At 37.2% G+C, this 117,981-nt stretch overlaps 8 protein-coding genes and 1 pseudogene across 15 annotated transcripts; 7 read left to right on the forward strand and 2 right to left on the reverse strand.

The window, feature by feature from the left end:
- Positions 1 to 5,547: 5,547 nt before the first annotated feature.
- Positions 5,548 to 7,759, forward strand: LOC127794632 (putative wall-associated receptor kinase-like 11; annotated as a pseudogene).
- Positions 7,760 to 10,262: 2,503 nt separating this feature from the next.
- LOC127794501 (vacuolar protein sorting-associated protein 2 homolog 2) lies at positions 10,263 to 26,863 on the forward strand. The gene is made up of 11 exons (XM_052325654.1): positions 10,263 to 10,405; positions 10,961 to 11,005; positions 12,284 to 12,318; positions 12,395 to 12,445; positions 24,379 to 24,483; positions 24,613 to 24,684; positions 25,015 to 25,086; positions 25,457 to 25,537; positions 25,617 to 25,652; positions 25,756 to 25,814; positions 26,585 to 26,863. The coding sequence occupies exons 1-11, from the start codon at positions 10,372 to 10,374 to the stop codon at positions 26,643 to 26,645; spliced, it is 651 nt and encodes a 216-aa protein (XP_052181614.1). The 5' UTR covers positions 10,263 to 10,371; the 3' UTR covers positions 26,646 to 26,863.
- A 1,601-nt stretch (positions 26,864 to 28,464) lies between these two features.
- Positions 28,465 to 61,737, forward strand: LOC127794502 (protein LSD1-like). The gene is made up of 7 exons (XM_052325655.1): positions 28,465 to 28,776; positions 46,431 to 46,544; positions 47,848 to 47,958; positions 49,350 to 49,456; positions 61,027 to 61,086; positions 61,186 to 61,257; positions 61,381 to 61,737. Exons 2-7 carry the CDS (start codon positions 46,433 to 46,435, stop codon positions 61,420 to 61,422), a joined length of 504 nt encoding a protein of 167 aa, XP_052181615.1. The 5' UTR covers positions 28,465 to 28,776; positions 46,431 to 46,432; the 3' UTR covers positions 61,423 to 61,737.
- Positions 61,738 to 63,084: 1,347 nt separating this feature from the next.
- LOC127795373 (CASP-like protein 1B1) lies at positions 63,085 to 64,709 on the forward strand. Its single transcript, XM_052327016.1, has 3 exons — positions 63,085 to 63,367; positions 63,489 to 63,612; positions 64,201 to 64,709. The coding sequence occupies exons 1-3, from the start codon at positions 63,144 to 63,146 to the stop codon at positions 64,447 to 64,449; spliced, it is 597 nt and encodes a 198-aa protein (XP_052182976.1). The 5' UTR covers positions 63,085 to 63,143; the 3' UTR covers positions 64,450 to 64,709.
- Positions 64,710 to 64,850: 141 nt separating this feature from the next.
- Positions 64,851 to 73,382, forward strand: LOC127795372 (probable ribose-5-phosphate isomerase 4, chloroplastic). 5 transcript variants are annotated; one of them, XM_052327015.1, is made up of 11 exons: positions 65,064 to 65,191; positions 67,106 to 67,343; positions 67,506 to 67,564; positions 68,960 to 69,087; positions 69,644 to 69,713; positions 70,220 to 70,324; positions 70,609 to 70,704; positions 70,789 to 70,845; positions 71,934 to 72,051; positions 72,145 to 72,211; positions 73,183 to 73,382. In XM_052327015.1, exons 4-11 carry the CDS (start codon positions 68,984 to 68,986, stop codon positions 73,259 to 73,261), a joined length of 696 nt encoding a protein of 231 aa, XP_052182975.1. In that variant the 5' UTR covers positions 65,064 to 65,191; positions 67,106 to 67,343; positions 67,506 to 67,564; positions 68,960 to 68,983; the 3' UTR covers positions 73,262 to 73,382. The 5 variants fall into 5 exon arrangements, with proteins under 5 accessions (XP_052182970.1, XP_052182972.1, XP_052182975.1 ...); XM_052327011.1 differs by having other exon boundaries at positions 67,106 to 67,564; XM_052327010.1 differs by lacking the exons at positions 67,106 to 67,343; positions 67,506 to 67,564 and having other exon boundaries at positions 64,851 to 65,191.
- Positions 73,383 to 80,831: 7,449 nt separating this feature from the next.
- Positions 80,832 to 82,890, forward strand: LOC127793738 (beta-amyrin 28-monooxygenase-like). The gene is made up of 3 exons (XM_052324436.1): positions 80,832 to 81,886; positions 82,091 to 82,278; positions 82,368 to 82,890. Exons 1-3 carry the CDS (start codon positions 80,929 to 80,931, stop codon positions 82,662 to 82,664), a joined length of 1,443 nt encoding a protein of 480 aa, XP_052180396.1. The 5' UTR covers positions 80,832 to 80,928; the 3' UTR covers positions 82,665 to 82,890.
- Positions 82,891 to 92,906: 10,016 nt separating this feature from the next.
- LOC127793783 (beta-amyrin 28-monooxygenase-like) lies at positions 92,907 to 94,859 on the reverse strand. The gene is made up of 3 exons (XM_052324509.1): positions 93,844 to 94,859; positions 93,457 to 93,644; positions 92,907 to 93,367 (listed from the first exon to the last, which is right to left on the reverse strand). The coding sequence occupies exons 1-3, from the start codon at positions 94,799 to 94,801 to the stop codon at positions 93,071 to 93,073; spliced, it is 1,443 nt and encodes a 480-aa protein (XP_052180469.1). The 5' UTR covers positions 94,802 to 94,859; the 3' UTR covers positions 92,907 to 93,070.
- A 2,440-nt stretch (positions 94,860 to 97,299) lies between these two features.
- On the forward strand, positions 97,300 to 101,673 carry LOC127794143 (coatomer subunit epsilon-1-like). Its single transcript, XM_052325061.1, has 7 exons — positions 97,300 to 97,592; positions 97,684 to 97,773; positions 98,498 to 98,649; positions 99,536 to 99,671; positions 99,754 to 99,909; positions 100,286 to 100,365; positions 101,220 to 101,673. Exons 1-7 carry the CDS (start codon positions 97,428 to 97,430, stop codon positions 101,311 to 101,313), a joined length of 873 nt encoding a protein of 290 aa, XP_052181021.1. The 5' UTR covers positions 97,300 to 97,427; the 3' UTR covers positions 101,314 to 101,673.
- A 626-nt stretch (positions 101,674 to 102,299) lies between these two features.
- Positions 102,300 to 110,430, reverse strand: LOC127795625 (UDP-arabinose 4-epimerase 1). Of its 4 annotated transcripts, none has more exons than XM_052327417.1 (12): positions 110,288 to 110,430; positions 109,945 to 110,042; positions 108,616 to 108,787; positions 107,659 to 107,783; positions 106,272 to 106,385; positions 106,074 to 106,181; positions 105,875 to 105,966; positions 104,573 to 104,714; positions 104,330 to 104,424; positions 103,707 to 103,836; positions 102,936 to 103,080; positions 102,300 to 102,837 (listed from the first exon to the last, which is right to left on the reverse strand). In XM_052327417.1, the coding sequence occupies exons 3-12, from the start codon at positions 108,659 to 108,661 to the stop codon at positions 102,596 to 102,598; spliced, it is 1,239 nt and encodes a 412-aa protein (XP_052183377.1). In that variant the 5' UTR covers positions 108,662 to 108,787; positions 109,945 to 110,042; positions 110,288 to 110,430; the 3' UTR covers positions 102,300 to 102,595. The 4 variants fall into 4 exon arrangements, with proteins under 4 accessions (XP_052183377.1, XP_052183378.1, XP_052183376.1 ...); XM_052327418.1 differs by lacking the exons at positions 109,945 to 110,042; positions 110,288 to 110,430 and adding exons at positions 109,505 to 109,679; positions 109,782 to 109,867; XM_052327416.1 differs by having other exon boundaries at positions 109,945 to 110,425.
- Between the last annotated feature and the right edge of the window lie 7,551 nt (positions 110,431 to 117,981).

Genomic DNA, 117,981 nt, shown 5'->3' on the forward strand with positions numbered 1-117,981 from the left:
TCCCGGCCGTACAAGTCAAACGAAATAACAAGCCATGGTGTGTTAGCTGGGGTCACTCTATGACCCGCCTGAACATATAACTTGGTGCTACAGGCTGCGCTTTCACTAGCTGGGGTCCTCCTATCTTGGCTTAAAGCCATGGTCTGCGACCTACCTGAGTGTTCGCTCCCAATTTATTGAAAACTTATTAAAGCCTCAACATGCCGGCCGAGGCCATGGCATAAGCTCATACCCTAGCAAACTTTGCGTATTGGACCCTATCAGCTGAGGTCCGTCTTAACTTGGCTAAAAATAAAGCATTCGCGACCTATCAGGCACACGCCCTATAACGAGCTTCTCAGCCACCGCATGTTAGACAGGATCACAAGGCCGTCCGACTTTACATATATCTCGGGAAGGCTCTCGTTATTTCGTCAAAACATGCCGAACGGGGTTTCCTGGAAATTGCCTAGGTATGAGTGTTCGCGCTGATTATTACAACTATCATCAACGAGCTGGTTAAAGAGCGTTAGTTTACGAGCTGATAAAACTCCGGATCTACCTGGACCTATTTTCGAACAGTTTATTATCAAGTTACATACTCAAAAGTTCCTTATCAGTGGACCTTTCAAAAATACGGGGGCTTTGTTGAAGAAATTTCAAGTTATACCGTGAAAAAGTTACTTTCAAGTCGTGATTCAAGAATCGTCATCAGAGATAACTTGAATTCGCGAAGAAATCTGAGGCAACGTGCACAAAATGCCAATTTTTTATTATGAGATGAAGGTCACATTACAAAAAAAAAAAATAAAAAAAAAATAAAAAAAAAAAAAAATACATGTGGGAATCCTAGCTAAGAGGGGCGTTTGGTTCTGCAGAATCAACCTCGACAGGGCGAGCTTCAGTAGGTATGGTCGGCTGGAGATCGACCTCGACAATCCCGGCTGGGAAAACCTCGGCAACCTCCACAGGAGGCTCCTTGGCAGTCTCACCAGGCTGAGCCGCGGCGACCCCGGATAGCTCGGCCCCGACCTGAGGAGCTTGCGCTGCGACCAAAAACGAGTCAAGGGTATTGGCATCATCAGCATCTTCCGCGGCCTCGGCAGCATACCGAGCCACCTCCTCGACAGCCTGCGCACCGAAAAAGGAAAAATCCATCTCAGGATGGTTCACCCAAAGGGTGTACAGAAATGCCGAGCAGGTGTCGGATCTGGTCTCCCTACGAGCCGCGTCCATCCGCTCTCCGACCTCCGCCCTTATATCGTCAATGGTCCTCTTGGCAAGCTCCTCGCATCGGACGGCACGATCATCCGCCCGTGTCCGCTCCTCCTTCGCCTCCCTAAGCTCGGCCTCGGTTGATCTGAGTCGCTCCTCAGCCCTCCGCAACTCCGCCTTCGCTCCATTTAGCTCGCCGGTGAGCCCGGAGTTGGCTTGCTCCCACATGTTCTTCGATCTGCGAAGCTCCTCGTCGAGATCTTTATTCTTCTGGATCTCCATCCTCAGACGCGTCAAGCAACCCTCCACCTCCTTTTGAGTGGCAAGAAGCTCGACCTGGAGATCTTTCTTCTCGTCCGAGAGCTTCGTTATTTCGGCCTTTTGGGCGTTCTTCTCGTCCTCAAGCTTCGCGATTTCGGCCTGACGGGACATGCTCACCGACTGAAGCTGCTCCTCAAAATCTTTGTACTGAGCTCGGAGCTTCACGGCAGCAAGAGAAGTCTGCAAAAGAAGAAATGTTAGCTCATTAAAAAAAACCAAAGGGGTAGGTTAAGAAACCAAGGTACGAAGAATTCCTACTTACCACCAGGCTGTGACGGGCGACAAAATCACAAAGGGGGATTCCCTTTAACTTCGGGTCGTCAAGGGGCTTAGAGTTCGGACCCAGGAAATCGGGCACGGAATCCAGGAGGGGACCAACAAAGACCCCTCCTGGCAGGGCCTCCACGGCCAGCTCCTTCTCACGGACCCTGACCCGTTTGGCCCTGATATCCTCCCCCTGTTGCAGCTGGTCCGATCTCCGTTTCGAGCTGGCAGCAGGAGCGTCTCGAACCTCCACCGCAACCTCCTTCCCACGGGCTCCGCTCGAACCATGGTCTCGGGAGGCAGGTGGCCGATGCCCCAACTGCAGATGAGCTTGCTTTGATTGTTGGGGCTGACGGGACAGTGTTCTTTGCCGCTGCTCCTGCTGCCCCCCCCCGCGACTGCTGGGTTTGCTGCTGCTGGGGGCGTGACTGCGGCTGCGGCTGCTCCGACCTGCCATCCCGCGAGCTATAGCTCGGGGTTATGGAAGACGTAGTGCTCGACCTCGCCCTATGACGCTTCGGTTGGAGGAGCTCGAGATCAACCATATTATCGTCTTGGTCGGCTTCCCCTCTTGAACTGTTCGTCTCAGCGAGCTGTAAGCCGGAAGAGAGAACCTCCGCACCCAAGTCCCTGAAATGATCTCCCTCGACAGTCTCGGTGCCAAGAGGAGGGGCGAGCTCGTATTCGCGAAGTAGCTCATCCGAAAGTTCAAGAATCTCCGAGCTCGACTCCACAGCCACAAGTTTGCCAAGGATATCAGTCTCCTCGGCCGATAAAATCGGTTTCTTCCCCCCAAAATCTGCATCAAAACATGAGCAAGTTAAAACAAACACTCTCGGAACAAAGGAAAGATTCGTGAGAGCTCATCTTCTCTTACCAGGGGTCAGTGCGAAGCTACAATTCCTAAGTAGAGAAAGGGAAGGGCAAGACACGAAGAACCAACTGGACTTGTAATCGCCCACGTTGGACTTCCCCTTTGCTTTACCCTGAGGAAGGGCGGCCTTGTACGGAGAAGGACGGGCCGCCAGGTAATACAGCCCGTCCTTGGCATTTTTGAAAGAAAATAAAAATCTTATCAGTTTTGGGGAAGGGAGAGGAAGTTTGTTTATAAGGAATAAAACGGCCAAAGAAGTAAGTTGGGCATACGAATTCGGTGTTAGTTGGAAGGGGGCGAGCTTGACGTCGTTCAAGAGGGCGATAAGGTACGGGGCTATTGGGAACCTAAAGCCAGACTCGAGGTGTTGGGGGCTAATAGCTATGAAATTGGCTGGCGGGTAAGCTGCATGGGAGCTCGATGCAGGGATGTATACTCGGCAGGTCCTGGGGAGACGAAACTCCTGAGCACAAGTCATCACCTCGTGAAGCTTGGCCTTGGACGAGAATCTCTTGAAGACCGCAAGATCAGCAGCGATCTGATCTTGAACCTTCAGCTCGGTTTCCCGAGAGGTCGGGACGGCGACCTCCCTGCACCCCGAGCTCGCACCCCCAAGATTTTGGCCCTCCATAATGAGACAATCTTCGGAGCTCGAAGTGTCGTTTTCTCCTACGATATAATTGCAGCGCTTTTGACCTGAATTTCCACGGTGTTGGTCGGACATCTACAAAGGAAAAGAGAGAACAGTCAGGTCGCAAGTCGCGAACCAGACCTCAAGAAACTAGAAGAAAAACCCTAAAACGTCCCCTAGGTCTTCCAGGCCGAGCGCTTCGCAAAAGGGGTACCGCCTAGGGCGGAGGGGCTGCAGCCGCAAGCCCGGTGTTCCATGAAAAGCCAATCCTAAGGTCATTGGACCCAAAGGCCCAGCAAACGACAAACCGAATCGTGCCGTTTCTCCAAAAATGAGAACGACATCGATCGACGAAGCCAGAGAAACCACCGACGGCTAACTAACGGTGGACGGCCTCACTAGAAGAAGAAGAAAGTCACGACAAACTTACCTAAAAGCTGCGCTTGACGACTGAATGGGGACTCGTACCAAGCACCGGACGAGAACGGCAGAGGTCTGAAAGCACGGCGATAACGGAGGCCTCGAGAGAGAAAAAACAAGAAAGCAGGGAGGCAAAGGTTTGAGGGAGTTTCAAAATAGCGTGAAAGAAGAAGCGGGTGGACACTCCCCACTATTTATACTGACGGCCTGATCCATCCCAACCGTCGGATCGAATAACGACTTATCACATGCTCGGCATCCAGCGGCCGCACGACAGCTTGTGGGTCCCACGAGTTTAATCATGCGCAGAAATGGGGAGGGGGCGCGCATTAAATGCGCTGCCGACAAAGCGTGCTGCGTGGAACGACGAGACTTAAGGTGATTGGACAGAAGTTGGAGGGATGGAAGAACAGCTGGCACGCGTCAGTTCCCAGCACGAAGATCGTACCACGAACTGGGGGGCTTATGTTATATGTATTTCCCGCATCACCCCGCATGGGCCAGACTCGGTCCGATAGACCGGCCCAATCACCCAAGGCCAAGAAGGCCCGGACGACCTCGTCAAGGAAGGTCCAGCCTCCATCAAAGACCCGGAACTCGTAAAGCGAGCGTATGGCGAGCTCCCGGTAATCCCCCAACGAGCTCGGAGCAATCGACTAACGAGCTCCTGAAATATCCTCCAGATCGCTGGGCCATCCAGGTCGCTCGCCTAAAACCTCCAGCTCGCATGAGCGGCAAAGCTGCTGAGAAGTCAGAGGTAGGGTCCGATCACTTTATCTGTAACAGCCCATGCCCCTCGTAATGAGGATCCCACTCCCGGTCTTGCGAAGGCGGTAAGAACTATTTGTCCCCCATTATACAAACACTGTATTTTTATATATTATCTAGATTGTAAAAGTCCCTCAAGAAAAATGGAAATAAAGAGGGCTATGAGGAGCAAAGAGAGAGGACAGAAAAGAATAATCAGATACCGCCACTCTGGGAGAATAATGAGATGGCGGCCGTGGACTAGGCATCGTTCTGGCCGAACTACGTAAAAGATTCTGGTGTACACGCTTGGAACTTTGGGGGGAGGGGGGGGTTTTCTTCCTTCCTTCTCGGTATTTTTTTTTGGATTGACTCACCGCGGCCCAAAACGAATCACGGTCGGCCGAAATCAAACGTCGACAATTTCAATATATTATTAATTTAAATATTAATCAACTTTTATATTTTAAGTAAAACGGGTTATAAGGTAGGGTAACTCAAACAGCCTCTAAATTGCAGAGACCTTTGCTAAAGTTACCTTCTTCTGAATGTTCTTCCGAGATAATTTTCACCCTTTATGAATATTCTGATTCTCAATGTGTAAGTTTCCTCTGGTTGATTTCTCTACCCTTTATCTCAGCAATCACTGAATTTTACTTTTCATTTATTTTAGCAGTTTCTGGTTGGGTCAATGTCAAGACAACAATGGTGTTTCGAACAGGAAAACTGAAATTTCTTCCATATGGATGCAGTTGGTGTAGAAAAGTTCCATCTTTATTGCAGATTCTGGTCAACTACTTTAACCTATTTGATGTGTAAACTATTGTAAAATGACAAGTGTGGTGGCTGCAGGATATTTGTCCTGGATGAAGGGTCTACTTCTCCAGAGAAACCGCCAGAATAGGCTGGCCCAACATTTACAAAAACATCAGAGTCAAGAAGGTTCAAAGAGATATTATGCTTGCTTTGCCTCTGATTGGGATAGGATGCTCAACCTGCATAGTTACTTAATGCTATCAATTATTGAGGATTAAAAAATTTTCCTATAATTGTGAACTATTTTGTTAAACTTTTGTTTTATAAAAAAAGTATTACGATGGTGGGGTGCACGGAGAATGCAGGATATTACATCAACCGATGGAAGGATAATGGCCTCATTGTCCAGACATCTGTGGGAGCATTTCCATCCCATAGTCATTTGGAATCGGAGCCAATTATAGCTTTGTGAAGGTTTTTCAGTATTCTGCAATAATTCTCACTGCCCACCAAAACTATATCTTGAAAGTATCAACCTGGAGGACGGTTCCGAAAGAATATATGGGCTAGGCAGTTCTAAGCACACACACAAAAAAAAAAAGGCGGCATCAACCTGAAGGTGCTGAATATTTCAGTAGAAGGTCCTGCCCAAGTAAAAAATCCAATCATCACTTCTCATTATCCTCGCAGGGGCAAATATCTGCATGCAGACTTGAGTTGAAGCCCATTTACATTATCAGACACCCGCAATAGGTCCAGAGTCATTGGCCGCAATTTTGCCTATTTGACCTGGCAAACAGGCATCCTCAGCTGCTGCTTGTCAATCTGCATGAATGGTTATTCTTCCAGGGAAACTGGCTGCAATGGCATCAACTGCTGCCAGTCAAGCATCCCTTTCTTCCTCGACTTCTTTGATGCATCTCTGATTGGCATCAATCCAAATGGCGATCCTACAGGCTGCAAGTATACTTTCGTGGTTGTCCTTGTGTTTTCAAAACCACTATGAAATCCCGTGTTATTGTCCTTGTGTTTTCTCTCTGGATGAATGCCGGATATCGAATAGTGGGCAGAGTGTAGCCTGAATAGATGTAGTCACGTGTGTAAAAATACAAATGGAAGCTATGAGTGCTTTCCCCCAGATTAATTTGTCCTTCTTGGGAGTTTTAATTGCTATAAACTGTGCAATGATGGTCGAAAGAAGGTGATAATTTTGGGTAAGCTCTTCTTCTAACTAAAAACGCACAAGAAGTTCAGACAGTATCCATCCTCAACTTCAATTTCTATATCCTTCTTAACCCACTTTGATATTTTGCTTATATTTATTTACTTGAGGTCGGGACTGGAAGAAGGGGAACCATATAAGGCTTCTCCCATATTTATTCTCCCTCTCGCATCGGTTCTGCATCAAAAACCCATGCGAAAACTTTTTCTTTTATTGGCGCCCGATAGGTAGACTAAACGATTGAGTCAAAAGCCTACCAGATTCCGACTCGAGCGAGAGCCCAAATGGGGAGGGCGAGAACATCTTGATCGTCGAAAGCTCCACTGTTAAGGGGGAGGGTGAGAGAGACTTTTCAAAATTCGATCAAATCAATTGAGAATATCATCAGATCTTAGGTGAGCCAGATACATTGAATTCTACAATCAGGTTTTTGATGACCTGCTAGTCGGTTGGTGCTTAATTTTATTCCATAAAGGTTTCAAATTTTGATGTATTGGATAGGATTAAGGAATACAGGCTCTGGATAAGAAAAAAATTTGTGACAATTTGGTAAAAAAAAAAAGAAGTACGCAGCCTTACACATACTTTGTAAATATGCTATTTTTGCAGCTCAAACCTGTAATCTTTCAGTCACACCCTCCCAACTTTTCAAGCATTCTTTGAAACTTAAATATTTTCTGATCAAGAACTCAATGTTTGGGTTTATGAAGTGCTTCCTTTGCTTTATTCAAATTTGGTAGGAACTTGCACTGGTCTTGGAGTACTAATTTTACTTATTGGTCATCTGGTTGTTGTGGAAAGTAATGAAGGAAAGAAAAGAAACTAAGCTCAAGGAGAGGTTCTTCAAACGAAATGGTGGCTTATTATTGCAACAATAGGTATCATCTGATAAAGGTAATTTTGAGGCAACCAAGTTATTCGCATCAAAGGAGTTGGAGCAGACCACTGACAACTACAACGTGAATTGAATCCTTAGCCAAGGCGACTAAGGAACCTTTTACAAAAGAATGTTTCAGATGGTAAAATAGTTGCAATCAAGAAATCCAAAAAGGTGGATGAATGCCAACTTGAGTAGTTCATCAATGAGGATGTCATTTTATCACAAATAAACCATCAGAATGCGGTTAAGCTGTTGGGGTATTGTTTGGGGACACAAGTTCCAATGCTAGTGTATGAGTTCATTTCTAATGGAACTCTCTTTCATTATACCCACGACCAAAATGTGAAGTTCCTGCTTGCCTAGGATTTATGCTGGCGGATTGCTGCAGAAGTTGCCAGGACTCTAGCCTATCTGCTATGGGTGACAAAAAAAGTATTCGTAAATCGGTGAATCAGATCGAATTGGATCGAATCGTGCCTTTTGAATTAATTCTATAGTTAAGTTTTAGTTCTAAAAAATTAAGAACCGATATATTTAGTTTGATTACTATTTTTTTTTTTTCAAATTGTGGTTCTAACCGAACTGAAACCAATATTATACTTATATATATATTATAATTTTTTGAATATATATATATATACATATACTCATAAATAGTATCACTTTCTAAAAATCTAACGAGATTCATGAACTCTTTTATTTCTAGACTTTTATGCTCTATTGCTATATTAAATTATCGATATAATCTCATTTGATGAAATAGTATATGAATTATTTTGTTCTACTTTTACTTCAAGACTTGAAGTATTAATGAAATTATGGGTTTATTTTAATTAATAAATTTGTTTGTAATTTTATATTTTACGAAAATGTTTAAAAACTAAATGTTAATTGGATAGAACCGAAACCGATCTGGTGATGTTTAAAAGCTAAATGTTAATTGGATAGAACAGAAATCGGTTTGGTGTGACGGATTTGTCGTGATTTGATTTTATATATATAATGGTTCGGTTACAATTCTTATTTTTTCGGAATCATTAAAAATGATTCAATTACTGAATTTTTATAAAATCGGACCAATCCGAACCGCTAACACCCTACTGTCCGCATTGCACCGCTGGCGCACCCATTAATGCAAGGCAATTTGGTTACATAAACCCTCAGAACTTCAGATCAAGGCAGTTCACAGAAAAGAGTGATATCTATAGTTTTATGGTAGTACTTATTAACTGGTACTATTAACTGGGCAAAACCCCATTATGTCTGCTAAATCAGCTGAAGAAAGGCTGTCTGGCAGCATGCGTCATATTATATTAGCAATGGAGGAGAACCACCTGAACGACATTCTTAATGCTTGAGTGGTGAAAGAGGGTGGGAAAGACAGATCTTGGCTGCTGCTAAGATTGCAAAGACATACTTGGCGATGAATGGAAGGAAAAGACCAACAATGAGGGAGGTTGTGATGGAGTTAAAGGTATTAGTGTTAGATATAAATGCTTCAATGTATATATATTAAATTTACATATCATATAAAATACTGATATTAATAAAGAAGAAGAATACCTCTTAACTCCATAATAGCGATAAAAATCTTGTTTGCAATAACAAGCACAAATATACTTCCCTGGACCAAATCTTCCTCTTCTTTTCTGCTATTATGCCTTAATCTTTTCTTAATGAGAAAAAAATGGTGTAATAGAATCATCAGAGAGAAGAAAGGACCTAACTATATATAGAGAGAGCTAATAGGGTTTTACCTATCACAAAACCTTATTGGGCCTATACTTATTCCACAAATCATATATATATATATATATATAAATAAGCCTAAACCCATTAAGGTGCAGCAAGTTCAATGTCCAATTATGATCACATATAATTTTTTTGGGCCTTCAGATATTATTAAACTATAGTCCAATTGATTTTTTTTCTTAAAAACAAGATCTAATTAATATTACACACATAATGAAAAAATTCTAATAATTAAAATCTCAAGGAGAGTATTAACTCATGTTATTAAGTCTTATTGTGGAGAGGATGAATGTTCTTTAGACATGGGTGGATTTATTAGTGAGCGGCCTGAGTTGAAAGGTTTTAGCTCAGGCAGCGCACAACAAAATTTAAATTTATAAAATATATTTTTTGATTTTTTAGTAATAATCCAGCACATCCCCAATTTTTTCCAGCCTAGCCCAGCTCACCTGCTTGCATCCGCCCCGGGTTCTATGGATGAATTTATTGAATTTTAGGAGCTGGTGCTTCACTTTCAATAAAAACATTTTTTAGTGAAAGTATGATTTAATCATTTGATGCCAAACCCTTGTCATTTGAATGAGAAGCGATAAGGTAAGAATATGGATTATTAAAACTAAAAATCACTAAATGCATTTAAAATAGTTTGCATATAAGGTAAAAACTTGCATGGTAAGGAGAGTGAAAAAAATGATATCAAATTTTATGTAAATAAGTTTTAGTGGAAATTGCAAAAATTAATTATGTCTCAAACAGATAATTTTTAAAGAAAATAATTATGAATTCTTCTCTATTTTTTATTAAATCGTGATCTTTTATCAACACATATAAATTAACATATTACTTAATTAATTTAATTTTATAAAAGTCTTTAAAAATAATTTAAATGATATTCACCTTTCATTGTACGCGTAAAGTTATGAGTTTAAATTTTTTTTATATTTTCATAATGTCAATATTTTTTTTTTTTATGTAATTTAATATAATAATTTATCCTATTGCAAATGATGCCAAGTTAAGATTAGAAATAACTTTGAAAAGAAATATTAAATAAATTTACTCTATAGAAAATGAAAAAGAATTAAACCCTAGTAAGTCAGCCCAAAAAAATGGAAAAGAGCGAGAAGTATGGGCATTATGGTAATTAAGCTTGCTACAACGGCTACTTCGGCCCTTACTTCGGATACTTGGAACAGCCGACATCAGCACGCTCCACTAGGCCAATCTTCCAGAGAGAGAGAGCTCAAACGGTCAGTGGGCGGTGGGAAGATCTTGGGAAAGGAAAGCTAGGGAGCCGATCGAAGGCAGCTATGAACATCTTCAGGAAGAAAACCTCGCCTAAAGGTGCAAAATGCAAATTAGCCTCTGTGTTTTGCTTCTATATTCTAGTGTTTTTGGTCTTCCATCGATCTCTCCTGCAACAAAATTAAAGCGTTACAAGGCATATTTGGGTTTTTCTGTTTTTAGGGTTTTTGATCTTCTACTGGTATCGGCATATTTGGGTTTTTAATTGCACTTAACTTTCTTTCTCTATTGTATGCATATCTAGCCATGTCTTCCCCCTGATTTTTCATGCTTTCCAAAGATTTTCGTCTACCCAGCCTTTTCGTTACCTGTAGGTTCACCGTTCAATTCTCCCTTCCTATTTTTTTTTTAGTTCGACGAGGATAATTTTTGATATTTTGTTATTTTCTTCTTAGTTCCCAAAATTGCTTCGCATTCTCACCCTTTTCAGTTGTACTTTGTTTGTTTATTCGATTATTTCTTTTTTTTGGGTTAGTTGTTTCCAGATGAAGTTTTGGTCCGTTTTTCTGATCTATTTGTTTTTTGGTCGTAAATTATAATTCAATATTGTAAAATTAATTGTAAACTAAAACAACATTGTATTCTCTTTTACAGATGCACTCCGCACAAGCAAAAGAGAAATGTCAGTTGCCACTAGAGGTATAGTTGGTCTCTTCCCCTCCCTCCCCCCAAAAAAACAAAAGAGAGGATATTTTCTTCCTTTGATTCGCTATATGTTTGTTGTTGAAATTTCTAAACCATTGTAAGGTATTAGATAAATCTCTGATTCTAGTTGTACTAGACTAGTCAAAGTATCAGGTTTGTCTTGTTTAATTGGCACACTGATTCATGCTTCAATGTTTTAGGCAATGATTAGGAGATCTTAAACTCTAGATTTTTATGTGTATAATTATTTTGCAAAGGTGATTTTTTTTCCTTTCAAAATTTGAAGCTATGTTAAAAAAAAATGGTCAAAATAAAACCCAACAAAACTAATTTCCATACTAAAAATGTTAAATCACTCACTTCTGTTGTTCAAAGAAGCATCAAGGTAGGAATACAAGGCAAAAAAAAAAAATGCTAATGCTGTATTAAATTTAAAGCTGAAGCCACTCTTGGCAGAAGCTGCATTCACGGTTTCTGCCTAAAGGTGGAAACAGTGATCTTGGTTACGCCAAAGGCAGCTTTAAAGTGGTTTCTGGTTTAAAGTTGAAACTGCCTTGGCAGTTTTTGCTTTATTTTTCAAAATCACTTTATCCGTTGTTCTTCCCCTTGTTTTTCTGACCACCTCGATTGAACAAGATGAGTGGTTGATATGACCTAGAGTTTTTAGTGTGGGAATTAGTTTGTTTGAGTTTTATTTTGTTAATTTTTTTTAAAGATAGTTTCAATTTTTCAAAAAACTCTTAGAAAGTTCAACCTTAGTTCCTGGTACACTGTGGTTCACCAAAGTTGAGCTTCTTCTCAGTGCTAATGACCAATAGGGCACAGCAGGACAATTCAAAGGGATCACTTTTGCAGTGTTTATTATTGTTTGGCTGTTTTTGTCCTCAAGCAGTGATCTATTACCACTTGGTAGTTCTCAACATTTGTCATTTAAGTAAATTGCGAAAATCTGCAAGAGTTAGCCACCTATAAGGAGGAAAAACTTTATGCATTTTGAAGTTCTGATTTCATTGTAACTAATTACTTGAAAGTGCCAATAGTTGAGTAGGCTAACCATAAACATCAAATTTAAATCTTTTTCAGCAAGATGAGGATGTCACAAGTTGATTATGTTTTGGATCAATGTTCTAAATAATGTCAGCATGGGTAGAGACCTCCAAAAGTGATTATTATACAAGTTATAATAGTTCTATGTAGATTCCATTGATAACATTTGATATTATACATCCAACTATGATTATCATTTATATCATCTTGGTGTGCTTAGTGCAGGCATTGAACGTGAGATTGCTTCTTTACAAATGGAGGTATGTTGCTATATGCAAGGGTTTATTCCGTTGAGTTTCTCAATGTTCTACTTGTAATAGGAATCTGGTATTTCAGGAGAAGAAGTTGGTTGCAGAGATCAAGAAAACAGCTAAAACTGGAAATGAGGCAAGTATAAGTTCAAGTTCATTCCTTTTTTGTAAATGGAGTTAGGGAACACACAAATATAAGCTATAGCCCAGTGATTGCATAAATTGGTGACACTAACATAGTAGGTTGAAGTATTATAGATTAGGAAAATTTGTGTTGTTTTTACTTTCGTGTTGGCTAAAGGTCTAGTAGCAATACTTTTGGTCTAGTGTTTGATGCATGCACCCTTGATGCGTTAGTCCATGGAGAAAATACTCATGAGCTAGTGTTTTGAGGTTGAAACCTGAGATAATATTTATTGCCCTAAACCAAATTCTTAATGAATTATTCTTTGGGGAGATGAATTGAGATTGCTAGGTTGATAGATTATCATAGTTCAACCTCCTTCCAAAATCCTTGTAATACTTGGGTTGTGGTAGGTAATTGTTGAGATATAGGAGAGGAAGATTGTAATGGTGCAACAACAAGGGTTCCTTTGTGGAGGTTAGGGTGCTATTAGCTATACCTTGTGGGTTGATAAAGATATGAATATTAGATGTTGGGGACGAATGGAGCCTCTTGGTGAGCACACCCTTGACTCTAAGTCTAGAACCTACTAGATGTTGTCAATGGCAAGTGTTGTTCTAAGTAGCTAAAATTGCCTTATTGGCCACAAAGGACTCTTTTGGACTTACCATAGTTGTGTGATGAAAACACTTTGGAGGTCTTAGCTATCCCAAATGATGTTAGAGCTTGCTAGCAAAAGAACTATCTTTCTAGATGGTTGGAAGGCTTTGGGATGGAAGTACCTATCAAAAGTTGTAATAGTTTTTTCATATTCATACGGTAGGGCTAATCACCCTATATATACTCACAGAGATTCATCCCTATCAATCTTGCTTGATTGATTCTCCAACACTCTCTCAAGCTGGAGAGTATATGTTGACCATTTTTAGCTTGTATGCAATCTCCTAAAATCTTGCTGGTGGAAGACCTTTGGTTAGGATGTTTGCTATTAGTTTTATGTTGGCATATAAATAGTTACTAAGTCATTGTCCAATTTTTCATTAATAAAATGTCTATCAACCTCTATATGCTTGGTACGATCATACTGGATTAGATTGTGAGCAATGCTGATAGCAAACTTGTTATCACAATACAGTTTCATCATCCATTTCTGTTTGATCTTGAGGTCATTTAAAATAATTTTCAGCCATAGAAGTTTACACATACTCCATGAACATAGCTCTAAACTTTTCCTCGACACTTGATCTAGCAACCACACTTTGCTTTTTAGTTCTCTATGTGACCAATCCGACAATCATAGGAGATTGATTGGGATGAATCTTGCTTGCTTGATTCTCCAACACTCCTTCTTAAGCTGGAGAGTATATGTTGACCATTCCTAACTTGCATGCAATCTCTTGAAATCTTGTTGGTGGAAGACCTTTGGTTAAGATATTTGCTATTGGTTTTATGTTGGCATATAAGGAGTATTTATTAAGCCATTGCCCTATTTTTCATTGATGAAATATCTATCAACCTCTATATATTTGGTACGATCATACTAGATTGGATTGTGAGCAATGCTAATAACAAACTTGTTATCACAGTACAGTTTCATCATCCCTTCCGATTTGATCTTGAGGTCATTTAAATAATTTTCAGCCATAGAAGTTCAAATACTCCATGAGCCATAGCTCTAAACTTTGCCTAAACACTTGATCTAGTAACCACACTTTGCTTTTTACTTCTCCATGTGACCAAGTTTCCTCCTAGGAATGTATAGTAGCCTGATGTGGTTTGTATGTCCATAAGTGAACCTGCACAGTCAGCATCAGAATAAGCTTTGAGTCATACCACCATTGTTCCGAAGCATGATTCCTTTTCCTGAAGTTGCCTTTAAGTAATGTAGGATTATTTACAGCCTGTAGGTATTCTTTCCTTGAGTCATGCATAAATTGGTTAACTATTCCCACAGAGTAAGCAATATCGGGTTTGGTATAAGACATCTATTTGCCTTTGTTAACTGTTATCCTAGTCTTCCGCCTCACTTATTCAAACACTCAACCCTCAAGAATAATAGGAAACTCTCTCCACACACAAGATAAAACAGAATATGAAAACAACAGAGAATAGATGAACACACACACACACACAAGAAGACACAAAATTTTTCTTGGTTTAGTTCCCTTGAAAGGAACCCTACATCCAAATTGCCTTAGACCTCTTCTCCACTATCTTGAATCACAAGAACAATTACATGCACTGTAGAACACTCTCACAACCCTATTCCCAAGCAATACAAAGTTAAACCCAAGATTACAAAGCACTCACTAGCTTTTCTGTCACACAGCACATACTCACACACAAGATAGAATGAAAACAAAATGAATAGAAGAGACCTCATGACCCCCTATTTATAGAACACGAGGTGGACCAAACAAGACATAATCGGCCGACCTTGGCCGTTACAACTAACCAACTAACAAAAATACTAACTAATGAAATATCGAATACATCCCTGACATAAATGCCCTCCCCAGACTCTCTAGCTAATCTAATACGAATGATTTAACATTAACTGTGTTGCCTCCATCTTTTGACCCTATTTTGTAATTCGGGTCAATGGGGGAACTTCTTGTCTTTCTGTTAAGTTTTCCTGTTTCCTTTAGCAGGTCCAAAATATACTTCATTTGGGATAAAAATATATTATTTTTGGAGTAGGTTACTTCAATCCAAGAAATTATCTTAGCTTACCAAGACCTTTAATTTCAAATTCTTATGCCAGATGTTATGTTCTCTCAGAGCAAGTCTTTTAATATCAACATAAACCAACAAGGCAATGATCTTACCTTCTCCATTATGTTTTATGAACTGGGTTCGATCTCCCTAATTCTGTTTATATCTTAGTTTCCTCATTGCCTTTGTAAATCTTTCGAACCACGCCTTTGGAGACTGTTTTAGCCTATACATGGCCTTTTTCAAATGACACACCTTATTATCCCCAAATAGTTCTTCAAACCCAGGCGAAGGCTCCATATAAACTTCCTCTTTCAAGTCACTATAGAGGAAGGCATTCTTAACATCAAACTACAACAGTGGCCAATAAAAACAAGTAGCAAGAGAAATGAGTATTCTAGTTATATTTATCTTGGCTACAAGAGAGAATGTTTGTTGATAATCGATTCCATAGGTTTGTGTATATCCTTTTGGTACTAATCTTGCTTTGTATCTTTTGAGTGTCCCATCATATTTGTATTTCATTGTAACACCCATTTACATCCCACTGGTATAACCTCCCAAGTTATGTTCTTTTCTAGTGCTTTCATTTCCTTTTTCATAGCAAGCATCCAGTTCTTATCCTTCAATGCATCATGAATTGACTTTGGGATTTCTATAATGTCCAATGAGGTAAGAAAGGCTTGATATTGTGAGGACAATCTATGGTTAGATACAAATTGGGATATGGGGTAGATAGGATGTTTTGTGCATTCTTGGGTGCCTTTTCTTAATGCAATGGGTAAGTCAAGATCATGGGGCTTAGGTTCTTCCACAAAGATTGGAGTAGGAATAAGTGGTATTACCTTCATTCAAGCAAGTATCTTGAACTTGTGTTGTTGGTCTAGGATCAACTTCCTTCCTTCTTGAGTAGACGAGAGTTTCTCTTGGATTCAAGGCTAGCCGTTGCAATTTAGCTGTGTGCTCATCATAATCAATATCTAATTGAATTGGGGTAGCTGGAGATAAGGTGGAAGGTTGAGATGGAAGGGATCTAGGTGAAGAGGTTGAAGAAAGCTGGCTGGGTTGTTGAGAGGATGATAAAAGAGGGAAGGTGTGTCAAGAGGGAGAGATCCTCATATTCACAATAGTGCTCCCCTTGAAGATGAGGTTCAGGAGAGAAGAAAAAAAGGGGTATCTTCGTGAAAGGTAACATCCATTGTTACCATAGAGACAAAGAATTTACGAGTGGATGGATGATAGCACTTATACCCTTTCTAAGTGTTAGAATAGCTAAGGAAGTTACACTTAAGCTCCCGACAGCTATGTTGATGAAGATGTACATAGGTTGTGCACCCGAAAACCTTTGGCGACAAAGTGGAGGAAATGGGGACCGACGGGTAGTGTTGCATTAGGAGTTAAATAGGACTCCTGTTGTCAAGGGATCGAGAGGGTACATGGTTAATCAAATGAGTTGCAGTGAGCACGACTTCTCCCCCATAATTGTTTAGGTACACAAGATTGAAATAACAAGGAACACATGACATAAGAGATGACGATTGTTCTTTTCAAGCACGTCGTTTTGTCGGGGGGCATCTACAAAAGAGGACTCGTGAATAATGCCTTTTTTTAGAAAGAATTGATTTAGACATTGGTTGAAGCAATCCTTGGCATTATCCGATCAAACCATTTTATACACACCTCGAATTAGGTTTTGATCATTTGGTAGAAAATGGGAAGAATAGTGGAAACTTCATATTTGTCTTTCATGAGGTAAATCCAAGTGACTCTAGTGCAATAATCGATGAAGGAAACAAATCATCTAGCCCCAGGGCAGTTGCGAACTCATGAAGGACCCCCCACACATCACTATGAGTTAATGAAAAAGGGAAAAGAGACCTTTTATTAAACCAAAGGAAAATAAGTTCTGTGATGTTTAGCAAGTTCGCAGACTTCACAATGAAGATTGTCAAGAGATGTATTGTGAAATAAGGCGGAAAACATAGTTTTTAAGAGGCTAAATGATGGTTGACCAAATCGACAATGCTATAGCAAGATCTGGGAAGTAGCATGAGAGGAGGTATATTGTGATGAGAGAGCCAACTGTTGCCCTGATCCATTAGAAGTGCTCGCTGCCTCAAGATAGTAGAGTCTGTCCTTAACCTTAGCAAGTCCAATCCTCCTCCCTGAAGTCTAGTCCTAGAAAATAGTGTGTCAAAAATAAGTAACACTGCAGTTCAAAGATTTAGTAATCTGGCTCTTGGGAACACGAAGAACATTAGTTAATGGGATATTTGGGATGAGATTGACATTGCCTTGACCAATAATAGGAATATGAGAGCCATTTACAACAACAATCCCCTTATTTCTCGGAAAATGTGTATAGGTTTCAAAAAAGGTGGGACACAATGTCATGGTCGGTTGCTCCCGAGTCAAGAATATGATGAGGAACACCAACTATCAGAGTATCAATGCAAGGGTTTAACCGATTTTTCAAAATTTTTTCGAAAAACAATGAAATGGCAATGGAAACATAAACCAAAAACGCCTTTGCAAGACTCATTTCGAGTCCATATGCTATTAAAAAACTAAACCATGCCATAGGGGGTTTAGTAGGTATACCTTTCAACTCTTGAAGGCCGATGTAGAGGCTGAAATACTCCCGGTGGCAGCAACTCTTTGCTCCAAACAGCTCCCGAACAATTTTTCGGTTAGACCAAACCAACTCCCGAAAGCACGGAAGGCCTAGTTAGTCCACCCTCCAGTGAGATGGTGAATCCCAATACTCTCTCTTTGTGCTAGACAGAGAGAGTAAAGGAGATTAGGGTTGGAATTCGAAATGGGTTCAAAATGCAAAACAGTCTCACTGTTTTGCTTGAGTTGCTACTATAGTAATGGGGGGATTATAAGGAGCTATGGAAGAAGGGCAATCATAGAGTGTTTAAGCTCTGATATGGGGAGGAGAAAACGAGCCAGAGGTTGTGAGGGTTCAATGGCCTAGTGGCTCTCTTTTCTTTTGGCTTATATGTCAAATACAAAAACCCTAGAAGCCTAAAACCCACCCAATCGAACAAAATTGACTAGGAGAGAGAAAGGGAACCAAGGGACGACAAGAAGGATGCATGCCTTCGAGCCTCTCGTCCTCCCATGCCATGTGTCCCATTTTCGTTGCAAAAGACGACAAACCGATCATGCATTCGTGACCTCTGCAACAGGACCAGTCGACCGCTCGAAAGGAGCTGTCGACTGTTTCTCTTGAAACTGGTCGACAACTTCCCAAGGCTGTCGATCGTTTTTGCCCCTTATTTAAAACTTCCAGAAAATTGCATCTAGGCCCGATGTTAACTCTTAATAGCACTGTCATTATCTCATAATGACACTAAGGCCCCCGTTAACTCTTAATGACATGCACATCAACTCTTGACGATTGCTCCTTATTAATTAATCATTTAACCCAATCCGTTAACTCGTTAACGGTAATGTTATTAACTCTTAATGACGATTTCAGCCTTAATCACTTAGTCAACCATCATACTCGGATCCGCTTGTGACCTTTTAGGTTCACTATTAAGTAGCAATCAGGACACATCAACTCTTTGACGTTGACCAAACATTTTGGTCTACAACGAGGATCTCTCCATCTCCTCAATGTACTCCGAAAGACCCTGAGTGACAACTAGCATTATGTTAGGGCAATCCTACTAGTAATGAAGTCTTACTTTAGAATAGAACCTATTTGGGATTTCGATTCTCGTGTACTATAATCCCTTAATCAGTTATCATCCCGATCGAGTGAGATTCATGGACTCATCAAACTCACTAACTCGATGACTATGTCAAAATCAGTGTGGTGAGATTGAGACGACACATCGGAACTCTTTTCGACATTGGGACACTTTTCAATCAAGTGTACCCTGGCCAGGGGTTTTTACAATCAAGACCACCACTGATCGCATAAAATGTTCACCTTACGCTAGAGGTTGATGGATCCCACCGGCAATCGCCTGCCTCCATATGTCACTGCATAGAGACCACACAGTGCATCTCTCACCCAGTAACCAGATAGTTCTTAGCAACGGTAAATCCCTAGCACTGACACACAAAATAATTATGTTGTCTTCAGTTAAAGGACCAATAACACAATCGAAGCCTGTGATAGACTATAGATCCTCTGAGCCATGTGATCTATCAAGTGCGTCACATTCAGTAAATGTTCTATTGACACTTACCCACTTGTATACTATATCCATCTCATGGATTATGGCATACGACTCACCATCCTTTATCATTAGCATCTCATACTAATCAAAGGCAGTATCCCATGTGTCAGTCCGTACTTGACTAATCATAGTCCTCATCTGAGAAGTCTAAGAATTGGGAATAACCATTAAGATATCCTTATTACAAAGGTCAATTGTCATACATTCTTAACACTTAAGAATAAGACCTTCAACATAAAATCTAAGAACTCATTCATATGTAATGATTGGAGAGCTATGAATGAAGATATAACCTTAAATATGAAAACATATTTTATTACATATTGTAAGAATTACATCATTAGTCCTATAAATAGAAGTGTCAGATGTCATCTAAATCTAGTATTAGGGCACCAACACTAACAGAATACATATGAAGTAAGATGTGGATTTTTATTAGCATTAAAGAACAACCAGGGAGACAATTGCCCGAAGTGGCTAGAGAGCATGCAAAATTAAAGCCGGAAAGGGATTGGATAAAACCTCTCAACTTCTCAATTTCTTCCTATTGGTGGACTTATCTTTTGATTGATCTATCTTTCTAGTAGTGTTCGCTAACTATTGTGCTTGTCCCTTGAATCCACCATTTTGACTTGGTACTTGGGCTTCTTACAAAAAGTGCACCAAAGATTATCTTTATTGGATGGCTTAATGCGATTAGTTTGTCCTTCCATGGTTGTCTTTCCACCATTAGTCTTTCTTGATACCATGGTGGATCCTTCGATTTGTTGAGACCCCAACATGACCAAGCGTCTGCTTTCTTTGACCCGAACAATAGAAAAGACTTCACTCAATGGTAAATTCCTTCAAGGTTTGGGCATTCTCGCGTCTTTCATCTTCAAATTTTGATAGTGATCAAGTTCAGTGTATTGTAAAATTCAGTCACAGAGAAACTTGCTTGTTTTGTAGATGTGATTTTGGTTTTGATCTCAAACATCAAAGCAACATCTTGCATTTTCGGTTATGTTTTTCGAATAGTTTCCCATACCTCCTTGGCAGTGGATAGAAACATGCAATTGCGGCTGATTTCAGGCAGCATAGAGTTCCACAACCGCGACATGATTGCCGAGTCCTGCTTTTCCCATGTTACAAATCTCAGGTCATCTTGTTGTGGTCCCATCCCATCAAGATGACTAAGTTTTCTTTCCCTTTTAAGAACATCTCACCACTTGAGACCACTACAGATAGTTTCTTCCATCTAACCGGTAGGATGGGTTAAGATTCTAGAGGTCACTCGCTGCAGTATTGCGATTGGCTCTAAATAGCATACCAGTGGATCAACAGAGGTGGAGCTAGGGTTTCTGGTTGCAGAAATTGAAGACATCTTGCAGAAATTGAAGATGATGGGTTGTCAGCAAACATCAATACCAAACAGATCTGGAAATCGATTGACAGCAGGTCACAACAACTCATCGGAGATGTGAACAGCGGAGATGTGAAGCCGGAGATGATGTGATGCTTTGACGTCGGAGATGATAGGGCAAGCAGAGCGAGGAAGATAAAGTAGCAACGATGGACGAAGGATGCCAGAAACAGCAGTAGCACCTTCTCGATCTAGGTCACTGACGACAGATGCCAGAGATGCTGCGGCCTATGGTAGAACTGTAGCAGCAGCGATCAAGGCCGACAGGGAAAAAGCCTTAGGGATGATGAAGGTAGAATAGTAGGTAAGCAATGGCAGCAATGAAGGCCAAAAAAACAGATATGGAGGTTGAAGAAGACAACGGCAATGAAGGCTGGAGAAGCGAAATGCCCTAGAAAACGAAGCGCTTTGGTACCATGTGAAAAGCTGTAATAGTTTTTTCATATTTAGACAGTAGGGCCAATCACCCTATATATACATGCAGAGATTTACAAAGTAGGAAAGATTACAAGAAGGAAACTATGAGGAAAGGAAACATAATCAAATCTGTATTAAAAAAAAAAAAAGTCAAACAATAAACATGGAAAGATTCCACAGCCAATCCCTTGATTTGGATGAATCTTGCTTGATTGATTCTCCAATAGTACCCAATGGCAGTTCAAGGTTAGGTCAGCTGCAAATTGGAAGTGCAATCAAGAGGCAAAGTTTAAAAATGAATGGAGTTTACTTGTTTGTCATGCTTTCAAGTTTCAACAGAGGAGGCCGATAGGATTTTAAGCTCAATTTGGTATTACATCAATCACAAGCTCCATTTATATCTGCATTTGGAAATTGCAGGCACGGGCTTTGTGTGCTTGAAGAGATCTAGTTTTAGGGTATTGCGGCTGCCAATTCATCTTTGGAACATTCCATTCATCATCAACTTCTTTTCTTAACCTAGGTATGATCGGTCTTTGGAACATTGCATTGTTCAAAGAAATAGAGGGTGGCTGTGGTGTTTTTGTGGAACTTGATGAAGAAAACCATTTTCAATGGGTAAGGTTGAATGCAAAGGGTAATGGAAGATGCATTATTGGTGCTGTTGATAAGGTCTTCAATCTATCTATTTGAGTTAGGATTTGAGTGATTGTGAGCTTTAGACCGTGACCTTTAGACCTCTTTCCATAGTGCCCCCATCAAACACAAGCAAGGTAAAGATGAAGGAAAAGAGACCATTGTGGGAATTGTTGAAGGTCAAACGTGAAATTGGAGATCTGTCTTAAATCTTTGGCAAGTTGGTGTTGATGGGCAAGCATTTGGGGGAATTCAGTAGGAATGATAAATGTATTTGAAGAGTTGATAGGATTTGAAATGGCACATGACTGGATTTAGAAACTAATGTTATTTTGTTTATATTTTGGTAATCATCTAGGTATGGCTTAGAGTATTAGTAAATGTCTTAGTTTTGCCCTTTATTGCTTATTTATTAGCCTTAAACTGTTTCAACTCTACTTGAAAGTTGAGATGAAGGAAAAGAGACCATTGTGGGAATTGTTGAAGGTCAAACGTGGCATTGGAGATCTGTCTTAAATCTTTGGCAAGTTGGTGTTGATGGGCAAGCATTTGGGGGAATTTGGTAGGAAGATAAATGTATTTGAAGAGTTGACAGGATTTGAAATGGCACATGACTGGATTTAGAAACTAATGTAATTTTGTTTATATTTTGGTAATCATCTAGGTATGGCTTAGAGTATTAGTAAATGTCTTAGTTTTCCCCTTTATTGCTTATTTATCAGCCTTAAACTGTTTCAACTCTACTTGAAAGTTGAGATTCTACATTGTAACCTTGTACATCAATTGAGGTGGAATCTTTCTTCATTATATTTATAAGGTTAAAATGCACTTAGACCCCCTCTCCTTTAGAAATGGCTTTGGAGGTCCCTGTGGTCTTGTTTTTTTGCTGAGACACCCCATCTGATACTAACTCCATTTCTTAAGCCATAATTAATTTAAAATAATATAGTTAACCCTAATTAAATTGCATTAAACTTATATTTAACGAAAAATAAAAAAAAATAATTAGAAAACATAACTTAATCAAAATTAAAAAGAAAAATTCCAAAAAAAAAAAAAAAAAGAAGTAATCACCACGGTTGGCGGCGGTTCCAACTGTTGGAAGCTCATTGTTGGCAAGTCTCAGTGACTGGAATTCCATTGATGGTGATGGGTTCTAGTCAATGGAACTAGAGGGAGGAAGGGAGGGAGGAGAGGAGGGGGAGGAGAAGAAGTCAGTGGGTTCTAGCAACTGGAACCTATCGATGACGAGTTCTAGTTCTTGGAACCGGAGAGATAGACAGGAGAAGAAGCAGAAGGAGGAGTTTAGGGTTTAGGGTTTAGGAGGAGGAGGAAGAGGTGGAGTCCAAAGACCAAGGAGTTTGAAGGGAGCCATTACAATCTTGCCATCAATGAAATTGTGCCCCATTGTCCAAAGACCAAGAAGTTCAGTCTTGGAGCCACTAGAATTGTGCCTTGTCAGTTTCACCAACAAAATCATTCCCCATTGATAGAAGATCTGGCATGATTTGGAGAAGAAGACGATTTCACTAGTGGAATGATTTCAGATTTGGCACGATTTGGAATCATGCCCCATTGGAACCATGGGAAGCAGAGACAATGCAGAAAACCTACATGCTGTCGGATATCTGTTTGATAGACTGCTTCTTCTTCTTCTTCTTCTACTTCTTCTCATTTCTTTCTTTCTTTCCTCTTGTTCTAGCAACTGGAACCCCCCATTGTCATCGATGGTTCTAATCATTGGATTACCCACCAACCATGAGCTTCTAGTGGCTGGAACCATCTTTTGTCCGTGGTGATTTTTTTTTGGAATTTTTGTTTTTAATTTTTATTGAGTTTTGTTTTCTGAATTATTATTTTTTATTTTTTGGTTGAATATAAGTTTAATGCAATTTAATTAGGGTTGATTAGGTTATTTTAACTTAATTATGGCTCAAGTTAATGGAGCAAAAAAATAAAACTACAGGGATCTCCATAGCCGTTTCTAAAGCACAGGGAATCTCTGTGCAAATGACTCAAGCCATAGGGTCTAAGTGCAATTTACCCTATTTAAAAATGAATATTGTTGTTTTTCATGATTCTTTATTTTATGGGATAGTTTGTTTTGTTTATTAACATACAGTTAATAGGTTTCTCCTTGAGGATTGTCTATATCTACTGGACACAGCTGTTAACTTTCTTTCCTAAATATCTATCTAGATTATTTTTGTGGCTCATCCCATATAACAAGTACATGTTGAGTACAAAATGTGAAATTTTATCTAGTAGTTTAGATGGTTGGGTAACAATAATTTGATATTTTTTTTTTTATTGTGGCATATTTTTATAAGTTAATGCCCTAATAAGAGATTTTTATTATGTAACTCCTCATTCATTAGTTATAGGATGACAGTTTCAGTTGTAATATTTATGGCGACCTAGGGTATTATTTAGATAGGCATGTTCTGTCATGAGTTCAAAGATACTTTTATCATCCTGTAATGATTTTTCAAATTCTGTTTCTGACATATGGGGTAGATATTAAAAACTACAATTTCATCTTCATTTTGAATTAAAAATTTCTTTATTTTACTAAGGCTGCCACAAGAATCTTAGCTCGTCAGCTTGTCCGACTGCGCCAACAAATAACAAATTTGCAGGGGAGTCGTGCCCAAATAAGAGGTGTAGCAACTCATACACAGGTCTGGTTATTTTGCACTCAAAACTGATTTTCCTACATCCTGATGTCTCTTTCTGTTTATCATATCTCTTTTCCTCTCAATAGGAGGGGCATTAAAGACAATAAACTTTATAACTTGGTACTTCTGCAGGCCTTGTATGCCAGCACTTCTATTTCTACAGGAATGAAAGGTGCAACTAAAGCAATGGCTGCTATGAACAAGGTATGTAGTTGAAGAGTGTGAGAAATGATCAAAATATCCTTAATATGTTTTTGATGAAAATAAATTTTCTAAAGATTAGCCTTTCATGCTGCAAGAAATAATTTAGAAAATGATTGCTGGTGATTAAGTTAGCCGCTCTATTTATTTGGCTTCCTGCAGGATGTTTCAAGACTGAACTCTCTAATTCTATACCCGAATTACATCAAGTGTTTGAATTACATTTTTAGTTTAGGTAACTTAACTCAAAAGATCACCCTGTTGGGTGTGGGCTTTCTAATTTGCTTTGGTTGACTCAAGTGGTTTTCCATTTTTTTCTTTTTACCATCTCAGCAAATGGCCCCTGTAAAACAAGCTAAAGTGATAAAGGACTTCCAGAAGCAGTCAGCACAGATGGACATGACGGTATAATTTCTATTAACTAACCATGCTTCATTTTTTCTTTTTTTCTACACATTCTCTGATCTGTCGTAGTTTCAAGATTAGATTCATATCATCTACGGCTTCTGGTATTCTTCGAGTCAGTTTCTCTGCTAATTAGGTTAAATAGGCTCAGAACAGCTAAATAGGCTCAGAACAGCAACTTTTTATCTTGTTGAATGAAAACAGCATCCTTTATGGGGGCCTTGTTAACAGGATTACAAAGGAGGATTGGTCAACTTCTTTCGAGATCGCTAAAACCAATTTATCTTTCTAGATTGTGTTGGTTAATTCTGTTGTGTGAGTGTGCTCATATGTCCAATGGATATCTTAAATATGGATGTTCTGTATATAGATTGAGATGATGTCAGAATCCATAGATGAAACTTTGGACAGAGATGAGGCTGAAGAGGAAACAGAGGAGCTAACCAACCAGGTGCAGTATTAGCAAGTTGTCAGTTTGTGGAACTCCAATTTCTTTGCTTATGATATGGGTTTTGCACGTTCATTTGTAGGTGCTTGATGAGATTGGTGTGGATATTGCGTCACAGGTTGGTTTCTGCATGTTGATTTACATACACTAGGGTTATCTTATTTTTGGCAGTGATAGAAAATCTCTTCAAATCTCTGATTGTACTCATCCTTGTGTAACAGTTATCATCAGCCCCAAAGGGCCGGATTGCATCAAAGAAGATTGAGAATGTTGTTCCTAGGTATGTGCACCTTCAATTTGAACAGAAAACATATTCTGAATATGCATGTATATAGAATTGCCAATCTCTAAAAGAATGGTGCTTTATAAATTACCTCTTTGTTGTAGCTTATGCAGTCCATTAAATCACTCAAGTTTCCTACCCATTTAGCCTTGTTCACAATTGTCATACTGGTTCCTGAAAACTCTGTACTTTCTGTAACTAAAAATGTTAATCCACCATGGACTAAAAAATTCAGCTCATGGATAAGCACTTTCAATTAATGAGATTAGCAATTCCGAGTAGGCAATTTCAAAAACTGCTCTATAGAAAGAGAAAAGACATTGCCTTTTCATTCTGGCTTGTGTATTAGCTACCATGCCCTGCAATTAATGCAACCTTGCTTGGATCTTTAGCATGTCTCTCAGCACTGCAGATATATACATACATGTCCATGTGGTGCAAGTGATATTATCAGCATGTTGATAGCAATTAATCACTGGTGTTTATATTTCATTTTTCTAGCAACCAGTTCATGTTGATTAAGCCTTCCTGTTGTTGGGATTTGCATGAAAATTGTAAATAGTGCTACTTTTTATGCCGTGATCTTGTCATGGCCAAGTGAATCCCAAATAACCATGGTTAAGTGAAAGCAATTAATGGATCAATCAATCATTTTCTTTACCAAGATTATCAAGGGTCTGAAGTGATTCCTGTTACCACTGGTTTGTAAATTTTGTCAACTATATATTATAAGTTCTTTGTTTGGTTATTTTTGGATGACTATGCAGCTCGGAGAGTGCAGATGTTGAAGATCTTGAAAAGAGGCTGGCCTCTCTTCGACGAATCTGATCGGCCATATCACAAAATCCCTCCCTCCCATCCCCCCTTGTTCGTTCTTGTATAAATTTCACTTATATAAGTGCAAACCTTTCTGTGTGCATGAAGTCTGGAATTCGAAACTCTATATATTATCAAGAAATGTATCTTATACTTACAATTCACAGTTGCAATCTACTCCAGTGCTTTAGATAAAATAATTTCCCTTATGGGACTGCTTAATATTTTCTTTTTTTACTATAATTAGTGACGGATTGTTACTACAATAGTAAAATTACCACTGGTATTACTTTCTGTTTTTTTTTTTTGGCCAAATTACTGTAAACTGTACAGTCTAGGCATTACTGATTAAGGGTTTGTTTCGTTATGTCGTGTTTGTGTTTTTGTTTTTATTTTTTTGTGTAGTGGTGTTAGTGTTTAGTAATTAAGTGTGGTATTATATTTGTTAATTTTAAATGCCGTATTGTTGCGTTATAAATATGCAAATAACTTAAAATTAAATTTGCATTTTAAACAAATTCGTGGAGGGAAAAAGTGGTCATTTTCTAGGGACTCTACTAAAAGTAGAGTTGTGTTAATAAAGAAACAAGTTTTTTTGCAAGTTTATTTTTGTTTAAAATCAACTTAACCTATTCTTTTCTTAAAAGTGGTATTTGTGTCTTAAAAATTAAAGTTCTGTTTAAAAAAAATATTGTTTTTCTGAGACACTTAACAGGCTCTAGGAATCCTAATAACTACACGTGATTCAACAAAATAATTATAGGAAAAAAATTATATATTAAATCAATTCTAATAGTATTTTAATTCATCAAGCATGCTCTTCTAACCTTTTTTTTTTTTTTTACGTGTTCTTTATTTTCTTTCTAAAGACATATATTTACTATATGAATTAGTATTTTAAAAAATTATATTTACAAAAATGTTATGTTGTCTACGTCAGATAACATACATAGACTTATAAGGGGTAGGTGCATGGGTCTCACCCTCTATTGAAATCACACTTCTCTCAATTTATCCACATCAGACTAATTTTATGTTATTTGACGTGAGTAATAAAAAAACTCCTCATTATGATTAAGATGATTGTTCTAGTAGTATAAAAGTTAAAAATATCTTAATTTTTTAATATATTTTTACTAAAATGCTCTTCAACTAAATTACAATTTTCAAATTCTATTAATTTCCTTAACTTTCAACCTAATTTTCATTAGATATTCTAAAATGTATAATAATGCTATATATAATCCTTCATTATTCCAATTCAATTAATTTCACCAACTCTTATAATACTACTTTGAACTTGCATTGAATTCTCAACACTTACAATTTTGTATATGTACTTTCCTTTATTTTGCTCATAAAATTTTAATTCTCTTAGCATTTCATAATACCATGTTTTTTTTAAAGATGCATGGATCAACAATGTCTTCAATAGGAAAAGTTGGTTTAAGGCCTTAGTACTAAACTGATTCTTTTAATGTCAATACTTGAATTAGGCAAAATGAGATTAATATATTGATGATTTTTTAAAAATGATAAAAATATATAATTTTAAGTGAGATTTAGCTAATCTCATTATGAAAATTATTTATAATTCTTATTGTAAGAGGACTTAAAATTATTTTATCCTTTCTAAAGTCTGAAAGTTTGCCAAACAAAGGTGTATCAATTATTTGGAGATTAGGTAATGTAATCTTGCAATTTGCTAAGCAGACGGGGTGATAAAGAAAAACAAGAGGAGTAAAAGTGGTGAATATGAGGAGTGCAGGGGCCCAATCCGTAATTAAGGTAAAGTAACGAATGACTTGTATGCCTATCCATTTCCCCGTTCCAAGCTGTCAGAATGTCAACAATCTTACATCAAGGGGAAAACTCACCGATTTATATAATTCTTATTGTGGTTGAATCTTCTCTCCTCTCCGCGTTTTCAATCTCTTCCCGAACAAGACGATGCATTTCCATACATAAATCTGAAACCCATATATGCAGATCAATCTCCGCGCGCACATATAATCCAGATCGACCATCGTTCCCAATTCTCCGAATTCAGGGTCTAGGGCTTTTTACAAGTCTTCATCGGATTGGTCGCGGTCCTTTTCAGGCTCGGACGTTCATTAGAATTTTTGAGGAGTCACAATCACTGGTAACTGATTTCTCTTCTTAAGCAATTGGTTCGATTTGATTTAGATTTGCATTATGGGAAATGGGTTTTATTTGTTGATTGTCGTTCGGTACTGGGCTTTTGACGTTTCGTGCTCTATGCAAATACGTTAACCAATTAGTTTTTCCGCCGGGGGGGGGGGGGGGGGGTGTTGTTTTGTATGTACAAGGAAATTTGCTGTTGAATTCTTCAATTTTGGTCTGTTACTTTTTACAATTTTCATTGGCAAACCAAGGACCACCTGTTGGCTTCATGTGGCGTACAAAAGATATTCGGATACTATATTTGTCATTGGAGGGAGTAATATACTAAAAATTGCAACCAGACATGACGGCATATATAGGATACTTTATTCAGACAGGGCATAGTGCCTACTTCAGACTACGCTGTGTTCTTCTATTTTAGTTTGCTGTATCTCAGTGGCTTGAATGTAATAAATAATGCTTAAGACTTTGGCAGTCAGATTAATATTGAGTTAGTACGTCAATTCCTTCAACATTGATTTCTTAAAAATATTGTGCTTGATAAAACAGGTAAATGTTTAGGTTTCAACCCTTTATTGTGTGTGTGTATGTGTGTTTTTTTTTCCATTCTTCTTTAAATGGTTTAAGGCTCTATTTCATAGTTCATGCTTACTCTCTCCCCAAAAGAAAATGAAAGAGTTGTATTTTAAAAAACCTTTGACTGGACGAAAATGAAGGCATTATTGAGGTGAGTAGTTGCCCTTTTGGTCTTGGCTCTGTTGGATTGTGCCAAATCTTGTCATTGAGATTGGGGATGGATTGGTGTGGTTGTTGCCTACCGAGTGAATAGGTTACACCAACTTATAAGCCAAGATAAATGTCCGATCATGATTGGGTTAATTTGCAACCTTAGTTGAAGGTGCCTCTAGAGCCAAGGAAGAATAATTATTATGGAACATCGCACATTAGATTGATGTAAGGCATTTGTGCTTGGCTTGGTTTGGTAATTGTGAGGTTTTCTCAAACCATATGCCAATGATGATGCATTGTGTTATTTGCATGGGTTCTCATTGACCAATGATGGTAATGTATGACATTATATGGTGGGTTTTCACATATAAACCAATTGATTAGGATTATAGGAGTTTGTGGTGTGCTTAGCATTGAAGAGATTGATTGAATATGTTCTTTTTGTTAGCACATCTAACCTAATGTGTGATCATGCTTGTCTTTTAAGGGTTTTACACATTATAGTTTCCCTTTCATTATCATATTCCTGTTGTTTTGGAAGTGGTTTCTTAATGCACTTTACTACTATTTCTTCTCGAGAGGCCAAGCCACTTTTTTATTTGTTGCTTTCTTCTTGTTTTTCTAAAAGAAGTGGTTAAGCATGTTGATTTGTCCTTTTGGCACTGTATTTTTTCCATCATGTCATTGATAATTGTCAACAATGAGAGATTGATTTTGTCCTCATTCTCGCGCAAGATTAGATCACTTGATTGGTTTTCTTTCTAAATGTATTGTGTATCTTCTAGAAGATAGGTTGTTGTAATTTCCTTCTATATTTTGTTGTATCCTAAATTGTATAGGTTTCCAAATTTGAATTTGGAAACTTTCCTATTTTGTTTTTAGGAACTTCCTAGTTTGATAGGCAACCTTGTACATAAATTAAGCTATCCCTTCCAAGGGAAATAAGATTGAATATCCTTTCACATTATTCTTGACATGGTATAACAACCTTAGGACTCCAGTCGCTGTCCTTTGTGACTATTGTTGTGACCTTCATCAATCTTCTTCATAGGACAGTATGTCCAATACCCATAATCCTTTGTCGAATTTGGATGATTCTAGCAAAAACAACGGAGGTTTCATTTGCTGTAAACAATGGTGTAGGCTCAGGAGGAGAACTACAGAATATTCAAGCGTCTTATCGATTGAATGGTAATGTTGATGTTTTGCATTGAGAAAACAATCCAGAAGGTTAAGAAGAATAGGAGATGTCTCGAGTGTTTGAAGTGGTTGGTTTTATTCTAAGTTAGAAGAGTCTAGCTTAGGTGTTTTATTATAAGAGGCATTTCAGTCTTTGTGTAGGCTAAATAAAAACCTTGTAATTACTGCCCATAATGTCTATAAATAGGAGACATAGGGAAGGGCAGTCATAGATGATCATTCATTCTCTATGATCGAGTGCAGTGTGTGTGAGAGGAAAGGCTTGTGTCCAAGAAAGTCTTTGTAATCTCCAAGAAGATTGTACTCGGGTGGAATAGAGATGGAAGAGTGAGATATTGATCATTCCAAAAGTCTTTGAATACGAGTGAGACTACTATAAAGAAGAGAGGAAATACTTTGTGTAAAGAAGAGTGTTTGTAATCTCTTGAGTGCAATGAATTCGTGAGTCAAGAGAGGAAGAAGAGAGGGACTTCTTGTAACTATTCTACACTCGGTTTCTAGTGGAATTGCTCTCGTTCTTGGTGTCTGGATGTAGGGCCATTTTCGTGGCTTGAACTAAGATAATTCTTGCGCCTCGTGATTGTGGTTTGATTGCTTCATTTCTGCTTTCATTCCTTTAATTTTGTCTTTCATTACAGTTGCATATTTTCTATTGTTTGAGATTGATTTCGGGTGAGGAGTGTGAGTGAATTGGCAACAAGAATCATTGACTAAGAGCTCCTAAACTTAACAGGTAAGAACTACTTGAAGTGATCCCAGCTAATTCGCATGTTTCTAAAGGGAAAGGGGAAGCTAAGCCATCTTCTAGGAACCGACCCTAAGGAAGGTGATCCCACGTTTGCAGCATGGGATGAGGAGGACTCCTTAGTGATGTCTTGGCTATGGAACTCCATGGTCCTGGAGATTAGCGATACCATCATGTTCCTAACAACAGCTAAGGATATTTGGGAGGCAGTGAAGCTTACCTACTCCAAGGTTCACGCTATTGCACAAATCTACGAAATAAGGACTAAATTTGCAGCTACCTACCAAGCAAGGTACACGATCCATTATAGAGTATGCAAACTAGTTGTAGACTCTATGGCAAGAATTAGACCATTATCAGTGCCTTAGGATGAAGTGCAACAAGGATGCAGCATTACATAAGAGATTTGTAGAGAAGTGTCATGACCCAAGAACATAGTAGTAATTAGATAATAGAGGAATTTCTTTAGTTGTATCGTAACAACCTCCAACTGTATTCATTTGAATAATTGGCAGCCCTATTGGCGCCAAACCTAGCTACCGAATCAGCATATAAGGCTGATCTAATATAATTCAAAGAACAACCAATTATTGAATGAAATCTGATTTTTCAGACTCTCTTAGTTTCCCTCTCTTTCTCTCGGTCATCCCTATTCTCCCTTTCTTTGTCCTCCCTATTCTTTCTCTCTCTATTTTTGTTCTTCTCTTAATCCCTCCCATTTGTTCTGATCTCTCTCCCCAATTCCTTCCTATTATCTCTCAAACCCTAGGTTGAACCCTAGGAACGTGACAAATGGGTATCAAAGCAGTCGTTCCTTGGCTGTGAGTTTGGAAATTCAATAGTGTTCGATCCGATTTTGAAGTAATCAAGTTAGGTTCAAAGTAGAGCAAATTGATCATTGGAAGCAAATTCAAGCGACTCTTAGCAGAAGCGATTGAGTTGAGGATTTCGACGATTCTGGTAGATATGAGCAAGCAAGCATATTCTTGCTCGAGTCTTGGAGGCGAAGTCGGTAGTGAAATTCAATAAGTGTGGGTCAGAAGTTGTGAATTCCAGCAATCGCAGCAATGAAACAAGCTAGGCAACTTCGATGATACAGTGATTACGATCACCTTTCGTTTGAATTTGAAGGTGAAATGGAACAAGTGAATCGTAGAGGCTAGATTAGGTTGTTGAAGGCGAGGTCTAGAATCGCCTTCAGAAGCATTGCAGTGTGAATCGCTTTCAGATTAGGTTATCGAATTTGAAGGTGAAACGGAGTGACTGTTGAAGGCGGAACAACAGGGTGATTCACTACTATTTTTTGAGTTGTTGTAGTCGATCAAGAAGGCGAGGCAGATTCAAGAAGAGGTTTTTGAAAAATGAATTTATAGTGGCGTCTTTCCATTGCTCTTTGACAAGTGTAGGTAATTTTGTTCAAAATTGAAGAAGATTAGGTCAGACATTTCTGATGGTGCTTTCGGTGACTCCAGAGCAGCTCCTTAGCCTTCGGGTTCTTCTGCTTGCACAAGTCCGGCCTTCCTAGGGCGGAAATCAAAGAACGATCCGACAAATTTGGAAGCCATTTCATAAACAGCGGTAGCGATTGCTTATCAATTCCGGCAGATAATAGCAATTGTTTGAACCTCAGGAAAAATTCAGAGCAAGTTTCCTGCTGAAGACTCTTCCAAGCAATCAATCCACCATGGCTGACGGCACCCAAATGAAGCAAATGGAATTGCAGTTGTAGCAAGCGATAACATCAATGGTGGAAATTTAGAATCGTGTGGAGACGGTGGAGGACAAGATTGGATCAATGGTGGATCAAAAGTTGGAGGTGGTTGCGGAGAAGCTTCGAGGGGATATGCACGATTTGATCAAGGAGGAGATGCAGGTGTAGGGCAATTTGCTGTGTGATCAACTACAGCAATTCATGCTTATGTTCTCTGGTCAACATCAGGTAAGAATTTCACCTGATTTCCTCTTAAGGATCGGTTGGAACCAATTCTACCGGGAATTGGAACTAGCAATTGGAATGCTGAATTGATGGAGTTCGAAGAAGATCTGGCTACGATGGGAGAAAATGTGTTGGAAAGGAGGTAGGAGATTCCAACTCTCCCACACCATTCCGATTTTTCGATGCCCAAACTTGAATTGTCTGTATTTGAGGGACAAAAGCCTCGATGGTTGTTAGGGCTTTGTGAAAAATTGTTTGGGATCCACTAGGTGACAGATAATCAAAGGGTGGCCTTGGCATTGACCCACCTCAATGATGTTGGGGACATGTGGTTCTAGGGGTGGTCTAAAGTGAGTGACACATCTAATTGGGATGATTTCACTAAGGGGCTGTGTGAGAGGTTTGGTGAAAGGGGTATATGATGGACATAGTGGAAGAGTTTAATCGGTTGAAGCAGGAGGGTACAGTACAAGAGTACCAATTGAAATTTGAAGAGTTGAAGTCCCTAATGCTGAGTTGGAATTCATTTATGATAGAAGAATACTTTGTCTCTAGCTTTGTGGGGGGATTGAATGATGAAATACAGTCTACAGTGAAGATGTTGAAGCCTAAGACAATGCAGGAAGCAGCTAGGGGAGCTTCATTGCAAGAGCTATTTGTGGAGGTCCTTATGACAAAACACCAGCTCCTAACTAAAATTCATCCTGCAAATAGTTCGTGGAAGGAAATCCCAGTCATAGGGTTTATACTAACCCTAACTCAGCCAAGTCTCTTTTGATGGAACAAAAGAGGCAAGTAGGACTGTGCTACCGCTGTGGAGGACAGTTTAGCCCAAGTCACAAGTGTAGGAAATAGTTACTATATATGGAAGGACTGGAGGATGGAAAAGAAGAAGAAAAGTAGGTCAGGATTGGGTGAAGAAGTGGGGACCAACTACAACAAGTTCTTGGGGACAAGAACTCTCTTTGAGGGGGGAAAATTGTCATGACCCAAGGACATAGTAGGAATTTCTTTAGTTGTATTGTAACAACCTCCAGCTATATTCATTTGAATAATTGGCAGCTGTATTGGCGCCAAACCTAGCTACCGGATCAACATATAAGGCTGATCTAATTTGATTCAAAGAACAACCAATTATTGAATGAAATATGATTTTTCAAACTCTCTCAGTTTCCCTTTCTTTCTCTCAGTCCTCCCTATTCTCCCTCTCTTTGTTTCTGTTCTTCTCTAATTCCCTCCCATTTCTTCTGATCTCTCTCCCTAATTCCTTCCTATAATCTCCCAAACCCTAAGTTGAACCCTAGGAACGTGACAAAAAGGAGAGGACATATGATTTTCTAGTAGGCCTCAATATGAAGTTCGATGCAGTGAGAGTTCAAATCTTCAGCAAGGAGGATTTACCTTCTCTAAATGAAGTAATCTCTATAGTTCATGTATAAGAAGGATGAAGGGGAGTAATGTTGGATAGCTCTCCAGTAGAAAGCTCTGCCCTGGTATCCTTGACAACCCCTAATCAGAATAAAGGGTCTAGGGAGGAGAAGAAAATTGCGGACATGGACTCTTTATGGTGTACCTATTGCAAAAAGCCCCAGCACACCATAGAAAAGTGTTGGAAACTCTATGGGAAGCCATCCAAAGGAAGACAACTGAGGGGCCAAGGACAAGTTTGTGTGGCGAGCAACCATCAACAAACTAAGCAGAGGAATCCAGAATAGGGAGATGCTCTGGAGCTTAACAGGGCTGAGATTGAAAAATTGAGGAGCCTGTTTGAGTCTCTTGACAAGAAGGTTGAGAAAGGTACCTCCTCTCTTGCACTCACGGGTATCTCTTCCCCTTCTCTTACTCTACATGCTTTAGAAACAGTTCATCCTAATTCCTAGATCCTAGACTCTGCAGCTATGGATCACATGACCCATTCCTCACATTTTTTCATCTCCTATAACCCTTGTTTAAGTTCTAGAAAAATCACAATGGCAGAACCACTGTTGCTAGCCAAGGGGATGTTCTTCTTAATGAACATCTCACCCTAAAAAATGTCCTTCATGTCCCTAAATTATTCACTAAGCTCATATCTATCCAAAAAATCACCTTGGATGCTAATTGTAGTGTTGTTTTTCACTCAACTTTCTATGAGTTTCAGGAACAGGACACGAATAAGATGATTGGCCTTTCTAGAGCTAGGGCTGGACTTTACTATCTTGAGGAACCGGATGAGTAGGCTAAGGAGAAAGCTTCCCCTATGTCATACCTTGCTCAGTCCAACAAGGATCAATTATGGCTGCATTGTTATTGTCTTGGTCACCCCTCTTTTTTAACTCTTAGAATGATGTTTCCAGTTTTATTTAAGGGTCTAGATGTTCGAGACTTCCATTGTGCTGTATGTGAATTTGCAAAGCATAAGAGAGTGTCCTTTCCTCCTCCTAATAAAAGAACTAATCTTCCTTTTCTCTCTAATCCATAGTGATATTTGGCGCCCTTCAACTGTCCCCAATATTTCTAGGGCACATTGGTTCATTACTTTTGTTGATGATTGCACCCGAGTAGTGTGGTTGTATTTGTTAAAGAATAAATCTGAGGTGGGGCAACATTTTTCCTACCTACAACATGATTAAGAATTAGTTTGGGGTTGAAATTAAAAGGCTTAGATTTGATAATGCCAAAGATTATTTTAATCAATCTTTATCTGTTTTCTTTCAATAGAAAGGCATCATTCATGAATCTGCTGCCCTTATACTCCTCAACAAAATGGAGTGGCCGAGAGGAAGAATGGTCACCTTCTAGCTATTATTAGAGCGCTTCTATTTCACCATAATGTTTCTAAACATTATTGGGGAGAAGCAACCTTAACAACTGTTAGCTCCTATGAGTCTGACTGATCTATCTCAGGAATTCTGCAAGGAATTCGAGAGAATTCTAATGAGAAATCTGATCGCGAGGGAGATAAGGAGAGAGAAAGAGAGAGGGAGAGAGCGGGAGAATTGAGAGGAGACTTTAAGATTCAAGTCATTCATGCCTTGAGAGTGAGATCAGTGTGAATTTTATACTGATCTCCTCCTTCCAGTGGGCGGACAAGTGGGACATTTAAAAAATGAATAACTCCCGCCCAAAACTCCATACAACCGCTAACTATCATGTGTTACGGCTATCTCTAATTCATGCCTTTTATTTAATAGGCACATGACAGTTTTTCCACCCCATGAAACATTTCTTGTCCTCAACAAATACAAAGCAGGCTAGCTACTCTCGGAAATTGTGTAAGTAGGTCAGGTAGATACTCCCATGTGTTGTGGTCGTTATGGAGATGTGACCACCTCACCAACACCTGAGTTATGGGGGCTCCATGCCTGTAGATAACCCTTTTATCTAGAACAGCCGTGGGTTCTGCTTGGGGCATACTGCTGTCGGTACCTTGGGGCAGACTTGCACTCGCCTGCTAACCTCCAACACCCTTCTTCAACAAGGATACATGAAACATCGGGTGGATACAGGAGCTCTCCGGTAGCTAAAGCCGATATGCCACCTTACCCAATTTCGCCTCAATAGGGAAGGGACCATAGTACTTAGGACTCAACTTAGTCACTGGTGTTGAAGATAGCGCACGGATGTGTGTTGGCCTTAGCCTCAGATATATCTCTTCCCCTACTGCAAATTCCCTCTCGCTTCTTCCTTTATCAGCCTGTTGTTTCATTCTATCTTAGGCCATTGCTAAATCCTTCTTTAATTGTCCCAAAACTTCCTGCCTTTGTTGGAGATGCTCCTCTACAACTGCCACATTAGTAACCTCTTGGATAACAGGAAGTAAGGGGGGTTTATATCCAAATAAGGCTTCAAATGGAGACATTCTGATAGAGGTGTGGTGGCTGAAATTATATCACCATTGGGCTAATGACAACAACTTGTGCTAACTCGTGGGATGGTGGAAGCATAAGCACCTCAAGTAGTTCTCTAAGCACTGATTGACTCTCTTTGTTTGTCCATCAGTTTGGGGGTGGTAGGCCGACGACATGCTCAGCTTAGATCCTAGGGACTTCAATAAGGATTGCCACATTAGACTGGTGAAAACCTTGTCTTGGTCAGAGATGATGGTTCTCGGAACTCCATGTATCTTGACGACTTGGTCCAAGAATACTCTAGCAACTTCTTGGGTAGTGTATGGGTGAGATAGGCTTAAGAAGTGAGCAAACTTGGTGAATCTATCCACCACCACTAATATGCAATCCTTCCCTTCATATCTAGATAAACCTTCCACGAAATCCATTGACAAAATCTCCCATGCCTGTCTTAGAACAGCTAAAGGTTGCGGCAATCCCGGTATCACTACATTCTCATGCTTACATCTCTTACAAGTATCGCATGCCATAACAAACTTAACCACTACCTCCTTCAATTTAGGCCAGAAGAAGAGTTTCTTTACCTTGTGGTATGTATTTTGAATTCCCGAGTGTCCCCCCAGTGGAGACTCATGTAAGGTTTGGAGTATCTTGTGCTTAATATCCTGTTTGTCCCCAATTACTATTCTCCCTTTGTATCGTATGACCCCATTCTTGAGTGTATACCTGGGTTTGTTGGAGGAGTTCAAAATCAACTGTTCTTGTAACCCTTTTATCTGCTCATCGTTAGTGTAACTGGTGGCCACCTCTTGGTACCAATCCGGAACCGGAGCAGTTATGGCTACTGCTTCTCCCTCTTCTTGACATCTAGACAATGCATCGGCTATAACATTATCCTTTCCCTGCTTATATTGTATAGTATAGTCAAGGCTGTATAGTATAGTCAAGGCCCATTAATTTTGCCGTACCTTTCTTTTTGTAATTGAGTGTGTAACTTCTGCTGCAACAAAAACTTTAAGCTTTGTCTACTACCATCAGTATGACTATAAACTCTTTCTCATAGATGCTTAATCCTCGGTGCCTGGGAGCTAAGGCTTGGCTGAGGAAGGCTAGAGGTCTTCCCTCCTGCATCAACACTGCTCCAACCCCAGTTTCACACGCGTTTGTTTCTAGCACGAAGGTCTTGTGAAAATTAGGTAGGCCCAATACCGGTGCTTCACTCATAGCCCTCTTGTTCAAATGCTGCCTCAGCCTGTTCTCCCTGCTTGAACCCTTCTTTCTTCAATAATTGAGTTAAGGGCTTACTGATGATTCCATAATTCTTTACAAATCTTCTGTAGTACCTCGTTAGACTTAGAAACCCCCTTAAACCTTTTAGGGACTTAAGTCTTGGCCAGGACTGCATGGCTAATACTTTCTTTGAGTCTATATTGACCCCTTGGCCTGATATAATGTACCCGATGTACTCCACTTGTCTTTGAGCAAAAGAACATTTCGACCTCTTAATATGCAATTGATTGACTCTAAGGATCTCGAAGGTGGTCTTAAGGTGTGTCAAGTGTTGATCGAAGGTTCGGCTATACACCAGTATATCATCAAAGAATACCAAGATGAAATTCCTTAGGTAAGGTTCAAAAATGAGGTTCATCAACGATTGGAAATTAGCTGGGGCATTGGTAAGGCCAAAGGGCATTATCAAGAACTCATAGTGGCCTTGATGGGTTCGGAAGACAATTTTCGGTATGTCTTTTGGGCTCATTCGAATCTGATGATAGCCAGCTCTTAGGTCAAGCTTAGAAAAAATAGTGGCCTCATTTAATTCATCTAAAAGGTCTTCGATGAGGGGAATTGGGTATTTGTCTTTGATAGTCATGGTGTTTAGCTGGCGATAATCTATGCAAAAATGCCACGATCCATTCTTCTTCTTTACCAGTAATACCGGGGATGCATAAGGGCTATGGCTAGATTGGATTAGGGATTGTTGTAACATTTCTTTGACCATCTATTTTATTTGTGTTTTTTGGGCAGGGGGGGTATCGGTAGGGTCTTGCATTAAAGGGTTCCGAATTGGGTTTCAAATTAATGGAATGGTCATGGGTTCGGGAAGGAGGTAGGGTTGTTGGTTCCTTAAAGAGATCCTCATATTCAAACAAAAGCATATGGAGTAGGTCGAGTTGATTTACCTCCCACTCTGGTTGAGAAGGGTTGCTAACTGCCACGAGTAGTTCACCATCTTCCCTTGTATCCTTCTCTTCTTCTTCCATCGTCTGTATAGAAAAAAGTTGGGCCACCTGAGTTAGCTTATGCTTGAGCCTCTTTTGTAGACGTTTTCCCATGATCATCCTGCATGCTCCTGCTTCCTTGCTACCCACCAGTGTCATTCCTTTCCCTTCTCTCTCAAAAGTCACCTCCATTCTGTTAAAATTGAAGCAGATGGGACTCACCTGCTTCATCCAATCTACCCCCAACACCACATCACATCCCCCCAATTTAAATAAGCTCAAGTCTGCCTCAAACTTTTCACCCTGCATCTCCCAACAGAAATTGGTGCAAGCTGACTTGCTCATTACTTTACTCCCATTGGCCACTGTTACTGAAAGTGTCTGTGTGCTAATCAGGGAACACTTCAACCGTTTGGCTATACTTTTATCCAAAAAACTGTGGGTACTCCCACTGTCAATGAGGATCATGAGCTTACTCTCTCCGACCTTCCCTTCCACCTTGATGATTTTGTTATTAGCCAGCCCTCTCAAGGCATGTAGAGAGATCTCTCCATTGTCTTCGTCTACTTCCTCCAGCACATTTCCCATTTCTTCCTCTCCTACATCCCTCTCTTCTCCTTTCAGTAGGAGCAATTGCTTCTTGCACTGTTACCTGGGAAAGTATCTATCCCCGCACTTAAAACAAAGATTAGACTGTTTCCTCTGTTCGATCAACCTCTCACTTTGTGTCTTCGGGCCCAATGTTGGTAAATTCCTCACCCCTTGTACACCCTTCCAATTTTCTCTACCCTAAATTTTTCCAACGAGAGTCAACACATTATGTGTCCCTCCCCTGTTCATGATCCGTTGTTTCTTCATAAGTGCTTCCACCGTTAGCTCATGCAACCGGGCATTGTCAATGGCATGCTTAAGGGTTTGTGGTAGCAACACTTTCACCATGGACCTTAGCTCCTCATTTAACCCACTAATAAAACTTGAGATGAAGTAAGCCCCCGTCAAATAGGGATTATGGTTGAGCATCAACGCCTTAAGCTCCTCAAACCTCCTCTGGTACTCAGCCATCGATCCATTCTGTCTGATTTTGTTAAACTCCTCCACCACATCCGTCATTCCTCTCTCACCAAACCTTTCGCAAAATTTTGCTCCAAACTCTGCCCATGTGCATTCTCCTCTCGTTTTGGCCCATCCCTGGTACCAATCATCCCCAACATCATTAAGGTAAGTCGCTGCCATACTTACCTTCTGATGCTCCAGTATCCCAAACCATTCAAAGGCCCTTTCACATTGTCTTATCCACCACCGAGGTGTATTCCCATCGAACATAGGGATATCCAATTTTGGCATGGGTATCCCTGGGTGGCCAAGACCTCCATTCACTCCTTGTCTTCATCCATCCACATTTTCCCCTGTTTCTCCTAATTCTTCCCCGACCTTAGAGGTTCCCGGCCTCCTCTGACTCATCTTGTGGCCAGGAAGGATCGGGTCTACTCTCTCCCTAGGAGGAAAATCTAGAGAAAGATTTACCGGTTGCTGTCGCGTGAACATATCCATGAAGCCTTGTAATTGTTCCCGGATCTGCGCTCCCACTTCTTCTCAGATTTGATTGACTGCCTTATCCAATTTGCGATCAATGGAGATGATCGCTTCATGATTTCAGTTGGATCCCAATTCTAGTTGATCAACTCTCTTCTGTAGATCCGATACCGTGGAACCAAATTGGTGTAGTTGCGTCTCCATGTTCTTCATCCGTGTGTCGTTTGCTATCACCAATTCTTCTTGCAGCTCCGCCTGATCTTATGGGTCTGACCGATCTATCTTAGGAATTCTGCAAGGAATTCGAGAGAATTCTAATGAGAAATCTGATCGTGAGGGAGATAAGGAGAGAGAAAGAGAGAGGGAGAGAGCGGGTGAATTGAGAGGAGACTTTAAGATTCAATTCATTCATGCCTTGAGAGTGAGATCAGTGTGAATTTTATACTAATCTCCTCCTTCTAGTGGGCGGACAAGTGGGACATTTAAAAAATGAATAACTCCCGCCCAAAACCCCATACAACCGCTAACTACCATATGCTACGCCTATCTCTAATTCCCGCCTTTTATTTAATAGGTACATGACAACAATCACCTTTCTTATTGTCATGACCCAAGTAGTAAGTAAAGGGCAATATAGTAATAGTATTATAATAATAGTTAGGAGATATTTTAGAAACACATGGGGTGCATGTGCTAGGCCGTTATTGAGCTTGTAATGCCTATATAAGGCTACTGCTATTGGTTTGTTGGGTATGCTGAAAATTGATATTGAATCACTACTTTCTCTCTCTCCACTTCTCTCTCTCGTTTCTCTCTATTCTGCTCTCCCTCATTTCTCTTAATTTTCTCCCTAATTCTCTTCAATCTCCCCTTCCTTTCTTCTTTGTTCTTCCCCAATTCCTCTTCTAACCCATCACGAACCCTAGGTCCGTGACACTTATTAACAGATTGCCTTCACAAACCCTAGACTCTCATAGTCCAATTCAGCTTCTAACCAAGACCTTTCTTGATTTTCATATTACTAGCTGTTAGCAGCCTAAGGTGTTTTGGTGTGTATCCTTTGTCTATGTTCCCACTCTTAACAGAAGTAAACTTGACTCTTGTGCTCTCAAGTTTATTTTCATTGTATACTCCTCTACTCAAGGTAACTAGGGGATCACTTATATGTATGAAGGCAGTCCTTAAAAATGGAATACGCTACAAGCATCCACTTTATGTGGTGATGCAGTTATAGGTGAAAATAAAACCTATGAGCATACAAAGTTGTGGCATTTTAGGATGGCACATATAAGTGAACGAGGGCTTAAAGAATTGTCCAGTCAATGGATATTAGGGGGCTGAAAAAATTTCAGATTTAGATACATGTGAATCTTGTATATTTGGAAAATCTATTAAGGTTAAATTCCCTAAGAAAGCCATCCATACCTCAAAAGCCCCTTTTAGAATACATTCATTTGGACTTGTGGGGCCCTAGTCAAACTTTATCACATGGAGGTGCTAGGTATTTCTTATCCACAATAGATGACTACTCTAGGATGGTTTGGGTTTATGTGTTGAAGTCAAAAGATTATACTTTTGATGCATTTAAAACCTGAAAAACCATGATAGAAAATCAAAAGTGTATGAAAATAAAGATTATTAGGACTGATAATGGTCTAGAGTTTTGCAACAAGCATTTTACCCAATTGTGTAAGGAGAGTGGCATCCTTAGGCACCTACTAGCTCCTAGAAACTCTAAGCAAAATGGCTTAGCGGGGAGAATGAATAGGACCCTACTTGAGAGGGTAAGATGTATGTTATTCCATGTTAGGCTGTCTAAAGCTTTTTGGGGAGAAGCTGTTTCTACCGCTGCATATGTAATAAATAGATCACCTTCGGCAGCTATAGGGTTCAAAACACCCTATGAAATGTGGAATGGTCATAAGCCTAGCTTAGACCACCTAAGAGTGTTTGGGTGTATAGCTTATGCCCATATGAAATAAGGAAAACTAGAACCTAGGGCCAAGAGGTGTATATTTATTGGTTATCCTCCAGGGGTTAAGGGGTACAAGTTATGGAATTTGGAAGAAGAAATGCCTAGGACAATGGTGAGTAGGGATGTGATTTTTTATGAAAATTCTTTCATTAAAGATGATAAGATAAAGGACCAAAAGGATGGGAAAGGAAAGGCTAAGGCTGTTGAAATAGAACAGCAAGATCAAGTCCATGATGCTGCCTTTGATATTCTCATGGGTCTAGCAGCAGACCAGCAGGGTATTGATGCTGGCTCCTCTAGCTTAGATAGTTACCAGCAAGGTGATAGTGCCAGTCCCTCTAGTTTTGATAGTGACCTGAGCCTAGGTAGATATAATGTAGCTAGAGATAGGTAAAGGAGAATGAGCAGACCACCAGTAAGATATGGATTCTCATATTTGATGGCTTATTGTCTAGTGTAATAGAGATGGCTAGAGAAGAACCTCTTGTAACATCCCGTATCGAGCGATAGTAAAGATCAGAACAACTTATCCTGATGGGCCTACGCGAACTTCCCATGGGGTCACCCATCCTTGAGCTTCTCCAGCTCAAGCACACTTAACTCGAGAGTTCTTTGCCTACATTCAGCCCAAAAGGTATCCAGCTAGTGTTGTTTCCTTCCTTACTTATCCTTGATATATACTACCCTTATCTAGGCTCTCGGGGTATTACATTCTCTCCCCCTTGAGCACATGACGTCCTCGTCATGCGACCTTACAACCAGTCTCAAATCTCCCCCCTTTGCATGGCCGATGTGGGATTTGCCTAAGGTGTTTACATGCACCCCCTTTAGGGACTCAGCGTCCTCGTTGAGGTTTGCCCCACCACCGCGCTCAGAGGCTCAGGGGTCGACTCTGATACCACCTGTAACATCTAGCATCGAGCGATAGGATGGACCGAAACAACTTACCCTGATGGGCCTACGCGAACTTCTCAGGGGATCACCCATCATTAAGCTTCGCCAACTCAAGCATGCTTAACTCGGGAGTTCTTTGCCTACATTTAGCCCAAAAGGTATCCAGCTGGTGTTGTTTCATTCCTTACTTATCCTTGATATATACTACCCTTCTTTGGGTTCTCGGGGTATTACACCTCTCTCATATGAGGAGGCTGTAAGATCAAGAGACTCCAAGAAATGGCTTGCTTCCATGGAATCAGAAATGGAGTCATTAAGGGAGAACAACACTTGGACCTTGGTTGATAGACCCTTAGATAAAAGGGTAGTAGGCTGTAAATGGTTGTTTAAGATAAAAGATAGGGCAGGAAATAATAAAAAAATCTAGTTATGAAGCTAGGTTAGTAGTAAGAGGATTTACCCAAGTAGCTAGGGTGGACTTCAATGAAATTTTCTCACCAGTAGTGAGACGTACTTCTATTAGAATTTTGCTTGCTATGATTGCCCACTTAAACCTAAGCCTAGAGTAGATGGATGTGACCACTGCATTCTTTCATGGTGAATTAGAAGAGGATATTTTAATGGAGCAACCAAAAGGATTTGAAATTAAGGGTAAAAGAGAGCGTGCTTGCTGGAAAAGTCCCTATATGAACTCAAACAGTCCCCTAGGCAATGGTATAGAAAGTTTGACACATTCATGATCAACTAAGGATTCAAGAGAAGTGATTTTGATTGTTGTGTCTATGTAAAATATATTTCTGCTAAAATCTCAAATTATATCCTCCTTTATGTTGATGACATGTTGATTGTAAGTCAATTGGATGAGGAAATTCAAAATTTAAAATTGAAGTTGAAATCAGCCTTTGAAATGAAAGAGTTAGGAGAGGTTAAGAAGATTTTAGGGATTGAAATATCAAGGAATAGATAGCAAAGAGTGCTTCAGCTATCCCAAAAGTTCTATCTAGAGAAATTAATTAGGAAATTTCATATGCTTGATGCAAAGGAAGTGAATGTTCCTTTTGCTCATCATTTCAAGTTATCCCACATGGAATCCCCGAGTGATGAAGAGAGCATTAGAGAAATGAACAAGATTTCCTATTCTAGTGTTGTAGGAAGCCTTATGTATTATATGGTGTGCACAAGGCCGGATTTAGCTCATGCCATGAGTGTTACAAGTAGGTTCATGGGCTGCTGTTAAGTGGATTTTTTAGATACCTAAAAAGATTAATTAATATGGTTTTAGTTTATGGTGGAACTAGTGTAAAAAATGAGCCTAACATTCTAGGGTTCACTAATGTTGATTATGCAGCATATTTAGACAAAAGGTCATCCACACGTTATGTTTTCAAGCTATGGAACTTAACCATTAGTTAGAAAACTAATTTATAATCTGTGGTGTCTCTTTCAACTACCAAGGCCGAGTATATGGCTATCACTGAAGCTATGAAAGAGACTCTATGGTTGAAAGGATTAGTAAGTGAACTATTAGGAAAAAATGTTAAGGCTATCCTAAAGTGTGATGGCCAAAGTGCTATACACTTGGCTAAGAATCAAGCTCACCATAAGAGAACTAAACATATTGATGTAAAGTATCATTTTATTAGAGAAGTACTTGAAGGAAAGGAAATAGATCTGATTAAAGTTGCAGGTGAAGAAAATGCCGCTGATATGTTCACTAAGGCAGTTCCTATATCTAAATTGCACTATTGTTTAAGGCTTTTACAGGTTTGTGTTTGTGAATGATTAGTCTACTTTGCAGGTCCTAAAGAAGAGCAGTTAATGGAATCGGTTTCAGGCAAATACTCATGCAAAATGGTGGAGATTTGTTGAGTTTTGCATCAAGTATATTCTAGAAGGCTTAGAAAAAATCAGGGAATTCAAGAGTGATTCAAGTGACAATATTAGTTAGATTGTTCCTAACGATAACGGTCATATGAGGGCATTTTAGACATTGTGTAAGTCTTATGTTGTATCCTTGTATTGTCCACCCTAATTGTCTATAAATAGAAGGCAAGGGGCAATCGTTTGAGCATCATTCATGATTGCGTACGAGTGCAAGTGATTGAGAGAAAAGTCTAGAGAGAAATATAGCCTTTGTAATCTTGGTTTTCATTATGTACTCGTGAGGGACTCTTGTGTACTGATTCTTTGAAGATTTCTAGTGAATTGCTCTCGGGATCTAAGGCTGGATGTAGGATTGTGATCTGCAATCTGAACCTGGATGAATCATTGTGTTCATCGTGTGGTTTGCCATATTTTCAATTCTGTTTTGTTTCTGATTTACTGTTTCTGTTGTTGGGGTTGTATCGTGTGTGTGTGACTGTTATTGGCCAAGATTGAGTGTTCCTAGTGCTCCTAATTTTAATAGGTACCACTATTACTTTGATTGGAATTTTGATTGGTTTGGATCAAACAGGGGAACTTTTCAACTATCTTGGGTGTATTTAATAGTTCACAGCTATTTCTTTTGTGAGGATTCTTATCTTTCTTCAAGATCTTCAGTATGATTACAGAGTTTGTGGCATTCCATGATTTTTTTTACATTACAGATATGCAGAACCAACTAGTGTGCAGTGGGTGTAGGAACATTCTTCTTTATCCTAGAAGTGCTACAAGTGTCTGCTGTGCATTGTGTAATGCAATAACTCCAGTCCCCCCTCCTGGTATCTTCTATCACTATTTGCTTTAAATTTATTTGAATATCTGAGAGCATCTGATTGTGCATTTAATTCACTTCTCACAAGGTCCCTTTTACTGTGTGAATGTGATTCACACTTCTTACTAGGCCTGTTTTACTGTTTCCTACAGATTATTGCATGTAGTAAAATGGGTCAAAAAATTGATAAAGGTATGTAAACACAAGTAGTGTTGCCAGTGCATCCAGTTAACATAATAAGCTACAAATATGAATCTACAGACTATTTTGGTAATCCTACATTGTTGGCAATGTACAAGTTTTTTGTGGGTTACAATGATTTTCCATAGTATGGAAGATTTTTTAGCAACTTATCTTTTATTTCGGTTATTAACTTCTATAATAAGAAAAATTAGTTCTTTCTATTTTATTGTAGAACATTGTGTATGGCTTCTAAATATCTGGCAGAAGCATTTTTAATGTCCTTGCTAATGTTTAATGCTTATTAAACCGCCAGCTATGAAATACAGAGAAACTGGAGAAAAGAAGTCAATTCAAATTTCACTTTGGCATTGCAAAAAACCTTATTTGGTTTAACCAAATATTTAGTTACAAATTGGACAAATATGTTTGGACTTTGGAAAACCTATTCTTTGCTGCTGCAAAAATCAATTGATTTTGAACAATAATTTGGCACTTGCAACATATGATACACCTTTAATTAGTTGCCATGCATATATTTCCCCACTCCAGTATGTATATATTCTATCATATTGATTTATTCAACCAAGACATCAACATAGTGAGGGGATTGATTAATATGATCACAGTGATTGACATGGTCAAGGAATGCTAGAGTATCAGTAAATGATATAAACAAGAAACATCTTCAAAACTTACATCGATGTTTTTGGAGACAGTCATGATGGATGTAATGTGGATATTCCAATAAACCATTACATTGGCAGGTACGTTCTAAATTTGATAATGTGCTGGGAGGGGCACTGCATGGTGCAATGGCCATATCTCTTGACTGTCAGGCATCAAAACATGTATCTGAGTTTGAGTTATAGATTGCCCCCATAAAAATGCACAAACATTGTCATACAAAGATAGCCTTATCTGGATCATGTGAAATTACTGTAATGAAGGAAAAAAGTAACATGTTTCTTATTAATATTTGCTTGAGGGCTTCCATCATTTGGTGGCATTTTATGGCTCAGATTGGACATCCATGGAATCAGATGGAGTTGCCATTCTGACTAGGTTAGACATTCTTGGAATTGGATATACTTTTGGACTTAACATATAATCTATTTTGAAACATGCAGGAATGGAAATGGCGCAGCTTATATGTGGAGGTTGTCGTACATTGCTTATGTATACGCGTGGGGCTACAAGTGTGAGATGCTCCTGTTGCCAAACAGTGAACCTTGCTCCAGGTACCACTGTCTGAAGGCTTGTTTTCATGTAGTGATTGATCCACTCTGGAATTTGTAACATCAACACTCAGATTTGCAACCCCCAATCTGATATTTGTTTCTCCCCCCACTGAATTTCTTCTGAAAATATCATTCATTCCGTCTATAGACTACAGTTTGTTTCATCTGACATATTGCATAGTTCAAAGAAAAATGGGAAAGGCCTGTTCAAGAATTTCTCTCTTTGTTTGTTCTTTTTCCTTTTTTGTCCAAGTCCTTTGCTTTCTGTTCATGTGAACTTGCATATGTATCTTGCTTACATCCTAATTAGAAATCATTTCCATAGATATGCATAAAATGTTTTTGGATCTGTCCCATCTCTGTAGACCATGTTATGCATGTGGTAATCTGAATCTTCAACACATTCATTTCAGATCTGTTCTGTCTGTGTAGTCTACATAAGATATGAAAATATCAGGTTGCTTTTCGACAGAGGAATTTCAAATGCTGTCATTTGAAATTTGTAATTTCAAATGCTTTCATTTCAAATTCTTTCATTTGAAATAATTTATCCTTCTATTTCTTGGACCTAAATCCAAATGCTTCCAACAATAATGTATCCAAACTATTCGGAATTTCAAATTCCAAATGACGAATGATATTTGACCCTATCCAAATGCACAATCAAAGTAGTCATCCATCCCTTTTCTCATAAACAGGATCTGATCTACTTTACTGCTGTCAAGTTTGTGATGGGTCACTGTAAACAACTCATAAATAGCTTTCTCCCGCAAACATGTTTAGAGGCACCAAAACCCATGCACACCAAGTACCCATGGAAGAGTATCTTTGACCTGGAAGTTTTTATTTACACCAAACTAGGAGAATGCAGAAAACACTTGCAAAGAAACGGTGGGAAAAAAGTTAATAACCTATTTTCTCTTATGTCCTTTTTTTTCCTATTACCAAGTAGTGTTTATTGTACCTTTTTGGAGTTTGAATGCATATAAAAGCTAAAATACTTTGTGTTCAACAATTTTTAAACTGCGAGATATTATGTGAAATTGAATAAGTAAACTACTTAGAGTGGTAACATTTACCACTCTGGTCTTTTAAGTGTTTTTTAAGTTGATGTACCCTTAGTTGTTTCTTCATTGTGCAATTGTGTTTTTTGGTTCTTAGGTGTTTAGGTATGGTAAATATATAGGCTTTTTCCCCCCTATCCCTGTCATTATTTTTTATGCTAGGCAAATGGCATATTGCTTGTATGGTTTTGTTAGTTCATTGGGTATTTGGGTGTATTTATTGAAATATCAGCCTTTAATTATACCACATTATTTTGTCCTTTTTGAAGTTCTTTGACCAAATATTCCTGTCTAAATTTTGGTTTTTTGTTGTTCTTGTAAAAGCAGATCAGTTCGGTCGTGTCAATTGTGGGAATTGTCATACTATGCTGATGTACCCATATGGAGCTCCATCAGTCAAATGTGCAATTTGTCACTACATTACACCTGTTAATGTGAGTGATCATCTCATTTACTGATCTTAGATGTATTTATTTTTTGGAAACTTATATTTCAGCATTTGATATTTGTTTAGTTTTGTCTTTAGCTTTTAAGTTGCTGCGCAGATTCTATTTATGACCTAGTGATATTTCTTTGTTTGGAATTGGATGAGGAAGGTTTTGTAATTTAATAATTCCCTAGGACTTCGACTCAGCTTGACTCCTTAATTCAGTTACTGAGGGTTGGATTAGGCGCTCTTCTTTTTATTATTAACTAATCTCTTCAATGTTCGATTATACTCATATTAGAACTTTTCTGTGAATGCTGTTCTGATCTTAGTGGTCTTATTCTGTCTCCCATGCTAGGAAGCATTACTCCTTTTTTCATTCCAATTTCAACGATTGATTGGTCTGTGTGCCTCTCTTATGACAGAGTGAGGCATTGTGCGGCACTTGTGTGCTCACTCTAGATCTGTCTCGCAGAGTTGCTGGTGTGCTTTAGAGAGGGAGAGGGGGGTGTGCGACACAGGTGTGCTTCAGAGTTCAGGAGGGGAGGGGGGGTTGTGCAGCGCTGCCAGCTGGTGTGCTTCAGAGTTCGGGGGGGGGGGGGGGTGCGCTTTAGGGTTTGGAGTCTTTGGATTTGGACGAATGGACGGTCCTATCCTATTAAATTCTATTTTATTTGAACAAAAACAACCTGAGGTTGAAAAAGATGTGCTTGGGTACTTGTAAATGTTATACCCGAGAGCTTAGAAAGAGTAAGGAGGAAACTTGAAGAAAAGGAAGACTGTTTTCCTTGATCTCAAGTGGGGTATTTATACATGAGTACATCTTATACATGAGTACATCTAATTTCTTCCTAAAATATAGGAATACGTGATAAATGAAATCAAACAACTTTGAACTTGATTTTTTCTGATAGAATTATCCATGTAATCTCCTTCTTTCTTGGTGCTTTATCTTCTCATCTCTTATATCTTTTAACTTGAAACTTTATTCTCAACAACTTGATCTCAAACCAAGCTTTATCTTCTCATCTCTTATCTCTTTTAACTTTGAAATACCCTAACAACCCTACCTCTTAATTTTCGACCATCAAGGACTCATTTTTCCCGATTTTTCCAACACTCTCCCTCAACCTAGTGAATAGATATCAATCATTCCCAACTTGCCAACTAAGAACTCAAACGCTTGTTTGGATAGGGTTTTGGTAAGAATGTTAGCTTCTTGATCTTTTGTAGAGACATTGGGTAGGTTAAGCACCCCTGAGTCCATCTCATGTTTGATAAAATGTCTGTCAATACACACATGCTTTATCTGGTCATGTTGTATAGGGTAGTGAAACTATGTTTATTGCTAATTTGCTGTCATTGTATAGCTTCATAGGATCTGTTCTAGGTATATTTAGATCCCTTAGAAATCTCTCAATCCAAATGAGCTCACACAAACCTTGAGCAATTGCTCAATATTTTGCTTCTGGCCACTACAGACTGCTTCTTGCTCCTTCATGTCACAAGATTCCCCCATCACCTGGTGCAATAATCAGTTGTAAATTTGCTATCTTTCATTGACCTAGCCCAATATGCATCTACATACCCTTCTATATCTCGATTGTCACTCTTTTTAAACAAAATTCCTTGCCTGGAGTTACTTTGAGATACTTTAAAAATTAAAACATCATTAGTTGCTTCTAGATGTTGCTTTGTAGGTGCATGCATAAATTGGCTAATCACACTAACACTAAAAGCAATATTAGGCCTTGTGAGAGATAAATATATTAGCTTACCGACCAACCGTTGGTACTATTCATGGTTTACTGGTGAATCATTCTCAGTGTCCTGCCTCCAATTTGTCTCCAAAGGAGTGCTGGCTGGTTTGCATCCAATTTCCCCTGTTTCTTTTAGAAAATCTAGGACATACTTCATTTGAGTAACAAATATTCCATGTTTCCTTCGAGTTATTTCCATATCAAGAAAATATTGAAGAGTACCAAGATCTTTAACCTGAAATTCATTTTTCAAATGAGCCTTTAATGTTGTAATTTCTTGATGATCATCAGGTGTAATTACAATGTCATCCATGTATACAATTAGGATAGTTCTTTTCCCATTTGCTGATTGTTTTTTGAACAATGTGTGATTAGTTTGTCCTTGAATATATCCAAAGCCCTTTAATGCAACACTGAATCTTGTAAACCATGCTCTAGGAGATTGTTTTAATCCATAGAGTGATGTCTTAAGTTTGCATACTTTGTTATCACCTTCTTCAAATCCAGGGGGCATTCTCATAAACACTCCTTCCTCTGGGTTACCATTTAGAAATGCATTCTTGATGTCCATTTGATAAAGTTCCCAATCCATATTAACTGCAAGAGATAAAAGTACCTTAATTGAATTCATCTTGGCTACCAGTGCGAACGTTTCTTCATAATCAATCCCCATATGTTTGGGTGTGTCCCTGAGCCATCAATCTTGCTTTATATCTCTTAATCTCCCCATCAAGCTTGAACATTATAGAGAATATCCATTTACAGCCCACAATTTTCTTCCCTTAGGGAAAATCAACCACTTTCCATGTTTTATTTTCCAAAAGTGCTCTCATCTCTTCATCCACAACAACTTTCCACTTGGGATCTTGTAGGGCTTCTTGAATATCATAAAGAATCTCCACACTATCCATACTTGCAAGAGATATTGATTAGACAATTTAGTCAAATTATGTGATATAGGATATTGAGTGCATGACCTTACTCCTTTCTTGAGAGCAATTGGGAGGTTTAAGTCTTCAACCATCATATACTTGTTTGTGGGTTTTGGACTATGCCTTGGTTCAAATGGCTGTATAGCTTGGGGATCTTTTGGTCTCCTCGAATAACCTTGGTTGGTTTATCAGTACCAAGTTCTCCCCCTTTAGTCAATTTCTGATCATGTGTTGAAACTTCAGAAGTTGAGCTATGGGAAGGTGAAGGTGAACTTTGAGGAGGAGGAGAATTTTGGCATAGAAAAGAGTGAGATGGGAGCAAGATGGGTAGAGATATAGAAGGATTCCAATAGTTATCTTTACTTACCTTCTCCCTTTGAAGAGAACTATGGAGAAAAAAGGTTTGGTTTTTTCTAAAGGTAACATCATATGTAACATAGAATTTGTTTTAAGGAAGGGTTATAGCATTTGTACCCTTTGGTAGTTGGTGAATATCCCACGCACATTTAATGGGTCTAGGATCAAATTTGCCCTTCTGAGGCTGCTGGTTATGAACATAGATAGTACATCAAAAAATTCATGGTGATAATGAGTTATGCAACCGGATGTGAGGGAAGGTATAAAGTAGGCAGTTTTGAGGGTAATCGGTTGATAAGATAGGCCATGATTAGAACTGCTTCCCCCCAAAAGAAATTAGGTACATGGCTAGCAAACATAAGGGATTGGACTACTTCTAGTAGGTGTCTATTCTTTCTTTCAGCCACACCGTTTTGTTGGGGTGTGTAAGGGCAAGAGGTTTGATGAAATATACCTTGATCAATAAGGTATTGGTTTAAGTCATTTATAAAATATTCTCTCACATTGTTAGTGCACAGGATTTGGATGTTGACTTAAAGGACATTGATAACATGTTTGTGGAACTGGTTGACATGGTGCTAGCCTTAGGTTTTTCTTTCATAAGGTACACCCAACATATACGAGTGTAGTCATCAATAAAAGTAATAAACTATTTAAAGCCCGTTAGGGAAGAAGAAAGAGAAGGACTCCAAATGTCACTATATATGAGATGAAATGGTTTTGACATGTAATATGGATGAGAAGGATAAGTGCTTTTGGTTTGTTCAGCATAGATACAATGTTCACATTGAAATAGAGAAGAATCTTTATTGTTAAACAACTTTGGATACAACGATTTAAGGTAAACAAAACTAGGATGGCCAAGGCATTTATGCCAAAACATTATTTGTAAATGAGAAGAAACCAAGGAAGTATTTTCAAGTAATGGAATAGAGGTAGAACTAGCACCGTTGAGAATGTAGAGACCATTTTTCTCCCTAGCACTACCAATCGTTCGTCCCGAAAACTGGTCTTGAAACACACAAAAAGAAGGAAAGAAGATTACTACACAATTATGGTCTCTTGAGAGCTTACTAATAGACACAAGGTTGCAGTTCAATTTTGGAACATAAAGGACAAAATTTAATCTTAAGCTAGATACATCAATAGAACCTTGACCCACTGCTTTTGAAATTGTGCCATCTGCCATTGGGGGATTTCACTATCAACATCACATTTTTCATAGGTTAAAAAATTAGTTTGGTTTCTTCTAGTCATATGATCTAATGCACCAGTATCAATAATCCACCCTTCATCAATATAGCCATTTGTAAGACAAAATTCTGGTGTTACCTTTATGAGCAACAGTTGTCATGGAGGATGCAGCATTTGCTTCTTTAAGCAGTTGTTGATTGTTCAATAGTGTCTGTAAAAATTTTATCTGTTCAACAAATAATTTTAGATTACTAGATTTCTTTGTCATTGGTTGATTCGGTGGTAAGGGCGCGATTGGGCTCACGATTTGTCTCCCGTTGGTTATGTGATTTTTAGTCAATTGGTTTGCCATGTAATTTCCAACATGTCTCCTTTGTATGGTTGGCTTATTACAATGACTGCACCATAGTTGTTCCTTTCGAGCTTTTTGATTGCGTTGATGTGATATTGGTGGCCTATTCTAATGGGTTGTCAAGGCAGATAAAGAGGAGTCCAATTCAATAGAGGAGCTGGTAAGCATCACTCTTCTTCGACTCTCTTCTCTTCTAACCTCTGCAAAGACTTCACGAATACAAGTAAATGGCTTAGTACTTAATAACCTGCCACGTACCTTGTCCAAGTCCTTGTTTAATCCGAGAAGGAATTCAAAAATCCGCTCTTTTTCAAGCAGTTGTTTGAACTTGACACCATCTTTAGGACAGTTCCAATCCATATTGTAAAACAAGTCCATCTCTTGCCATAATTCAGTCGAAGAATTATAGTATTTAGTGACTGATTTGTGCCTTGTCAGGTATCTCGAATTTTGTATCACTTCAAAACATTGTGAAGTGTTTTTCAAGTCGAAATAGATCTCTTGGACAACCTCCCATATGTCTTTGGCTGTTTTGTAAAATAAGTAGGTTCTCCCAATCTTAGATTCCATGGAGTTGATCAACCATGCCATCAAAATGGAATTTTCAGCATCCCAAGCCTCATAGGTTGGAGCTGTTGAGGCAAGCTTTGGAATGGCACTAGTGACATACCCGACCTTGCCTTTCCCTTTGAGCACAAGGAAAATGGACCGAAACCATTATCTGAAATTGGTTCCATTTAACTTGTGTTGAGTGATTTGGAGAAAATGATTATCAAGAGAGGAGGACTGGACAGAGTTTAGAATGGATGAAGGGTTTTCATCGTGAGATGTGGATGAAGAGGAGTTGGTCGCAACCGAACTGGTCGTAGCCATTGCTTGCTCTGATGCCATGAACAAAAACAACCTGAGGTTGAAAAAGATGTGCTTGGGTGCCTATAAATGTTATACCCGAGAGCTTAGAAAGAGTAAGGAAGAAACTTAAAGAAAAGGATGTGCTTAGGTGCCTATAAATGTTATACCCGAGAGCTTAGAAAGAGTAAGGAAGAAACTTGAAGAAAAGGAGGAGCTTAGAAAGAGTAAGGAAGAAACTTGAAGAAAAGGAGGACTGTTTTCCTGCCATTCCTTGATCTCAAGTGGGGTATTTATACATGAGTACATCTAATTTCCTCCTAAAATATAGGAATACATGATAAATGAAATCAAATAACTTTGAACTTGATTTTTTCTGATAGAATTATCTGTGTAATCTCGTTCTTTCTTGGTGCTTTATCTTCTCATCTCTTATCTCTTTTAACTTAAAATTTTATCCTCAACAACCTGATCTCAAACCAAGCTTTATCTTCTCATCTCGTATCTCTTTTAACTTGAAACTTTATCCTCAACAACCTGATCTCAAACCAAGCTTTATCTTCTCATCTTTGTATCTTTTTTAACTTTAACCCTAACAAGCCTACCTCTTAATTTCTGGCCATCAAGGACTCATTTTCTCGATTTTTCTAACAATATTATATATATTATGGTAAATGATGAATTGGTGCTCCTAAGTTGTGTGTGTGTGTATGTGTGTGTGTGTATATATATATATATATACATGTTCCCAGGGTATACTAGTAATAGATAATAGATGCGTTCCTTTTATTTGTATCTGTTGTAGTTTGGATTGAACCAATTGTACTTAGAAATGGATGGCAGTTGTACCTAGAAGGTAGCAACCTTCAGTTATACTTGATTTGAATATTTGGCAGCTCTATTGTCGCAAAATCACTGCTATCTGGATCAATATATAAGACTGATCTAGCATAACTCATAGCCATGAATAAATACATTTGAAATATTTATGATTTCTCTCTTCCAAATTCTCTCCATCTCTCTCTCAATCTTTCCTTCCCTCACTTCCTGTACTTCTGATTCTCCCTACACTTCTACCAAATTTCCCCCATCATTCTTTTAATTTCCAATCCAAACCCTAAGCTAACCCTAGATACATGACAATTAGTATTAAAGCCAACGATTCTCGGTTGTGATTCCGTCAAATCCTATTAACTGATCCAACAAAGCAGAGTTTGGCAATTTCGGAAGCAAAGCAAAGGCTGACAAATTCCGACGATATAGGCTGTGATTGTTGGCGATCTAGGAGCGAAGCAACATCCGACCGAATCTTTGGAAGTTGTGACTGACAAAGCGGGTTCATAATGGTCGATCGCCGGCAACTACAGTGGACCTAGGCCACTTAGTCAAGAGAATTTAAAGGAAGTTACAAGATTGAGGCAGTGGGACTTAAGGCGATCCTATCAATTCCGATTGGATGAAGTCACAAAGCAAATCCAGGAAAATTGTGGCAGTTGTTCCCTAGCGGCTAGATCCAAGTCACTACATGTGATAAAGGTGAGCAGCCCAGGCAATTCCAGTGGTCTGGTGAATTCAACAGAATCGAAAGTTCTAACAATTGACCGAGCCAACTTCTAGAAATGATTTAGGTAGAGCGCTTGAATTTCAAAGCAACTTGAAGTAGTAGAGATTCGAAATTTGATTTGCATACAGGAGACAAGGGATTCTTGAAATTCGATTCCGATGCATGGAGGGTGATTGACGACTGGTATTTGAGGCCAAAAGGGGAAGGCAAAGCAGACCAGGAGATTTCTGGCCGTAGGTTCCACTACGATCGCAATCAGATAGTTGTTCTAGGGCTGTAAGTTCAGAAATTCAATGGTGTTCCTATCCGATTTTGAAGAAATCAAAACCTGATTCCAAGGAGAGAAAATCGATCATTGGAAGCCAATTTCGACGGTGATTCTTGGCCATGTATAGGCGATCATTTCTGATATGTTCCCAAAGGTTTCAAAGGCTGTTTGATCAGCTACAACGGAACCCACGAACTTCAGCTGCTGTAGGAGATTCAGGAAGGCGACCTCAACCATTATCGAAACGAATTGAGATTCAGGAGATTCCAATTAGAAGTTTGACTATTCACAACAATGAAGCAGTGAATAGAATTCCACAAGCGATGATTCCCATCGAATTCTAGGCTATGAGTAAAAGGAAACAAGAGGTTTTAGGCTTTGAAATTTAGTTAGCTTTGTTCGAAGTGGAAAGGCGAAGTAGAACGGGTGGTCTTCGACTATTGAATTGCATTTGAGGTGAGTATAGGAGACTTTTGCAGTAGGTGAGCCGAGAGGTGGAATCAGATCTATTACCTAGTGGCTCATTTTGCTGGGGAATTGAAGATCGTTGATTGTTGTGAGGCGATCGGTTATCCTACGTGACTGCGATGAAGCGGAAGAGAAGGTTGATTCGTAGCTGTTTTCTGAGGCTGTTGTAGTGTGTGTTTGGTAAGACGAAGCAAAGCATTCCAACGAGTTCGATTGGTCTCGACTGTTGAAATTGAGATCGATCATAACCGAAGGAGATAAGTGACCCTCGGCTAGGAAGTTGCAGTTGGTTTTGACGGTGATTTTAGACACTTTTACAGTTGATCAAGGAAAGTGAATTCAATTCAGCTAACTTTCGACAATTCATAGCTGGATTCTAAAATTTGAGCAGCTGATTCACAGTCACTACGGGAATTAGTGAAGCTAATCCAGAGGTGAATCAGGTGCTGAGATAGATCAGTCACAAGAAGCAGAGCCGATTGGGTCATAGGAGGTTTTGGATTCACCATGTTTAGAGCTCACGCTCCTTGGTCTTCGACCTGTCCTGCTCGTGAGATTTTTGTGATGGCTAACAACGCATGTGTAAAATAGTTGGAGACTCAATTGCAACAGAAGAATGTTGCAGTTTCGGTGGGTTGCAATAGAAATCACAAGGAGTTTAGCTGGAATTAGGAGACATGGGAAAAGAGGCTTGATAATAAGTTTAGTCAAATGTGGAGGAAATAGGTCGTGCGATACGTGAGGAGATGCAAGAGTTTTTCATATTACTGTATAAGGAGTATCAATTCAGTATCCCAACTGAATTCTTCTATAAGTCAGGAGGAGATATTGCTACAGATGATATTCTCGAAAGTCTAGAACAAGAGATAATTGATGTAGTCCATCAAGCGACAGGAATGAACGGAGATAATAAAGACGTTATGGAGTTTGGGATAAACATATCGGGGTCTTTGGGATCTGAAATTCATCCAGTTTTTCTCAAAGAGATACAAGCTCAATCCATTTCTTAAAATAGTAGTGTTGAGATGAATTCTGTTGCAGTGATTGAGAAGTTAGAAGAAGGAATAATACGTCAAGATGTATCTACTGAAAGGTTGCAAGAGGAAAATGGGAGAGTATTTGATGAAGTGACAGAGGAAGCCAAGGCCAACAAGTTACCCCTAGTAACTAATGCATGGATTGTAGGATTGGATGGTGTCTTGGATCGGAATTTTGTGAAAAATGGAATTGGTCTTGGAGTTCTTACGAATACTATTCCATTGCCTTTGATTCTGGATAATGCTGAGGATTCCTTGGCTTTGGTTAAAAAAGGCAACTAGAAAGTGAAGACAGCACTAGCTAGAGGAAATCTCACTGATCCTAAATAGGGTGACAAGGTTGCTGTCATTTCAAAAGATGCAAGCTAGATTTCAGAAGGTGCAGCCCAGCTTTTGATGTTGATTTTAATGAAGGCAATTGATGCCGATGTCTCAAGAGATGTTCTTAAATTGGAGACCAATCTTGATTGAACAGTTATTGCAGGAGGTGGATATATTGGGCTTGAACTCAATAAGCTTTCTTCTATTGAAGTTCTAGGTCAGCTTATGCTTGGGATTGATCTTGAGAACCTAAGAATGAAGAAGAGGCCTAGAAAGAGAAAGTAAGAGGGAGGAATAAACGGATAGAGAAAGATGGTATTGGATAAGAGCAGTGGCCAATTATTGTAAGTTCTTAGGGACAAGAACTCTCTCAATAAGGGAGGAATTGTCATGTTCCCAAGGGTATAGTAGTAATAGATAATAAATGTATTCCTTTTGTTTGTATCTGTTGTAGCTTGTGTTGAACCAGTTGTACTTAGAAGTAGATGGCAGTTGTAACTAGAAGGCAGTGGCCTTCAAGTATACTTGGTTTGAATATTTGGCAACCCTATTGGTGCCAAATCACTGCTATCTGGATCAATATATAAGACTGATCCAGCATAATTCATAGGCAAGAATGAATACATTTGAAATATTTCTGATTTCTCTCTTCCAAATTCTCTCCATCTCTCTCGATCTTTCCCTCCCTCACTTCTTGTTCTTTTGATTCTCCCTATATTTCTGCCAAATTTCCCCCCTCATTCTTTCAATTTCCAATCCAAACTCTAGGCGAAACCCTAGGTACGTGACAATATATTAGTTATTGAACAATCCTACTAAGTTGTATGGATTGGACCATTTGGTTGTTATATTATGTGTGTGTGTGTGTGTGTGTGTGTATTATGTTAAATGATGAATTAATATATATAATAGTTTTGAGTATATTAAATTTTATGTTAAATAATATATTTACAAAATTATAAATAAATTTATTAATGTATTTATAAATGAGCCTATTCACGAGCTACTAATCAAACTTGTTTGTGAGCTTTAATGAGTCAAGTTTTATTGAGTTCAAGTTCAACTCGTTTACAAATCGAGTTTCAAAATTAGGTTCAAGGTTGGCTTGTTTAACTTAACGAACGAACTCGAATGAGATTTTATTGAGCCAAATATTGAGCAACTCACAAATGACTCGGCTCATTTGTGACCCTATTTTCTGGAGTCAGCTTTTTTCACAACAAAAAGAAGGATTGTTCCTGTAACGTTGCTTGAATCAAGTCAATTCTTTGCTATGGATTTAGCAGTTCTTTTTTATCTCAGTAATTTGTATTTTTCCTCTGATTGGTGCCACTTCCAACTTCCTTTAATACATTCATTTGTAGTTTATATTTTCTTCTCACCGTACCTATCCATCCTAATGCCATCCTTTAAGTGGCCATCTGATTCCTAAACTGCTGAACAATCAAGTACTTACCACATGTTGAACTAGTGTTCTTAGAAGCCCTTATTTAGCTGCAATTTTTCTTCAAGATACCCTTCCCACTTTCTCTATTGCATCTAACCTACCTTTGTTCTCTGGCCTTGAGCTTCTCAATCTCCCCTCATGAATAATTGCTTTGCTGTGTGGATTATGTTCATTCTTTTAAAACAAGATTCACCCATCTTCATGCATCTAGCCCTGCTGATGTTGCAATTCCATATGCCTTTGGCCTACAGACGTAGTTAACCTAAAAATTGTATATTGTAAAGTATCTTCCAACTTAAAATTAACCCTGCTTTGTTATAATCAAAATAAATCACATATTGCCAGCTAGAAACATACTCCAGGACATAATCCTTAATGCACATTGTGAGTTGCAGGGGTATCATCAGAAGGCAAAGATGTTGTAGGGTGGTGAAGTAGCATTTCTGCTGGCAGAGGGGAGTTACATATAGTTGAATTATTGCTCCACTGGGACTGGGGTTTTACAATTGCAGGATGAAGATTTTGTTCAAGCTCATAGGAAGACATGAATCAAGCCTTGGGAATGACCAAATACCTTCTCTACGGGCTTATGAGCCCTGAAATACTTTATCCTAGAATTCTCAATTTCTTTTTTCTTTCCTGTTGAAGTGAAAACACTGTAAATTATAACAAATAACAAACCACATAATTTAATCATAATGATAATGATAATTAACGAAAACTAATAATTTGAATCCGTGCCATTATTTATTAACGACTAGAAGAGATGGGATGAACATATTTAATAACATTTGACACACACGGGTAAGAATTTGTTGTGTTTTCCTGTGAATATGTGCACCTAAGCATTATGAAAACTCGCATCATTAGTTATAGAAATCATTGCTGTGCAAGTGACATCATATTAGGTATTGCAGTAGTACAGTTTGTAGTTGAAAGAAGGTAGGGCAATTTTATCATTTTTAGTATTATTGAATAATGTTTTTTAGTCCAAATGCTGAGTGTCAATTGTCTTTTATGTCTCCCAGACGAGGGTTCCCATCCCTGTGCACAGGCCAAATGGGGCGACCGTGCCCTCCACTTCAACAGTAAGTGCTATGTTCTGCAGTTTTACCCTGTAACGTTGAATGGTTGTCTGTTTTTTGATGGGTTTTTAATTCTCTCAAATGCTGTTGAATCTGCTGCAGGCAATGCCTCATTCTCAGAGCCAAACTGTTGTTGTCGAGAATCCTATGTCGGTTGATGAAAGTGGCAAATTGGTAAGTTTTCTTGCAACCATCCCCATCCCTCCTTGCATCTAGCCCTTCTCCTCCACTCTGGCAGTTCCTTTTTCTGCAGAATCCAACGGCCGTCGGCTGATGATATAATTATGAAATTTGTAGGTGAGCAATGTTGTTGTTGGAGTGACTACAGAGAAGAAGTGATCCGACTAAGTTCACATTTGCCTTGTGGAATACCAATCCGTAGATATTAGTTCAAGATTATTGTGTCCTTCAGGAGTGAAAATGGATATGGAGATACATTGTGCATATAAGAGTGAAATTGGCATTACAACAATGCAGATAAGTGGGGGTCTTAAAGAAATCGAACTGATTGATTTGTATTGAGAGGACAAGAATGGGAAATAGATGACATTTGTGGCGTTTGTGTGATGTTATATCGGATAATTGTTTGCAGTATATGTGTTTCTAGTTGTACTCGTGAAGTCTTTGGCAATTAGATGATGATTTTGGAGATGACATTTGTTTCTGGACTTGAATGCATTAGATTTGCTGGATATGATACGAGGAGCTAGAGGTCTTTAAACTTGATTCATGAGATCTTATAAACAAAAAAATAAATGAATGTTTTCCAAAAAAAAAAAAAGTAAATAAGAAAAAAGCGTTGCAAAACCTTAAAGTGATAAGGGGGGCAACTAGGGGTTTAAAACTTTCATGTGGATGAGCCCACATCACTGGCTATTTTTGTATGTTTAGGTGGTGTGAGTTTATGTGAAATAATGATTGTAGATTCTCATTTTGTAGGGAGAGAGATTCAATTCAACAATAAATGAGTATTTTGTCAAATAACTAAATAACTTGATCTAACATGCAAGACATGTGATTTGTACTTATTTATATATTATTACAAATACTTTGTCTGTGACTGTGAGTGATAAATTTATCAAACACATCCACCATGAATATTAGTGCATCAAATCAAGGCAGCTTCTTGTAATTCAAAACCAAAACCATCACCATCAGATCATTTTGATTCTAAATATTGTCTTATCATCCTAAATGTAGTGATATCAAATTTAAGGACATCATTTTGTACGTTGCCACTCTCCTTTTTGCACTGTTTGGATGCTGCGAATCATTTGTTCGAGGATTTGCACAGCCGGTTGATGAAAGTGGTTAAGAATATCATGTTAAAGAGAGATGGGACACTTTGGCAAGTCTAAACAAACAAGAACTTGCCCTTGTCTTGCACGGTGACACAACCACCAAGACCAAAGTGAGAGTGACCCTTATCATCGTCTTCGTTACCTCTGCAAGTAATTCTGATTTAGATTATATTAATTAATTGTGCATTAATAACGTGGTTGACACTCTATTACAGTGACGCAAATGGAATAATTTTTTCCAAGTAGCTAAGACAAAATATGCGTTTATATAAGATAAAATAAAAATAAAGTAATATATATTAAGGTTAGAGTAACGTCAATGTCTATTAAATTAAGATGATTTATGATTTAAGAATATAAGAAAAAATTGATAAAAGCTCTTAAAGAGGCAAACTTGATGACATAGAATAAAATAAAAATTTGATAAAAAAAAATTATTAAATATGACCTGTGATATAATATTAGTCTCACAAAACATATCATAGTCATAGATAGAGATAGAGGAAAGTCAAAAATTTATATAGCAACCCCAACCAATAAAATTAAGAAAGGATCGATATTATTGTAACCACAAATGTTTATGTTGTGAAAAAATATAAACATAGTAGTTATGACTTTGGACTGTACAAAATATGTAGCTGAACCAAACCCATTTCTTTCTGCTATATGAACCAGTATATATATATATATATATATATATATATAACCAGCCCTCCCTCCCCACATTATCAACACAGCTCTCTCTCTCTCTCTCTCGGAATGGCCAGTGCAGAAGGAGCGGATGGAAGCAAGAAGGTGGAAGTAAAGAAGGCAAATGAGTGGCATATGGCAATCTTAAGGGCGGTAACATTCTTAGCCACGGCGTCGGCCACCATAGTAATGGGGCTCAACAAGCAAACCAAAACCCTGGTGGTTGCTACCATCGGAAGCACTCCCGTGCAGGCCACTCTCACCGCCAAGTTCCAGCACACTCCCGCATTCGTGTAAGCCATGCATCGCATACTAATATACACAGTTTTATTTTCTTAAGGCTTGCTGTGCTGCTTGTGTGTGTGTGTGTGTTTGTATTGTTCTTAGCATGCAACGTGGGGATTGTTGGTGCAGGTTCTTCGTCGCTGCAAACGCCATGGCCAGCCTGCATAGCTTGTTGATGCTGGCGGTGGAGTGTTTTGGAGGCAAGTTTGATCTCAAGGGCCTGCGCTTTGTGATGATCCCCATTTTAGACATGGTAATTAGTTTAAGTACATATATATATATATATGATGAATCAAAAGGCGGGTGGGCCTACCCATATTGCAAAAATGATCAATATGGTTGGTGCGTCCGAAGTTTTGACTGCGTCTTGATTATCCTTCATTTCGGTTAGAGGTGTATCAAAGTTGGTTTGTACAATTTTGTCTCTAAGGAGGGTTTTGTGGAGGAGAAATCACCTTGCCCATATATCTTTTAATTGACTCTTCCCAACTAGTGCATGACACTGTCATTTATTTAATGTGATCAAAGTTTTAGCTGTATTACATGACATCGTAATTTTTTATTTTTTTTCTTTTTGATAAATTTTAAATGAATGAGTTCTAATACAATATTTAATAGTAAAGTTATTCTTAAATATATTGTGCTTAATTTATAGATAATAAGTTCGAGTTATTTAAATATAAAATAATAATTTTCTATGCAAAATTGTAGATCGAAATGAAAAATAGAGTGATGAATTCACCCACTCCATCCGTTTTGTCCCAAATTGTTAGACAAGATTATATACTAATTTTTTGAACATATATACAAATTAACATGTTTGCTTCTTCTTGATGAATAGATGACGGTGGCACTGGTGTCTGGCGGGGCAAGCGCAGCGATTTTCATGGGGCAGCTGGGGAAGAACGGCAACAAGCACGCAAGGTGGAACAAGACCTGCGACAAGTTTCACACCTTCTGCGACCATGGCCAGGGCGCTTTCATCGCTTCCTCCGCTGGCCTCGTCCTCTTGATCATCATCACTATCATGTCCATTCTCAAACTCAGAAATTATTCAAGCTCCTTTATCATCCACTCTGCAGTGCCTTGATCCCATGCATGCAGTAGTTGGATCATCATCATCATCATCATCTTCAGTTCCTTCACTGGGTTGTTCGGTGTTTACTGTTTGCTGATTTCAGCAAGGAGATGACTTGCAGTGAATAAAAATGGTGTATTGGAGTGCAGATTGAATTGAAACATGGTTTAATTTTCTTTTCTTAAATTTGAATTATGGATTGTAAGGAACAATTATAACACCTATGTAAGTGGAAAAAATTGGGATTTTATGGGCATTATTTTTTATTGTAAGGCATTTTAAATATTTGAAAAAAGTACTATTAAATATTTGAAAGACAAAATTATGGGATGACCCAATTAGTATTTATATATTAAAAATTAATTACAATATTAATATTAATAATTGTAAAAATAATGGTGGCTTCAACCTAAGAGTCAGTCTGTCAATTTTTTTTTAAAAAAATAATTATTTATTTTTTCACTATTTTTCTTTTACCTCTTAAAAATGTGTGTACTTTATAATTTTCTGGTCCAGTCTGTCTATAGCCTGAGCCTGAGTTCCCTTATCCGTTTGTTGCCGGGAAATTCGCTCCATAATGGCGGCGGCAGCAATAATTCCTTCGGTCTCTACCCCGAATCTGCACTTTCAGGCAAATCGTAAGAAGGGTTTGGCTCTGACATGGGCATCCCCGTCAAGAAATTCTCTTCTTATACGGTCCAGTCTCCTTGACAGCAGCAATGCCACCGTCCTTGAAGCCGCGGCCAAGCACACCGTAACCATTTAACCACTTGATAATTCAAAGTCCATTTATTTACTGAAAACTCTTCTTTGCTTGTCTCTTTCTTTCTTATCTGGGTTCGTGCGATTGAATCCCATGTATTCTACCATTCCCTCTTTCTTGTTTGCGTTGACGGTGGAAAACTGCAGGTTGCTGTAATTCTATAAAGATTTCCTCTTTGGCATGATGTAACTGATGTTGTCATTTTGTATTGTTCAAATTGCTCTGTTTTTTTTTTTTTTTTTTGATAACTCTTATTGCTCTTTTGCTGCTTGGTGGATGTAGGATTTGTGGATTATAAATCAGTGGTGGCTAATGAAATTTATTCTCTTAGTTCCAAATCTGTGTTTCAGTCTAGGACACGAATACGGTTCATTGTACTGTCAATATTGACTTACTTCTGCTTGCTTAAACCTGAAAGTTGAATAGTTCACATTTTAGGTTGAATGTCCAATTGAAATCAATGGGATTTAGTTCCCTCTACTCAGTATATTTTGTATATTGGGATTTATGTAGCATCATTTAATATTATTCTGCTTAGGACAGGGGATGGACTATCAAAACTTTACTCAAAGGTGGAATACCTGAACACCTACTTCCTGTACTGGTTCTTAATAGCTGCAAAAAATAATGTGAAGTTTTCAATCTGCAGACAAGCACTAGTTCTTCGTCATGGATAAAGAAACTACTTTCTTGTCTTTAAAGCTTAGAGCGTTGGCAACAGATATTTTATATGTTGTGTTATATGCCCAAAGTAGGCAAAAAGACTTACAGACTTACAGTTATTCTAGAATATGTGATAGTTCAGAGTATAGCTTCTAAGGTAAGCAACAGGGACTGCATTTAAAATATGAACAGTTATATGTGAAGGGAAGGAGGCTTTATTGACGTGATGCTATAGGAATGTTTTGTTTGTTGCACCTGACCTTGGAAGGTATATCAGACACCTGCCTAAAATTAGAAATGGGAGAAGTTAGCAAAGCCTACTTTTTACAATTGACTGGCCTTTTGGGTACAGTACAGTTTCCATGGTGTGAGAATGAAAACAATGTGAAGAAATGGAAATAGAGGAGGATGCACAGAAATTAAGGAGAATTCACTTTTCCCCGTCGATATTATAGATATTACTCTGGATGTGCCTGAACCAATTAGAAAGGGCATATAGTTAGAAACTTTTAACAAGAAAATTTTGATACAAGAGTTTAGTCCTATCTCTCTAAGATTTAACCTGGAGGCAAGGCGGCTCTTGTACCCGGGTCATGCTGTTCTTGCTTGCTATGTGGCAAGTTTCCATTTCGAGTATGAAGAAAATACAATTAAGACAGTACAGGGCTTAACTGCTGTTTCCTTGGGTTCTGGACATGTGGGTTTTCTTAGTTAAGTCAACCTGGCTCCTCAACTCCGCTTTGTTTTATTGCATATCTAGATCCTCACTCCCAGCCTACAATAAGAAAACAAGGTTAATTTCTTATGCCTAACAACATCACTTGCAGAATCTCTTTACCCTTTATACAGGTGGTAGGACATTTGGCCCTTTAGTCATAATGAGAAAGCCCTCTTGAGCTTTTTCTTTTTTTTCCCTTCAAAGCATAGGTTGCATCTTCTTCTGGAAATACGTAAAGCCTATAATGTATATTAGCTGGAACTACATACCTGTAATGTGTCTCATATTGCTTTTTTGTCATTGACAGATTTGCTGACACTTCACTTCATTTGGGTCATTGATATTGTACTTCTATGATGTCCAGCCCTTGCTCTTGTTGATTGATGTTAATATTGTGTTTCTAATTGGTTGAGTCAATGCTGCTTAGGAAATCGAGACAGGATCTTTTGGATCATTAGTTTTGACTTTATGATGGTAACTTTGAAATCGGGTTGAAGATGATGGTGGTTATTTTTAATGGTCAGCTTATCCATATGTGCACTATCCTACAGTTGAGCAGATTTTCATGGACATGTGTGCAAGGCTGCAGCCTGCAGCCTGCAGCTTGGCTATTAAAGGACAGAGATGGGAATTATAATGCAGTGCATTTGGTAACTATTAATGCAATCTTGCAGAAGATTCTGGTTGAGAACAAATGTACTGTAACAGGAAACATGGTGTCCAGCAATCTTTCATCACAGCTTGGACGTGATTACTGAGCAAGTAATACGTTAGCTACAACTACTAACCATTGATAAATCCTACCTACCTCATGGCTTTTATACACGTCCTTTTGCTTGAAGAATATAATCCAACAAACTGTCTCTATGTTCATGGCTAATGCTTTATCTACGAAAGCACACTTGAAGAATAGCATCTTTGCAGGTGGGAACTCAGATAGAACCCGCAAAATACATTTGGCAGGTCTGAAGAACATGTGAAAGGTGAGAGACTTACAGGCTTTAAAGTTGTCACTTGATGAAAACATGTTCCCCTTTGGAGTTATGATATTAGGTAAAGGGTTTACATGACATGGTGGCTGGCCCAAAATTATGGAGTAATACATTATGGCCACCATTTGGTGTTTCTTACGTTCAGGCTTCACAGTGAATTTGGCTTCAAAAATTATAAGCCATTGTTATTAGATCCAACTTGACACTACAAGGAAGTCTAGTGCAAGAAGCTCCCCTGGCTGCAGTGTCTATGGAAGATCATATTTTGTACGTATATGTCATTGTCCCCAGGTTTCAAATCCTTGATGTTCAAGTTGCGATGTTTGATTTGACAGAAACATGAAATTTGTCTTAGTGAAAAGTGATAGCAGTTACATGTATGGTTTTTAAGGCATGTAGAAGATGTTGGGAAAAATTATGGGGAATTCTGTATATCGTGATTTTGACCGTGACAAATCACTGTCTTTAAGGTGTCATTTGCCTCCACTAGAATTGCTGCAGAGTTAACAGCAAACCACCCCCAAGAGTTATCAAAGTCATGAAAATCTGCAGCCAGCAATTTCTGAAGATTTCCCTTTAGAGCAACTCAGTCTATTTTGAGAGAAGGAGATAGAGAGAGCAATGAGGAGTCATCAATTGATTAATATGGACTCACCTATTTATAATAGGTGAATAGACATATTTGTTTGTGAAAAAGACTATCTCTTCCAAAGGACGTGTCACTTTGTAACACCCATATCCTTTTGTAAACAATCATGTCCCTATAATGTCAAAAAAACATGTCTCTTGACTTTAAACCAAAAGATACATCTCTTTGTAAATAGTCATAACTTTTTGGAATAGTTATGTCTATTTACAAAGGATTATCTCTCTTGAAAACACAACTAACTATATAACAACATATATTTTCCTTCTCTTATTTAATAGTGTGAATTATTTCAATAGAAGATTAACCCCCTTGTGAAGAATCCAGCCAGCTTCTAGAATTAATTACTTCTGGTAGTCTAACAAACTCTTCTAGAAACTCCAGAGAATTAAAATTTTCTAAATGTGTGTTCACTATTTTGCTATGTGCTGCTACTTTAGATGTACAAATTCCTTTACTTTGATTGCTCTAATAGTTATCTTATCATAATTTACCTTAGTGACTTTTACATGCATTCAGATAATCAAATTCCCTTCTAAAACTAGTAAGCATCATGTTGAAATTATGAAGAATAGAACGGGAGGGAACCATAAAAAGGGTGTGAAAATAGATGAGCATTTTGCTTAATGTAAATTAACTACAATTTCAATGTCAATCCTTGTCTGCTTATCTCTCATTTAATTATCTAGTTATCTGGTACCAGATAAAGGACAGCTAATTTGTTTTCTTCTCCTCCCCAGGTGGATACATTCATCAAAAGTGGAATGGTGGTGGGATTAGGATCTGGCCTTGCTTCTCACATGGCTATACAATATTTGGGTCGCCAACTTCGTTTAGGCACCATAAAGGATATAGTAGGGATTTCCATGTGAGTTCATCTCTTTACTTGTCCCACACAAAAATGAAGAAAGTAACACAGAAGGAGGGAAAAAAAAACTTATTTCAAAATGTTGTTTTCTATCATAAGTTGACCTCTGATCAACTGGATCTAATAACCACCTAATCTGCAACATAAGAACTTAGTTACCTTTTATATTTTAGCAATTGATGTTACTTCCTGCTTATGGTCTGAAGTAGTTAACTTTTCAGACATTTTTTTCCAGGGACAAGGATTTACCTATGACATTGCTTGTTTACTGTTATTTTATCGTATCAGAATTGTGCTTATCTATGAGGGCCATACTAGATTACTACATAGTTCCTTGACGTGGAAAAGGCATTAACCCCTGTACAGCCCAGAAGCTATTCCATTATTCCTCTGTTATCTGCAACATAACCTCTTGTTAAATAGGTCTGTGGAGGTTCAATGGAACTTGCCATTCATCTAATGGTTGTTGGTCATTTTCCTGACTTGATTCAGCTCAAGGATCCATTTATTAGGTTGTTTTCATCAGGAAATTTTCAGTGCTATTGTTGTGATGCAGATCTGTCGGTAGTGCCAGTGAAGCAGCAAAGGCAGGAATTCCTTTGGATCACTACCAAGATAATTCTCAAGTGTGCACGATTTCTAAGTATCCAATAACTTGGTTGCAGTTTATCTAAGGCCTTTAGTATTTAATGTTTTAGACAGCCCTCTCTGTCTTGCTCTCGAAGCAGACAGCAAAAAAAGAAAACTTATGCAGAAAAAAAAGATTATGGTTCTGTCATGTTAGTTTGTTTATCAAGAAAAGAAAAAGAGAACAAAAATATTGATTGAAAAGGTTATCAATGTCATTGGAATGGAAAAAGCAACAAATACATCACATCAATTCGGTTAGACCACATCTCATGGGAACAAGGAGGAAATACCAGTTGCCACCTGAAGGGTAGTGTGTTTGGGAAGTTGTGCTCAAAAGATTTTCTTGTTGTGTCCTGTTAAATGACGCAATGAATCCATGGATTTTTGCAACAACATAACAAACCTAGTCATCAGCTACATAAATTCTAGCTCACCAACAATTTTTGTGATTTTGAAAATTTTACACTATGCAATACATGCACTTTGACTTGCTATTTTGTAGGTTGATTTTGCATTCAATGATGCTGATATTATTGAAGAAGGAACTCTTATTTCAGTTATTGGGCGCAGAAGGTTGCAAGGGGAGGAATCTATAATTCAGGAGAAGGTGAGCCAAAAGATAAATAAATAAATAAGAAAAACAAAACAAAAAAGTTGTATTTGTTGGAGTCCAGCTATGGCTTGTAATCCTTTAGAAACCATTTAAGAAAATTTTCATGTGCTTGTTCTGTACAGAAAGCATTTAATCCTTCATGTATTTATATTCCATCCTCAATTCTTTTGATCAGGAAAACCAGCAAATTGATGTTTTTTCTTAGTACATATTTTCATTCATTTACATTTCATTCTTGATTTTCTCAATTGGCTTGTTTCTGTTCTCTTTGCTTGCAGACAGTACTCAAAGCAGCTAAGAAGCTTGTATTTATGGTTACAGAGAAACAGTACAAAGGTGGTCTAGACGGATCAATTCCAGTTTTAGTTAATTCTGTAAGCTTGCATGTCTGGTACAAATTGCTTGATATCACTTGCCTAAACAACTTCTGATTCATTGGACACTTTAACATGTCTCAGTACAACTGGCTGGAAACTGCTGAAGAGATTGATGATCTGTTTCTAGGCGATGCTGAGGTATATTCTTATTGCCAATGTCTGGCATTATGTCATTGGGACGACATTCATTTTCATCTATGTAGAAGATAATCATATGCTGAAGCAAGTTCATTCTATGTGTGACGAATACATGTGTAATATATTGAACAACATTTAAAAGGGATCTTCATCCTCTGGGGGACAAGTTGGCCCGTTAGGCTAGTCTTTCTGATAGATAATGGTATTTTTCAAAGGAAACAAGCCAAATCAATTTGCTGACAGGGAAAAATGCCCATTTCACCATCAATGAGGATGATTTATTCGGCTGAATTAACTGAAGGACAGGGTCCGCACTTGGCAAACTGAACCGGCTTGTTTTCTTGGAAAAAAATACCGTTACCCTTTTCTGATAATAAAGGGACTCAGGTTTGATTAGCTACAAAAAAATGAATGCATACACAGATATATCAAAAGTGGATATTGCCCAAAATATGAAAATCAGGTTAATGTGATATCCTGTGCTTGCCTAAAGAAAATAGAGGCTGATAGAGTTGAAGCAAAAGAGTAGGCTAACAGCTTCTGGATAATCAACAACATCTAGTCTAGATGATCCAGCATAATCTAAAAATTGATTCAATATGAAACCTTCCCGTACAGTATACCTGAAAGGAAGTTATTAAGTCTCTATAGACTGGTCAGAACCTTGAGATGTCCACCTAATCCTTTTACCTGAAATGCTTTTCAAGCACATCGGAACCAAGAACCAAGCTTTTTCATCGATGCTTTATCTGCCCTACCTGCCTGCAACACCTCAGGCCATATCCCTAGTGAACACTCACAGCATTCTAAATGGGCTGCATTTATAGACAAGTAGCAACACCTTTGAAAACTAAGTGTTCTTAGTGCACAAGATTCCCCGCTTTGTGAGGGTTGGGGAAAGTCGGATTTGTATGCATCCCCTCCCCCTTACTTTTTTTGTAAAGAGCCATCCTATTCCTAAAATATCCCTGAACAATAGAACAGTAACACTGAACTTCATGTGGAGGTTAATTAAACATGAGGTACTGGTAGCTCATATCATGACTTATTCTTTTTATTGTCTTATCTTGTCTTTTGATAATGGGCAGGTGTGGAGGAGACCAGCTATAGGGTATGCAGGTCCAATGGGGGGCGACTTCCCACTAATTACCAAAGAAGGGCATAACGTTCTTGATCTTATATTTACATCACCGATACTAAACCTTGGTATGATTATCTATCATTAGGATCACCTTTCTCTACCTTTTGGTCTCAATACTTGGTCATATTTTCTTAGGGGACCACTCTTTCTACCTGCAGCTGAAGTAGCTACAAGTCTTGATAATATAAATGGGGTTGTAGACCATGGAGTCGTCTTAAAGATCCCGTGAGTTTGATTCTTTCCTTGAACCTTCTTCTGTTTCCCATGAATGCCATTCGTTTTCATTTTCGTTTTTCTTAATTCATAGACATGAGCAGAACAGAGAAGTTAAATAAACAAATGAAAAAAGGTAGAGAAAATAACACTATTGACAGAAGAAAAAGGTTTACCTAGAAGGTTGAGAACCTCGTACAATCTCACAATTCATAGTATTCGCGTATAACCGACTTTGTTCCATTTTCCATGCTGGATGGTTACTTTAGTAATGATTGGAGAAACAATTGTTTGCCCTTTCCTTACCAAAACAAACCCTTGAATGAGAATATGAACCGTGCACTTTACAAACAGATACATGTCACATTTTCAATTTCGTAACCCATGAGGCAGATGTGAATACTTTTCTAACAGGGAGAGAGATTAAAAAAAAAAAAATTTGGTAAGAAACTCTTAGATATGAAATAGGATATAATGACCTTAGAGTAGATATGGTCATAAATTGATATGCATGGAGGTCAAGAATTAATGTAAACGACCCACTTAGTGAGATCAAGGCTTGGAATAATGTTGTTATTGTTTTAGTTAGCAGATGCATCCTGTGTGTGAAGCTTGCTCAGATTACATACTTAATCTTAAATCATTCATTTTCTTTTGCTAAATGAGATAACTGGGGAAGGGGAATTCCATAAGATAAGGCTGGGTTTTAGAGACCACGTAAACATATATAAGGATAAGCCCACCTAGCTTCCACTCGCATGCAATTGTTAAAAATCATTCTTTTTCATGGACAAGCTTTCTACTTATGGGAGTAAAGGGGAAACTTTTCCATAGGAGCATGTCTATGCTTTACAGTGATGGGGTCTATATCGTTATTATATAGACGTTTTCTTGATATATTCTTCCAGATCCATGTTGTCTATTTGAAGGAAAATGATAAATCAACTTTCTCATCTGTGTCTCACAAATTGGGTAAACTGCAGATGCACAGCAGTTGTTGCTTCGGAGGATGGCGCGTACATTGTTGAGAATCCACCCAAGAACGTGGAGACCAGAATTTAGGCAAAAGCAGAGATGGTTTTAGGCTTCCAGTTTTGTTAGAAAGTTCTTCTGGTACAAGCTTGGGTAGATTCGTACTAGTGACTTAATAACATCTTTGAGGGTTGTTAGGGCGTCTTGAGCACACACGGGACTCGGTCGTATGTATATGTAGTATTATGCAAAAGAATTATTTTCGTTAACTTAAAACCATCACATTCTGATGTCAAAGAACAAATTTACCATTTTAACTCAAGACTTATCTTTAAAAAAATGAGAATAAATTTATTTAAAAAGAAAATGAGAAAGGTAGGTAAGATGCAGGTTTGTCTGATATGGCGACAAATTCTGTGAGAACTGAAAGCTGCTCGACTCGGGGCCTCCAAGAAGACTCTGACTCAAGACTCTTAACGTTCAGGCAGAAATGTGGATTAACAAAAGAGGACTTATGGAACTTCTGTGGAGTCAAGCAAGCAGCCCCTTCATTAGTCCAATATGGTTGCTGGATTCGTGTCAACTGTCAACCATTGCTGGCTAAATTTTTCTTTTTCTTAAAATATAATATTATTCTCACTATTATATAACTAACAGCTGTTGGACAAGCTAAGCAATTTAGCGGTTCTTCAGCGACTTTAGCAAATTGATGAGGCTGAGGCTTAAGGTTAGTTGGGTCGTATGCATAGTTATTGAAACAGAATTTAACTGAGCGATTGGCTTTTGAATCGGTTATCAAGTCGTCTAGTTTGAAAAGAAGAATGAAGAGACTCAATTAAATTCCGCCAGTTAACGATTCATTAAAAATGGGCTAAAAATGTTACATTTTTATGGTCTAGACATACACATTATCATGGTTATTAATGGACAATTCATTCATGTTTTTCTAACAAGCACAATTATTATGTTTAAAATGTGTAGTGAATGGGCTCATTCAATACAAATCATAATTTTAGGGTATAAGTTGTATTGAAAAAAAAAAAAAAAAATTGTAACAAAAGGTCATGCGTAAGGAAGGTGAGCCAGAGTTTGTTTCAAAATTTGCTTTCAAACAGGGCAACCATACCAACTGGGATTAGAACAGAACCCATTTCTGACCGTGGAAAATTGATTGGAAATTAGTATGGTATCTGGCAGCTGATTGCTGGGTCGTCTGGGATTGTCATTTATTGGCGTGTCAGTGTCAGTGTCACTTTACAATTGGTTTAAAATTTATGATACCCACTGCCATTGCCATTGCCATTTTCCACAGATGAGTGCGAGTGCAGAAGGGGAAGGCAGCATTTCATTTACTTTTAACGGTGATGAGAAATTCTCCCCCCCAAGTCATCACTACTCATAAGTCATCGGCGGCAATCTCTTCTTCGGATCTCTGCAGCAACATTAATTGAATTTAATATAGCATAAGAAGATAGGTGGTGGTCAGCCCTTTGGTGGGTGGCTTCCTTACCATGTCTTGAATCTCAGCTGCGTTTAATTAAATTAAATTAAATTAATTGAAATTAAATTCCACTTTACTGCTTTGAGCTGCTTAAACAGTAAACCCCACCACCTGATCCCCATTTTAAGGCAACCCTCTATTTATTATTTAATCAGAAATATTATTTAGATATTTAAATTTAATCTTTTTTTATTTTTATACTCGTGATTATTAGGAATTTGTGATTTTTATTTTATTTTTTAAAAGCGCTAAACAATTGAAGAGGAATTCTTATATAGAATTATCATTTATAAAAAAAAATACCGTTTAAAACAAAGATAAATTAAAAAGATACTAAAACACAGAGGACTCAAGTAAGCAACCATTTCATTTTATCGACCCCATAGCAAAATGGATAATTAACTAATTTTAGTTTTGATTTATGATTTTTAGTTTTGGGAATTCATTACATTAGCATCACCGAATCAAATTAATGCAGGATTCTTAAGTTGGTACCAATTATTGGGATCGCAAAGGAAGTTGAAGGGAAGGAACCCCGCACCAAAGAGACCTTAACACCCCCTCCTCTCCAAATATATTTAATGGGCCATTCAGGACATATCTCCAAATCTAATTAAAGGGCTATTTATTACACTACGAATCGAGTTTTACTTACTGTTGTACCACAAAAAATGGGACCCACCAAAGACACGCCTTTCCAGGCTTGAATAATGCTTCCAGGCATGAAGTGCTTCGGGCATAAGAGGGGTTTTCGGGCATGAATAATGCTTCCGGGCAAAGGGGTTTTCGGGTAAGGTGTGGTTTCGAGTATGAGCTTCCAGGTATTCATTGTGTTTTCGGGCACCATGGGGTTTCCAAACATAATTCAAGGGAAATTTTATTTGTAACCATCATTTTTGCTCTCCGTAACCCACTTTTAATATCTCTAAAATATCCTCAGATGAGAACTCATATTTACCCTTCATTTAAATTATTTACGATCAATCATTCACCATTACTCCTCAAGCGCGTGTACCCACTTCCTTACCCACCATCTCCACAGCCATTTTATTCTATTATTCAAATAACAATAATTATTAATAGATCGATATAAGACAGTAGAAAATTATTAATATTTTTAAAAATTAAAATGATTTCTCAATATTATCAAATAACATGCATCTATATAATTTATTTTTAAAAATAACATAATTTATAACATCAATCACTAGTTAAATCACATAATTTACCTACACTACAGATGAATTAAATCACATAATTTACTTACACGACAAAAGAATTAAAAAAATAAGATTAATTAAAAAATAAAAAATATTTTTTGGGGTGCCTTCAAGCCCCGAATCCTAAGGTTCGGGACCTGGGAAATGCCCCGAATCTTGGGATTCTGGCAATTTGGAGTTCCCCGAATCTCTGAGTTCGGGACATCCCTCAACCTCTGAACTTCAAAATTGTCTGAAGCTCCGAACCCTAAAGTTCGGGGGCTGGGGGATGCCCCGAACCTTGGGATTCGGGCAATTTGGGGTTCTCCGAACCTCGAGATTCGAGGTATCTCCTAACCCCCGAACCCTATTGTTCGGGACATCCCTCAACTCCCGAACCTCAAAATTTGGGAGGTTCATACAACTCCAAATTTATAAATTCGGAAAATATGAATTCTCCCGAATCTTGAGATTCAGGATAATTCAATTCTCCTGAACCTCACAGAGAATATATATATTTTATATATTATAATATATATAATAGTTTATATAATATAATTATGTATAATTATAATTATATATATAATATATATGTATATATAATTATAATATGTATGTATATATATAATAAAATTTTAGTTTTTTCATAAAATAAAATTATAATATATATAATTATAATATTACAAATACTGTGAGAATGATTTCATATTACATAGCCATACATATATATTACATATATATTGTGTTTTTTTTGAATTCATTGATTTAATTCATTTAGTATGTAAATTATGTTATTGAACTAGTAATTGATATTATAAATTATATTATTTTTAAATATAAATTATATAGATGTATGTTATTTGATAATATTAAAAAATTATTTTAATTTTTAAAAATATTAATAATTTTCTAATATCTTATATCTATTTAGCTATAGCTGCTGTTATTTGAATAATAGAGTGGGTTTGCTGCGCGTGGAGATATCTTTTGAGGGATGAGTGTTTGGAGGGTATATTTGAAATATGGATGGTTGCAAAAAGAAATCACTCTGATTGTAAATAGTAAAAATTAAAATTTTACTTTACGCTGGTTACGAAGAGTAAAAATTATGGTTGCAAATAGAATTTCCCTTCATGTTTCTGGACACCATAGGTGTTTCCGAGCATCGAGAATGTTTCGGGGGCAACAAAGGTATTTTCAACACATATTTTTTTGACGATCCTCGAAAATCGAACCCTAAATACGCAATTACAGGATCAAGAAAATGACTTTTTTCCACGTTTGATAATTTCTAAACACTGAGTCAATTTCTATTGCGTGAATAGTCTTTTTCAGGCATTGTTGTTAAAATCTCGATTTTACGCATACGATTTTACGATTCGAAAACTCTCAAACGATTCAAATCCCATATAAAATTCAATTTGGGATAAAATTCTATAAAATCTCGATTTTATATGTACGATTTTACGATTTTACGCTTCAGAGATCTCCAAACGATTTTACGATTCAAAGATCTTCATTGATTTAAGTTGTAATTTAAAGGATGCTTCCAACATCTCAATGTCACATAATATCTGACATTGAAACTTATGCAATGAATTATTATATTTTGCCTCTAAATTGGAACTTGATTTAACATTAATTACATAAGTTCCAATGTCACATAGCATCTAACATTAATTGCATAAGTTCCAATGTCACATAGCATTTAACATTAATTGCATAAGTTCTAATTTACTTGATTTAAATTATAAGTTTTACTTGATTTAACATTGATTGCATAAATAAATAAAGACAAACAAATAATTAATTAATGGACCACCCAACTCCAAATTGGGATATTACTTGATTTAATCAATGTTAAATCAAGAAAAAATTGTAATCTAAATCTAATGAAAGACGTTGGAAGCATCCTCTAAAGAATTTTAAGCTATATTTTACCTTTAAATTATCTATATTTTCCCTCAAAATTACCTATACCAACCTACTAGTTTTTGAGCTATATTTTGGAAGTATCATCTTTTGAATTATAATAAGGAATAATCAGGTTATTAAATAATATTAATTCATTTTCTATAAAATTATGTTATTATACACATATATTTACAAAAATTAAAAGGTATTTTTAATTATCTCTAAAATCTTACGATTTGATTTTACGATACGATTTTATGGACCTTTTGTCGATCCCACTTAAAATCCTGATTTTAACAATCTTGTTTCCAGGCATTAACTTGATCATTGAAAGATCTTCGCGAGAGAATACCCCCGCAGACCTTTTAACCTGTTTCATGATTTTTGGCAACATTACTTCAGTGGATTTGTTTCAGGGCATGAGGATGGCTTCAGAGCATTGAGGCACTTTCAAGGCATTGAGACACTTTTAGGGCATGAAGATGGTTTTAGGGCATCGAGGCACTTTCAAGACATTGAAACACTCTTAGGGCATGAAGATATTCTTAGGACATTGAGTCAATTTCAGGGCATGAAGATAGTTTTAGGGCACCGAATTACTTTCAAGGCATTGAAACACTTTCAGGGCATGAAGATGATTTCAGGGCGTTAAGCTGCTTTCGGGGCATTGAGGCACTTTCAGAAGGCATTGAGGCATTTTTAGGGCATATCTTCATGGCGTTGGCATTGTTTCATGACACCATTATGATTATTGTTTCTGGGAGTCTTCTCCATTCTTGATACGGGACTGTTTCAGAACGCTAATACTATTTTCGGGCAATATGTTCACCCCGGATCCTTCCCACTTCACAAAATTTCTATTATTATATTTTAGACAATAACACTTACATAAACATAAACATAATTCCTACCAATCATGTACTTTCAACATTTTAGTCAATAAAGACACATTCAAAAAAAGTCAAATGTAAATTAATAATGATGCATAAACGTTAAATGAATTAGTGGTGCGTAAACGTGCATATGGGTTGCTACTTGCTGGTCGGCTCCTTGTATCACACTTTCGTTAAATTAATTAGTACAGTTCCATTAGTGGATTGCTTATTGAAATTAATTAAAGCAGCCGCAGCAGCAGCATTAGTTAGTAATATCTTACAGAACCGGTCCAATTAAATGGCACTATACCTACTTCTCTAATTTAGCAGCAGCTAGAATGTCACCTGTACGGAAATCAAAATAGAAAATATTTTTAATAAGAAACAGAAACGTGAAAACGAATATTTTTATAAAAAAATAGACATAAATAAGATTTAAAACGAGAATATAAAATGTGTTAAAAATAAAAAAATGATTCCAATAAAATATTTTCATGTGAAATAGGTCACCACAAGTCATATATGTGATGTGATGCAACTATCCCACTCCACTCGGTCAACCACATTTTGGCAACAAGGACAACAGTTTAAATATGGATAGCATATATAGCTATATCTGTATATTAAAGCTTTTCCCCTTTTACTAATTTTGTAAAAAAATTAAAATTTACGGGTGTATTTGATTGTATCAATGATTGTCTAAAAAATAAAAATCACCCCCACCCACCTAGAAAATAAATTTTATGAAAATAAACTTTAAATACTTATACCATACATAGTTTTTTATAAAAAAATTAAGAACTTAATTATTTTTCTAAAAAATATATAATAATTATATATTTTTTTATGATAAATATGTGCGATTAAACATACTCTACAATTCAATATAGTGAAGAAATCTATAAAGCATAAATTAATTTATCTATTAAACTATTAATTATATCTAAAAAATCAGATCATAAATAGTAAAATTAATTTGGGTTAGGGTGGTTTGTATCGCGCCACATTTAGTAAGGTGGTCCATAAGATTCCACCAAATTGTTAGCCAATCCTCGAGGTAAGGTCTATGTTGTCAGCTTATATTTGATTTTTTTTTTTTTATAATTTATCATAAGTTCTTTTGACTCTAATTAAAAGTCTTTTATATAAGGCCAATGCTTGAGGTCTATGTCATCAATTTTTTTAAAAATTAGATATTAATTAGAGTTTAAACTGTGTGGAATCAAATAATCAAGGTAAAAAAAATGTATAATTAAATTAACCAAAAAATTTTAATGAGTGTTTTGAAACATGATGATGAATGGAGCAAAAGAAAGCTTCAAACAGAAGTATCTTCTAAGGATGATAGTTTGTTAATTAATGACAGGAGGTGATAATAATACATAATGTGACAAACATGATACTGCATGTGGATTAATTTGAATATTTTTTTATTTTTTTATTATGGATATTTTTTTGTTGTTTCACATATGTCTTCGAAAATAAAGCAATAACTTTGCAACAATGCTTGAAAAATGTACCCTAAAAATCAAGCATAAAGCATTACTATATATTATTTGATGTTATACCAAAAAAAAACAGAAAAAAAAAACTTACACCTCTATGTATGTGAATGTGTGTGTATATATATATATGTTACGATTTTAAATCGAAAATAAATCATGAATAAACTATTAATCATACAAATAAATATAAAATTTAACGTAAAAAATTTAAATTGAGAAAAATCATGGACAACAAGATATCCTAATCACGTATTTATAAACATAAAATTATCTATGGATATACATTAAAAATTCTATAATATGATTCAAAAAGATATTTCTCTTCTAATTAAAATTAAATTTAATAATATCGTAGTCACACTTAAATTTAAATTCTGAACTACAATTATAACACTATAAAAATATCTAGGGTTATAAAGCGTCACTATATATTGTTTTAATAATACTTTGAATTAAAACCATGAAAAATGATTTTTGAAAATTAAAATTGATTAAACTGGAGATGGTCAGTGGGAAAACAGGGCAGGGATAGTGAGCCAAGTTTGACCTGGTGAAGATACGGATAGTAAGAGTTCAATGTTGGAGTGCTAATGTAATGACTTAGAATGAGTTACCAGCCTACTTCTCTTCACATCACTGAGTGAACCCCCCATTCATTATTACACCCACGTTTTCGAAGGCGAAGGCAAAGCCTTCCTACTTATATATAGCACAAAGAAAGCAGAGCACCACCATTCCATCCCCCAATTCATCCATTCCATCCATGGAGCTCCTCTCTCTCGCTCTGCTTCTCGCCATTGTCCTCCCCATTGCCCTCGCCATTTTCGCCTTCAGAGGCCGCTCCGATGCCGGCTCCAACCTCCCCCCCGGCAACTTCGGCTGGCCGGTGCTCGGCGAAACCGTCGAGTTCCTCTTCGGCAAGCCCGAAAAGTTCGTCGGCGACAGGATGAAGAAGTACTCCCCGGACATCTTCAAGACCAACATCCTCGGCGAGAAGACGGCCGTCATTTGCGGCCCCAACGGCCACAAATTCATCTTCACCAACGAGCAGAAGCTCTTCACCTCCTTCCGCCCCCACCCGATGCAGCGCCTCTTCCGCTCCTACAAGAAGGCCGCCGCCCCACCTCCGCCTCCCGCCGCCGGCCAGCCCCTCAAAGCCGACGTCACCCAGGTGATCCGTACGCCCGGATTCTTCAAGCCGGAGGCTCTGATGAGATATCTCCCGAAGATGGATTCCATCTCCCAGCAACTGTTGCAGACTCACTGGCAAGGGAAAGACCAAGTTCTGGTCCATCCTCTCTCCAAGACCGTCACTTTGACGCTCGCGTGCCGTTTCTTTCTCGGCATCGACAATCCGGAGAGGATCGCCCGCCTCGTCGACCACTTCGACGCCATAACTCTGGGCATGCATTCCATCATGTCCAGTTTTCCGGGGACCATCTTCTACAAAGCGGAGAAAGCGGCGACGGCGATCAGGAAGGAGCTGGTGACTGTGATCAAGGAGAAGAAGGCCGCCATGGCCACCGGAGCTCCGATGCAGGACATCCTGTCTCATATGATTGTGGCAACTGATCCCACCGGAAAGTTCATGCCGGAGGCCGAGATCGCCGATAAAATGATGGGCTTGCTGGTGGCCGGGTACAGTACGGTGGCCACAGCCATCACTTTCTTCATGAAGTATGTGGGCCAGAGCCCAGAAATTTACGGCAAAGTCCTCTCAGGTAATTAACAAAGAACAACCTCTCCTCTCCTCTCCTCCCCTCTGGAATCTGACAGAGACGACGATGAAAGTGTGCCAGATCCAGATTTTCCTATTATGAATACCCTCGAATTAATCTAGCGAAACTGAAAACTATTTTTTAATACCCTCGGCCTCGAATTAATCTAGCGAGACTGAAAACTATTTATTGGTTGAAATTGATCAGAGCAAATGGCGGTGTCGAAGGCCAAAAAGGAAGGCGAATTGCTGGACTGGGACGACTTGGCGAAGATGAAGTACTCATGGAACGTCCTGTCTGAAGTGATGAGACTGGTGCCTCCTCTTCAGGGAACCTTCAGAGAGGTTCTCGCCGATTTCACGTACGCCGGCTACACTGTCCCTAAAGGCTGGAAGGTAATTAATTTACATATCAAGCATTTATTTTAATAATATGCTCGATATATTAGGCCAATGATCAATTGTTCTCGACAACTGAATTGCAGGTGTATTGGACGGTTAGCACGACGAACATGAACCCAGAGTACTTTCCCAACCCAGAAAAGTTCGACCCCTCGAGGTACGACGACGGCCCGGTGCCGCCACCGTACACGTACGTTCCGTTCGGCGGCGGGCCGAGGCTGTGCCCCGGCAAGGAGTACGCTCGACTGGCAGTGCTGAGTTTCGTGCACAATGTGGTGAAGAAGTTCAGGTGGGAGGTGGTGGTTCCCGAGGAGAAGGTTTTGGGGGACATGATGCCGACGCCGGAGAAAGGCCTGCCGATTCGCCTGCATTCGCATTAGATTAGAGGACTACATAATGTTAATGGTTTACTGAAGATTGTCAATTTTGGGAAAGTGGTGGGACTTCTTACCCTCCCTCCCCCTTTACATAGTTCAATATTCATGGTCTTTGGAATAAAACGAGATGTGTATAAAATAGTATAAATCAGTCCAAACCAAGTCAATTTTCTTGTTCCATGTTAATTTTTACCTAAATTACTCAATAATTCATCGTTTTTAATGGTCATATATTTGGACTATTATATTATATGTGACCATGGAAAGCTAGCAACAGCAACAGCAAGCATTTCCGTCGTTTATTAATGAGAAGATCGTTCCTGGAGAATGGAGATGATACTTCTCTTGAAAGGTTTCAGAGCCAATCGCTTCTGTCCCTTCCTTCCCGTCTCTGCAACAACATTAATTTATTTTAATTTAACTTTAATTTAGTATAGCATAAGTAGACCATGGGTTAGAGCATCTCCAACCCACCCCTAAATATGGGGTGAAATGCACTCCAACCCACCCCAAATTTCACCTAAATTTGGGGTGATGAATAGTCACTCTAAATTTGGAATAGCATTATTCACTTATTCTAAATTTAGCGTAATATGTTTACTTTCATATTACCCTTGCATTTTAAGTATAATAAATTTTAATTTATTTTATATTTTTTATAATTTTTTTCATCTTTTTATTTATTTATTTATTATTATTATTATTTAAATAATATTAATAAATTATAATCAATTAATGAATAATGATTATTAAATAACGTAAACTAAAAATTACTAAATAAAAGTTATAGATACGATAATTAAAAATGACCAAATGAATACTATGATGTCATAAACCTTGAATGTAATATCTCATATCTGTATGAGGTCATTGTGTAATTTAGATAAATATAAAATACCAAAAAGTAAGCCTAAAAGTAAAATAAATCGTCGAATCAATTGAAGGGAGTACCTCGAACCCTAGATGATTAAGAAAAATGATATAATATCATCAAGTAATATAAGTTATGATTTTTGGTGATGAAAGAAATTAGATCGGGAACAATTTTCGATACAACTGTTGACCAGGCTGAGAAAATCGAATCGATGTAAGAGACGTCCGAAAAGTCAACGGAGCATGTCAATGACTAATATTTTATGTATAAAACAACCCTTAAGTGATTTCAGGTTAAATCGAGTGGATTTAGGGTCAAAACGATCAGTTGGGCCTAAGTGCAATTTTTTAAATTTGCCCGAGGAAGGTCAAAACGGTAATTTTTTAAAGTTTCAAGGGAGAAATGAGAAGTACTAATCTTGAGGGTCTTAGTGATGGTACTGGGAAGATCAGGGGCTTGAGGATAAAGGGTCAAAATGTAAAAGAAAGTTCAAGGGGGGGCCAAACTATAATTTTTGAAAATCTGCCAAAGCATGGCAGATCTGGCCTTGGATTTGGCCGAAAAATCTGGAGATTTGGGCCTCAAATCTCGTCAAGGCATGGCCAAGGGTAGTCTAGGAGGCGTGTGGGAGAAGAAATAGCCGAAAATTGGCCACGTGGGGGTCGATTTTGGCCTATAAATAGCCAAAGATTTTGACCAAATTTTGAGCATCAAATTGCTCGGTTTTGAGGACGAATCGAGGGAAGCCAATAAGGGGCTTTTGATTCTTGAGGCGAGGGGAGAATTTCTGGTAAGTTTGGTGAATTTTTGAGGTGTTTTGAGGGTATTTCGAGGGCTAATCGGAAAAGCAAGGTAGATCGCCGCGCCGCGCCTGTAAATGCCTGATCGAAGGCTTTTTCGGTGGCTTTTCGGTTGGAGGTCGGTACCATCATGATCGACTAGAGATGGGCTTTCGATCGGTGTAGAAAAATAGGGCATCGAAGCATCGCCAGCGACCGGAAAAAGAAAGAAGATGACCGGCACGTGATTGTCACGCCCCAGCCAAATCCTCTAGCATACTTGCCCACACGTGGGGGCGCGTGCCACATAGGTAATTTCTGATTTTTTTTCTAAAATTCTTGAAAAATTATTTTATATATATTTATGTAAAAATATTTGAGAAAATAGTTGTGTAGATAATTATTTTGGATTATTAGTGATAAAAAATAGGAGAAAAACGAGAAAATATGAGAAAAATTAAGGAGAAAATTATATTTTGATGGTTATTGGATGATTAGGGTACCTTGCGGCTTAAGGTGAAGTGACTCGTGCGAAGTTCGAGGTGAGCACGCAAATTGAGGTATATCACGCTTTTTGAGAAAATCAAGTTGCGTCTAAATGTGAGTGGTTCTATCGAAAAACTCGTTTGTGGCATATGAATGGTTTACTATGAGTGTTCATCCCCGTTGCTAGGTTTATTGATGGTTTTACAAATGATTATTGACACCTGTATTAGATTTTGTACGGTAAATTGCATACATTGAGATGTTGATTTTATGCATGTAATGATTTTTCAGCATTGGCGTGTTATGTTGTCCATGTGGGACGTGGGTTGTAATCCTGTGACGTGGCCCCTGAGTGACAGCACTCGAGATGCGTGCCGAGGATTAATGCTATGTGATCCACTTGAGACGGGGTTGAGATGGATTTTACCCTATGGTACTCAAGTGGCGGGGCTGGGAGTGGACATCACCCCGGTTGTTGGCTCAAGTGGCGGGGCTGAGAGTGAACACCACCCTAGGTTCCTTTGAGTAATAGCATTAATACCAATGTATCGTTGATTCCGGGGATAGTGCTGATATGATACTCTTGGGGTTAGGGTTGCGTTGGGTTTTGGAATGCTTTTGAATATGAGCGTAATGCCTAACAACGATAATGGGGTGATTCCCAGATTCATATGTTGAGGTTATCCCTCTTAAGCAGGATTGGTTTGCCAATTGGTCAGTGTGGTCGTGTCGCCTTTATAGAGATTGCATTTTCCTCGGTTAGGGCTAAATGTTATGTGGGATTCTCTTAGGCTGGGGCATGTCATGATTTATCGATTTTATATATGATTTTGCATATATTCATAAAAATGTTTTTGAACTCTCACTTAGATGATTTAGCATCTAATTTGGACTATGTCTCTGGAATATTCAAACGTTCCAGGTGAAAGCAGTGGCGCTAAGGGAAAGGATGTCGTCGAGCTGTAACTGCTATATTTAGTTTTCGTATGTCTTTGTCTATGATTATGATGTTCAGAGATTATGTAATATTTTGATATTTTCATGTAAAACATCGATTTGGTTATTGTAAAAGGAATTGTCAGTTATATATCTTTGAGGTTTTGATCTTACTTCTGCTGATGTGATTGATAATACATGTCTTAGTCTATTAATTTTTAAATTTTGATATGCTGAGAAGATATAATCGTGATTGTCGGGAAATAAACATGATGAATGTATGTATAATGAGACTTATGTTGTGTATGAAAAAATATATATATATATATCCGAAATCTTGAGGTAATGCGCGTTCTGAGAAAACGGGGCATTACATTGAAAATTAAAGTTTTCAAGATTTAAATACTACATAAACAAAGACAATAATTTAATAATTTGGTAGATCACTTTTGAATTCTCCAATATATTGAAACACTGGCTAAAGGATTCGGGGGTATTTTGAGATTTGTCACCTTGTTGTTGAGTTTTTTTTTTGTAAAATTTTGATTGTTCAATTCAAAAATATTCACGTACATTCAAATCTATGGATATCAAATCTTTTAATAAAAGCTTATTTTCTTCTTGATATTCAATCATGGCCAACTTTCAAAAATTAAGTTGGTGTTCTTTTTATATTTTAATTTTCAGTTTTGAATTTTAAATTTATTTTCAGTTTTGTGTTTTCAGTATCTGATTTGAGATTTTTAAGAATGCATTCTTTTGTCATTCTGAAAAATTATTTCTCAAAATAAAAAATTGTAAAACGTGTTAACTTTAAAATTTTGTAAAATATTATTTTATGATATTTTATTTAAAAAATTTGATTCAAAATAAGTTATAAACTTAATTTAAAAAATTTAAAAAATAATATTAGAGATAACTAATAATTTAATCGTATATAATGTATTAAAATTACAAATTACTTTCTAAAATCATTTTTAATTTAACTCAACTATTAATTTCATAATAATTTTTTTTATCTACAAATTGAAATTATCTACACATTTAGATTATCACAACATAAATATTAAAAAAATTATAAATCATAAAATAACAAAATATTAATTTATTTAAAATTTTAAAAATATCATTGAAAAAAATTAATAAAAAATTATATTACATATTCAATGGGCATGTGGGGGCGGTGAAAGAAGAAAGAGAGAAGAAATGGCATAGGGCGTGTGAGTCGGTGATGGAAAGAAGAAATGGCAGAAATGGTGGCGGAAGAAAGAAATGACAGAGGGCTTCAACCTAAAGAGAAAGAGCCGTAGGAGGAAGTGATCAACGACGTAGGTGAACAACGGATCTGGGTTGCTGCAACGACACGCATAGGCGAAGGCGAGGTGAGGCGGATCTGGTTTGCTATTCGTGGCGACGACGGATCGCGGTTGTGATGGCCATGGCAGGCGCGTCGCTGACCAACAAGAGAGAGAGAGGGGGGAAGAAACAAATGACTCTGATCTAGAAGAGAAAAGAAAGAGCGAGACCGCAGCTCGCGGCAGAGATGGTAGTGGTAGGTGCATCGCCGGCCAAGAAAGAAGAGAGGGAAGAAGTAAGGAAAAAAAAAGGGAGAGAGAAGAGGCAGCAAGATAGTAGAGAGAATGGAGGGAGCTTGTTGGATCTAGAAGAGAGAAGGGAGAGAAAAGATGCAGCAACCGTTTTCCGCATTTTGGTTTTTTAATCGAGTTTTGGCTTAAAACAGCCAAAACGATTTTTTGTTGTTTTGGACTTTCCTTACAATTTTTTTTTTTTGTTTTCAAAATTACATTTTTGAACATAATAAAGAGAACATGTTTTCATTATTTTAAAAAATTGAAAATAGAAAATAGCTCGAAACCAACAAAGAGAACAGGCTCTAAGTTTTCTTATATATTTGACTTTACGTTTGTGAGGTAAAGACTTTTACGTTATATGTAATAAATTTTTTTTTTAATTTTGTCATGTTGAATGTAATGTTTTATTAATTGAGATAGTAAATATAATATTTTTATAAAAATTATTGCTAATAATTAAAAAAAATTAGTTAATTACGTAATTTTTAGGTAGTAATTTAAATTAATATATAATAAGTAAATAATTTTAAAAATAAAATAAATATTTATAATAAAAAAAGAAAATACTATTCATTTGCCCCAAATCTGGGGTAAAGGGTATTATAAATAATTTATTTTATATTTTAATTTTATTTTAAAAATTGTGTTTGCTTCAATCATAATTCATATTATTCTCTCTATTTAATTTATTTATTAATAAATTTTAATTTTATTTTTTTACCTTACTTACAATTTTCACTATCATAAAAATTTATTATTTATTTTATAATTTAATAATAAATATTAAGGTATTAATTTTAATAATATTATTATATTTTTAAATCGATTTACTAATATTTTTTAAATACAATTATTTAACAAAATTATTTGAAATAATAAATACACATATAAAATTAATAATCAAATACACAAATTCACAATATCAGTCATCTAATATACAAAAAAATAAAATCCAAAATCACAAATCTAGATTGGTCAATGCAAGACAATGAACAACATGCCACAACCTGCCGTAGCTTATTCTGCTCGTTGTCACGAACAATTCTGTTGCTCGTTGCCGTCACTGCTTCCATTGGCTATTGTTGGATCAGGTGGTTGTCACTCTTTTTTTTTTTGTAAATATGTCGCCTCGATTTCGTCTTCTATCGCATCTACAATTTGTCTTTTCCAAATCTGCTAGTCGTAGCATTTGCAATTGGTTTTCTCTGCCCGATTTCTTCTTCCGTTGTGTCTAGTCGAGCCTCTTCCAACGTTAAAATGACCATTGTGGGGGAAAGATAATGAGAGTGGTTTGGTCGAAATCGATTGCTAAATCTAGTGAAGGGATTGGGTTTTATCAAAACTTTAACAAGCGAATTTGACAATGGCGAGCACTGTTGGAAGTCGGCAAATTCGGTTGGCTCGCTATCTATTTGACTTGGCAAGCGATTTAGTGATATGTTGGAGTCAGTCGTAGCCCACTTGAATTAATCCACTTTCTAAAATGATATAATTGAAGAAGAAAATGTTTTAGAATATTATAGAATAAAAGACAAATCTATAAAGAATCAGATAGATATTTAGAGAGATTATTCTAAAAAAAGGTAAAAAAAAGAAGAAGAAAAATCATAAACCGACTTGGAAAGCCAGTGCGTAGCCTATATATATATATATATTATATATATATGCTTGTAGAGTTCAACATATTTAAGAAAAAGACTACAAACTAATTTTGCTCAAAACTTTATATACCTAAGGAATCCTTTTCTAGTAAAGCTATTCTAAAAACCCCCAAGTCGTATTAGAACTGTGTTCAATCATTCAATTGGGCATATTATTTTCTTGCCTACCCTAAGACTCCACGCACGACATGTCCACTAATAAATTAACTGCAAGCCAAATGTCACTTCCAATATTTGTAGGAGACAATTATAACTATTGGGCTATTAAAATGAAAGATATATTTTCTATCCCAAGGACATTGGGATGTCGTAGAGATAGGCACTAAAGCCAATGACTTAGAAAATGAAAAGAATTGAATGGCACTTTATGATATTCAACTAGATTTGGCGGAATTTATTTTCTCTAGAAGTAGCATAGTCGAGTCAGCAAAATAAGCTTGGGATATCCAAAGGCACACACGGTCGAGCTTCAATATTTAAGAAAGGATTTTGAAAATTTAAAAAAGTGGTTGTTCTGTCAAAATATAATAATAAATTTATAATTATGATAAAATATTTATTTTGAGTCTCTAATATACGAGAAACTTATAAAATAAAAGATAATTAAAAGTGCCTGATATTTCTCAAATAAGTCATCTAATTCTTAAGTCAATCTCAGCCCAAAAAATAGAGAAGTACTTAGATTGTTTATCTAGAAATTCTTGTGTATTTAAATCAAATGGATGACTTTTTTTTTTTTCTTCTAAAGATTAAGACTAACAAGTAGATGAGTATCTGCATCTTTTAGAGTTGTCTATTCCTGACCTCTAAGCAAAGATCTTAGAGGTGAATTTATGCATTATTAGCGGATTATAATCTAGAGGGTTCCTTGGAAACTATATCTTGAGAGGTGCTTCTAAAATAGTCTTCTATAGGTGCCTAGAGAAATCCCTGGAAGGTACTCGAGAAAGGCTCTCAAAAAGGCCTCTTGGGGATTGCTCTATCAAAAAGGTCTTTTAAACTTTTCTCTTTGGGCTTGTCTTGAGCTTGGACCTTATATTGAACGGGTAATTTATGCTAAAAGTCACAAAATTTTGATGTCATTTATAATTTGATCACTAAACTTCAATTGATTGTAAAATGATCATAAAACTTTTAAATATTTTGTAATGTGATCACATTTAAGACTTTTTGGCATGTTTTCGTTGGAGTTGTTGATGTGTCGATGACGTGGCGCTGATGTGTCGATGATGTGGCGCAGATGCATTGGCAAGAACATGCCGAAAAGTCTTAAATATGATCACATTACAAAATATTTGAAAGTTTTGTGATCACTTTATAATTAATTGAAGTTTAGTGACCAAATTATAAAAGACATCAAAATTTTGTGACTTTTGGTATAAATTACCCAATATTGAACACATCAAAAATATTTTGAGAACATTCAAGATTATTATTCTCGAATAAATGTCATGGTAAATTAATTAATAGCCAATGGTGAAGATATTTCAAATAAAAGAAAAGTGAAAGAAATATTAATTAGTATCGCAGATAAATATAATCTAATTGTCGATCACAATTGAAGAAACAAAAGACATTAGTAAATTATCCGTAATTGAATTAGTTAACTCTTTTGAATCATATGAAAAGAGACTAAGTAGGCGTGAAGAAAATATATTTGAAAATGCCTTTGGGTCTTAATTTAAAATAAGGTAGCAAAAATCTAAAAATGATAAAAGAAAATTTAAAAATAATTAGAGAAGATGACAAGTTTTAAAAAATGGAGGAAACACACAAGGAAGATATCACTTTCTACGAGAAGTCACAAGTAGCAGAGAAATCGAGCTCCAACCTTGTAAAACCCAATAACAAATTGCAAATATTTTTATGAAAGTTCTACTAAACCAAAGTTTGAGCTACTAAGAGAATTACTCAGAATAATTGAAGAAGTGCATTAAGGAGAAGTGTTGAATTAATTTAACTTTTGGAATGATATAATTGAATTAATTTACCTTTTGGAATGATATAATTGAATTAATTTACCTTTTGGAATGATATAATTGAAGAGGAAAATATTCTAAAATAGAACAAAAATCTAGAAATGATTATTTGAAGAAGATAGATATTTAGTAGGATTATTCTAAAAAAAGTTAAAAAAAAATTTGTGAATCGACTTGAAAAGTCGGTGGCGCAGCCACATATTTAACGGGAAAAAAACCATAAACTTATTTTGTATACCCGAGCAATCATTTCTAGTAAAACCATCCCAAAAACCCATCAAGCCCTTTCCCACCATGATTATATTGGCGCCATTGCTGGCTGGCTGGCTGGCTGCCTTCATTTTTTCATTTTCATTTTCATCTGTTGAATCTGAATCTCAGCTGTGTTAATTAATGCCTTTAATTGTTAATCGAAATTGAACTTTGATTTCATCTGCTAACAGTAACACCACCCGATCCTCAATTTGAGGCCAACCCCTCTATTACTATTCATTTTCATTTCAACTGTTATTAATATTTCTTGTCAAATTACACTCCCAGACACCGAAAAGAAATTGGAAGCTGTTTACAACTATTTCATCAAAATTTTCTACAGAGACATGGTCACCTATTACTGTTACCCGAATGAATAGTGATTCTCTCTTAAGCACGGAAACGAATCGGATATGTCATTTCAACGTTTTAAAATTGTTTTTCGCTTTAAAAAGGACGAAGACAGCCTAAAAGGTTTTTTGAGCCATTTTTATAATTTGTGAAACATTTTGAGAGTGTTTCACAAATTATAGAAAATGGCCCGAAACGATCGATAAGTTCCAGTGTTTAATCGGTCTTCTTTTTTTAGCTCATTGCATTCCTGAATCCCAAAGTTCTTCACCATGCATTAGAGTTTGCTGCTCCTTCACTTTCAATCACCATTACTTCTTGCTGCTCATATATATATATATATATATATGTGTGTGTGTGTGAGTGAGAGAAAAAGAGAGAAATTAATCGAAGTAGAAGACTGTTGTGTTGCTGGACAGAAAGAGAAAAATAAAAGAAAACGCAAAATAAGAAGAGTTGAGAAAGGGCTATTACCTTTTTTTCTTAATATAAGATATATTAATAATATATAATATATATTTACATGCAAATCTGGAGGGGGAACAATTTCCCTTTATCCAATTTCTTCCTTAGAGAGGCATTATTGCACCTGTAGTAGCCCATCTCTTTTATCGTCTTTTTTTTACTTTTAATTTAATTAACAATTTTCAAAACTCTTTTATTATTAATTAATTAATTCTTATAATATAATACATATATAACAATTATATTCAAAATATTATATAAGAATCAATTACATTGAAAACATTTCTCATAATATTAGTTTTACATATATTACCAAAATAAAATTATACATTAACTTTAACATGCTATATTTTTACTTAAAATCTCCTAAATAACTATTTTTTATAATTTTTTATATTAAAAATTATATTTATAAAAAATTCTTATATTTTTTTAATTTACATTTTATCTCGCATTTTTCTTTCTTACTTTTTTTTAAAAAAATATCGTTTCTCCGTTTTCGATTCATATTAAAAATATTTTTCATTTTTGTTTCTTGTGCAATCTAGATAATTTTTAGGTAAAATCTTTTCAAATAGGCATTCTTATTCACTTTTAAGAAAAATGGTCTATTATCGTATCGAACAACATAAAATTTGTTTAATAATGAACAAATTGAGAGGAGACGTGAGTTCTAAATCCTAAACCCACACACCCACAACCATCCTTGCAAGTCCGCATTGGATAACACTATTTTTCGGTCTGAAAAGATGTAAAATTTAGACAAATGTCACCCTACTTCTCAGTAACTATTTATAAATATATAGTCGATGCTAATAATATAGTCTGAAATGAAGATATTTCTCTTGGAGATGTGACATGCGCATGGTATGTTATAGCAATAGACAATTCATGGATCAGCTTCAACATGAATTACCACGAAAATTATTACGAGTAACTATCCCATCAACATTACAGAAACAACAAAAGAAAAATGTTTTTTTTATGACAACAAGGCTTTCCCTAAACCATTAACATTTATGTAGTCCTCTAATCTAATGCGAATGCAGGCGAATCGGCAGGCCTTTCTCCGGCGTCGGCATCATGTCCCCCAAAACCTTCTCCTCGGGAACCACCACCTCCCACCTGAACTTCTTCACCACATTGTGCACGAAACTCAGCACCGCCAGTCGAGCGTACTCCTTGCCGGGGCACAGCCTCGGCCCCCCGCCGAACGGAACGTACGTGTACGGTGGCGGCACCGGGCCGTCGTCGTACCTCGAGGGGTCGAACTTTTCTGGGTTGGGAAAGTACTCTGGGTTCATGTTCGTCGTGCTAACCGTCCAATACACCTGCAATTCAGTTGTCGAGAACAATTGATCATTGGCCTAATATATCGAGCATATTATTAAAATAAATGCTTGATATGTAAATTAATTACCTTCCAGCCTTTAGGGACAGTGTAGCCGGCGTACGTGAAATCGGCGAGAACCTCTCTGAAGGTTCCCTGAAGAGGAGGCACCAGTCTCATCACTTCAGACAGGACGTTCCATGAGTACTTCATCTTCGCCAAGTCGTCCCAGTCCAGCAATTCGCCTTCCTTTTTGGCCTTCGACACCGCCATTTGCTCTGATCAATTTCAACCAATAAATAGTTTTCAGTCTCGCTAGATTAATTCGAGGCCGAGGGTATTAAAAAATAGTTTTCAGTTTCGCTAGATTAATTCGAGGGTATTCATAATAGGAAAATCTGGATCTGGCACACTTTCATCGTCGTCTCTGTCAGATTCCAGAGGGGAGGAGAGGAGAGGTTGTTCTTTGTTAATTACCTGAGAGGACTTTGCCGTAAATGTCTGGGCTCTGGCCCACATACTTCATAAAGAAAGTGATGGCTGTGGCCACCGTACTGTACCCGGCCACGAGCAAGCCCATCATTTTATCGGCGATCTCGGCCTCCGGCATGAACTTTCCGGTGGGATCAGTCGCCACAATCATATGAGACAGGATGTCCTGCATCGGAGCTCCGGTGGCCATGGCGGCCTTCTTCTCCTTGATCACAGTCACCAGCTCCTTCCTGATCGCCGTCGCCGCTTTCTCCGCTTTGTAGAAGATGGTCCCCGGAAAACTGGACATGATGGAATGCATGCCCAGAGTTATGGCGTCGAAGTGGTCGACGAGGCGGGCAATCCTCTCCGGATTGTCGATGCCGAGAAAGAAACGGCACGCGAGCGTCAAAGTGACGGTCTTGGAGAGAGGATGGACCAGAACTTGGTCTTTCCCTTGCCAGTGAGTCTGCAACAATTGCTGGGAGATGGAATCCATCTTCGGGAGATATCTCATCAGAGCCTCGGGCTTGAAGAATCCGGGCGTACGGATCACCTGGGTGACGTCGGCTTTGAGGGGCTGGCCGGCGGCAGGAGGCGGAGGTGGGGCGGCGGCCTTCGTGTAGGAGCGGAAGAGGCGCTGCATCGGGTGGGGGCGGAAGGAGGTGAAGAGCTTCTGCTCGTTGGTGAAGATGAATTTGTGGCCGTTGGGGCCGCAAATGACGGCCGTCTTCTCGCCGAGGATGCTGGTCTTGAAGATGTCCGGGGAGTACTTCTTCATCCTGTCGCCGACGAACTTTTCGGGCTTGCCGAAGAGGAACTCGACGGTTTCGCCGAGCACCGGCCAGCCGAAGCTGCCGGGGGGGAGGTTGGAGCCGGCATCGGAGCGGCCTCTGAAGGCGAAAATGGCGAGGGCAATGGGGAGGACAATGGCGAGAAGCAGAGCGAGAGAGAGGAGCTCCATGGATGGAATGGATAAATTGGGGGATGGATATATGGGTGGTGCTCTGCTTTCTTTATTTGTGCTATAAATAGGTAGGAAGTCTTTGAAAACACGGGTGAAACAAATGGTGGTGGGGGCGTTCACTCAGTGATTTGAAAAAGTAGGCTTGTAACTCATTACATTAGCACTCCAACATTGAACTCTCACTGTCTGTATCATCACCAGGTCAAACTTGGCTCACTCTCCCTACCCTGTCACGCCTTTCCACTGACTGACCATCTCCACTTTAATTTTCAAATATCATTTTTTTTTTTTTTTGTTGTTACTTCAATGTATTATTAAAACAATATATAGTGATGCTTTATAACCCCAAATATTTATATATACATATCTACATAGAGTTGTAATTTTTTTTTCTTTTTTTTTTATAATAAATAAATCACCACTCTTAAGTAAATCAAAACATCTAAGCCAAGCCTCCTCGGCCTATGATAACTAATGGTATTTGAACAAGTGTCAACTCTGAAAAATATGTCCTACAACACTATTTATTTAAGGTTGTACAAATTCCATTTCTTTAAGCCCAAGTACCTTTCATCCAGGGCCCTGCCCATTATCAACAGCTTTGAATTTTGATCACTCCCACTCACCGGTGCCCAGCTTATTTCCCTACCGTCACTGGTTGCCTGATTAGTGATTGCTTATCCAGCAAATAGTTTAATTTTGTTTTTTTCTAATTGAACAATTATTTTTTAATTGGGAAAGAATCCAGAGAATCCCGATGTTATAGTTTTTCCTTCTTACACCACGTCACGTCACATTTATATGAAGTCACACCAGTCCGAATAAACAAGATTTTTCATACAAAATTGTCACTCTTCTTCAGTTATCGATTGATTAAAAATGTAAATTAACTTAACTACAATATAATACTATAATTGTACTATTCGAATTAAAAATTATTTTTTAAACAGTAATGAGTGGACAGGGCAATTTATCCCGAGTCCCGAGTCCCGACCCAAGAAGGATTCACTTAAAAGTCTTTGCGGGCTGTAACTGCTTGTAGAACAAGAAGCTACAACCTTGCAATTGAAAGTACAGAAGTTGGTTTGCGCGAACTGACATCATTCCCATCGATGACAATTTGTGGGCTATCACAGGTCCAGATCAGATCCTCGAGACTAGGCCCTGATGAGGCACTCTGGATTGGGCTTCAAAATAGACCCATCCTACAATGGGTACCAAAAAGTCAAGGTCATTTTTCAAGTTTAAGTTAATTATAAAGATATAAGTCTTATATTTTAAAAATAAAAATAACTTTCTTTATTAAAAAAATTAAAAATTCTAATGATTATTATTTTTTTCCTTTCCTCTTTCAAGACCTCTTTCTTTCTCTCTCCAAACTAAATATATATCTTTTATTTGACAAAAAAAGAAAAAAAAAAACAACAAATATATATTTAAAAATGTATTTCTTAATTACAAAAAATCATATATTTAGAAATGCATTAAGAATTAAATATATTATGCAAAAAAGTATGTTTTTGTATATGTAAACAAAATACATTTATATATATATATACTTGAGAATTAAGAATGGATTAAAAAAATTAAAAAAAATATTATTATAACACTAGAGATGGGATATCATTGTCTCTAAAATGATCAAAATGAAAAAGAGAGAGAGATAGTTTACTTCTTTAATAGTTAATGATTTTAAGGAGTCGATAATGAATTTTTTTTTTTTAATACTTAGGGCACGTTTGATAGGGGTGGAATTCATTTTCCATCTAAATTCCAAAAAATTCCATCAAATAATTTTTCTTTCCATGAAATTCGAATTACATCTTAGAGTACGTTTGATAGAGTTGAAAAATAAGAGTGGAATTCCAATTCTCACCTCAACCTCTAGGAATCTAATTCCTTGATTTCAAAGAAAATATTCACTTTTTGAACTAAAATATAATTCGAATTTCATGGAATTGAAAAGCTATTTGATAGAATTTTCTAGAATTTAGATATAAAATAAATTCCATCCTCATTTTTCATGTCTATCAAATGCACCATTCGTTTAAAAAATGAAAATCTTCATTGAAATCAAAGAATTAGAATTTTTAGGGAGTGGAGTAAGAATTAAAATTTCATAAAATCGAAATTTCATCATATTTTTCACCCCTAATCAAACACATCTTTACTGTTATTAAGTGATTAATAGATTATAATAAATTTATCTTAAATACAATATTTTATTATCTTTTCAATCATATCACAAAAATTTTGAACAATGAGAGAAAAAGAATAGAGGGGAAATAGAAAAAAACAAATAAATCTGGGTATGGGGTTAACAGAGGTTTGGTTCAACAACTAAGAGAGATTAATGCTATTTTCAAAATCTCAGAAATAATACTTGCAATTAGTTCAAACATCAGGGGTAGCGAGTACAATTTTACCCAGACTGAAATCTGTAGTGCCACGTTCCACCCCCTGCGTATGTTAGAAGTAACCCATGCTCGGGCCATTTCTCCTGTAACTGTAACCTCGCTCGGTTGCAAAATCTCTCTCTTTCTCTCTCTCTCTCTCTCTCTCTCATATATTCACTCAACTTTTTCTCCAGCTTGTAAGTCCGGTTAGTCGGAAACAACCAACAATGGCGGCACCGGAGGTGTTGTTCGGAGTGATGAACAACTTCTACCTAGGCGCGCATCAAGCGGCGGTCAACATCAGCGCCGACCTCTCAAACCTCTCCCTGGAAGAAGCCGTCGAGAGGGATTGCTTCGTCTTCCGATCCTACATTGCCCTTGGTGCCCACAAGGTTTCGATACACGTGATCTCTACGTTCAAAATAGCTTCTCGTTTTTAGGTCTGTTGAGAGATTCTAATTCCGACTTTGTGATGGTATTTAGATTGTGATCGATGAGATCGATTCGGCAGCGGCGACGCCCCTCCAAGCCGTCAAACTTCTCGCATTATATATCTCCTCTCCTGATAACAAGGTTCTGATCATATTGTTTTCATTGGAATCCATATCTTAGTTTGGTTTAGCTATTTATCTTCTGTGCGATACTCTCTTCATTGCCGGTGCAGATTGGTTGATTGAAATGTCGACAAAAATGAATTAGAATTTTTAGTTCTTTGGAATTGATATCTTAGTTTTGTTCAGGTGTTTCTCTTTTATGAAATGCTCTCTTCATTGCTGGTTTTGTTTGCTTGATTAACTGTTGGGAAAAATGAATTAAAATTCAAGGTCGTTGTTTGAATCGGGAAAGAAGAATCCCTTTCATTTTGGTTCATGCACTTTCTGGTTTACAGAGTGAATTTATTTTTTCTAAACTTAAAACCCAATATGTGAAATTCAAAATTTCGATTTTCCAGTCTTCTGATTATTGTTCTCTGAAAGGTTCCCTTTTGATTGTTACTAAAGAAACCGCAATACAACTTTCACACTTCACGTATGTGCAAGGTGGATGATGGAAATGGGTCTTTGAAGTGTTCTGTTTAGTTTTAGTTTTATTTGCGAGAAAGAAACGAAATCCTCAACTATAGAAATAGAGAGATGTCTAATTTGCGCAGTTGCCTCCCCCCTAGCTTCTGGGATGTAAATTTTGTGAAAGGTGGGCCTTCTTTTTTTAACTTATTATTATTATTACCATATCGAAGGTTTAGGGTCTTGATCATCAGGTCTCAACTATGTAAATAGTATGCTTTTGGATTGTGTAGGAAACAACAATTTCAAGTCTTCGTGAGTGGTTGGCTGATCCAGTTGTTGGAAGCAATCCAATCTTGAGGCTTATTGCTGGGATAGTTTTTATGCACGAACAGGACTATAGCGAAGCTTTGAAACACACTAGTGTTGGAGGAACCATGGAGCTGTGAGTCTTTGTTTACTTTTCTAATACTAATGTTCTCAAGCATATTCTTCATCCACTCATGACTTCTTGACCTAGTTTAGAGTGGGTAATATTTCTTGGTGGTTAATTGCCATTATTGGTGCTTCTTTATATAACACTTTTAGCTCCATCTTGTCGAACTTTTGTGCAGTTTGGCTATGCAGTATACAATTAGGACAGTCAGTTAATCCTTTTGTTTAGGCTGATTTTGATTATTCTCATTAAATGCAACTCCATATTTTGATAAAAAAAAATTTCATATGATTTTTGCAAGGACAAATTTAGACTAATAACTCATGAACTTAAAATTACAGACTTCGACTTCAACACCATGGAGATGGCCTGGCTCTAGCTGTACCATCTGGAACCTCAAATTGTAGCATGGTCGACATTTTTTAGTTGCCTTTAATCTTTACTTTTTTTTTTTGTTTGTATTTCTTTCCCTTTTTCTCTTTTCCGGGGTTGGGTGTTGAGCAATTTTACTACTTATCAATAAGTTTATGGTGATGCTGGAACTTCTGGATTCCATTGTGGGACTGAGGCACATAAAGTAAGTTCTAGCTTTTGTGAGGCTTTTGAAGAATGAAGAATTCTATGTCATCGAGTAACATCCTTGATGTGTGACAAATTTATAATTCGATCTATTATATACATATTTATCTTGTTGAGGCTTATGTAAAGCATCAGTATGGCCTTCTGTTGGGTAAAGGAACTGGTGTCATGTCAGACAGGGAGTCTGTTTGAAGTGTGCATGGTTTGTACAAGGTGCTTATTAAACTGCAAACATGATGCAAACAATTTTTAATAATTGATGAGCGTATTACTTTCTTTCTGAAGGCTGAAGCATGACGAGTGCTTTTGCATGCAGGCATGCACTGAATGTCCAGATATTCCTCAAGATGCACAGATCAGATTATGCTGAGAAACAATTAAGGCTCATGCAACAGATTGATGAGGACCATACACTAACTCAGCTTGCAAATGCATGGCTAGACTTGGCTGTGGTGCATAAATTGTCTCCACTTCTCTTATCAGATGAGGAATTTTTTGGATTTTAATGTTTTCATTTATTGTTGTTTAAATTAGGGTGGCTCGAAGGTACAGGAAGCATATCTTATCTTCCAAGATTTTTCTGAGAAGTATCAGATGACAAGTTTGATTCTAAATGGAAAGGCTGTGTGCTGCATGCATATGGGGAACTTTGATGAAGCTGAGTTACTATTACTTGAAGCACTGAACAAGGCAAGTTTTTTTTTTTTTTTTCCTTGCTCAATTTATGTAATATGCCTTTGCTGAGGTGTGTAATGTAGTTACTTGGTGTGGTTTGAAGTGATTGATACAAATCCCTCAATTTGGCTGATGTTTTGTAAATATATTTTTGATTATGTATTTGTGGACTTTTTCTTATGGTTTCTATATTGCTAATGTTCCTCTCCCACCAGTTCTCTCTCCCTGTTGGTAAATCATCTTATTGATACTGGGAAAATTATTCCAATGTTTTGACTTCAACCAAGAAAGTGCTATTTAGAGTCACAATTGATGCTGAAATTATAGCATTGCACTGAGGAGGATTGAGTGTTTTTATATGAGTGGTGATTTGTTTTGGTAATTGGTGCAGGATGCTAAGGATCCTGAAACACTGGCTAATCTAGTTGTATGCAGCCTTCACCTTGGGAGATCATCTTCCCGCTACTTGAAGTGAGTTTTTTAAACAAAGCTAGTGAAATTTGTTACTGGAATTTATTCCCATACGTGCTTGTGTTTCTGTTTATATTGCTAATTGGGATGAACTACATTAGAAAATAGAAATTATACAAATTTTCTCAATCTGAATTTCTGCTATTAATATAATTGAATTACTGAAGGGCGTTTTTGTAAATAGATCAGGGTAGTCTCATCGGTAGTGTATCACTAGGCCATCTAAAAGTACTGCCAATTTCCTTTCAAAGTGGTCCTCTTTTGCTCATTGTCCTTTTGCATTATTTTTGGGCTTCAATTATGGCATTTTGGAATTTGATTGCCAAATATCGTACTTGATGCAAATCGAATGAGCTTTGTTGAAAAATCCTATATTCATGTAAATAAATGATTTCATGTTCCTTTTTGTTGAAAAATCCTAGTTCAGAACATTGCCTAAAGAACAAGATAAAAGATTTAAGTTTTATTTTGTTTCCTTTTCGGTATGTTCTCATCTCTTTCCCTTCCCTATTTGAACCCTTGAACCAATCATAGACATAGGTAAAAGATACATTGGTATCCTTATTTTGTTATTGGAAAACATGGAAAATAAAACAAATAAAAACATGAGAAATTTTTAGTTCCAAATTATTTTGTTTCCACGCATGTTCTACTTTTCCATTTCATATAGTGAATCCAAGTTCCAGTTGCTTATTTGTTATCATTGAAGTTTGCTATCGAACAATTTGTATAGCCATTCACCATGCATTGCCGATAATTTGGGTAGATGTTAGCACAGCTAATATAGTTGTCTCGCCCAAATTGTTCCAGGGGTTCTCATGAGAACTAACATATCGTGCAACTTTATTGTGCAGCCAGCTGAAAATGTCACACCCAGACCACCTGCTCATCAAGCGCGCATCATCTGCAGAAGAGAGCTTTGATCGAGCTGTTCAAGCAATTGCTTGAAGAATTTTTGGCTTATAACCAAAGAGGCAACTCTTTTTTGTTGAAGTGTTTGTCCTCTTGGCTACTATATTCTTTTTTGCAGGCTTCAAGAACCTATATTCTGGATGAGAAAATAATATTTGGTGAAAATATTTCTCTGGGAGTTTGATTACATAGTTTTCTTTTTCTTTTTTGTTGATTGAATTTACATAGTTTCAATCTGCTCTTTTTTTTTTTCCTTCTGACTTCTGCATTGTCAGATAAAGCATTGTTTGATGGACTCGATTGTGAAATGTTCATCTAAATTACACTTCATCTGTTCATGGAACTGTTGTATATGATTCTTGGCACTAAATGTATAATTGGTCTTGCCTTTTTTGGTTCTGGTTAACATTTTGGTGTAACTCAAGAAATTCATAGTACTTGGCTCTATGTGCAATATGTACTATTTCCATCTCTTTTCACAATGCTGAAAATTCAAATATAATGTCAAAAAAGAGTTAATAAAAGCGTATCAAATTATTTTTGTTAAAATAATTGCATAGATTTAAATCAAAATATGATTACTCACTCGGTATTCGAATTTAAATGAAACCATATAATTCTAAGTAAAAATGCTTGCTTTGTTTGCTAATGGATATGAAAGTTGCATGCATTGCTAAGTGGGCTTGTATTGTATGGATACGAATGGTGTATTGACTGTTTTTTGAAGGGATTTAAATGTGATTGACCACTGATGAGACTAGTGTTTGTAATTTAAACGTTGATTGCAAATAATTTTATCTTCTACTTAATAATTTTTGCTTTTATTCTTTAGCGCGTGGAACCCCCAAATGTTGTAACGATTAAAGCTTAATGCTTGATCCAGTGTTTGTTTCTTTCACACTAATTGAAATGAAAGTTTAGAATAAATGATTGGCCTCAAGCTTATGAAACCCAGAAAAATGGGGGCAGAAACAGCAACATGCGTGCACTTGCACTTACAGAGAGAATGAGAGATACCCATATAAGGTACAACCAACCATTTCATATATTGATATTACCCACTGGTGTTATTAATAAGCTACATGAATTACGTAAATTGAATACAATAAATGAGCTGCTGCTGCTTCCTACACACCTCTATACTTGAAATGCAAAAATTAACGAACGAGATGAAGAATCTTGCTAAAAAAACCCTCTCTGCTGCAAAACCTTAAACCCCTCCTGAAAAGAAGAAGAGAAGCTGGGGCTGGTATGATCTGGCTGCTAGGGTGGTTGGGTCCTTCAAGTAGTCATGAGCTACAAATGTAAATGTAAATGTTTATGCCGACACGGCCAGAACGGTTCCATACCCATCGCGATGCGATTTCTGCCATCTCCATGCAGTCTGCAAGCTCTCTTGCAGATCGGTGTATTTCGCCGTCCAGTTCAGCTCACGCAAGATCTTCGTTGGGTCGCTGTACACTTCCGCATAGTCCCCGGGTCGGCGGGGTAAGAAGTCGACCTTGATGTTCACACCGGTTGCCTTCTTGCACGCCTCCACAAACTCCTTCACTGATCTACCTGGTTATGGTGATCCAAAACAAATTAAAGCATGGAAAATTAAGGAAATTCTCACTCACAGGAATTCCATCATCAAGGATTCAAACTGAACATACTACCTCTTCCTGTTCCAACATTGTAGATTCCGACCTTCCCGGGCTCCGCTTTCTCGAGCGCTTTCACGTGAGCATCGACCAGATCGGTTACGTCAATGTAGTCCCGTATGCAAGTGCCATCTGGAGTTTTGTAGTCGGTTCCTCTAACCTGCATGGCAAGAAGAGAAAGAAAAGAAAAACGGAGGTCCCAGTTAAAGCCAAGCTCTGACCATCTCATAGGCAAGTAGAGAGCTCATCCGGATATTTAAAAAAAAAAAAAAAAAAAAAAAAACAGAAATGAGGCTTAATGCCATCCATCATTGATCACGAGTATTACGTTGAACGTCAAACTCTTGGCAGAACATAAAAAAGCTTCTTATTGTAGGAATTGAATGAAGTTTCTGTCAAGAACGTATTATGTTGAACTTCAAACTCGAGTTGGTCTTCAATCAAGAACAAGCTGAAAAGCAACCAGTGTTCCCAGATATTTGACTAATCATAATGTCTAAATTCTTCTTTTACCATAAAGAGAAGTATAATTGATGGAAAAAATGGCAACTTTGTGATCTTTAGAGCATATCCTGCCGACCAGATAACTTATCTAGGTTTTGTTTTTGTTTTTGATTTCTTTTTATCTATTTCTTTCCTGAATACCTAGCCTTCCTTCCAACTGAATATGTTTAACTGAACTCAGACAACATGTACGAATCAACATTTAAAGAAAAAAAGTGCAAACACATAATAATCTAGTGTTGACATCAAGAGAGTAGAAATAAGAGAAAATAGTGAACATACTTTAAGGCCTGGAATAATCCCACGAGCTGCATCGAAACAAGCACCTGAAATTCGTCCATGCTCTCGCAACTCTGGTCTGGGAGCTTCTCCTAATCTGCCCTCTGGGTTGGAACCAATCACATTGAAGTATCTGAAATTATTCATGAAGAGAAATGAGACAAGATACAATCCTCCTCCAACCCTCACAAAGCAAGGAATTTCCTATATAAAGTAAATTCCTAAACAGAGAAGTCTTGCATGAGTTCAGAGACCCAATAATTCCACCGGGGTATAAAAGTAACCTTTCTAGTCAATATACACCATTGTAAGGGAGAGATATTAGCAACACATAAGAGTTATTGGGACACATGATTGACCCTGCTCAGAAGGAACTTTGGGGGGGGGGGGGGGAGAATGGATAATACAGCAAGATAGATAACCCATGGGATGTATTGTGGTATTTGTCAGATACAATGGACCGCTACACATTCCTTTCAAGAAATACTCAACTAGAAAGAGAAATAACCATGAAACATTCTAGTTATCAAGAAGATACAGAAGGAAATGCAGCAGAAAAATCCATTGTTAACTAAGATAAACATAAAACTGCAGAAAGAAATCTGATTTACACATTAGAACACAACCTTAAGATCATGATGGCCATGTTGGAATTCTTATGAAAATCAAGAATAATATCTTCTGCCATCTTTTTTGCTTTTCCATATGGATTTATGGGGAGCTGCACTCACACAACAAGAAGATGAGTTATGTTTCGATGCATTTCCAATACTTATTCAACAAGGTTTGGGCCATGCCATCTACTGCCAGTGTGCCACAAGTAAATTACAGAACACACCACAAATTCGGCAGTTTTTTAGAATCATTACCTGAGGAGTTTCTTCTGTAATAGGCATCTTTTCAGGCTCTCCATATGTTGCACAAGTACTAGAATATATCAATGTCTTTACACCATGAGTAGCCATTGCCTCTAGTACTACCAAGGTATTCGATGTAATGTTGTGATAATACCTGTATGAATAGATTAATGTTAATTATCAAAAAATATCAGAACAAATCTACAGCTCCAAACGGTTATATGAGAAAACAGCTTCAACTAATGGTCTAAAGCTTCAACTATGTAATATACTACTCTGAATCCTATCGTATTCCACCTGAGTAGAGCCACTTGAGCCTCCCGAGTAAAATCTCTATTCAAGATCTATGGTAATATCTTCTCAGTTTAATGAGGAGATTCACTACCTAAGCGCATCTTCCTCGAATCCAACTCCTTTGTGTTACAGTTGGATATGAAGCAAGGCCCGAAATACTCCCACAAGGTTATTGTAGAGATTAGGGTGCTAGTAGGCCAGTGGAAGGCTTTGAGCAGTGCCAGAGGCAAAAAGAATTAGGTGATCAACAAATATTTTTTTTTTTGGGGGGGGGGGGGGGGGGGGGTGGACAATTCTTTAATATCACAACTTGATGTCAATAGGAGCCAGGCAGAGGCAATTGCTTGATTACACAAGCAAGTGATTCTAAAATATGTGCATCCATCCATACACTAATATGCCTGTGCAAATAAATATATAAAATTAATATGCAACTGAAGTTAAATAAATATATCAAGAAACCGAGTCCAACCTAGGTGATGCAGGAGACTAATAGGAGGAAACTACGAATGATGCTGCCCATAAATGGTATTGTGCAGGGAACCGTTACAAATGGGTCACAAAAATAGGTGCATTCATAAAGTTGGACAAAGGTTGTGTATTAAAAACAGCCCAAACTGATTTGGTTTTGAAAATGCCTAGCTATTTTCAGTCACTGGATTTCAATTTCCTAATTGTTTCAGGAAAGGGATGGCAAGCAGTGATTTAGGGATCTGTTCAATAATGTGATTAGGCTCAAGGCTTTCACGAAAGGGAAACAGTAAGCAGTGATTAAGGGATCTGTTCAATAATGTGATTAGGCTCAAGGCTTTCATGAAAGGGAAACAGTAAGCAGTGATTAAGGGATCTGCTCAATGATGTGTTGGGACTCTTTTATGGCTGCAAATAGTAACCTGGCATATACTTGTCTTTTGTTTACCGGTTGTCATGGTAAAGTCTCAAGTGTAAAGAATAGCTAATACTTGAACAGGTCTATACTAAATCAAACAGCACTTACTTAAGAGGATCAAGAGCACTTACTTAAGAGGATCAAGGGTGCTTTCTCCAACATATGCAACAGCTGCAAAATGCATCACAGCATCAAATGCATTTTCTGAGAATATTTTATTCACCTGAGATATTCATTTAAGGAAGCAAGTTGCACATGCACTTATTAAATCTTATACAGAGCAACAAATAAGAAACATATATCTGACTAAAAAAATTATAAACAGGATACAGCTTTTGCATCACCCAAGTCAGCATAAATAAATTGAAGCTTTCCGGGTTCGGGAAATAGTTCTTGCAGAACCTTGACAGCACCAAGGTTTCCCCGGGAGAGATTGTCCTGGCACATGAGAATCCTTTTCAATTAATAGGCACTCAAGGTTTGACATCAAAAGCACAAATATATCTACATATGCTAAAAGAGAGGTACCACTATAGTTACACGGTGTGAGTCCTTAAGAAGACGAAGTGCAGCATGTGAACCAATATATCCAGCACCTCCAGTAACTAAAACATGAGTAACTCCTGGTTCATGATGGGTGAACTGGAAAGGAAGTAATTCAGTAAACAGTTAAGTGTTAAATTTTAAATGACATAAGAGGTTCATTTATTGTTAAAAAGTCATAACCAACAGTTAAAGAGACCTATGTTGAGGAAAATGGAAAAATGAGGAAAAAAGTATCATTTCCGTTGAGAAAAAAAATATCAGATATTCTGCAAAGTTCAAATAAACAGCTAAGAGCAGTACACAATCTATGAAAGGAAAGAAGGGAGGAGGGGGATACAAAATGACCAAAAGATGTTAGCTTGACTTTTCTCATCTGTAATTAGGACCAAATCCACATAAGAAAAGAAGCAAGAGTGTTTATCAAAGAAAACAAAGAAGAAAAAGAGAAAGAGAAAGAGAAAGGAAAGGAAAAATCCAACTAAACCACAACTTTATTGGTAATATCATCAAAGTGTGCATTTTCAATTTCTTAAAAACACAATAATCATAAATAGAACTGTTCACATAAAGAAAATAAAACATGATAGTAGATACATCTGATCCTGCATTGGGAGTGTGGGCATGGTATTTGCCTGTGTGCATGTATACAAGCATCATGTTGCATAAATGGGAATGGAACTTGATGCTTCCAGTCATGACTTAACCATGCCAATGCAAAACACCTACAATAGCCGAGGCACTTTGCTTGCCCTTAGCGAAATTCGTCACGATAAAAAGAAACAGTTGTTAAGAATCAAATAAAATTTGAAAGCTTTTGAGTTTTCAAGTCAGAATCACAAGCAGAACTCACAGACAAACAGGCAATGGCTTCAACCATAAACTGTAGACCTAAAAGCCAACAAATAGAGAAGCCTACCCAAATTTGAAGAAGACTTATTACAGAAGATGGATAATGGCACTTCAGACTCATCTATCATTACAGCAGATGTTGAATTAACATGGTAAGGTGCAGGCTCATGCTGTATGAAGCCTCTCATATAAGAACAGGATAGGCTTTGGCTGAATGTCAGGCATTTTCTGAATCTTTAGCACATTAAGCTGAATGCAGAAAAATGGATTACCATTTCTTTGGTGTATCTAACCATGTTGAATTCCAAGCTACCAAAGGGGGGAAAAGAAAAAAGGCATCTATTATCATCTGACTTTTAGTAATTACTGAACCCAACTCCAGGGAGAAGCTTGAATTACTGTCTCAGCATTAAAAATTTGACTTCAGCTCAAACTTGGGATAAAAGTTAAGACACGGTACTACAAGTATGTTGCAGAGCAAAAAGGATAACTATGGTTTTGGTAGGGATCAGAACATTACCATGCTTGGGCTGTTAAAAGTTGAGGATTGCTTGAGCATAAGAATGCATAATGCTGTGAGGGCAGCAGCCAAAACAATTTTTCCTATAAAATTTCTCTTCTTCTTTGGCTCTGCATAATCCATACCTACAAGCATAAAATGTGAAAATGAGTTGGAGAATCCACCAAAGGTACTTATACATACATAAGGTGAACGGTTAGAGAAAGTAGAAACTTGGTGCCAATGCTATAAAATCAGAATTAGACGTGTGTGGTGTGCATCAAAGAACTAGAGCCTGAAGAATAATTTAGTTATTAGTTGTAAGCACTGTTATCGGTGACCTGGGGCCAGCAAAAGCATTCCTTTTTAGGCTCTATTTGGAACTTGTGGAAGGGAGAAAAGACGAGAAAATAGTTATTTAACGTCATTACTCTATTTAGTTCATGGTTTGGAAGGGGAACAAAGGAAATGCAAAGGACAATAAGGAAAAGCTATTTTCCTTCTGAGTTTCCTTTTATGTTATCTCCACATTTGGCTTCTCTTTCTGCTAAAATTAAACATGGAAATTCCTTTGGAAAACAAAACATATGATAAATAACTTCCATTTGTTTCCCGTCTGTTTGGTTCTCCCTTGTTTCCTCCTTCCTTTCCCAAAACAATATTCTCTCTCTCTCTCTCTCTCTCTCTCTCACATGAGACGTTATAACTTATGCACAAAACCTACTGCTTACCAAACAGCTAGAAATTGTTGACCACGAACAGGTCAAATGCAAAAATTCTGAAAACATTAGGGATAAACAGAGGACAGTGGATGCAGGGGAAGCTGGAGGAACTCCTATATCAAAATAAATCCTTTTATGCGATTTTAATGGATTCAAACTCTTGAACATAGAAAAGTAAATAAATAATAAATGACTTGTATCATTTAAAAGGAGAAGTTAGTTTAAAAAAATTAATAAAGTGAAAAAAAAAACATACCTCCTAAAGATATAGATCTTGTCCCCCGTGGCTGAGTTCTCAGCATTTGGAAAATCTCCTTAGTCTTCAATGCGCATGTATATATGTAAATCAAATGCAGGTCTTGGACCCAATCATCACATAAAATTTAAGAATCCTACTCAGACAAAGTTTTGGTGCAATGTGGAATAATCTGCAAGTTGAAACAAATTCATGACAAAAAATAAAAAATAAAAGATCAAAAACGTTTCCAATGATTATGAACTCGGAAAATAACCCCGGACATAAAGAGACAAGAAAAGGAAATACAAAGACCAAAAGCGAAAAATGAGGATTTGTCTTAAGAGGAAAGAACCCGAGAAGAGAGGTGGGTAAAAGACTAAAAGTCCAAATAAGAGAAATATCGCAAAATTTTCTACATGTTAACAAAAAAGGGAAAAAAAAATCCACATGGTCATCAAGTGAAATTCAGAAAGACCAACAACGTAAAGTGCAAAAAGATTTTGGTGATGACAACAGTTTCAGGTTTCAAGTATGCAAAAGGGTGCCCCCAGGGGCACAGCCAAGTGGTAAAGGAGGGATTTGTAAAGATGCAATCATGTTAAAGGCAGGCTGCCAGATTGATTCTTGAGGAAGCAATTCCTTATGGGGGGTGGTGTTTGATAAGTGTTAGTGGACGCAGTCTTAAACCCTGACCACTTAGGTATATACCGCGATTTACCTCTCTCGTGATAGGGCGGGTTTGGCGAGGAACGCGAGTGATGAGGTGTAATAAAAAAAAAAAAAAGTATGGAAAAGGGTACTCCAAACAAAAGACGTCACATAAAGGAACATGTACGACCCACAAAAGTAATAATAAAGAAGAAGAAGAAGAAGAGCCTTAGAATATCATCATTCAGAATATACTCACTCCATCTTGAAGAAAACTTCCAAATTCAAACATGCAAATTGAAAGACTGAACCAAATTAGACAGAGATGGAGAAAACAACACGAACAAGGCAAAACCAACCACTATTTCAAGATCTAACAGAAGACCCGTCAACAAATAGCCATAATTCAGCCATGGAAAAGTAGAAAACCCCACCTACCACACAAACAAGGCAAAACCAACCACTATTTCAAGATCTAACAGAAGACCCGTCAACAAATAGCCATAATTCAGCCATGGAAAAGTAGAAAACCCCACCTAAAGTGCAAATAAAGCAACCCCATTTTGTTTTGTAGACCCAGAAAAAACAAACGAAAAAGATAGAAGGGAAAGGGAAAGGAAAAGAAAAAGAAACACAAAGCAAGACATGTTCACAAACCTCTGAGAAAATTTGAAGGAACAACAAGAAAAAAAGCCATACCTGAAACAAATGGCGCTCAGAGACTCGGATCACCGGAGCGACAAATTCAATTCTCAATTGAAAAGCAATGTCGTTTTATGTCCAATAATCATTAAGATCTATAGAGACGACCAAAATGCGGACGAGAAGTCAAGAATATATAGAGACGACCATTTCAACTCATTCGTCACAAATAGAACAATCCTTTTATTTTATATATAAAAGGAAATTTCTTTCAAGTAGAACCCACGAAATTCAGAAACGTAAGAGAAAGAAAGCTACAGAGAGAGAGAGAGGGAGAGAGAGAGAGAGAGAAGGTACAGACTTTAGAACTTAATTTGAAGGGTTGAGAGAGAAACAGAACCAATAAATTGCGGAGATTTGTGCGATGTAGAGCGTGGAGAGAGGCAAGAGGCTGACAGGAGGAACACGCCCACATCGAACGTTTTCTTTCCTCTTCCTCCTCTTCTCTTGTCTCTGACTTCCATTATTTCTTTTTAAAATTGATTTGCATTTCTCTATGCGTTTCCTTTATACGCCAAGGCAGGGCAGCCCACGGTCTCTGTGCTGTGCATACAACCGGCAGGCTAAGGCTGCAGCTTCCAACGTTGAGTTAATAATAAGATGCCTTAATTAGGCTTAAACAAGTTGTAAACGAGTCTTTGCATTGCATTGGTACAAACCATACACGAATCCTACAATCCATCACTTAGATAGAGTTGATGTTATGCAACATTGGGGATAAATATGGAATTTCATGCAAAACTAGGGAAAAGAACTATCATTTTAGGAAAATACTATTGGTATACTTTTGTGTACTTTTTGGGCTACATAAAGGTGTACCAATAACAAAAAGGTCCCCCATAAGGCGCATAGAGGAGCATGAGACCCATGGTATTTTGGTTATAATACCCTTTTATGTAGTCTAAGATGTACAAAATAGTTGTACATCTAGTATGATTCAACATTTTATATGCGACGGGTCTAAGTATAATATATTAAATAGAAATAAAGTAGTTTTTATAAAAAATGGACCATTATGTAAATTTACTTAGACAATCAAATTATAAAAGCTTACCCCTTTTGCTAAATTTGGTGTTTGGCGACATGAATGTTCATGCACTAGATGTCGGCAACCAAATACCAACCATGCAGTCACGTCGTAGCATTTAAATTTAAAATTTTTAACAAGAAATGTCCTGTCCTTATAAAAAAGAGAAGAAATTCAAATTATATATATATATATCATCAAAATGCTTAATTGCTTCTCTCTGAATCTACTGTCATATATAATAAAAGAGTATAAATAAATAGTGAATTATGGACTAGCCAATGTTAATATCATGAATGGTGTTTCGTCATATAATATGCTTTAATTATATAATTTTAGCTTTAATTAACAATCACTATAGTTTAAAATTAAGTCTCAACCTAACCAATATTTTAATGACATCCTTTAATATATAAAAATTTTGTAAATTATATCATTGATATTCTATATATATACGCCAACTATGGCTTCCATACATGAGAAGTCAAACAGATAATCCCTTCTATAAGATCCAAAACTATCGGCAAAACTACTAATTAAAGAAAAAGAAACACATCCTCCTCATGCATCTTGTTCCTGCCATTGCTAGCCTGGCCAACAATGGTGGCCTATTAACTAGAAGATAATAATTATACATGCATACAAAACCAAGGTGATACCAGCGAGGTTTCATCCATGCAGCATATATATAAATTTCAACAATGAGGCCTAGGCAGTGTTTGGTTATTAATTTTTGTTTTTTCTTCTCATTATATATTTTTAGCATTGAAAATTCAAAAAGGGCATATTCCCTTGTTCGTCGAATAATGTATTATATACTGGCATTGACTAGGCTTGGCAATTGGGAATTAAGTTCAGTTCACAACATGATATAATGGATACAAATTCTTTCACATGATTTGACTTCTTCATATACTCAACCCCGGCCCTCCCCCTAATTAATATATACATAAATATTCATCTTGCAACCACTCTAATCCCTCCTTTTCCAAGATATTATAAACTTGCCCTCTCATTCCCAAAGTTTAAGCAAAGTGGGAAGCTAGCTAATTGAAATGCCACTCTATCTTAATTAGTTTATAAGTTTTAATTTGTTTCATGATCACATTCATGTAACGTGATGCTTGATTCTGCATTAATATAAAAGGGATAATATATAGTAATATCAGTTGCAATAATATTTAATTTGTGATTTTACCTAAGATGGCCACCATCAATTAGCTACATAAAGTTGAAAAATATGTCTTCATCAGTACTATGTAAATACTACTCTCTCCTGGGAACATGTTTGGAATATTGTTGAGACATGGCATGAATGTACCGCACATATGTATATATTATAAGCACTGTTGCCAATGCCAGTGAACTCAATTATTGCAGGTAAGTTTATATGGACACTTTAATATACAAGCTTCTTGCCTTGGGGGTCCACCTGTCGCTTTGAATAAATGAACCTAATCTGTACCTTCATGATATATAGATATAGATAATTAATCTCTAAACCACTTAATTAAATTCAATAGCTTAATTTAGTGTCACTAATTAAGCGAGCATTAACATGAATATTCCCAACTTTTAATTCACGAATTATCTCTAAATCATTTATATATAGTAAACACTTTTTTTTTTTTTTTTGGGGGTGGGGGGAGTGTTTGGCATAATAAAATTTGCAATCCAATATATGTAATAATATATAAAGACATATTAAAGTGGCAATTGGCTTAATCTCATGTCAAGCTATAAGATGACGTGAGAGTTTGAGCTCTAACGTGATGAGCACTTAGATCCACATGATTAATCTGACTTGGTGATATTAAGAGCTGAGAATTGAGTCTCAAGATAACTCTCACTGAGCCTCCCCCATTTTCAAATTGCTTTATTTGTTTTTATTAAAGGTGCTACCATGAAGGCACTTTCCTTCCCATGAAGTTTAGTTTTATTTTTTGTTCCTGGATCACACGTCCAGTGATTAAATCAAGTTGTGTTTTGTATCGATAGATTATTAGTTCAATTCTTTGTCTTGTATAGTGAGACAAAATTTATACCTACGATTTATTTCATCTGCTGAAATTAAGGGTATGAATGATAAGAGATTACGCAAGAATAATAATCTCAAATTTATTTTATTTTATTATAAAATTAATTATAAAAAGAATTGACCTCTCACTCAATAATTTTTTAATACTGGAACAAAACTTTGATACCTAATTAAAAATATGATAAGAAGTTGGTTTTTTTTAGTTAACTGTTATTATTATCATCACAAAGATTTTAGTCCACTAAATAATATCAGTTTGACAGATTATAATTTTTCACTCATATTAAAGGATACACAACTTAAATATAACAATGAATTTATATTTTTTAAATAATTTTTATAGCTTATGTATCAAATATTTATAGAGAGAGTTATATAAAAGATAAAGATAATCTTATACAAAGAGAGAGTATAATTAAGAGATAAAACTTGAGTTTTTAAGAAAATGATCTTAAAATATAAGAAAGCACCTATATCTAAGAATAAGATGATAGTTAGAGATGGTAATTAATGGAGAGTCAATACATATGAAACGATGAGTTATGGGAGACTCTGTGAAAATACCTACCAGAAACGGATATGGCATATGGGGGAGGTCCTGCCTATCCTAACCCAATACATATATATATATATATATTTTATTTTTTAATATATTTATATTTACGTACATGTTCGGATCAAGACATAGTCTGCTAAGTTCTATGGCTAAGACCCTAAGAAGGAGAAGGAGGGACTCCAAAATTAATAATTAATTAATTTTTTTATATATTTTAAGATATAAAATTATTAATTCTATTTTATGATAATTTTCTTTGAATTTAAACTCTATTTATTTTGTTATTTTATTTAAACAAGGAGGCCTAACTCTTCTAGTTTATAGATTATTTTTTAATATTAGATAATGTATAGTGAGATATCATTTAAATGAAGAGATCCCTAATTTTCAAAATATATATATGGATTATTTTTCAATGTCAGACAATAAATAATAGGGTGTAAATTAGCAACACAATGAAAACAAAAGACAAAAAATAATATTATTTTAAGAGAATAATTTAATAAAATAATTCTATTGAAGACAAAAATTTCGTTTGGGGAATCTATATTGGTATGGGCATTAAATAAAAAAATAAAAGTAAATTAGTGAATTTTTAATTTGTAGGATCTCTTTGTAAACTTTTCATATTTTTTGCTTATTTAAATTTTACCTTTTTAGATCTTTTTTTCTTGTCTATATTATCAATTAAAAAATATTTATTTTTCAGACTTGAATACAAAAATTTAATTAGTAATTTTGTATCTCAAAAAATAAACAAAGTAAAAATTAAATAATTTTTAATATTTACTTATATTATTAAAGAGTCACTAAATTAATTTTTAAGCTCATAAATATTCTTTAAGATGGTCCTGCACAGAGTAATACCAGAATAATGTTGATGTGCAAATCTAACATTATTCAGCACGTCCGCGGCCTGCCTGCACATCTCTCCCTTGTTTCGATTTATTTTAAAAATTCACTTTATTAATATAAAATTTATAATATTAAAATATATTCTTAAAATGCTTAAGAGGTATGTTGTACGGAAACACCTCGTAAAAGTCATTTTTTCGTTTCCGAAACGTTTCCTATTTCCGTTTCAGACCTTATTTATGACTATTTTTTTAGAAGAATGTCTGTTTCCATATTTTCATTTCTTATCTAAAATATTTTCTGTTTCAATTTTCATGTAACATAGCTCAAAGTATACATTAGTTGGTGAGAAATGAAATTGCATGAGTTTTGATTTAGTAGTTGGAATGGCGTGAGGGGGGAGAGGTGAGAAGAGAACTGAAATTTTCGTCAATAAAATAATATTTGGGGATTGAATCATGCATGAGCATGAATGGAAGAATTGGGGTTGGAGGAACAGCGACCAGATGACAAATTCCAATTGGGGCTTTGACTTCAAATTAATTTTAAGTGGGTCAGTTAATGGCTTACTAATTGGTGTAAGCGAAGAAGCAAGCTATTAATTAAGAACCTAATTTCTTGAAGATTATTATGGCTCTCTCTCTCTCTCTCTCTCACACACACACACACACACACTCACTCCCCATTGATCAGCGAGCCTTCTTCATGAAAACATCAACCTTGCCTTCTCCTACCAGCTCCCATCCACCTCCAACTGGAACGTCCATTTTTGCATCACAGAATATCTAGCTAGCTACTGAGTGCATGTCCATTATTGGCAGCTTTAATTCATTGATTGAATACTTTGAATCTTCTGAATTCAGTTTGCCCGAAACTATATATATGACCAGTTTAAGGCGATGTTTGTCTAAATGTTTTTTTGGCATTAGTAGTGGACTACTATATTAATTAATTAGTGCTGCTATATATGGCTTTGAATAGGAGCTGATTTTAACTTTTAAGGCGATATGTGGAGGCTTTGCCATGGGTTGGGGATTTTTTGTAGGAACAGAGGCATTTCTGTTTTGGGTATTCTTTTAGCAACGTCCGCCTCTTGATATATATAGGTTCTGGGTGTTGCTCTTTTAAATAATTAAAAATTGTCATTTCTTATAAAAAAAAGAAAAGAAAAAAAGATCAGTTGTTCTAACTCTCAATTTATTTGACAAATTCCGCCTATTGGTCAAATTGAGTTTTATTTGACAGATTACATCCATATCAAAACAAAATTTCAAGAGCTAGCGAACAGAAATGTCAATTAGGAATTTTGCAGATGCCTTTATAATGTTATTTCAAAGATTGCCAAGTGTCTTTTTGTTCTTTTTTCTTTCTGTTTTTGACGTTGACATCGAAATGCTAACATGTATATATAAACCGACTCTACTCATTTAACTCTAGCAGGTACTGTTTCATACATAGTTATAGTTGTTGCAGTAGTACAGGCTCAAGGCATGGCCTATGCTTATGGGGCTCCAAAAAGCGTGGGGTCCCAAAAATGAGAAGAACAACTAAAGGCATAAAACATATTTGTGCTTCTAAACTTGAGGCTTTTAACCATTTGTATCCTTGAATTTTGAGGGGATCTATCATGTCTCTTAAATTTTATTTTTGGCCTTATCTCACATCTCAAAACTCAAACGCATACGCGTGAGATACACGTTCACTATTAATGGGCTGTCGGTAAGAGATGGGAAATGTGGGTTGCCAATGAAGAAGAAGAAGGAAATAGAGAGAGAGATGGGAGAGGAAACAAAGCTCATTGGTAAAAGGGGGTAAGAAAACAATGGTCGTCGACGAGGGAGGGGAGAGGAAACAATAGTCAGTGGCGACGAAGAGGATGGATTGGTTGGCAATGGGTAGGTCTATCGACCGATGGGTCAGTCGGCTAAGGCAAGAGCAACGATGAGTGGGTTGTCGACGATGACTAGTGACTGGTGAAGGCAAATTGAAGGCAAGGCAGGGTCGGTTACAATGGAGCAATGAGAGAGACTGATGGTCGCAATGCAAAGGGAAGTGTCGAGTGGTAAGCCGGCAATGGTGGTGGCGATACAAAAAGCGGTTGGTCGAGCAAGAACTAGAGGCGACTGGTGATAAGGAAGAACGAGTTGACGACGATAGTGGTAGAATGACAAATAGAGATCGCGATAGTGGTTGAACGACGGTCGATGGTGGTCACTCCCAAAAGCTAAAATTAACGGTAGTAAGGAAGAGCCAGGCTGACAGTGGTGTATGCGTCAATGGTTGTTAGCGACGTGGGCGATTGACCCATTGCCTCCTTTGTCGGTGTCCTCTGTTTTTTCCCCCTTTTCCTTGCTGGTGACTCACCTTTCCCCACAGGTGTCAAAATTTGCTACTCACCCAGTGGCTAATCCATTGTGGGGTTAGTTGCCCCCATTACCCAAACAATTTTTTTTTGAAAATTTATTATATTTGTAATATCTTAAAATTTAAAAATAAATAATAATTATTCAAAGCGGTGTTTGAGGATATTATTGAATATTTGAGAATTTAAGAGGAGGTATTTATTTATGTGATTTGAGGAAAATAAGGAATTAAAGTTAATTAATTAAATTATTTGGTTGATAATTATTAATTAATTTGTTTGTGGTGATTATTGAATATTTGTGGGTTTAAAAGGAAATATTAATTTATTTGGGTATTTGGTGATTTAAGAAAAATATTTATTTATGTTGTTTAGAGAAAATAATTATTTAATTGGGAGTATTTATGGAAATAAGAAAATAAATTAATTTAGTGGATTTTCTAGAAATTCGGGGTATAAGTGTAATAAGAGGAATTGAAGTTCGAGCGAGTATGCAATTTATGAAAGTTGTGGGGGTTTAAATGTGATTTGTGGAAGTGGAAAATGATTGCTTTAAGTTTATTAATGTTCACATGTATATTGAAGATGAAGCCAGCTTGTGCGGTAACGCGCGCGCGCATAAGAGCGGGAGGTCTGGGGTTTGAGTCAACCGCGCGCGAAGGAGGATTTCGTTGATTTTTCCAGCAAAGAGGAGCCCAAAACGGCGTCGTTTTGGTCCTAAAGGCGGTGGCTTCCGCTGGGCTGCCACGCGGCAGTCTCTGGTGCTTTCTTTTGTGGTTTTTAAGCCACGATTTTAAGGCCGATTTCGGCCAAATTTGAAACAAAATCAGAGAAAGAAAAATGGAAGAAGATGAGCAGTGCGTAGGGGGCCAAATTTGGGTGAAAATTCAAGATTAATTGAGGTTTAATAGCGATTTAATTAGTCAGGTAAGTAAATAAATACGTATTAATCATTTTGTACGGTTAGAATTTTGTTCTGGGTCCAATTTTATTAATTTTGGGAGTTATTCTATTTTTCAGCATGTATTAATTTGGTGGTGTTTAAGAGGGGAAACGTTGTAATCAGCTTAAACGAGGCAAGTTCTCATCTACTCTTGCGATTTTTTTCCATTTTATGATCCCCTCGTCTTCCCTTAACTCGTTTCGGTATCGCGTATTAATTATATATATAAATGGAAGATGTTATTGGCGTTATT

The sequence above is a fragment of the Diospyros lotus genome, chromosome 2 (genome assembly GCF_014633365.1).
Source record: "Diospyros lotus cultivar Yz01 chromosome 2, ASM1463336v1, whole genome shotgun sequence".
Taxonomy (NCBI): Eukaryota; Viridiplantae; Streptophyta; class Magnoliopsida; order Ericales; family Ebenaceae; genus Diospyros; species Diospyros lotus.

Excerpts from the sequence above, each read along its gene's own strand:
- LOC127793738 (XM_052324436.1), top strand. The coding sequence starts at position 80,929 with ATGGAGCTCCTCTCTCTCGCTCTGCTTCTCGCCATTGTCCTCCCCATT. Across the intron at positions 81,887-82,090 it reads TTACGGCAAAGTCCTCTCAG|AGCAAATGGCGGTGTCGAAG; the intron begins GTAATTAACAAA and ends GAAATTGATCAG. Across the intron at positions 82,279-82,367 it reads CTGTCCCTAAAGGCTGGAAG|GTGTATTGGACGGTTAGCAC; the intron begins GTAATTAATTTA and ends ACTGAATTGCAG.
- LOC127794143 (XM_052325061.1), top strand. The coding sequence starts at position 97,428 with ATGGCGGCACCGGAGGTGTTGTTCGGAGTGATGAACAACTTCTACCTA. Across the intron at positions 97,774-98,497 it reads TCTCCTCTCCTGATAACAAG|GAAACAACAATTTCAAGTCT; the intron begins GTTCTGATCATA and ends TGGATTGTGTAG. Across the intron at positions 100,366-101,219 it reads TCATCTTCCCGCTACTTGAA|CCAGCTGAAAATGTCACACC; the intron begins GTGAGTTTTTTA and ends TTTATTGTGCAG.
- LOC127795373 (XM_052327016.1), top strand. The coding sequence starts at position 63,144 with ATGGCCAGTGCAGAAGGAGCGGATGGAAGCAAGAAGGTGGAAGTAAAG. Across the intron at positions 63,368-63,488 it reads CAGCACACTCCCGCATTCGT|GTTCTTCGTCGCTGCAAACG; the intron begins GTAAGCCATGCA and ends TTGTTGGTGCAG. Across the intron at positions 63,613-64,200 it reads TGATCCCCATTTTAGACATG|ATGACGGTGGCACTGGTGTC; the intron begins GTAATTAGTTTA and ends CTTGATGAATAG.
- LOC127794501 (XM_052325654.1), top strand. The coding sequence starts at position 10,372 with ATGAACATCTTCAGGAAGAAAACCTCGCCTAAAG. Across the intron at positions 12,319-12,394 it reads TTGCTTCTTTACAAATGGAG|GAGAAGAAGTTGGTTGCAGA; the intron begins GTATGTTGCTAT and ends CTGGTATTTCAG. Across the intron at positions 12,446-24,378 it reads CAGCTAAAACTGGAAATGAG|GCTGCCACAAGAATCTTAGC; the intron begins GCAAGTATAAGT and ends TATTTTACTAAG.
- LOC127795625 (XM_052327417.1), bottom strand. The coding sequence starts at position 108,661 with ATGCTGAGAACTCAGCCACGGGGGACAAGATCTATATCTTTAGGAG. Across the intron at positions 107,784-108,615 it reads AAGATCTATATCTTTAGGAG|GTATGGATTATGCAGAGCCA; the intron begins GTATGTTTTTTT and ends TTATGCTTGTAG. Across the intron at positions 104,425-104,572 it reads TTACAGAAGAAACTCCTCAG|CTCCCCATAAATCCATATGG; the intron begins GTAATGATTCTA and ends GTGTGAGTGCAG.
- LOC127794502 (XM_052325655.1), top strand. The coding sequence starts at position 46,433 with ATGCAGAACCAACTAGTGTGCAGTGGGTGTAGGAACATTCTTCTTTAT. Across the intron at positions 47,959-49,349 it reads AACAGTGAACCTTGCTCCAG|ATCAGTTCGGTCGTGTCAAT; the intron begins GTACCACTGTCT and ends TTGTAAAAGCAG. Across the intron at positions 61,087-61,185 it reads CCGTGCCCTCCACTTCAACA|GCAATGCCTCATTCTCAGAG; the intron begins GTAAGTGCTATG and ends AATCTGCTGCAG.
- LOC127793783 (XM_052324509.1), bottom strand. The coding sequence starts at position 94,801 with ATGGAGCTCCTCTCTCTCGCTCTGCTTCTCGCCATTGTCCTCCCCATT. Across the intron at positions 93,645-93,843 it reads TTACGGCAAAGTCCTCTCAG|AGCAAATGGCGGTGTCGAAG; the intron begins GTAATTAACAAA and ends GAAATTGATCAG. Across the intron at positions 93,368-93,456 it reads CTGTCCCTAAAGGCTGGAAG|GTGTATTGGACGGTTAGCAC; the intron begins GTAATTAATTTA and ends ACTGAATTGCAG.
- LOC127795372 (XM_052327010.1), top strand. The coding sequence starts at position 65,015 with ATGGCGGCGGCAGCAATAATTCCTTCGGTCTCTACCCCGAATCTGCAC. Across the intron at positions 70,705-70,788 it reads TTCCAGTTTTAGTTAATTCT|TACAACTGGCTGGAAACTGC; the intron begins GTAAGCTTGCAT and ends AACATGTCTCAG. Across the intron at positions 72,052-72,144 it reads ATCACCGATACTAAACCTTG|CTGAAGTAGCTACAAGTCTT; the intron begins GTATGATTATCT and ends TTCTACCTGCAG.